The following is a 144179-nucleotide window of genomic DNA, read 5'->3' as shown; positions in this document are numbered from 1 at the left end:
AGACACCTCCAGTCCCCAAGCACCAAGGCTGCCCGACTCACCCCACAACCCTCATTCCAACATCATTCTGGGCCACCCTCTGCCAACTTGCTCTCCCCTCCTTTCCTATTCTCCATTTTCTCTCCCCTCCCCACCCACCTGTCCTGTCCTCCCCACTGTCTGTAGCCCAGACCAGTGCCTGCGACCATCTGCCAGCTCCAAACGCCAGCATCCATCCTCTCGCCACTCTTCCCTCGAGCACCTGCTCCCCTCGCACCCTCTGCCCACCCCAGGGCTCCCATGTCCTCCAGGACACACAACCCAGGAAGAGGCACTTATGAGCAGCTGGTTCAGGGGCAGGGCATTGCTGGCTCCAGTTCACAGACAGCGAAACAGAACCGTTCAGAGGGTCTGGGAGACTGGCCACAGCTGCAGGAGGAACTGACCAGGCCAGGCTTCTGGCCCTTAAGCCCCAGACTCTCTGACCAGGAAGGGGGGTCTTTAGAGGTCACCTAAACCAGCCTCCTCCTCTACTTGTGAATGAATATCTGAGCCACCTAGAATATGCTGTGTTCCCAAGTATATGGAGCCTTTGCTGTGGACCCATTGCCATGTTCAAAAATTTAGTAAATATCGTATTTAACACCCACAACCAGAATAGGAAATTGAGGCTCAGAGAAGATAGGTACTTTGCCCAAGGCCACGCAGCGTCGGACAATTTAGTGCGCACTTCAAACCTTCTCAGCCCCACCTCTTACTCCAGCAACAACCAGTTCCCCTCAGGCTTCAAACAGCAGCTTTCAATGCCACGTGGCAAGGCTTCATCAAGGACCAAGCGGGCCTTCTGTGAAGCCGCAGTGTGTGACGCCCACACGAACCCCCAAGGATGGGACAGCTGATGGATGAACACTTCCCTGTTTCTCTCCCCAACAGGGCAGATAATGCTCCTCAGGGAACCACCCAGGACAGAGCAGGCGTAATGATGAAAAGGATGCTTGCTCATGCTTCCTTCTTTTTTCATTCCTTCATGCCCCTTGCCTCCACCCTTGTTTCCAAGTAAACCTCTCCGGTTCTGCTTTGGAGGAATACTGGTGGAGACACAGCGGGTGAGTCATGGAGCTGCAATTCGACCAGGTCTGAGTGACAACAGAGCCTTCACGCTCAACCATCATGCTCTGCTGTGCCACCATCCATGCCAGGGTCCCCTTCCCTCAAGGTTTGAGTCATTCTGAACCAGAGTGGCTCAGCCACACTTGATGCAGACAAGGTGATAGGAAAGAGGGAGAGGAGGGTGTGAGGGTGCTGGCAGCAGGAATGTCATCTTCTTTGGAACCGAGGCCACCTCCAGACAAACTGCATCAACACCCTGGGCTACGCAGGCTGAGCAGGAGTCCCAGAGAGACGTGCCCTGGCCCTGCGCAAGTTTAGCATCTGCCTCTGCTCAGAAACTTGGCGACTCCAAGTCCCCCATTCCATGCCATCTCCTCACACCCCACCCCACCCCCACTCCTCAAGATCTTAAAAGGGAGAGGGACCTAACGTAGCTTCCAGAAGCCAGAGCAGCCAGATATAGCAGATGCTCACTCTGCTAGACTCAGAAAACTCAACACACATGCTTGGAGGCAAGGGCAGAGCCTCCTCCAACTCCTGCCCAAGTGGCAAAGATGTGCTGGGACTTTCCTGGGGGAAATCACTGCTGGGGACCTCAGATGCCCTGAGTCACTCCCAGCCTACCAGCCCCAGGCAGCTGTGCAAGCTCTCTGTTTACTCCTCATCCTGCAGTAGGAAGAAGGGGGGAAGGGAGTGCCTTCTCCCCTCTCCATGGGAAACCGAGGCCCATGGGGCTTGAGGGACAGCCCCAGGGTCACAAAGCATGAAAAGAACCGGAGAGCTGTGGTACCCAGCCCAGGACAACCCTATAATTCCCTATGAAGGCTGCTCTGATGGGGGCCACTCAACAGAGGCAGATCCCAACATTCAGAGCCCAAACCCCACTTGCATATAAATGCCCTTTGGTTTGTTAAGAAGGGTGTAGAAGGAGCCATAGAAAACAGATGAGGAGAAAGAAGGATGTCCCCCCACAACCAGCCCCCAGGTCCAGATATGCTGTATGCCCTGGATCCCCACCCAGAGCAGGCACCCCCACACTCATCCACCCAGGGCCTCCAGAAATGAGCATCAGGCTGAAGACTGGTCCTGCCCTAAAGGTCCACCAAGGCCTCTCAGACAGCGCCCCATCGTACCAGCTCCCCTCCCTGCAACAGGCACAGGTTGGAGTGAGGATGGGATGGGGTTTACGCCCTCTGCCCTCTCGGAAAAAAACAGACCAACCCAGCCTAGCTACAGGGTCCTCCTGGGGGTCCACCTGTAAACATTTCACCTCTGACCTCCACCTCAATCAGCTTCTCCAGCCAGACTTTGACAGGGGCTGAGCAACAGCTCACTTATGCGTACACACCCCATACATGATGTGTGTGCGCCATGCCCCACCCGCATGGATTTCTGAGGACAGTCACCCCACCTCCCAAATACAACCCATTACGCGGGACTGACTGCTCCGTGGAATCGCAGCACGGGGCTCACTCTCGTCCACACGGGCTGATTTCTCTTTGCAAACAAATGCAGTTACACTCACAACATATACCCTAATTCCACGTTCAGTGCCACCCTGGACTCGCGTCTTGATTCCGGCTGACTACGGGATTACCACCCAGCCCGGAACCCGCTAACCTTCTGTGACGCCAGCTCCAGGGGCTCACTCCACGACGTGGAGTGAATGGCAACAGTCAGCCGCCGCGGTTCTCCCCGCCTGTGCGCCCGCATTGGCGGCGTCCCCCGTCTCCATCCGGCCGCAAGCCCCCTCCTCCTCGGCGGCGGGTAGCCCTGGCCGCCCGCCCCGCCGCGTGCACCGTCACCGCGACGCGCACGCGCGCACCCCGGCCTCCGCTCGCCCGGCACAAAACAAGCCCCCCGCCCGCCGCCGCCGCCGCCGCCGCCGCCGCCGCCGCCACTGCCCGGACACCTGGCCGGCCCGCCCCAGCCGCCGGAGCCTCACACTTGCCTCCAGAAAGCCCGCGCCCTGCGGAGGCGGGGCGCTCCTGCCACTCCACGCGACGCCGCTGCAAGGGTCCTCTCCCTGGTCTCAGCGGTGCCCACCGGGCTCGCCCAGCACCGCTGCGGGAAAATGGGGGAGATGGAGGGGCGGGCATGCGGGGCGGGAGAGGGCGCAGGGACGAAATGGGGGAGGGGAGCAGGGACGGCGGGTCCGGGGCGCGGCGCCCCCGTGGGATGCTCGCGTCACCGCCGCCAGGGGACTGCCCGAGGCGGCTCCTCGGGAACAAAGGCGCGGGGCGGGGCAGGCGCGCCCAAGGGACCAGGGAATGGAGGAGGGGGCAACCCATCTGCCACAGAAGTTCCTGGAGGACGGGGCCCCCAAGCCAGTGGGGAAGGGAGGTGCGGAAAGATCTGCGGGTTCCTGGTCTACTGAGGAAGACACTGGGGCTCTCGTCAGCTCTGCGTGAGTGGGACTGCGGAGGGGGTACAGTGCTTTCTGGACTTGGAAGTGGCAGGCCTCAGGGACTGCCAGAGCCCTTGAAATTGACCCTGCCTTGGACCTAGGAGCCTGGAGCTTTCATTCATTAACGACAGACATCCTCCCAGCTTCTGCCAAATCAAGGATCCTGAAATTGAAAGGGTTGAAGGCAGGAAGGGTGGGTGCCCTAGGGAGCCTTTGGGATGCTTGAGTCTCTTCCTCCTTAACCTCCAAAGGAGGGCAGCCTCTGAATATGGCTTGCACACCTCAGTGGTGGGAAGCTCACTCCCTCAGGGGACAGCCCACGCTGTACTCAGGCAACTCTAAATGCTAGAAAGCGCTTCCTTTAATTGCACAGAAATCAGCCTCCCTTCCATCTGTTGGCCAGGGCCTCAATCTGCTCTGGCCACAATGATGTTCTGCTTCTAGAACATAGGTAGGGCCTTGTAACTGCTCTTCCCCCTCCATCTCCTGTGCCCCTTCCCCGGCATTTATTCAATACCCCTCACCAGCAGCTTCTCCATATGGTTGCCCCCTTGTGTTCTTCAGGACTCAGCTCAAATGTCACCTGCTCAGAGAGGACATCTACCTCTTCCAACGTCCCCACACACCCACTGGTCACTCTTTATCTGTTGCCCTGTTTTAGTTTGTTCAGCACTCTGATTATCTCAGGAAATTTTCTTGCCTATGTCTCTGTAGCCTTTCCCTCTAGAATGTGTGCACCATGGAGGCAGGACCCTTGTCTTCCTTAAGACAAGACACTATAACCCCAGGGCCTGACGGGAGAGGGTGGAAGGAAGAAAGGAAGGCAGGTGGCCAGCCCACCCTCCAAGTCCCTACAGCAGCCTGGCCCATCACCTCAAATCACAACCCACTCAGCCACTCAAGGGTATCATCTGGCACAGTTTTAGCAGGAGGACGTGCTCAATCTCTGTCCACAACGTAAATGAGGAAATGACGGAACATTCCTCTTTGTCTGAGACTCAAAATTGCAGGACCTTCCCTCCCCAGCTCTAGACTCTCTTCCCTGAGCTCTTGCAGCCCCAAGATGCAAGCATTTTCTTAAAACATGGAGCCAAGCTGCTAGTCAGCTAGAACCTGTCAGATAGCTGTTTGCATCGCTCTATTGCCCAGGTACAGACAGGATTGGAGGCCAAAACAGACTTCTCCTTTATTTTTCTTTTTTTTTCAAATGGAATTAACTGGGGATTGAACACAGGACCTCATGCATGGTTCTACCACTGAGCTACACACACCTCTTTATTTCTATTAAACTGTACCATCTAGACTTGGACCTGGAACCCAGCCTCCAGGGCACTTACGGTCCAACTCTGCCACCTTGCCCATTGGGCAATGTCACCAGCATGCTGTCCACATCCTCCCTCCCCAAGTCGCTCATGAACAGATTCAGTAAGGACAGCGCACTCATCAGCCTCCCAAGATGTGCCACCCCCCCCCCCCAGCCCACATTCCTCTGTGTCACCTGCAAGGCTTGGATGTGAAGACAAGAACAATTCTTGCTGAAACTCAGAACTACTGTCTCCCGCTTTACCACCCCCAGCCTTCCTTCTAGTCTAGAAAACTAATCAGAAAATCAAATCAGCTCCCTCCAGCAGGATGGCTTCTCAGGGAATTCACTCACTGCTGCTGATCCTCTACCTCTTCCTTTTCTAAGTGCCCTCAAACCATCTCTTTAATCATAGACCCTGAAACCTGACCAGGACTGATGCTAAGCTCACTTATTTATGATTTGTGGACTTATTTCCCCTCTATAAAGATAAAAATTACCTTCACCATCTCCCATTTTGGGGCACATGTCTTATTCTCTGAGAGGCAGTGTGCGTAGTGGTTTTGAGCACTGCCACTTACTCTGTGCCTCAGCTTTGTCATCTGAAAAATGGGGAAAACACTAGTACCTAGATCATAGCATTGATACTAAGATTAATTCAAGTTATGCCTGCAAAGCATTTATAACATGACACATAATAAACACACATAAGAAGTTAGTACTACTTTTGTGATATAAGAGTAATAGTTAATTTTTTGAGTGCTTAGTCACGGAGCTATGGCAGCCTCCTCTTCGAGGCCCCCAGGATGTAGCCTTCCCAAAAGCTGAAGTTATTTCAAATGGCTTCATCCTCTTTTATGATTGCTTCCTTCACCCACAGACTCAGCCAGGCTCCTGTGACTCTGAAGAGCATTCTTGTTCTTTGGCTCAAAAGAGGTTAGCCGCAGGCCACCTGCATGAGCAGAGGTCTCACCCTCCTCTTCTTTTCTTGCTGTTATCTTGGGCAGGTGCAGCTAGCCACTCTCAGTCTTGGGGCAAGCCTCCCTTCTAGCCTTTCTACATTTGTCCTTCACCTGGTACGTCTATAATGAGCTCCTTCTCTGGGCTAGGACCCCGGGCTGCGGCAGGGAGCAAGATGGAAAAGCCCTGCCCTCATAGAGCTCACATTCCAGGGAAGCCACAGACAATGAACAAATAAGCAAATAAGATAATGTCAGGTAGTGGTGAGAGCTTTTAAGGAAAGGAAAGGAGGTGAGGGAGAAGCTGCCTTATGTCAGATGGCACTTGGCCCACGATAGGGCTTTGCATGCTGCCTGAAACTAATTCTGATCGTGTGCCCTTCATGTCAGTCTCACTAGTGTGCTCCCAGGGCAGCCTCCTTCTCTGCCCCTGCAAGCATTCACAACTGGACACTCAGAATCACATGGCTGCACCCTTCCTGATACTCTTGCCTCAAGCTCTAGGGGGTTTTCATTCAGTCTTTTCTCTCAGTTATTTGAAATCTACCCTCTGGAGTTAAGGGCTCTGGTCTGACCTCCCATTTCCTGAATACCAAGAGTTCCCAGGTGGCCCGAGTCTCCTTTCCTGGGGTTCCTGTCACTTCCACATCATCATTCAATTAATTCTTCCTCTTTGGGCAGAACTGGATCCAAGGTACCTATTCCCCCGACTGCTTCCTGTACCTTCTGAAATTGTCACTGGGATACGAGGGAGCAGATGCACTGCCCTTAGCTGAATAGGACTCCTGGCAGATGTCTAGGAAAGTAAAGTCTCCCATCACTTCTGAACCTTACTCCTGGGGCCAGTCTGGAAGCTGCAGTAAGAGCATCATCCCTGTTCTCTAGCTGGCCAGCACACGGTGTACCCCCCAATGCCATCACTTCCATCTTCCTGTATTCAGCTACCCCTGGGAAGAAAAACCTGTTCATCCTTGGCATCAAGGGTCCTGCTAATTAAATCTTTCTTTCCTTCCTTTCTTTCTTTTTTCTTTCTTCCTTCCTTTCTTTCTCTCTTTTTTTCTTTCTTGTTTTGTTTTTCTTTGGGTCCTGCTAATTTAGAAGCTGGTGTAAAGAGGTTCTGATGGGGAAAATGGGAAGAAAGGTCAGAGTCTTGTCTAGCAGAAGCCTTGGAAAGGGATGTGGCAGCAGCAGGGCTCCCAGGATACCTCCACTGAGGCTGCTAACACTGGTCATGTCTGTCCACAGTGTGGAGGAAGGGTGGGCAGGAAGGAGCCTGGGAGCAGGAATCTGAGTGCCCCTCACTCAGACAGCTGGGTTCTCTGGTATTGTAGAGCAGAGAAACAAGGAAGGAAGGGCTGGCTCTACCCAGGTCAAATTTGCCCAAGAAATTTGCCAGCCAATCTCCCTCTTAAAGAGGAACCAGCTGATGATTTCCAGGCATCATTTCACTTGAATGTCATGATCTTCCTGACTGAAGGCAGGGAAAATATGGTCACACCCATTTTACAGAAGAGAAAGAGAGGCAGTGAGTGGCCTCAAATCACTCAGTGCATTCTAGGCTGGACAAGCACCCCAGCTGACAAGCTCAAGGACCCTAAGAGGCCTGACTCTCCACTGTGAGTTTAGGGACCAGTGTGGGGCTGGCTGAGTAAGTACCACCTGGAGGGGCCTGGACGCTGACCAAAGGGCAGTGGGTCCCTTACCTGGAGGGAGACTCAAGGTCGGCCCGGCTGAGAATGCGATGCTGCTGCGGGCTGTAGAGCCACTGGAAGGCTGTCAGTGTCCTCTCCTCGATTCTGAACCGCCCTTCCTGCACATACCTGTGGGCAAGACAGGAGAGAGTGAGGAGGTAGGCCAGCAGGGCTCTGCATGGCACCTTTGGGGAGTTGGCCCTGCTTGGTAGAAAATGACAGATGAGAGGTACCTGTCCCCACATACCCCCTCAACTCATCTGCCAGAAAGCCCTGTTTCCGGAGGGCCACAGTTAGAATTCCTTGAAGAAGAGGCAGCTACAGGGAGCAGGTTTCAACTCAATAGGTGGAAAAACTTTCTAAAAGTGAGTTGTCTGAAGTTGAAGGGAGTCAGTTGGAAGGGGTGAGCTCTCTGTCACCAGAGGTGTGTAAGCAGAGGCTGGGCAGGGGAGTCAAGTATCAGACAAGAGTTCATTCTCTAAGCCCCTTACAGGAGTGAGACACTGGACTTCTCGATTTCACAGCAGGAGAAAGGCTGCTCTGGAGTGGAGGTCATGGGTCAGATGCCAAGATTAGATCTTCCAGAACCTCAAGGGTCACTCACAGGGTCCCAGTCACCCTCTGGATTGACAACCAGCCCAGAGCAAGGATCATAATGTCATTTGCAGCAACATGGATGGACCTAGAGATGATCATACTAAATGAAGTCAGTCAGAGGAAAACAAATATCATATGATATCACTGACGTGGAATCTAAAAAATTGACACAATCCCATCCCATTCTACGAGTTTCTATGCCTTTCCCCATCCTTGGGCTCCTCAGGACTCAGCCAGGAATGACATGCTCTGGCCATCTCTGAGGGATAAACTGACATCAGTTGCCTCTGAAGAGAACTGAGTGGCTGGGGAGCACTCTAACTGCTTTAGTGCTTTAGGAATTTGAACCGTGTAAATATGTGTTCAAAAAATAAATACCTTTTTTTTTTTAATTTGAGAACTCTGTTGATCATAAAATCTTAGGTCACGAGAACCAGAAAAACTCCAAAAGTTCACTCATCTGGTCCAGTGGCTTCATTCTACAGATGAGGACAAGGCCCAGAGTGGGCACAGGGTTTGCCCAAAGATGCTGGCAGAGCCACGGCCTGGTAATGATGCCTCCTCACTCCCAGGCTGACAGACCACAAATAGGGCTGTCCTTGACCCCTCTGTCACCTGACACATACAGGCCCCCAGGCTGAGGGAGGAGTAGGCTCACTCAGGAGCCATCCCCACCCAAATCCTCTCCCTACTCAGCACCCACCCCTGCCACTGAGTGGACCACAAACAACCTCAACCACAAGAACCACCTCCACCTCCTTGCCCCAGCCACCCCTCCCCTCCCCAACTCCCCTCCCCCAGAGGCAGGTGGAAGGGACTGCCCTCCACTCTTTGCAGGTGCCCTGACTTGGATTCCACAACCCAGGTTTAGATGAGTGATTTTTCCACTGTGAGCCCTGGATTCCTCATCTGCAACTCTGGGAAGGGTTGTTGAGAGGATTAAATGAGATCATGCTAGGGAAGCTCCTGTCACATGGACCTCATTATCGCCTTCCCTCGCCACCGTCCTCATCAGTCCTCACCAGTCATGGGCTTTGCCTGCTTCACCGATGACAGACACACTCACTCCTTGCACTCTCTCCTCCAAGCCTCACTGCAAATCCCTCAGAACTGGATGATCCCATTTTAGAGATGAGGAAGAAGAGGCTCAGGGGAGGGAATTGAACTTGTCCAAGGTCATACACATTCGGGAAGCAGCAAAGGCAGGCTTTCTTTGCACCTTCAGCCCCTGGTGTCTGGTCCCTTCTGGACACAAGAACACATCCTCTCCTGCCTGCTTACCAGCCCTCACTTCCCAACATAGATCTTGTCAGCTCCTCCACTGCCCAAAAAGGTTAGTGGCTTCCCACCACTTGTCAAATGTGCTCCGAACTGCTCAACTGAGAGGTGCAATTCTTCTCCACTTTGCTCTCCTTCAGCATTTCCAACCATTACATGCCCAACCCCCACCACACTCAATTCACGCATACTGACCCCTGCATTCCCGATCTGTTTGTCCTTCTCCAAACATGCCCTGCCTTTTCTTACCTGGGAGCCTTTGCCCAGGCTGTGTTCTGATCTCAGCCGCCCACCCTCCCTCCATTGCATCCTGCCCTCCTGGGCCCCAACTGCTCAAACCACATCACCTCTAAGAATCCATCCCCAGCTCCTCCCAGAGGCAGCATCCGAAATGGCTCCAAGGTTCCAGGGATGTTTTGTTTTTTGTTTGTTTGTTTTTAATCTTGATCACAGCGTTGCTCTCTGCCTGCCTGTACATGAGTTATTTATGTGCCTGTCTGTCTCCTGGCTAGAGTGCAAAGACTGTCTGATCATCCCTGAAATCCCTGCAACACCCTCACCCAGCCCCCTGATCGACTGAGCCAGGCTGCCACAAAAAATCACAACAGCCAGTGATCAACTCCCTATGTGCTTGGGAAGCTTCTTCCACTGAATGCTCTGACACAGATTATCTCCATTAATGAATCCAATTTATGAATCTAGAAAGTGTATTTGCTGCATTGGACCTTATCGAATACAGGGGAAAACAGACCACCCATCCCCAGATATCTTCCCTATTATCCTGTCTTGTACCTAAAATTCTACTGAACAGCACATTGAAGGAGATTAAATACTGTAGAGGATCAACCTCGTAAGCCACTCTCAGCCAAGAACCAGCTTCTCAGATTATCCCTGCAAGAGTAGGAGTTAAGACCTGGGCATAGTCAGGGACATTTTGAAAGAAACAAGAAGAAAAGAGGAAGGGTAGGAGCTGCTCATAGAAAGAGACCCCCGGTTGTAGGGGCGGGTGACAACTCCAGAAGGATGCAACCCATCACCCAAAGAGAGAAGGGTCAGGCACTTTACAAGTTATACCTATTCTTCCCTTTGAACACTGGGGTAGTTCAGGCAGGCATTGAAACCTGAAACTTGAAAACATTTTGCTAAGTGAAAGAGGCTAGTCACAAAGGACCACATACTGTATGATTCCATTTATATAAAATGATGTCCAGAATAAGCAAATCCATAGAGAGAAAAAGTAGATTAGTGGTTGCTTAAGTCTAGGGGAGGGTGGGGTGGGAGGAAATGATGGAAGGGACTGCAAAAAACTATGAGATTGTTTTGGGGGATGATGAAAATGTTCTAAAATTGATTAAGGTGATGTTTGCACAACCCTGTGAATATATTCCCATTGAATTTTACACTTTGGGTAAGTTGTGTGGTACATGAATTCTATTTCAATAAGGCTGTCATTAAAAATAAATAAATATCTAACTGTGCATACTGATATAAATGAATGATTGTATAATTAAATCAAGGGGGAGGAAAGAGACAAGTCTTGTGTGCAGAAGAATTCCAAACAATTTATGTAACTACTCTGCCCTCAAGGAGGTGGACCACAGCTCCATTCTGCTTAGACATGGGCTTCAAAGAGTAACTTCCTTCCAAAGAGTACACTACGGAAAGGGGGAGGGGAGTAACTTTACAGAAGAGAAGGCTGACAAACACTATCTCAGCCAGGTGATCCAGGTCGGCATCAACAGTGCTAAGCCATGTTGATAGTATGTACCCTCGATATGATGTGAAGACACTGGCATTCTATCCCTGTGGTCTTCCTCCCCGAAACTCACAACCCCAATCTAATAATGAGAAAAACATCAGACAAATCCCAGTTGAGGGACATTCTACAAAATATGACCAATACTCTTCAAAACTGTCCAGGTCATCAAAAACAAGTCAAGTCTGAGAAACTTACAGCCAAGAGGACTAATTACATTAATTACTAAATGTAATGTGGTATACAGGTGGAACCCTATAACAGAAAAAGGATATAAATCTGAATAACCTATGGACCTTTGTTAATAATAATACATCAATATTGGTTCATTATTATAATGAACGTACCAGACTAAACGTAAGATGCTAATCACAAGGGAAACCGGGTGTGGTATATATAGGAATTCTCTGTACTATCATCTCAATTTTTCTGTAAATCTAAAACTGTTCTAAAATATAAAATTTATTTAAAAAAATTAAAAAGACTAATCTCCATGATAAAGACCTCTTATAGATCAATTTGAAAAATGTATATGAGCAAATCAACAGGGATAAAAATGACAAAGGAAATGAGTAGTTTACAAAAATAGAAACATAAATGACAGATAAACATTTAAAAAACAACTTCTCTTACAAGTAAAGAAATGAAAATTAAAACAACAATGAAAAACCATTTTTCACCCATGACATGCGCCAAGATTTAAGTTCGTTAATTACCCGTGTGAGCAAAGTTGTGGGGAAGGTGGCAACTCACACATCACTGGAGATAATATAAAAGGGTACAATTTCTTTGGAGATCAACTTGGAAGTATCTTTCACAATGTGCACGTTTTTACTCTGCAATATCACTTTGGAAAATATATCCAACCACCATATTTGCACATGTTTGCATGGGTATAGGTTTACTGCAGAGATGTTTGTAATATCAAAATATTCAAACTTCCCTAAAAAGTCATCATTAGAGACTAGATAAGGAAATTATGGTCCAACTCACAATGCAATACTTTACAGTCAGCAAAAAGAATGTTCTGGAGCCCTCTACACTGCTTTTCAAGTACTCACACAGCCTTAGCCTCTAGCCTCTGTGGGTTGCTTCTCCCAGATCTGAGCTCCACCATCAGAAACTGGGCAGGGCCCAGCACAGGCCCTTAGACATAATGGGAATGCTAAAAAAAATCATACATGTTTAATAATTTGAGCTGATGAACCCAACCAAATTCTAGTTTCATTTTTGGCACTTTATGGAGAGTTTGGAAGAGAAACCTCCAAAGCAAGAGCCATTCTAAAAGAATTAAGTACATATCAGATGTATTTGTTGTCCAGTGAATATTCACCACCCTCTCTTCCACTCAAAATTTTGTGGTTTGGGTGGAGCTAACCCCCCCCCCCAGTTCCCATGGTGAGCACATGACCCAGCCTGGCCAATGAGAGTATTCCATCCCCTTGGCCACACTGATTGGCTGAGGGATGGCCATGGGACCCAAAATAGGCCAATGAGATGACATTCTGAAACTTTGGCAGAAATCACTGAGAAAGGTAAGCTCTCTTTCCAGGAGAGATGCTCACCTAGAGAGCTGCCTGCAGCTGCTGAGAGCCACCTTACCACCACAAGGGAATTAAAAATGGAACAGAGGAAAGCAACAGGGCAAAGAGTGTGGCCATTACCTGAATCCATTTGTGCCTGAAACATGGAAATTTCCTGGTAAACCAATCAATTCCCTTTTTCTCTTAAGCCAACTTGAACTGAGCAAACTGACTCAATCCTGGAACTAGGGCCCAGCCAAGGCTGACCATGCTGGGAAAGTGCCGTGGAGTTCAGAGGGTGTCTTGCCCTCAAGAGTGCTCCCTATCGGGCTATCTGACCACTCAAGTCATGTCTTCAGGATCTTCTCAGAGCAATGGGCTTTTTCACCCAGGAGTGAAAGGTGATCCAAAACCTAATTGAGGTATTAACAATGATTTATGCTTCATCATGGCCAGCCCAAAATCCAACTCAGCCAGGCAGCATCAGGCAGAGAGAGTTAGAGCAGGAATCCAAGCTCTGCCCCTTTAACACTCTTCCTGTTTCCTCCTCCATGAAGTGAGGGAAGGAATCAAACTGAGCAAACTCATCTGGGAGGTCCTGGGGTGGTGCCTCTTTTCCAGCGAGAAGGCACTAAATAACTCCCCACCAGCTCTTGGGGCTTTATCTGAAGAATGACTCCACTGCTAAATAATAATTTTGATTATTTGGACTTTGATTCTTAGCACCCTGGAAGGGTGGGGCTGAGCAGGCTGGAAACCCATTGACACCCTCCTGCTCTGACATGCTGAGATATTTTTAACAACGTGAACTTAGATGTGTGGCCAAGCCCTGTGTTCAGGAAATAAGCAAAGCAGAAGAGGAGTTAAGCTCCTGGGGAAGTCCTGAGTTCAAACTCTGACCCTATTACTTGCTTGCTGGGTGACCTTGATTAACTTTCCTTCTCTGAGCCTCAGTTTCCTCATCTATACGACGGAAGTGCTAAAACCTTCCTCTGAGTATCCCTGTGAAGAGTAACTGAATTAATGCCTGACTATGGTAGACACAGTAGGAAGTGCTCTGGAAACCAGGTTGCTATTATTGATATTATTGTTGTTATTTGTATGCAGGCTACAGAATGTACCTGGTGAGAAGTGTCCTGGAATGCTACTTCAGAGATGCCCCTGGTCCTGTTGTGGGTGAGATGCTTTGAGATGTGGAGAAGTCCCAGCCAGGCATTCTACTTTGATTCTTGGAGAACTTCCAGGGCAGGGGTGGGCTGAGCAGGCTGCCCTGCATGCTAAGTCCCACCAAGCAGAGTCAGGCCCCTGGCTGAAGCAGCCCTGAACATTCGGACACCGGGGACATGGGCCCAACCCAGGTGACTGACTCCTCTGAGATGTGTATGAAACCCTCTAGCCCGCAGTCTCGCAACCTGACACCAGCAGCTCTGATTTCCCGGCCTGGGCAGGGCTGCGGTAGGGGTTGTGGCAATCACCCACCTACACCGGGACCTCTTCCCTCACCTCCTAGGCCCCCTTCCCAAAGACCCCAACCCCGAAGTGCCTACCCCCGCGGGTACGAGGTTAGGTGGACTGGGGCATCTCCTTGAACAGGAGTTGAGAATTGTAGGTTGTGCCTTCTCGGGGCCAAAGTCTGTGGCCCGACCCCGAGCATCAGAAGGAATGGGGGTAGGCGGAGGCGCCCCATTGTACAAAGAAAAAACTAAGGTCAGGGAAAAGGTTAGTCGGGTAAACCGGCGATGAGTCTGAGGAAAACCGGGGTCCCTCCAAAGCCTGCCGTCAGGGACAAGGTCGAGGGTCCCAGCGAAGATCTTTCTGGAGAGCCACAAAGACCCGCCTGGGGACGCCGCATGGATGACCAGGCGTCCAAGCGCCTCTCAAACCCGGCCCCGCCGCCACAGCTCGAGAAGAAACTTCGGGCCAGCGCCCCTTCTCCTTCGCGCGCCCGGCCGGGCCTCACGCGCCGGGAGTACGAATTCGCGCCCGCACCAGGCCCGCGCCCCCCGGTGCCCACTCACCAGCGCACCAGCTGCCAGCGTTTCTCTCCTGGCGCCCGGCGGCCCGCCATGCCTCCCGGGCGGCGCCCACTCGCTGACCGCTGCGGGCCGCACGGCGGAGGCGGCTCCGGCAGCCGCAGGCCAGTGCTGAGGGCGCGCTCGGCGGCGCGGGGTCCGGCGGGAGGGGCGGGCACAAAGCGCCAAGCGATTCGGCCGGAGTACAGCAGGTGCAGCCGGGCCGTGCGCATCCCCCCGGGGCGGCTGCCAGCCCCGCCCCTGGAGCGGGCCGGGGCTGGGTCAGCGCGCTGCTAGCCGCTAGCCCAGACCGCAGCCTGTCCCCTCACTGCCTTCACTCCCGTCCTGCCTGCCCAGCAGCACAGCACAGCCCGTTCTTTTTGGAGCACTGAGTGAGGAGTCACTTTCTCCAAGTTCTACTGTGATGGAAACCTGACTTGCTGAGTGACTGGAGGGGATTCGCTTAATCCCGCTGTGCCTTACTCCCTTAAAACACCTGTTTCTACCTACCCCGAAAGTTATGTGTAAAAAGAAATTAAACTACGCCTCGTGCCTTAAATAAAAACTGATGGTCCGTACAGATTATTAAAACTATTTTAAGGTGACAGTAATTCAAACAGTATGGCATTGGCCCAGCATGCTGCCCAACCAGGCCTTCGACATTCTTTCACCCTAGGACGTTAATTTGAGTTGAGCAGAGACCATCTGGCCTATGGCGTCATGGGAGTGTGCATCTCGAGCCTGGTTCAAAGGACCTGAGTTTTAGAAATGTTTATCAATATAGAGATTGTCTGCACATTGCACAGTGTCCTCCCAATCCACCTACCTCCCAATCCACCTAACACACCCTTTGCAGGAGAGAAGCTTATGCAGAGAGGAGAAAAACTGGGTCCCACTGTAGAGCCCCTGGGAGCTTACCTTCCCCATGGGGCCTGTGGGCCCATGCCCAGGAACACTGGAAAAGTTTCCAGGGGAATCCAAATGCTACTGACAGCTCTCATTATATCCATAGGCACCCTCCCCTTTTGTTTTATGTTCAACAAAAATCAAGATTACCGAAATCCTGAGAATCCTCATCTAGCTTTCCACTAGTCTCAACTAAAGAAGTGACCGGAGATATCCCAGAGCTCCACACGGTGGAGGCCCTTCTGCCGCCACAGCCATTGAAGCGCAGCCTCCTTGCGCTACCTCGTGGCCCTGGGCCTCAACAAGAGCCACCAGGAGACCAGGAAACGTGCGTGAGCCGAGGCACAGCCACCACCACGGCGCCTCACCAAACGCACCAAATTCGTGCACGCGTGATCTGGGAGGTGCGCGGCTTCGCCCTTTATGGGCGGCGGGCCATGGAGGAGCTGCTCAAGGTCTCCAAGGACAAGCGGGCCCTCAAGTTCATCAAGAAAAAGGTGGGGACACACATCTGCACCAAGACAAAGAGAGAGGAGCTGAGCAACATCCTGGCCGCCATGAGGGAAGAGGCAGCTGAGAAGGACTGAGCTTCCTCCCCTCTGTGAGTGATAAAAACCTTTTCAAAAAAAAAAGTGACAGGAAGCAATAGGGGAAGAACTTAACCAACACAGAAGCATCATCTAAAAGAAAACAGGGAAGAAGATACAGAGAAGACAGGTTGGCAGCTTGCCTTTGACCTTTAAGTGTAGTGTCTAGCATGAGGCTAGCAATTGCCTTTGACTATCCTTTCTTTAAGCTTCCCCAACATAATTAACAAAAAAACTGAGGAAACAGAATAGAAGGTCTGGAAATATATCCAAACTTGTGTATGTGTAATATAAGTATTTTATACATATTAGTGAGGGATATGGTGATGGGACAATTAGCCATTTACAGGAAGGGGAAAAACAAGTCCCTATTTCACATCACAAAATATTTTTCAGATGAATTATAAGTGTAAGTGTATAAATATATATAAAGGACTAGAAAAAATACATAGGTCATATTAAAATAGGGATGTATTTTTTTGAACTTGGCGTCAATGACAGAAGCCATACAGGAAGAGATTAATGGGTTTGACTAAAATAACAAATACTTAACCTTAGCACATCACAAAAGCACAATAAGCAAAATTAAAAGGCAAATGTCAAACTGGTTTAAAATACACATATCTGGGGGGCGGGAGGGTATAGCTCAGTGGTAGAGCACACACTTAGAATGCACAAGGTCCTAGGTTCAATCCCAGTACCTTCATTAAAAAAAAATAATAAAATAAAATATACATATCTTTATTTGTACTTCCATATTCATAGCAGTGTTATCCACAATAGCAAAGGGGTGGGAGCAACCCAAGTATCTGCTGATGGGTTAATGGATAAGCAAAATGTGACATATACATATGATGCAATATTATTCAGCCTTAAGAAGGAAAGAAATTCTGACACATGCTACAACATGGATGAACCTTGAAGATACGCTAAGTAAAATAAATAAGTCACAAAAGAACAATACTGTGTGATTCCAACTATATAAGTTACCTAGCGTAGTCAATACTATAAAGACAGGAAGTAGAATGGTAGTTGTCACGGTCTAGTGGTGGGGAAGGAAAAATGGTGAGTTACTGTTTAATGGGCACAGCGTTTTAGCTTTGCAAGATGAAAAGAATTCTAGAAATGTATAGTGGTGATGGCTGCACAACATGAATGTACTTAATGCCACTGAACTGTACATTTAAAAAGAGTTAAGGAGAAAGGGTATAGCTCAGTGGTAGGGCACAAGCTTAACATGCACAAGGTCCTGGGTTCGATCCCCAGTACTTCCATTAAAATAAACAAACAAACAAACAAACCTAATTACCTCCCCTCCAAAAAAACATTTTTTTAAGTTAAGAGAGCAAACTTCATGTTAAGTGTATTTTCCTACAATAAAAAATTAAAATGTTGAAAGTTTTTATTATAAAGGATATAATAAACACTCCTATAGAGAAATGGGTGAAGGACATGAACAAACAATTCAGAGAAGAAAAATAAATAGCTAACAGACACTTAAAAAAAATCAATCCTACTGGAAATTAAGTATTTGAAATTTAAAATGTGATAGTATCCTTTTACTTGTCAAATTTGGAACAGTTGGTTATTATTGTTGTTGTTAATTATCCCATGCAGAGTTTGTATGGAGAAGAGAATTAGGCTCTCCCTAACATAATTGAGGTCAGGGTACAAATTGGTACAACTATTGTGCATGGCAGTTTGACAGTATGATCAAAAGCCATCAGATGTGCATGTCTCTTGACTCAGTAATTTCTCTTTTTGGAATTCATCCTAAGGAGATAACTAGAAATGTGAAAAAAGGTCTTTGTAGAAGAACGTCCATTGCAATGTTGTTTGCAATAGAGTAAAACTGAAGACAACACCAAAATCCAATAGGAGATTATTAAGAAGCATGTCCATATGATGGGCTATTATACAGCTACTAAGAAAGCCATGACATTGACATGAAAAAAAATCTATATATATTTTGAAATGAAAAAAAAATGTTACCAAGTAGAACTAGTATATTTGTATATTTGTAGAAAAATCTGGAAGAACTACAGGAACATATAAAAAAATGATTTATCGCTGGATGGGTGAAGTTCTAATGATTTTTTATTTTATTATTTTTCTTACCCATATATTCTAATATGTGCAATAAGAAGAAATACAATAAAAGTCACTTTTCAAATGATTAAGCTACCAAGATATTCATCACATTATTCTGTTTATGACATTAACAAGTAGAAATAATCTAATTATCAAACAATAAGAAAATGGATACAGTACATTGTGGTTTATCCATACAGTGGAATAACACTCTGCAGCAGAAGAAAATTCATGCTATATTGCTGAGCTAAAAAGCAGACTACAAAATAAGAAACTAGTATATATATAATTAAGATTTTATATATGATTTTTTCATATATAGTTTTTAATTGAAGTATAGTCAGTTTACAATGTTGTGTCAATTTCTGGTGTACAGCATAATGCTTCAGTCATACATGAACATACATATATTTGTTTTCATATTCTTTTTCACCATAAGTTACTACAAGATACTGAATATAGTTCCCCATACTATACATTATAAACTTCTTGTTTATCTATTTTATGTATATTAGTATCTGAAAATCTCGAACTCCCAATGTATCCCTCTCCACCCCCTTCCCCTCCGGTAACCATAAGTTTGTTTTCTATGTCTGTGAGTTTGTTTCTGTTTTTTTTTTTTTAGGTTACACATATAAGTGATATCATATGGTATTTTTCTTTCTCTTTCTGGCTTACTTCACTTATAATGACAATCTCCAGGTTTATATAATAAGATTTTTTTAATGCCAAATGTTAGGAGTTGTTATGACTGGGAGGTATAAATAGGAAATTTTGTTTTCATATCTTTGCTTATCTAAGTTTTCTACAATGAATAATACGAAAAAAATTTTTAATTTTAATACATAGGCATCGATTAGCAAATGAAACCATTTAATGATTTTTAGGAAATCTCCAAAATACAAGTGAAAAAAACACAATGCAGAACAGGGTGTCATGCTGTATGATGTCAGTGTCTTAAAAATGAAAAAAAAAAGTGTGTGTGTATGTATATATAGAATTTGTTAATGGTGGAAAACTTTGGGCAGAGAAGTTAAAAATGGAGGATGAGGAGGTTTTTTACTTTTTTAAGCATCCACATGTCTCACTTTTTTGAAGTATTTTTTAAAATTGTCTGGATAGTATGTATATAATTCTTTATTATCTGGATGGTGAAATTATGAGTTCTTTATTTTCTTCATCATAAATTTTAAAAACCATTCAAAAATAATGTATTTCAAACAAATAAAAGACAACAACCAACCACAAACAGCTAATTATCTTTAAGAAGTAGCAGGCATTGTGAAGACTGTACAGAAACATGGAAAAAAGAAGTTATGATGATTTAATGTGGGTGAAAAAAAAACAGTTATGCCATGAAGATGACTATGTAAATCATCATCCATATAAACATACTAGAAGGTAGTACACAAAAATAATACTAGTTGCACCAGGGCAGTAGAATTACAGGTAAATTTTTGTTACTGCATTTCCCAACCTTTCTGGAGTATAATTCTAATGCTTTGCTAATAAAACATAATATTAAAAAGAACTGGCTGAAGGAAGTGGTACATTTAAGGCAAAATGTGGAGCATTGTGTGTGGCAAAGCTAATATAAATTTAGGGAAAAATAAAGGAAAAAGGGAGAGACAGTTACCATGAGGTCATCAAAGATCCGGGGAGCTGGTTGACAAGGTCATGGAAAATGGTGTGAGTTGAAGGATTTCAGGCACAGGGAGTGGAAACTCTCAGGATCCCTTCAGTGAAGACTGTCAGATCAGGGTCTGATGTCTCTGCCCTAGATAGAGGAGGATGGGGGCAGGGTTGAGGCAGAGGGGATGTGTCTGAGGCTGAATTGTGGCCTAGTACACACACGCACAGTTCATTCCTGTTGCCATTCCAGTGGTTTACAAATGATCAGAGACACTGAAAGTCAGAGCTGAGATTTTAGAGACCATTTTGTCCAAATCAGCCATTTCACCACTGACAAGAGTGCAGCCTTGGCCCAGTTTGATCTTTCATAAGGTAAGCTGGCTAAGAGGCTTATCCACAGTAACCTCCGGTTGGATCTCCAGTCCCCAGAGCTCCCAATCCCTCCAATCACAGCATCCCAAGGGACCCAGATTGGGTGGCTTTTGGGGTCAAAAAAGATGGCCAGGGTCTTCAAAGAAAAGAAGTTGTCCCTGTAACACTGTCACCTGCCTCCCTGTTTGGAGGGTCCTCGTGCCCACCAGAGCTGGACAGCAGCCTGGCAGAGAACAGCAAATAGGGCCCAAGCCAGTGAGGAAGGTTGTGCCAGAAATCTCCATCCAGAACCTTCCACAACTTTCTCCACTCTGCTTGTTGGGAAGTCAAACTGTACAGGCAGTGTCAGTGAACTCCCTTAACCTCTGGCTTCTGGCTGGGATTGGCTGGAGGAGGCACCATCAGGGGATTGAAAGGCAGAAGTGTGATGATAGGATATTTATTCCTCAGCTCCCTCCCCGCCAGGTTCCCGTGGGTCAGGTACTTCTTTTTAAGGAAAGTGACAGCTCCTGCCAGGTAGCCCTCTCCCCTACCCATCCTTTCTGAGTTCCTGTAACAACCTTCTTCTCTTGTTCCAAGCCTAATGATGGTAACAGCTCTGCCTTATACTTTTTTCTTAAACTCTACCCACAGCCTTGTAGACAGTCCCTTAACCCTCTTCAAATGATTCATTTCAAATGTGCTGTCTGTTTCCTGCCAGGACGCTGAAGAATGCAGAGCTGTTACCTAAACAGAACTCAGAAAGTCAGGATTCCAAGCTAAAGAGTCAGAGGGAACCTCTAGGCCTTCTCTGACACCCAGACCTCACTCTCCCAGCTGGCATTCAAGGCTCTTACCTTCCTCTAAAGCTTATGACCACTGTGGGTGCCTTCTGCCACCGCTGGAGTCACCTCCTCAATGAGGGGCCTGATGAAGCCCACCTCTGGCCTCAATTGGGCTGGGGTTTGAATCCTGGCTCTGCTGCTTAAGTTGGGTGGTGTCAAATTTAATCTCTCTTGAGCCTCATTTTCTCCACCTGCAAAAGGGAATAAATCTTTCCAACAGGATTTCTCTGAAGTTTCAATGAGATTATGTGGGTCAAGTGTTCAGCTCAAAATAATATACACTTAGTTTTCTTTGACTGGGTTACAAGTTTAATTTTGAAAATAGAAATAAAAATTTTTAACAGTATTTAGTAGATGGCCTGGCATTTAGAACCTGCTTAATAAATGTTAACTGTTATTATTATCAACATCATCATCTGCAATATCATCTCCATATGTCATAATATGCCTCTGATTCTCCCCACATCAGGTAGAGTGCCATGCACTCAATATGACTTTACTCTGTGTATTGACTGTTTGATTATTAACTTCCTCAAGGAAACACTCCTAAGTCTCCTTGCTCACAAATCCAGGCCCTAGCGCTGCCTTTACTTGGTGATCTTTCAGCTCTTTTGGTTCATCCTCTTCAGTTATTCCTTGGGTGCTTTTGTGCATGTCTTTTGTTCTCTTATATGTGGATCTTTTTCAAGCCAAGGATGTTACGAGTGTCCTGAGGGCAGCCCTAGAGGCCCAGCTGGGAGCTTGGCCAGGTGCAGGACTCTGCAAGAAGCACTCCTTGTGGCAAGACTGGAACCCCTCCAGGACCAGACAGGACCACCCCTTAGACAGGTGTCTGCAGCTGTTTGCTTTAGCTGGTGAAAGGCCAGAGTCCCTGGATCCATTCTGATATAGATCAAGGAGAAAAACATTGGGTGGGGGGGTGGTATAGTTCAGTGGTAGAGCACATGCTTAGCATGCACTAGGTCCGGGGTTCAGTCTCCACTACCTCCATTAAAATAAATAAATAAACCTAATTACCTCACCCCCCTCCCATCAAAAAAAAACAAACAAACAAACAAAAAGAGAGAGAGAGAGAAAAACATTTGGGGCTTGGTCATAATAATCCCCAAAGTCCTGCTGGAGATGCACACTCAATGCATGGCCCCGGAACACTGGCCCAGGAGGGACAGTAAAGGACGAAGAAGTAGGACTGGGCTGGCCTCTCTGCTCCTCTCCCAGGGGTTTGCTCAGGGAAGACAGGGTGAAGAGGGGCTACTCACAGCACAACTAGAAGCTAGAGTTCCTGCAGGGTGAGATTTGAGACACATTTGGAACCCCACTGCCTGTCGAGCCATCTTAGAGTCATTTCTTCAATTTTTTGACAGTCTGCCAAGAGCAGCTAACCCTTTTATCCACTGATACCCAAGTCCAGTTAAAATTTAAATATTGACTGGGAAGGACAGAGAGGAAAGGAAGCCATAGAGAGAAGGCAGGGTGACCTTGATGCCAGTGAGTTGCTGGAACCCTCCCCAAGGCCCTCATCCAAGGTCTCCCAGTTCTGGAGACAAAGTAGAGGACTTCTCTGTATAGTTGGCACAAGAGGGCAGGAAAGGGAGTATTTGGCTGGCAATGGAGTAGGAAAAGCCAGACAGCCCTTCAGTTTGAAGCCCCTCAGCCCCTTCCTCTGGTCCCTGAAGGCAAGGATGGAAATAACTTACCCAGAGGGAGCTCTGAGCCACCTGTCACTCACTCAGTGCCACCTGGTTCCTTGCCATCATGAGCATGAATGTCTAATGAACATTCAGCAATGTTGTAAGCACTTTACATGTACTAATTCATTTAATCCTCACAACAACCTAAAGATCTTATGAGCTACAGAGACCATCATTATCCCATTTTTCAGATGAGAAGACTGAGGTCTGGTATTTGTAAGACTCAGAATTAGAAGCCAAGCAGTCCCGCTTCAGAAGGCTCCCATGTGCAGTGAAAACGGATCAACACCAATGTTCTGGACTTTAGGGTTTAAAGATGATCTTCTCTTGGCTCTTGCGATGGAATCTCACAAAGAAAGAAAGGTGTCCTATCAACTGCGGCCCAGAGACATGATGTGACTCACCCAAGGTCACACAGCTAGCGAGAGATCTGGGTGGCAAAGGGTGAATTTTCTGACCCCGGTCATCTCACCCCCCAACCCCAACCCTTCCCTGGGCCAGTCGAGGGCAGTCTGGTTTCTACGCCAGTGGGTGAGAGAGGGGCGGAGCAGATCGGAGCCTGCCGACCTGGGCGCTGTCCGCGGTGCTGATCCGCCCGCCGCGCCCTTGCTCGCCAAGTGGCCGGCGGGTTCCCCGGGTTTCCCTTCCAGCTTCCAGCCAAAGCGGGCTCCGAGAGTTCGGTGGCCCGCCGGGGTCCTTGGGCCCGGCTCCCGGGGCTCCCGGGGCTCCTGGGATTCCCCCTCCCCCGACTGTGCGCCGCCAGCCTCCCCTCCCCCCGCCCCGCCCACGGCCCCTCCCCGCCAGTCCCAGGTCCCTCCCCTCCCCCCCTTATCTCTCCCGCCCCCCTCACCCTGCTCCCCTCTAAGGCTCGTTCGCCAGTTCCGGTCACGTTGCTGGGTGTTTACGCCTGGAGCCAGCCCCGGACCCCCCCCTCGGCGCCCGGGAGCCCCCCGGAGCCCCCCGGAGCCCCAGCCCGAGCGCCCCGCAGCCTAGCAGTAGCTGATGGCGCCACAGCCCGGGCGGGCGCTGCGGAACCCCGGGCGCAGCTAGCGCGGGGAAGAAGAGCGCCTCCCCCGACCCAGCCCGGCCCGGACCCAGGGCCCCGCTGGCCTGTGGCTCCCTCAGGTCGCGAAGGTGAGGAGACCAGTGGGCGTGGGGGGGTGGGCGCCCGGTGGGGAGCCGCACGGCCCGAGCTCCAGCTCCCCGGGGAAGGCTGGCGCGGGGCTGCGCACCGCAGCGCGGGAGGCGGACAGGACCCGTGGGCTGCTGGCAGAAGTTGTCCAACGGCGCCCAGACTCGGGCCTTTCCTGGCCCTGGTGAAGAGTCCAGAGCGGCCTGAGGTTGAGTGACCGCCACCTCCTGCCATCTCCCACCACACATATCTTTCTTTCTGCCTGCCTTTCCCTGTCCTCCCTGGTACCTCTCTTCTCCGTCCTCCTTGGTCTCCACATCCCCCCCTGCCTTCTTTGGGAGTCATATTCCAGGCATAATCAGGGCAGAACAGTAAGACTGAAGAAGGTGGGGGATCCAGTTTCCCCATACATCCCACTCCCTGTGTTCTTGTATCTTCAGCTTCTCTGAGAGTGGGGCTTCTGAGATTTTCAGTAGGGAGGGGAGCCATAGCCTGCGGTGGGGGAGGAGGGGTCCTGGAGTGGAGAGGACCACAAGACCCCAGAACTGTGGCTCCACAACTGGCCAAGTGACCCCACCTTGCAGAGAGTCCCAGACATTAGTAAAGGGCTGACTTTTTATTTCCAAAGCAAGTCTCCAGGAAGGCCAAGGACTTGGGGAGGTGGGGGGGGTGATTATTTTTTAATACATGTACTTACTTGCCCTGGTGAGGCCCTGCCCTCAGGAAGCTTATGGCCTAGAGCAGAAGCCAGGCTGGCACGGGGCCATGCACACACACACACACATACACACACACACACACACATGGACATACACTGAAGTGTGACACAAGGCAGAATGCCTGGTGAACACAAAGGCAGGAGAGAGTCATCCCAGCTTGGTGGGCCAGGGAAGGCTTAAGTGGGAAAGGTAGGATTTCAGCAGAGCTTTAAAGGATGGGTCAGGTTTCAGGAGGCAGAGATAGGGTAGGGGATAGTGAGGGGATGTCCACGGGTCTGGAGAGAGTTTGTTGTGAGAGCAGCAAGAGGTAGAATCTGAAAGAGGAGTTCAGACTGCAAATGTGGGCTGCATTTAGATTGTAAAGGGCCTTAAATGCCAGGATAAGCACCCGGTGGGGTACTCCTAGTTGCCAGGCACTGTAGTTGTGTATAGTGGGTAAACTGCTTAACCTCTCTGAGCCTCTACTTCCTCATCTATGGGGTGGATATTCTAATAGAACCTTCAACGTAGGGTTGCTGTAAAGATAAATGAGTTAATACACATAAAATGCTAATTGTCAGCCAATTTATTGTTATTTTATAAGAATTATTACCTGTACACTGATGATTATTATAAATATTACCTGTGCATCCATGTCTGAGAAAGACCTCTTGAGTTCCTGCTCTCTCTCCTACCCAGGGCCTCAGAGTCAGGTAGTAAAGAGGAATAATGACTAAGAAAAGTAAAGAACATATTAATTCATTTATTTATCCAATTATTACCATGCCTGTCTTATCTAATATATCTGCCCTGACTATAAGAATAAAAATAAGTTTAACGTTCTCCTTGAAACAAGAAGGCATACTTAAAGAATTTAAACAAAATGTGGGTGTGTGAATGTTCAGAACAGTGTGAGGATATTTGTTGACTCAATAAATGTTTTCAGTCCCAAAGAGAAAAGAAACACCAAGAATGAAATTGAAACTTGGGACAAGAGAAGCAGTGAGGGGGTGAGGGGGCAGGGTGGCAGACAATGCAAACTCCGGGTAAGGAGAAAGCAAGAGCTTTAGTTCTGGTTCCTCTCCCAGCCAAGGTGTCTGCCTGAGGGAGAGATGGGGGCAGCAGAGACCAAGGGACATTGAGCAGACAAAGGGCGGGAAGTGGATAATGGTTAGCCACTCAAAAAAAGAGTGGATTATATAAGTGGTTTTCAAACTTCTGGTTAGCAGAAGCCCTTTCTCCATGAATTTGTTGCACAAGCCCATCATATAAAAGAGGGATAAACACAGCAAAGCTTCCAGCCCTGCCTTTTACCCTCAACCGTTCTGGTAACATCCAAGACCCCTCTGCAGAACTAGGGGGCTCTATGGAGCAAATTTGAAAAACACTGATTGAGATGATTCTGAAGGCCCCTCTGAGTCCCAGGTGCTCTGATTCTGTCCTTTCTGTGCTTCTTTCAAACCATAAGCTCTAAGAACTGGAGATGAGAGAGAACTACAGTTTCCTACTTGCCCATCAGTGGCAGGTAGATAGCTGGGGAAGGAAGTGGGTACCCACAAGCCCCACAGAGACAAGTAGAAGACAAGGTCATTTTCAGAGATCAGTAGCCCAGGCCTTAGAGAGTCAGAATTGTGCCAGGGTCACAGAGTTCCTGGGCCTGACACTTTGTTGATGGTTGGGGACCTGAGCATAGGTTTCTCCCACCAACTTCCCCAAGAGGAAAAAAGATTTGTAACTTTCAACCCATGAGAGGCATGTCAAAAGTATTTGGAATTAACTCTATAAATTGTGAAGCCTGTGTTATAGGTCCCTTTTTATTCCTGATGACAATTTTTTTAAATGAACATTTTTTTTTATCAAGCTAGAAAATTCAAAGAAAGAAGAACTAGGAGCACAAGGAGAAGGTGGGCAACAGAAACAATGCAAGCCCTGAGGCCCTGAGGTGGTCAGGACAGTGGACAGAGGCAAGGGACCCTACTCACCAAGCACTCCAACCTGTGAGTTTGGGCATCTCGGGCTGGGCATGGGAAGAAGATGGCACTGACAGCTCTAATCCTTCATCTGTTGCCACTGGCCTGGACCGAGTCCTCAGGCATGAGCATCTTGTGAAGCCTGGAGCTTCAAGGACTGCATTTCTATGCAAAAACCTGACATTTTCCTGGCTTTGGCCTCTGAGGTGCCTGTGATTCACCAGCCACACAAAGAGATCTGTGTTGTCCCTGGTTCTCCCTTCCCCACGCCATCCCCCACACTCCCCCAGACAAACTAAACAATAACATCTAAGAAATAATATTTGCCAAGATCATTTATGACCCGAATTTCTGCCCTGAGAAGAACAGCCTGCCTAGTTGGAAGCAAATACTCAAGTCCTTCTGGGAAGGCACAGAAACAGTCGGTAGGTTCAGCTTCTCACTGTGGCCAGGGTCCGGTCTCCAGGGCTGTGTGTAAAGGGCCTTTACTCTTCAGAGACATTTGCATTTCAGCAGCTAGGTAACAGACATTTTTTCAACTCATCCTAAGCATAGGCCCACACGCCTTTATCCTCCAGGTGTATGCACAGCACACACATAGATGTAACAGAAGCCAGGAACACACCCCACCCCCACCCAACACACACACTCACACATATGTGCACTCCTTGAGGCATGCACACAGGCTCAAGTATACGTACAGGTGCACAGGTACACACATCCCAACATAGATATACAACAGCATAGAGGTAGCTAACCTGTTTCTCCCAAGTTATGCACCAGGATGCTGACTGTCTGCTTGACATCTATTTCTCCTTGTTTGAGGTTTCCTGAGCATGTCAAATCTAACATGTCTCAGGCTACAACTTACCTTCTCTGTAAATCTGCTTCTCCATCAGTCTGCCCCAGCTCCAGATAGTCACTCACTCGTACATCCTCCAGATATTTACTGAGTAGCTCCTATTTGCCAGATTCTGTGCTAGGTACTAGGGAACAGGAGGAAACAAAACAGAGTCCATCTTCTGTTGCCAACCATCTGGCAGGGGAAACAGACAATTAACAACAATGCAATATATTCTTGTGGTGATAAATTCACAGGGAAAAAAAAAACAATGCAGATTAAGGGAGTGGAGAGTGACAGAGGGTTCTATTTTAAATCAGGTAATCAGAGAAGGATCTTGAAAGAAGGGAGGGAATGGGCCCTGAGGGTATCCAGGAGGACATTCCTAGCAGAGGGAACAGCACATACAAAGTCCCTGAGGCTAGAGTGTGCTTGGAAAGTTCAGGAGAAAGCAGAGGCCAGAGTGGAGCCAGCAATGGGAGAACAGTGGGAGCTGAGGGCAGACAGAGCCAGGGGCGATTGGGTAGGGTCTGATAAGAATTTTGGATTTGGTTTTAAGGGTGATAGGAGGGTTTTGAGTGGGAGGGTGGGGAGATGGGATCAGATTTGCTAAAGGAACTCTGGGGGTTGTGTGGAAAGTTGAGGGGCAAAAGTGGAAGTGAGAAGCCAGTGAGCAGGCCACTGCAGGGCTACCCCAGAGGGATGTTAGTGGCTGGGACTAGGGTGACTGCAATGGAGATAGTGAGAATGACTGGATTTAGGATATTTTTTTTTGAAGGTAGAGACAGCAGGATTTGCAGCCAGGTTGGCTGTGGAATATGAAGAATAGAATCAAAGATGACTCCTAAGTTTTTGGCCTGAGCAACCAGGTACCCTTTATCAAGATGGCAAACACTGGGCATGAACAGATTTGTAGGAGGGATCGTAAGAACTCAGTATTGAGACTTATAAGTTTGAGGGACCTATTAGACATTCAAGTGGAGGTGTTAGGAGAATGAGTTTAGAGATCAGAGTATCAATAGTATTTACAGCCATGGGACTGGATGAGATCATGTAGGGAGTGATTATAGAGGAGAGCCAATGTGAAAGAGGTCCAGTGTGAACGATGAAGAAATGGGGAAAGATCCAGAAAATGTGCCTTCATACTTGAGATTCCCAAGCTGGAAAACTGGGACACATCCTAGACATGCCCTTCCCCATCATCATGATCCAGTCCAACCCATCCCCCATCCTGCCAATTCTACCCCCAGATACACCTGGAACTTCTTTCCATCTACACCTCTATCATCTGGTCCAGGCCTTCATCATCGCTCACCTTGACCACTGCCACACTCTCCCAGCTGACCTCCCCGCATCCACTCTGCCCCGTCCAATCTGCCCTCCCCACAACAACTAGTGATCTTTTAAAAATGCAAATTATTTCATGTCAATCTCCAGCTTAAAAGCCTTGAATAACTTCCCAATTCATTTAGTATTAATCCAAAATTATTAACATGGTTTACAGGCCCCTGTGTGATCTTTCACTTGCTAACCTCACTTCCTGCAACTCTCCCCTAATACCTTACACTTCAGCCTTCTCCAGCAGTGGCAGGGTCTCCGTTCCTCAAAAAAACCACATAAAACACTTAGTACGAAGCTTGGCACATCATGGGCACTCAATAAATGTAAGCTATCATGATTACGCTACCTCTGAGCCTTCACAGATGCTGTTTCCTGTTTGGGATGCCCCTCCCTTTACTCTTCTGACTAACTCCTACCCCTCCTTCAAGTCTGTATTAGTTTTCTTTTTTTGTTTTGTTTTGTTTTGGGGTTTTTTTTGAGAGGGTAATTAGGTTTACTTATTTATTTTAATGGAGGTACTGGGGATTGAACCCAGGACCTTGTGCATGCTAAGCACGCACTCTACCATTCAGCTATACCCTCCCCCTCTTGCATTAGTTTTCTATTGCTGCATAACAAACTACTACAAACTAAGTGGCTAACAACATAAATTTTATCTCAGTTTCCAAGGCTCAGGAGACAGGCACATTTTGCTTGGGTCCTCCACTCAGGGTCTCACAAGGCTAAAATCAAAGCAGGGCTGCATCCTCCTCTGAAAGCTAGACTAGGGAAAGAGCCACTTCCAAGATCCCTTAAGTTGTTGGTAGAATTTGCTTCCTTGCAGCTGTAGGACTGGAGCCCCCATTTTCTTGCTAGCTGTCAATCAGGGACCATTCTCAGCTACTAGAGGCCTCGCTCAGGTCCTTGCCTGTGGCTTTATCCACAAGCTCTCCCCGCATGACAGTTTACCCCTTCTGGGCCAGCAGCCAAATTTCTCTCAGGCTTCAGAGCTCTTCCTACAGCAAGGGCCCTTTGAACCGACCCACCCAGAATCTCCCTTTTGATGAACTCAAAGTCAACTCATTGGAGACCTTAGTTGCATCTGCAAAATCCTTCACCTTTGTCAGCTAACCTAATCACAGGAGTGAAATCCATAGTACTTGCAATCCCATCCACATCCAAGGCAGGGCAGGGTGCGGGAGAGGGGAGTGATATAGGAGGGCATGTACATCAGGGGTTGGGGATCTTAGGGACCACCTTGGAATTCTGCTTGCCACAAAGTCTCAGCCTAAAATCATGTCCACAAGGAGACCTTCCCCAACCTCACATTTAAAATAGGTCCCATCTTATATTCTTTCACATTATCCTGCAAGTTTATTTCATGGCACTTATCATAGATGGTAACTGTAAACTTAGTTGTTTGTTTGTTTGATGCACCTATTTATGTGTTTGATTCTCTCCTCTTCACCCTCTGAGCTCCACAAGAGCAGAGAGCAGGAATATTGGTTAAGAACCAGGCTAGAACCCAGATCTCTGTCTCTCTTTGCTGACTTTGCTGCTCCATTTGTTTTCCTCTCTGAGAAACAGAAGAGGCTAAAATTACATGAGGGCAAGGGACAGAAGCCATTTCCCTCTGGGCCTCTGGTTCATCATCTGTTAAATGGGAATAATTATACTTCTTGTCAATACACCTGTTGTTCCCGAAGCTTTGGTGAGTAAATACAGGGGAAATGACTGCAGTGGCGGAATCGCCTACCTGCTACAACAGGACCCCAGACTGAAGGAGACCACTGAAGGAATCTGAAGGTGGGCAGGGCAGATGGACCTAGAATATGTGGGTTCACCTTGTCATCCTCCGCAGGTGGGGCCCAGGCGTGGGTTGCCATGGATACCGTGTCCCTGGAGCATCAGATCCAGAGTGTGCAACGCCACATCAGCTTCCTGAAAAAAGAGCAGATGGCCTTGTTGCGAGACCTGCACCTGGAAATCCTGAGGCTGCAGAAACGCTGCTCAGGTGAGGCCGGGATGGATGGGAAGGATGGGGAAGGGGCAACTGTCATCATCATTAGCACATCTCTGACGGCGTGCCCATGATGAGCCTCTCTGAGCCTCCCAACAGGCAGGTGTTTATCACCCCTTTTTCTTGGTGAGGAAACTGAGTCTTGGGGAAATGAAATACAAGTTTCAGGGCAAAGGGCTCTGGTTCAGCAGCAGAGGGACACTTGGGAACCATTTCTGGGGATTCCTGTCCTTTTCTGCTAAATGTTCATCAGGCAGCTCCTAGCTTTAAGAAGCCCTCAGTCTAAGGGGAAGACACAGCAACAGGTAATATAAAGACACACAAAAAATAAAGAGGGCTGACATCATGTCCAGCTTGAGGCGTGGGTGATGGAGGAGGGGACCAGGCATCCCACGCTTGCCAGAGGTGGGAGCATTTCCACTCCCTGAGCACTGAGTAAGATTTAGACCTACAGATATTACAGGGCAATGAGGGTGGAGAAAGCTTTCCAAATGATAGGAACAGAATGGCAACATTCAGAAGGTAGGAAGCTAAAAGCTCATGAAAAATTCTATTTGACTGGATAACGCTGGTGGGAAACGGCTGGAGCCAGACCATGGAAGACCTTGACCAATATCAGGACAGCTGAGAAGTCTGGCCTGTCCTCAGTGGGTAGTGGGGCCCACTGATAGGTTTTGAGCAGCATTGTGCTAAATTAAGAAACTCTATCTGGCAGTTGTATGGCAGATGAATTGGTAGGAGAGGGAAGCAGGGAGACTAGTGACAGGTCTGGGGAGAAATGAAGGCAGATGGAAAAGGGAGGACCAGTGGAAGGCAGACTGAAGGAAAGTACCTGGCAACCAATTGGATCTGTAAGTAGGACAGAGAGAAGCCCCAAGGATGATGTAAATCACATGTCTGATCTCCACTCTTGGACCTCAGGCCTCTGCTGTGTGGCCCTCTCAGAGGCTTAGCTCTGGCCCAAATACTTACCCAGGCCGAGCCTCAGTGTAGGCTTTAGAGCCAATGATTCATTCAATGTCTCAGCTGAAATGGCTCAACTCCTTCATTGTACAAGTAGGTAAACTGAGGCCCAGAGAGAGAGAGAGAGTCATAATGTTAGCATCACATCCAGGATTAGAATCCAGATCACCACACTCCCCTTTGCACATGTGTATTCTCTCCCCAGTATGCTCAGATTGCTGCCTCTCTTCCATCCCCTGTTCATGGAATTCTCCCCATTCCCCAGAGAAAAACTGAGTTTTCTGAGGCCACTCAGAGGGTTTGAGTGACCTGCCTGGCTTCTCACTCTATAGCACAAGATGCTGGCAGTCCTGGCTCTCAGCCCTCTCTGGCTCCATACACAAGTTCAGCTGCCACATTCCAAGGCCAGGCTCCCTGCCATCTTCCCCAGAGCCTGGCTGGCAGCAGAGGCCAGCCGGGGCAGGGGGGTGGGCAGGGATGGCCCATACCGACTCACCCCTGCCTGATGCCACTTCATTGCAACAACAACATTAAAGGGAAATTGAGACGAGTGAACTCTAAGGCCCTATATCTCTTCCTCTAATTTCTTTTTGCTTCACCTGAATTCTGAAGACCTGGGTCCTTCCACTCAGGACACAGGCTAGGATCCCAAGAAAGTGTAAGAAGCAGGAGCACAGGGCCCTTGGCTCTCACCACCTTTCTCAGACTGATCTGGGCCTGCAGCCTCTTGGTTATTGATTAAGGAGATAAAAATAACTCTGGGCTGGCCTGGAACAGCCTCTCTTGGGGCTAAAATGACTGAATAAGGCCCTGTCTCCAAGGGGTGGGGGAGTGAGGAGGAAAAGAGAGCAGAACAAAGGAGAAGATTTTTTTTTTAAATCAATGAAAAAGAATATGTGTGTGTATATATTATATGACTGAATCACTATGCTGTACACCAGAAACTAACACAGCATTGAAAATCAACTATATGTCAATTTAAAAAAACAAGGAGGGTGGATATAGCTCAGTGGTAGAGTGCATGCTTAGCATGCATGAGGTCCTGGGTTCAATTAAAATGAATACATAAATAAATAAACCTAATTACTTCCCCACCAAACAAACAAAAAAGAGAGAGAAATTAAAGAGGGACCCAAAGGCTGGGAAGGGGATGAGAAAGGGGAAGGGTAGGTATAGAAAACAAGGGGACAGGGCTTCAGGAGGAGCCTGCCAGCAAAGGGGTGACAATTCAAAATGAAAGGCTTAAAAGGTGGGTGGCTGTGTTCTGGTTGGGGAGGTGGCTGGGATGAAAACAAGAGCTGCCTACACGTGTTCAGCACTGAATCAACCCTAGACAGAGCCCTTACTTATTTTCTCTCATTTAATCTTAGCAACAACCCCTTGTGAGGCAAATGCAACCTTGTTCCCATTTCACAAATGAGATGCTGAGGCTCAGAGAGGTGCTGTCACTGGCCCAAGGTCACACAGTGTATCTGACCTGACAGCATACTCATCTAAACTATGGGGACTCTGGCCAGAATATGGGCAGGGAGATTTGATGGACGGAGGAGTGGAGCCTAGCTAGGACTGTGTGTCCCCCACCAGCCCCCAACTCCTGGGGTTAAGGGCTAAGGAGAAACAAGCCTATAGGCAGTTAGTGACAGAGCCAAAGTCCCTTTGGCTACATCCCCCAATTGAGTCAAGGGCCCCTTGGGCTACATCACAGGGCCTTGGAGGAGGGGCCAAGTTGGCCCCAGGAAGCCCTGTTGGGTAGAGGCATCAGAGTCCTCCCAGGGGCCCCAGGGAAGAGGTTCAGGCTCCGGTCACAGCAAAAGGCCCAGGCACTCTGGGCTTTCTGTCTCCTGGCAACAGTTGGTCTCCCCAAGGAAGGCACCTCCAGCAAAGCCCCAAGTCTCCAGAAGAGCCCGGTGAGGGCAGTGAGGAGGGGCGGGCAGAGGGACCACAGGTGAGTCTCTCTCTGTTGGTGCTACTGGGCAGTGGACCCAGAGATCTGCTACCTTCCCCCACCCCAGGTTCACACCCTCTCCCTTTGGGCCCCAGACTGCATCCCTGCAGGTACACACAGGTGCTCCTGAGCAGGTACCCTCTGGCATAGGCAGCTGTGGCTCCTGGGCTCCTTCCTTGCCCTCTCCCAGCCCTTGAGCCACATTGGAGTTGGGGGAATGGGGTTGGAAAAATGATCAAATCCAGCTGGCTGAGGGGTGGGGCTCTAAAGGGTGGGGTCCCGGAGGGTGGGCAGGCAGAGGGTGGGGACAGGGCTGCCAGCACAGGAGGAAACTGCTCCTGCCCCAGTGCCCTTGGCAGACCCCTTGGCTGCCCCACCCCACCCCCTCAGCGCCAAGCCGAGAGCCTTACAGGCTTGGCTGCACCAGGTGGCGCTGTCCTCCTTGAAGCCCCTCTCCCTGCCCTGTAGAATGCAGCAGAACCAGGGTTTAGAAAGGGACAGAGCTGCACTTACCTGACAGGGGAGATACTATGATCACAAAGTAAATCTTATCCATTTTACTCCAGATGTGCTATTTCCCCAAATGTGGGAAACCTGACTGCATAATGTGTGGTAGTGGGGGATGGTGGTTAACATCTTCCCCTGGAAAAAAAAACAAAAAACAAAAAAGAAAGGGACAGGGCTGTTATTCAGAAAAGAGCACAGGCACAGAAGTACTGCCTGTGGAAACAGTGAAATGCACATGTCCTATCAGTAAATAGCCATCTCCCTGAATCCTCCTTTAGTGCCCCCAAGCAGCCCAGGACACGCCAGACTTCCCAGATCCATCAACTAAATAACAGAAGGGTCTGTGCCCTGGGCCCCCAAAGCAAACCAGGCTCCCCAGTCCTACACGGGTTGAACTAACCTCCAAATCCAGGCCACAGAGCTTACACTGGAAAGATCTCTGGGCTTTGAATCAGGCAGATCAGGCTCAGGCTGTCTCTGACACCTCCTTTCGTCTCTTCCCCTCTCTGGGCTGCAGTAAAGCAGGTATGGGGGGTGGTTTAGACAGTTTCTAAGGATCCTTATTGCCACTTTTACTGGCCTGTGATTGCCTGATTTCACACATATACTCTCTCACTCTCTCTCTCTCTGTCTCTAATCTACACAGAATTGCCTTTTCTTATCTCTCCCTGCAGAATTGACCCATGACCTGGAGATAAGAGAGGCCCAATCTCACCAGCAAGGTAAGAGGACAACTGGTGGGGAAGCACCCACAGGTCACCTTTTCCCCACCACTTAGCAGGACCCAAGCCTTCTCCATACCTAGCCCTGACTTGGGGCAGGCACTCCTCAGCTTGTTGAGTGAGTACAGGATATCAGCCCCACTTGCCCACTCAGCTGGGTGACCTTGTGCAGTGAACAACCTGTGCCACCATACATAGTGCCCTGTATCCATGTCTCTGTCCAAAGTGGGAAAATGAAAGCAGGAAGATGGTGTCCAGAAAGTCCATGTGGTTGACTTCATTCCTTTCTGTGGCCCACCTCCCCAGTACTTCTTATCCTTCTCATGGTCACTGTGAGTGTCAAGATGCAACAAGATGGCACTATGGGGTCCTTGACTCCAAGGAACTTAGCCTAGAGGAGAAGAAAAGAGCCACGTGCACATAAGCAAATTCTTCATTTTACAAAAGCATGACTTCTTGCCATTGTAACAATTCTACTAAAGCATTTGTTTACAGATTATTACTTCACCCATAAAATGGGGAGTGGGGTGGGGAGATGGTGTTCAATGGGTAGAGGGTTTCAGTTTTGCAAGATGAAAAATTTCTAGAGATCTGTTGCACAAAAATGAGTTTATTGACACTACCGTACACTTAACACTTGTTAAGATGGTAAATTTGGTTATTTGGCTTCTTGCCATAATTAATTTTTTCAAATCAGGGGGTTGCATGGTTGAGATCTTAATCTCCAGATTATACAATCTCTCAAAACTAGGACTGGGTATTACCCATTGTCTCCCAGTGCAAGACATGTTACCTGACATGGAGAGGGACTCTGGAAATGCTTGAAGTAAAATGAATCACAAAAATAGTCTTTCTTGGTCAGGAGTGTTTTAAGAAAGGACTCCCGGATACTGATGTGCTGCTTATAATCAACAGCTACATGACCAAGAGCTAGGCATGGGAAAGGCTGGAAGTTTAAGGTTAAGGTAAAATGTTAGGAGCCCTGCAAATTGCTTTGTATTTTCATGCATAAAGATCCTTATGGACTTGGACCTAATACTGCCCACTTCTTTAAGTGGTGATCATGGGCAACCTCTTGGTGCCTAGGTGCTTGGAGGAGGGGGACACACACCCCAGACCCCAGGCCAGAAGCATTCTGTGACAATAGTAGCTTTTATTCCACCTACTGTTCTTCCTCTGAAAGGGTTTTTGGGGTCATTTGGGCTCAAGGTACTACCCCAGTGTCCTGGATTTTATCTTCTCTCTCAGTGGGCTTAAGAGCTCTCTTTCTTTGTCCTCTTTTTCTTTTCATATCCTTTCCAGAGTCACCTTTTACCTACCCTTTGCCACCTTTGTGCTACCGGTGTCCCCATACTCACTCACATGTGCCAATCCTGGGATACGATCCCTGCTGAAATGGAGCGTATGATCCAGGAGGCAGAGGTCCTCAGCTCTGGGGGTACATTAGAATCACCAGGGAAAGAAAAAAAGTTGAAAAAAGAAAGAAAAATAAAATCACCAGGGAAGATTTAAGAAGTACCAGTTCCCAGGTCCAATCCCAGAGAGTCTGATTTAGTTGGTCTTCGGTACGGTCTAGGAACTATTTTTTAAAGTTCTCTTGGTGATTTCAATGTACATCCAGGGTTGAAACCCAAGGCAGTGGGCAAAGGCAAACAATAAACAATTAAAAAGAAAAAAAAAATCACAAAATGTAATAAATGCTCTCTCTGTGAAAGAAACTAGGTTCACAGCACACTGACTCCCCTTTCCTCCCCACACTTCCAGTTTTCAGTCCTTTGTTATTGTATGTCTCTCCTGCCACAAGGCTTTTGCACAAGTCCTACCCTCTGTCCAAAGCACCCTTCTCTACCCTGTCCACTACTTAACTCCTACTCATCTGTTAGATCCTTACCCAAGTCTCTCCTCTGCTGAGAAGCCTCCCCTGATTAGGTCAGTCTCTTGTTACAGTGTCCTATTGGCACGTGTCACAGATGCAGCCTCACATTCTTTATTATGTACCATACCTCTCCCACTATGTTGCTGTGAGCTTTGGGAGAAATGTTTTAGTATCCACCGTACCCACAATGCCTAACACAGTGCACATAGGGCTCAACAGCAACAACAACAAAAAGTCGTAGAGTGAATAAATCGTCAAGGAAGGCTTCGCACTGAAGAGTTAGAGAAGTGGCCAAGCAGAGAGTAGGACAGGCGCCAGGGCCCCAGGAGGGAAAAGACGGGCCGCGTAGCCGGCGCGTGGGGAGTGAGGGCGGGCGCAGCAAGCAGGACACGCAGTCGAGGAGGTGCGGGGCTTTGCCCCGAGGATCCGAGAGCTTTGCAGGTCCGGCCAGGCGGGGGGACCCTCACTCTCCCCGCCTCTCCCCTTCCCAGAGTTGGAGTCCCGGGAGCTGGAGAGCAAGTGCCGCGCGCTGGAGTCGCAGTTGGCGGCGCGGGCGGCGGCCAACGCGGAGCTGCGGCGGGAGGTGGCGCAGCGCGAGGCGCTGGTGTCGGCGCTGCGCTGCAGCCTGCGCGCGGAGGAGCGCCGCTTCCTGGAGGAGCTGCGTCGCCGCAGCCACCGCGCCACCGTGCTGGGCACCGAGCTGCAGAAGCACACCGAGGCGGCCGCCTACCTCTCCTGCCAGCTGCACGCGGCGCGCCAGAAACTGCAGACTCCGCGACCAGGGCCTGGCGCTGCCGCCGCCGCCGAGCCCCGGATCCGCCGGCGTGCACAGCGAGCCCGCCGCCCGCCTGCAGCCGAGGCCGCCGCCAAGGGCCCGGGCCGGGACTGGGCCGCCTGGGAGCGCGCGGCCGGCGCCCCGGACGACCCCGACGCCATGCCCGACCCCGCGCTCTTCCTCTACGCCCGGAGGCCCCCGCGGCCCAGCGGCCGCAGCCCGCGCCAGCCGCCTCCCCAGGAGCCCCCGGACCAAGCCGACCCTACGGCCGCGCCCAGCCCTCCCAGTGCGCCCGCGGACCCCGAGTAGGTGCGGGGTCGGCGGGGCGGAAAGCGGGGGAAGACCGGCCCGGCCCCGGGCTTGGAACACAGCTCGGGCCGCCCAGGCGGGTCCCGGGGTCCAAGGGACCAGGCCCCTCCCCGGGGGGGGGGGGGCGGAGGCGACCTCTGCTCCTTCATCCCTTCCAGCCGCCCCCTCCTTTTATATTTCCCGACGTGGCCGAAGCTTCGAGTTCTCCCCTTCCGCCGCCGAGGAGCTCCTCCGCGGGGCCCAGCGAATGCACGGTTTTTCAGGGAGAGGACTCGCAGTACTGATCCTTTTCAGGTCCCCACCCTGCCACTGGGAGGGGAAGGGGCGAGGGTCACGCCCTACCCCGGGGAAGCCGACAATCGTTTGGCAGGAGGGGGAAGGCTGGACTGGCCTACGGAAAGAAACCAGAGTGGCGCTTAGCATCCTTAGGCCTTCCAGCTTCCCGCTGCGGCCTCCCTCAGCCCCGCACGGCTGCCCTTCCCGCCGAGCCTTCCTCCGAGGGAAGGCTCAGGCTGGGGACTAGAGGCTGGACCATTTCCTCGGAAGCCGCTTCTTTCCCCCATCCCACTGATAGGTCCTTACTGGTGTGCACGGAACACTTTAGAAGACGCCTCCTCCAGAGCCTCTGGTGGGGAAAGTGTGGACTGACGAAAGTTTGAATTTCTAGAGGTTAGCACCCATAGACCCTTGGAGAGGGTTATAGAATGGGTTTGGTGGCAGATCCTGGTCTAGAGCTGTCTCCAGCTCAGTTCTTCCCCAGGATGCCGACCTAGATATTTAGACTCCTGGGACACTCCGGAGTCGGACTGCCAGGTCAGGCTTATGGAAAGGCAGAAACTGCCTTCAGGAGGTAGCTGGGAATTTGAAGGCTGCCCTGGGAGTTTTCCTAGGTCTGTTTATTGGTGCTAATTTTGCCCAGCTTCCTAATTAGCTGGCTGCACCCAGAGGCGGGAAGAAGGGCCCGGCTTCTTGGAAGTGGCGGTTGTTGATAGAGAGTTGAGTTTGCTCTCTATCAAACTCAACTCTGGGGACGGTGGGAACCCACGTTAGACCCCCAATCCTATCAGACCTGACAGTGGCGGGGTGCTCAGTGCCCTCTGTCTAGGTTGGCGAGGGTTGAAATGAAGAGGGCCACCCCACCTCCTAACGCGTTTCTCCCTAGCTCCCCCTCACGACCAGAGGCAGGAAGTTCAACTTCGGACTCTAGCCTAGAAAGACAAACCCCTAGAAGCCTGCCGCCTCATGCCATCCCTCCTCTGTCGGTCCTGCATCAAGTCCTAAGTGCCTGTGAGGTCTTCCAGGGGCTGCCGAGGGAGGACATGGGGCAGGGAGAGGCCTTTACCTCACTCCAAAACACCCCATCCTGGCAGGTCCTGACCTTGGCTGAGGCCAAGCCTTCTGTTTGTCACCCAGGGATCCCGGAGGTCTTTAGGGGTGATGAACCCTTTTCCCATCATGGCCCCACGAAGAAGAGGGCGGATAGATACCTAATTTTACCCTCTTTCACTGTGTATGTTAGAGGGAGCAGGAAACTGGCAAGCACACTCCCCACCCACCCAAACATGCAGGGCCCTCCCAGCTGACCGCACCCAGAACCCCTGGGACCACTGAGCAATAACCAGGCCTGGTCTAGGTGTGCAGCCACTGGAAGGCCAGCAGCCAAGGTGTGGGCATCCTTGGGACAGACAGTGCTGTCCAGCTTCACTTGGGCCACAGTAGTGGCCTAGGATCCTTGCTCTGCCTGCTCCCGCCTCTGCCCTCCCCACCCACCCAGTCTCTGTGGTTGTGCCTCTGCCCTCTGTCTCCCCTCAAATGTGGGTGACTCACTCTATCCCTCAACCTATAGCCCTCCCTTTCAGAACGTGTCTGAGTGAGGAAGCCTCTGTCCGTTCTTGGTTGCACTCACTTGAAGGGGCCCAGAGGACTGTGGGAAGGAGGGAAAGGCGGTCTTTCTGGAGGCACCCACCCAGACCCTTATCTTCTGCAACCATACTTTTGGGGTGAACAGGGTGACTTTGTTATGTCAGTTCTTCTAAAGAGATGGTGAAGTACTTTATCCACCCACCCACCCACTAAAAGCCATAGCTATGCCTGCCTGGCCTCCCCCAGCTCTATAGCAATAGCCCTCTTCCCTCTTTCCTCCTGAGTACCTAAGGTGGCTGACTGGGCCCCACCCCCACCCCCCGCAGACCCCATGGATCTTCCGGTGGCCTGCCTGTCTCTCCCTAAGTGACCCTATCAACACCTCCCACCTCCTGGTTCTCTTCCAGCAATCAGAGATGATGACACTTAATTGTTTGTGGGGTGTGCTTGGAGATCCTCCAGATGAAAGGTCCTGAGTGCTGACTTGCTGACTCTCAGCTAAGTTGTTGGGGTCTCTGGGAAAGGAAGTAAGGCAGCCAGCCCTCCCCCAAGCTGGAGGAGGGGCCAAAGCAGATACAGGGTTCCAATTCCCCTTCCCCATGCCTCTCCTGGAAATAATGGACAAGAGACTTTCCTCCTCCCATCTGCCCCTGGGTTTGGAACAGAACCCTCAGTGCAGCAGACTAAGACTGGGAGTCAGCAGCCTGCCCTTGACCTCAGTGCTCCAAAACTCCTCAGCCTTACCCTCAGCTTCTGGCCCTCCCCCTTTCCTGGCATGGGGGCTCCACCCTGCCAAAGGAAAGACCCCTTCCCATGAGCCCCTGAAACCTTTGGGTGACTAGAAGGGAAAGGATTGTTTCTCCTCCCCACCTCTCCCCTCTCCTCTGCTGCAGAATCCCTATGGGGAGAGGGGCGGGTTGACATGGACACTCAGGGGCCCTAGTTGGAGTCAAGAAGGAGAGCTTCAAGTGGCGACCTCTCCAGGTTCCAGAAGCCAGCCAGGGACCCACAGGCAATACAGCATGAGGCTCTCTACCCTGCTCCCCCATATCCCACCCACAGTGGCTGGCAGTTTGGGGAACCAGCCCAGGGCTGAAATGGGGTAGCCCTTCCCCAAACAAGCAGCAGAAGAGAGGCCTCCCTGGTGGAAAAGAAGAAGGCCAAGAGGGGGTGGAGCAGCATCTCCTCATTGTGGGGAGCTGGGGATCTCTCAGCATCCTCTTGCTGAGGTGCCAACCTTGAATGTGGGACATGCAAGGCTGCAGAAGCACCTGGCAGGAGCCCCATGGGCACGGCAGAGGAATTCTGCTCCAAGTTCTCTGTTGGCTGCGCTTTTTAATCCAATGCTTTTCAGAGTGTATTCACTCACCCACAGAAATAGAGCCCTGTGCTTTAGGGGTGACTGTCATATGCCTTATTCTTAATAAAATATCGAAAAACACAAGTCAGACTTTTTCTCTGTGGGCACTCTGTCCCCCACCCGCCCCGCACTCACCCTCCATCCCTGCAGGTCCGTGGAGAGGATGTGGAGGAGACCGAGAATGGTTTGGGAGTTAGCCAGTGGGTTGGGTGAGACTGGGAGCTGATACTCTGGAGTCCCCTCAGTCGCTATTCCTCACATAAGGCACAAGGCTTTCATCTGAGATGTCCTGAGGCTCAGGCTAGCCCTACCCCTCTCTCCCTGCCACCAAAGCGCAAATGAACAAACAAAACCTTGGATCAAAGGCTCCTGGCTATGGTTGGCAGGGATGGATTGGAAGGACTCCATGCCTGAAATTGCACGTTGTTCTGGCCCAGAAGGAATCTGGGATTCTGGGCATCTTTGGCCATGCTGGTTCTCCTTCTCTGACACCCACCTCCATCAGAGAAGAGCCCTAATCTTATCTTCTACTAATGAGGGCTGTCCTGGGACTGCAGTTTGGGAGCTCAGCATACCCAGCACCTTCAAGCTTATACATTTTCAGTGTAGGTCTGTGTTGTGGATGGCTCTAGGAGAAAAAGCAGCAGCTCTGCATTCTAAGGATGCAGGGGATAGATTGGTTTTGCCTGCAACATTTCTTCTGATAATAGGACCCATCACTTCCTTTTGGGCAACAGCCTTCTCCATCTCAGTCCATGTGTTGGGGGAGCTGACCCTGCCCTTGTGACCTAGGTAAGGCAGGTCACACTGATTGGGTTGGAGATGGGCATGTGACTCAGCCTGACTCAATGAGAATCCATGTCAGCACTTTTACTGGAACCATTCATTTAACAGACCAACTTAGGTGCTAGAGATGCAGCAGAGAACCAACCAGGACTATTGAAGGACAAATTCTTAGGTTGCTAAAATGGCAGAATATCAGCCTGGAGATCTAGCAGGACTTTTGCTACCACCAGGAGAGATGGAGGCAGTTCCTGATAATTAGGCTGCCTGGATCTAGCTATACCTGTAGCCCATATACCTTTGCCCTTTTCAGTTGTACAAGCCAATAAGCCCCTCTCCCACTTTTGTTTTTAAATGGTCAGCATTAATTTGTGGGGCTTTTCTACTTTTATTTTTTAACTAAATTTAGATTTGAAGAAAAGTTGTAATAATAATACAGAGTTCTCTCACCCAGCTTCTCCTATGTTAACATCTGAATTTATCATAGTACAATTATCCAAACCAAGAAATGAACATTCGTACATGGCTGTTAACTAAACCACAGACCTTATTTGAATTTCATCAGGTTTTCCACTAGGGTCCTTCCAGGAGCCTATCCAGGGTCCCATTGCATTTAGTTATTTTTCGTTCGTCTCCTCCAATCTGTGACACACTTTTATTTCTTTATTTCTTTTTTTTTTTTATGAGGAGGAGGTAATTTAGTTTATTTATTTATTTGTATTTGGAGGAGGTACTGGGAATTGAACCCAGGACCTCATGCATGTTAAGCATTCACTCTACCACTTGAGCTATACCCTCTCTCCATGACATACTTTTAAAAGCCATTTTGAGTTGGGTTTTAGTGCCTTGCTAACCCCACGAGTCCTGACAATGTCCAAGAGAAAACAGTCAGTGGGGGAGAAACAAGTGGGCCCCAACTAATAATGTACATTGATTAAAATATTTGCAGAGCTCAAGGGAAAGAGTGACCACTTCCAGCTGCCAGGACTAGGAAGCAGTTGAACAGACACAATGGTATCTGAGCTTGATTTTGTAGACCTGGGATGGCTCCCGCCTCTTTTCCCAAGATGCTTCTCCCACAGAAGTTGGCATTGAGAAAAGGTAAGTGACTTGTTCAAGGTCACATAGTGAAGGAGTCAAGAATGGAGATAGACTTGAAGTCACATACAGTTGTCCTTTGGTATCTGTGGGGGATTTGTTCCAAGACCCCTCCACACCCCACCCACCCACACAGATATCAAAATCCAATGCTCAAGTCCCTTATATAAAATGGCATAGTATTTGCATATAACCTATGTACACTCTCCTGTATACTTTAAATCTTCTCTAGATTACTAAACTTTCCTAATACAATGTGAATGCCATGTAAATAGTTGTAAATACAATGTAAATGTTATGTAAATATCTGCAAATACAATGTAAATGCTATATAAATAGTTGCCAGTGTTGCAAATTCAAGTTTTGCTTTTTGGAACTTTCTGGATTTTTTGGTTTTTTAATCCCTGGTTGGTTCAACCTGCATATTGATTCCTACCCAGGTGTGTCCAGATAGAGGAGACAGGCAGGCCCTCACTGTCCCATCTCAGTCCCTTGCTCCAGCTTCTGAGGATCAGGTTTGAGCCCAGGATGAGCTGGGACCAGACCGGTAACTGGCCCAGGAAGTATGGCCCTGGCCTCTGCTTGTTCCTGGCCTTCTGTCTCGCCAGGCAGTTAGGGAAGGGAAGGCCCAGCCCTGGGTAAATATCTACCCAGGACTCTGGGGTTTCATGTTCAAGTCAGAAAAAGGAGAGAAAAAGGGGAAGAGAGAGAGGGATTTGCCTGAGGGTCCTCCCACAGACCCTGGGGTCCCAGCTGGCTGGGCCCAGCCCAGAGTCACAGTGCAGGGCCTTGTGCATGCCAAGCACAAGAAAACTCAGAGATCATTTGTGCAACCTCTTCATTTTATAGATGGGGAGGCTGCGGCCCAGGGAGTCTCGCTGTCACCCCTTCCCTCCTGGCAGTTCTGTCTACACAAATTTAGATTGAAAGAGGTGGAGCATTTACTCTCTTATGGGTTCCTCCAGTCAGGCCATTGATATAGGGGACTCCCTCCTACCATCCAGGGGGTTTGGGTTCCCACTCACCTCTCCTACCCTGGGGAACTCTGAAAAGGAGGGCGGAAATAGGAATGCCCAGCTGAGTGGGTGCATCCACCATAACAATAATTAGGGAGGTGGGAGGCTTTAAGCAGGCTAATTATGTAGGTTATGTAGGTCTCAGCCTTGATAAACTTCCCTTTATACTTATTTAGCATCATTCCCCAGGGGATGTAAAGACGGGGAGTGCCACCCAGACAGCCCCGAGGTTAGGGACTGCGTGCGTGACAGAAGCCTGCTAGGGAAAGGGGAGGGGATCCACAGAAGCCAAGTTGCAGGTTCTCAGGCTGCTGCTGGGACTGCATAGTCACTAGGCCCCTGGACAGACTGGTCACCTGCACCCTGAATGATCAGTAGGCACTCACAGACCCTGACCATGAGGAGGATATAGGAGGAAGGTAGGGCATGGTACAGGCTGGTACCTCTCCAGGGCTCAATCTGGTGGGTCTCAGCCAGGCATCATGGAAATGATCTGAAGCTCTGGATACAAAGGTCAAAGCATACAGTACACAAAAGGAGTATCTGCAAGGAAAGACCAGGTATTGTATATAACAATGGAGGTCGAAGGTGAAACCCTGTGGAAGCCTCAAAAGGACAGCTTGGCTCTGCCTACACTTGGGTCATCCATTCAACCAACTGATGAGCATTAAGCACCTGCGATGCATCAGGCTCTGGGGAGATGCTGGGGATGTCCAGATAAATAAGGTATGGTCCTCGCCTTCAGGAAGTCCCCCAGTCTAGCTGCTATACTCCTCACCTGAGAACCAGACATCCCCATTTGGCCCAGACAGTCTCGGTTTATGCCTATTGTCCCAATGTCATTATAAATAGGGCCAACTTTCACTCTCAAAAGTGTCCTGATTTGCATGATAAATCATACGGTCACCTTAACCACAGCACAACATAGAGGTAATGGTGAAAACAGTTGGGGAAAGTGGTGGAAGTAGTTGCTGTTAAGACTATGGTGAAAAGACATTGGTGGAGGCAGCTTAAAAGTAAGAAATAGTCTGTTTAATATGTGATTGGACCACCAGACTATAGAGAAAGTGGTCAAAGGAGGATGCTTTTTGTGTGTATCTATTTCCCCATCCCCCAGCTTGCTGTTCACAGTGTTAAAACTGAGCTATGCGTCTGGTTTTGAACAGTGGTACCAACATGGAGGGGGCTTCCAACTTCAGCTACACTGGACTGGGTGCAATTCTCCAAATTCCTTGATTTTCATGGATACATACTAAGTACCCATCAGTTTGAGAGACTAGTTAAAAGCATTATGGCACAACAACACGATGGAATATATCCAGCCATAAAATGGAATGAGAAAGCTGTTTGTGTACTGACATGGAACAATCTCCAGAATATATTGGTAAGTAAAAAAAATCAGGGTAAAAAATAGCAGGTACAGTGTGTTACTATTTTGTAACTAAAGGAAAAAAAATATATATATATACACACTGTCTTATATGCAAAGGCTATCTCTAGAAGAATATAAAAGTACTGGTAATCTTGGTGGGAAGAGAAACTCCCTGGGAAGGGAAACTAGGTGGCTGGGGGCAGGTGAGAGATTCATTGTACACCCTTTTATGCTTTTTGAAATTTGAACGATGTGATTATATTCAAAACTCTAAATAAAATTAAAAAGTTTAAAAAGTTAAATAAATGAGTGAATAAACTCCCAGAGTCCCTCCTGTGTCTTCCCATATGATTCCTCTGACTCGCTTATTAAAATCCTTATCCTTCAGAGCTTCAGAGTAGCCTATTCCCAGAAGCCCTCCCTGACTGCCTTCTTGGTAGACTCAGAACAGCCTTCTTTAAGGCTTTTATTCTGCAGCCTTAGACATGAGATTGTTCTGTGCATCTTTCTTCATCTACCAGATTGAAACCTCCTGGTGGGGACTGGGTCTGGTTCATCTCTGATCTTCCTGCTGCACTGAGCTCTTGAAAACTTCACTTAAAGCCTGCGTGAATCACTGAGTGAGTGTTCCACTATCTCCTCCCAACAGGTAGGTGACAGGCTAGACAGGTGTTTTTATTTCAGTGGAGTGAAAGTCAAGTGACTTGCTCAAGGTTACAAAGGGACAAGGTAAAGGTTGTAGGATGCAGATTTCTAATCCAATTCACTTTAGGTTCATGTAACACCCGACTATCCATCTTCCCTGTGGTGGGCTGTAGTCAGGTCTCACTTTTATTTCCAGCCTTCTTGTGCAATAGTCCATACTTAGCTCCCCCTAGTCTAACTCAGTCCTTCTTATTCCCCACACAGTAGACAGAGCATTTTTCACCTCCCTTCCTCCTGCCTTAATGCTTAATTAAAGCCATTCACTGGTTTCCCTTCTCATTACCTGTACTCCAGGACAAAGTCCACTTTCCTTTGCAATTTTTATGAGGTCCTAGGCTCGCCCCAGCCCACCTCTGCAGCTTCAGCTTCCCAATTTCCATTAGTTTCTGGAATAGTCCTTAAGTGCTTCCCAATGGCTTCCTGGGCCTATGCACAGAAGAACCTCCCATTCTCTTCGCTTGGAGAACTTCAGCTCACTGGCAAGACCTAGTAAAATGTCACCTGGGCAGCATTCTCTGACTTCACTTCTCAGTCCCCACTAGGCCCCAAACATCTGAAAACAGGAACTATGGTAAACTGTTAAGGCTGTGGATTCAGCCTGGCCCACTAAATTCTTGCTCTCTGTATGACCTTGGTCTTAGCTTCCTCCTTTCTAAAATGGGGATAATGTATCAGCCCGGACGTGAGGACTCATTTGGTGGGAGGTGTCGAGGCTGCTGGCAGAGAGGTGCCCGTTTTGGCTCAGGACAAAGTTTGGTGGGTCCACCTCTGACACTTCATCCCTATTAGCCACCCGCCACCACCGCCCCTCCCCCCACCACTTCCCCACCTTGACCATGACCCAGGCTACTCTCCACCACCTCCTCAAGAGCCAGACGCACCCCAGCCCCAGCCATTCGTAGGGAAACCGCAAGCTAGGTTAGGAGGGCACTGGGGGTCAAGGCAACGGATTGGAGACCGCGTGGTAATTTGGCAGATTTGCAATAGAAGCCAATGGGGGAAGGGACGGTAAGCAATAGGAGTCCTAGACGAGTCTCCACCCAAGGTCAAGGCGCCCGCCCGACGGGCGGCGAATAGCAAGAGCGTTTCTCCGTAGCTCCGCCCCTCGAGGGAGCCCGAAGCCACGCTCTCGCCGGAGCCAGGGTACGTTCCCTTTAAGGCGTTCGGGAAAGTTACCGCGTTTGGAGACGGCGAAAGAGGCGCAGCTCATTTTGTCCCTCGCGGGCCCCTGTGGGCAGGGCCGGGTGCGAGGGCGGGGCAAGGGAGCGGCGGTGGGGGTCAAAGGCCACAGCGCGCACCACGTGGGCTGGTGACTCCGTCCTTCCCGCAGCGGCAGCGGCGCGCAGGGCACCTGGGTTAGTGGCGCGGCGGGCGGCGCAGACAGCCGAGCTGGACGCCCGCTCCCGCCGCCATGGTCATCAAGACGGACGAGTTGCCGGCGGCCGCCCCGGCCGACAGCGCCCGGGAGCCTAGCTCTCAGGCCGGTGGAAAGGGGCGGCCAGGCGCGGCCGGTGAGCGGGGCCGGGACTAGTGGGCAGCCCGGCGGGAGGCTGGACCAGGCCAAACGGGCGGGTGGGTTCGGGGTTGCGTGGGGACCGCCCCCTTCCCTCCGCGCCCGGCGGGTTGCATCTCGCCGGGCCCTCCACCAGACGCCCCTGCTCTGAAGGTCACCTTCACTGTCGCCCCCGGCTACGGCCCAGGCTTCGCACGTGGGGTCCCGGGGAGGGCAGTGGCGACGGGCACACGCGCGCCGGATCGCGGGGACACGTGCGCGCACACGCGGTTTCGGGGTGCGCCGCAGACGGACGGACTCCACGGCCCCACCCCCTCCGTGCCCGGGCATGGGGAACTCTCCCCGCTGGGGTCACTTGACACTTGCTCAGGCACCCCCTTCGCTTTAGGATCCCAAGCATTCCCTGTGCACAAGGCTGCAGCCCTGCGAATTAAGCTCAGCTTGCGACTTCTAAGGCTTGGTCTGTGGGAAGAGTGCGAGTTGGTGTATGTGCATCCCGAGGGGGCTTCTGTGTTTGATTCCTAGAAGCAAGGCTTTAACTCCAAGTTTGCAGGTTCTGATCGCCGTCCTGTTAGGTGTGGGCCTGATCCGCAGACTTAGGGGTCTGCCCGTGTACGGGGACAAAGCCAAACTCCTTGGCAGGAGGTGGTGTTTGTGCCAGAACTTGATCATTAACCCGCCTTATTGCGAAAAGTGGGTCAGCCCAGAATTGCTGTTTTTAAGGCAAAGGTCATGAGCGTAGAGTCAAGCTCCCAGCTCTCCCCCCTTGGGACTGTGTGGCATTGCCTTTGGGAGTGGCTGCAGCTTTTCCTGGGTGGAGCCTGCCTCCATTTCTCCTGGGCCTTCTCTGTTTTCTCTTTTCCTTCTGTCACATCTTTGACTTCAGCCTTGAGTCTGGAAGTCCCTTCCTCAGAGCCCCAGGGCTGGGCTGTGTCCCTCTAGGCCCTGGGTGGCAGTAGGAGTGCAGACCTACCCCTGCCCCTCACTCCACACAACTTTCCACAAAAGGGACTTCTCATCTTCATCTCCCTTCCCAGCTTGGGTGAGGCAGGATGCGAACAGTGTTAGGTGGGCTCTCTGACCCTGTAACTGATCACAGCAGAGTTAGCTGGTGGGAGGATAGGAACTGTAGCAGCTTTGCTGATTGCCTGGAGAAGGCCAAGGTTTGGGCAGAATGACAAATGCTGACGACTCCAGCTTACCAAGCTTCACCCTGATGAGGCTCTGAATCAGTGGAGCAAGCTAGATAAGTAGAGGTCGGGGCTGGCTGATTTCCCCTCTATCAAAGAGACCTGGAGATGAAGCGACTTGCCCAAGGTCACACAGCGATTTAGCTGTTGAGGGAAGCATTTGGATTTCCAGCTCTTGGCCAGACTGCCAAGGCTGCCCCAGCTTGTCCCAGAGGAAACTGGGGGAGGCACATTCGCTGGGATCATATGCTGATGAACGTTAAGAGGCTGAGGTAAGGGGAGAGTCTGTTGGAGGATTTCTCTGAGGGCCTCTGTGCTGAGGTGCTCTGTCTGGGGCAGCCTGGGTCAGGGGAGGGCATAGCCGTTCTTTTAGGGGAAACTGGAAGCATGCTAGCAGGTGGAACGTTGGCTCCTTAAGTCTCTGGGAAACTAGCATAGAGCTCGGATTTGAATCACAGCCGGCCTGAATCTAGCCAAAGAAGGAGGGGGCCTTGATGGAGACCCCCAGCAGGCTCTCACCAGACTTCTGACCTCAGAACCCAACTCTAGAATGCTCTCCAGTCTTCTTGAGGAGGTGATCAAGGCCTTTTGTGGGGAGACCAAGGGTCAATTACCTTGGGAATAAAGCTGCTTTTAAGAGTTAAGAGAAAGGTCAGGTTTTTCAAGTTCACGGTGGTGTGTCAAGTTCCTTCTGCCTAGGGGAGTGCTTCTTGGAGTTGAAGTCCAGAGCAGAGGGGAATGGGGTTGACAGGCTGGAGAGTAGCTTGGGGGTTTAAGGGAGCCCCTGGACAGGACCCCAAAGCTCTTCTTTTGGGTAGGTCTGAGCAGAGCAGCTCAGGGAACACTGGACTCTCCCCAGACCCTGTAGACCTGCTTCTGGCCTAGGTAGGGACAGGAAGGAGACAAACAAGAGATGCCCACCTCCTTGGAGTCTTCCTTAGGCTGCCTGCCCCTACTCCTTTCTCTTGAAGCCCTGGGCTCCTGGGCTGGGGTGATATGTCTTCTGGGGCCTTACTTCCTGCTGGAGCCTCACCTGCTGAGATTTTGGCTGGGGCGGGGCCTGGCCCTGGCACAGTCTGCTGAGTGAGGCCATGCCAGGCTGAGGAATGCACACAGGGGCCACCTGGGATGGCCTCCGTTTCTTTTCTAACTCCTTTTTTTCTGCTGTTCCTGGGGTCCCTGTGCTCCCTGCCAGGGCCGGGCTATGCTTTACCTCTTCATTCTGGTCTGGCCAGTGAAGACTAGGGGTGTGTATGCCGTGCTGTTTGGGTGACCCTTTCCCATTCTGAGAGGCTTGCCTTTCTCCTCCCCTAAAGCCCAGATCCTCAGGGTGCCACCTAGGATAAGAGACAGGTACCAGCCCAGGGGTGTGGAGGCTCAGGGGATGTAGAGGAAGGGAGTACTGTTGACCCAGTGGGTGCTGCAGTCTGGGGAGCGGCACTCAAGAGGCCTGAGCATCCTATGAATCTGGTTTTTCTTTGACCTGGCTTGGCTGCCTGTTGCTCCTGCAACCTTGGGAAGCTTGCTTACAAGCCTCCTGGAGCCTCAGTTTCCTAAAGTGAGATGGGCTGGTGGAGCTGATGGAGGGACCTACTATGGGCTGGGCCTAGAGCAGCATAGGATTTGTGATAACCAGAATGGAAGTGGTCTTTGCCAGGCTGCCCTGCCCCACTCCCTTCTCCAGAGGGTTAGGGTGTGTTTGGGGAGGGAGGTGGGAGGAGAGGGGCTCTGCCTGGGCCTGGGCCTTGTTCTGTCTGTTCACTGTGTGCTGGCCGGAACCCTTGGTGGGGGCTGTGGAGGTGCTGAGGGCCGGCTGGGTCCCAGCCTTTCAGGGCTGCCTGGGATAGGAGGGGGCCTGGAGGGAGCCTGGCTCCCTGCCCCCACCCTGGTTAGTATGGACGCCAAAACAGCCCTGACTGGGCCCTGGCAACAAGTCAGAGGCCCTGGGAAGGCGCCCTGGCGAGGCTGGGCATGTTCTTCTCCACCACCGCGCGGCCTTTGGCCTCCTGCTGCCAGCTCTGTTTTCCCAGGGGAGAGACTTGGTTTTCTCCTTGCAGCGCAGGGGCTGCTGGGAAGGGAAGACGAGCCTGCCAGCTTCTTGATGGCACTGGAGGCCTGGGGCACGGGTGCAGTTGTCCTCTGCTAGTCTGGGGCCCCATCCCCCTTCCCACCAGAACTAGTGACTCTCATGAAGGGGAGAGCTGCCAGGTCACCTGCAGGGGGCAGCACGTGCCAGAGGCCCCAGCCAGCCACTTGACCCAGGAGGCCGGCAGGGTGCTCAGTGCAGCGGATGGACAGGGGGCGGTCACCTCATGGCCTGGGCCCGGGTCTGCGCCAGCTGTTGCCAGCAACTGGCTGAAGCTGTCCTGCCCACCCATACTGGGGTCGGGGCTGAGGAGAGGACCCCCTTGCTGGACTCCGCCCCTGCCAGCCAGTCCCTGGGGCCCTCAATCCTGAGGGGCCCAGGTACACCAAATGCTGGATTCTGCTCCCCTAACGGCTTCACCAGCAGTGACCCCCTTTTGGGGGGATACAGGGAGGTGGGCCTGAGCACTGGTGGCAGCTCCACCTGGGATTCTGGAGCCACCGGGGCCTCCTGGCCCACAGCCGTCCTTCTGGCCGACCTTGAGCAGGATGCAAGGCAGGGGGAGTGTGCCCTTCCCAGGGCCACCCCGGCAGGCCTGGCCCCACTGAAACCCGAAGCCAGCCGGATCTCCAGCCCTGGGCCGACCAGCTGCATGGGGGTAAGGGTGGAGGCAGAGGCCAGAACGAGGGACACAGGCAGTGCCGGGCCTGAGCCGGAGAGCAGGCTGTCTCGCTGCCATGGAAGTCCTATGACTCCAGAACCCAGGAGAGGGCGGCCACCGACCACATCAGGTGGGCTGTGGGAGCAGTGAGCCAGGTGGCTGGCCACTTGTGGGGAGATCACTTGGCCTTGCTCCAGCAGTAGGGAGACCTTCAGGGTCCTCTGGAGGAAAGAGGAGGGGCAAGGCGGGCTGTCCTGGAGGACTGGGGGCTCCTAGGAACCAGCCATATTCCTTTGAAATCTGATCGGGGATTGGGTACCCCCTGGGGTGGGAACCTGTTGCTGAGGTGCCTTCTGGACAGGCTCCCTGGGCGGGGGAGGGAGCAGGAGCTGTGGCCACCCTTGCCCTCCTCTCCATCCCCCTGACCCAGACTCAGGGAGTGCAGGCCACCTGTCTGAGTCCAGGTCTCTGACCTCCCACTTCTGGGGTCTCAGACCTCAAAGCTGCTTTTCCATATTGGGTGGAGGCCCCTTACTGTGTCTCCCCTCATCCTGAGGGCTTGCCAGCCAGCAAAGCCTTTCTCAAGGACTCATTTCTTTTGCTGCATTTTGAAAGCTGACCACCCACCGCTCTTCTCCCACCCTTCTGTCCCTGTCCACTATGTCATGGAGTCGGCCAAGTTCTCCCTTTGGGGCTCACTTTTCAGGGGCTTCAGGTCACCCTGCCTGGGGCTCTGGGCTCACTGGAAGGAGAGGTCCTTGTGGTTCTTGGGAGAGTAACCTCAGGTTTGGAGAAGTGTGCTGGGGAAGAGGGGTGTGGGGCGGGGGTAACTACAGTCATTGCAGGTCCACAGTGGCCGAGACTGAGGACAGTGCAGCCACGTGGTGGTGGTGGGGCTTTTGATGGGAATCTGGGGTCTGCTCTTGGCTGTCACCCTTGGACAAAGGCTCTGAACTCTTGGGCCTCAGACATCCTCATTTGGGGGAAGGAGGAGACTATCTGAGCTCCTGGTGGTTCTGTTTATCACTAAGTTGAGGGGATGCGGGAAGAGGGCATGGCTCCCCCTGTGCCCTTCGTGCAGTGCTTATCTGGGCTTCTCCCCTTTCCTGAGGCCCCTGCTCCATGTTTCTGGTGGGTCTGAGTAGAGCCCACACAGGTCTGGAGAAACGTACCTCATCCCCACTCCTCACAGCTGGGTTGGGAAGAGGAGGTAAGGCTGGAGGGGATGGGCTGGGGTCTGGAGCAGATCTAGGGGAGCTGACCTGTCTGGACCTCCCAGAAAAGCAAGGGGCCAGTTTGGCTGCCAGGTTGACCCTGGGTGGGAAGGCCCTGTGGGCCAGGTGAGCACCAGGCAGGCCTGTTTTGCTGGAGGGTTTAATGTGAGAACATTCTCTGTTCCCCTGGGTTGGGGGAGGCGCTTCTCTCTTCCCCTAAGTGCCTGGGGACAAAGGGAAGCTGCTGCTTCTCTGTCCCCCACAGCATGTGAATTGGTTGCAGTTCACAAATGTTAGGCTTAATGACACATTTACAGTAATTAATTCATTAATTCAGTGCCTTTCTATTGAGTGCTGCTAAGACAGAAGGAAGAAAATAGAGCTGCTGGTGTGAACAGCCCCCCCCCCCCCAAGTGCAGCAGGACACATGCTCTGGGTACAGTGGGGACGTGGTCCTTCAGCTGTCTGGGGTCAGCAGAACTTTAGTCAGAACTCAGGGTGGTTTATTTCACCTAGGTCTTGATGGATGAGAAGGAGTTTGGTGGAATGGTAAGTGGGGGCCAGCGTAAACAAAAGCACAGGCAGGAGGGAATGTGAGTGGCCTGTTCTCAGGCTTCTGAGTCATTTTGGTGTAGCTGCACCTTGACCAGAACTAGCAGGAGCTGAGATGGCTTTCGGCTGGTGCCTGAGAGTATTGGCCTAAGATGCTTGGATCTGGTGAGCAGTGGAGAGTATTAGAAGGTTCTAAGCGGTGCTTAGAAGTAGGGAAAGTGGCCTGCAGCAGGGCCGTGGCTGCAGAGTCTGGGTCCTGCGACCAGTTTGGAGATTAGATTGGGTGACTAGATGGAGGGAGGGTGTTCACATAGCAGGGCCTAGTTTGTGGAGGAAGATAAATTCCATGCTGACAAGATGAGTCTTTGGTGAGGCCTAAGCAATGGCAAACGTTGAAAAGCTGGAGCGAGGCCTGGATTGGTCATGTGAGCTGTGAGGCAGGAGGGCGTTTGAAGTCATGGGTGAGGGTGAGACGGGAACAGGAGAGGCTGGGCCCAGGGACACCCACAGCTTGGGCTGCTGGGAGAAGGGGGAGCTGGAGGGGAGGACCACGAATGTCAGCGTCCGTCAGGGAGGAGGAGGAAGTGAGCAGTGGTGGCGGTGCTGCAGAGAAGCCAGGTGCATAAGGCCAGAGCAGACCCTTGGGTTTGGTCCTCAGGGTGGTGTTGGTGACTCTGGGGAGAGTGGTCTGGGTGGCCTGCTCAGATGCCAGACTGGTGGGCTTAAGAGCAGATGGGCTGGGAGGGCCTGCGGTGTGGAGGGGCACAGGGAGTGGCCAGGACTGAGGGAAGTTGTGTGCCCGGGTACTGTGGGACTGGAGTCTGGGGTAGGGCTGAGTCTCAGGAGGACATGCAGATGCCATTCTGTTAGGGCTTGTGCCCATCTGGTAGGTGAGGCAGACGGCCCCACCTCACCAACGAGGCCTATCTGATTCAGCTCCTTGTCTCCCTCAGAGCTGCCATCAGTCATGCTATTAAATGGAGACTGCCCCGAGAGCCTGAAGAAGGAAGAGGGGGCTGCCGAACCCCCCCGGGAAAATGGGCTGGATGAGGCTGAGCCGGGAGAGGAGACCACTGGACAGGAAGTCATTGTCATTCAGGACACGGGCTTTTCTGTGAAGATCCTGGCTCCTGGGATTGAGCCCTTTTCCCTCCAGGTGAGATGGTGGTGCCAGGGACCAGAGCCCAAGCCTGTCAGGGAGGACGAGGCTGGAAAGCCCAGCTTTGCCCTTGTTCATCCTGGCCCCATGTTACAAGCAGGAAACTGAGGTCCTGTGCCTTGCCCAAGGTCACTCAGCATGTTGGACATGGGAGTCCAGGCTCTGCCATTGCCCCATTACTAGGGGACAGGTCCCAGCTGGGGCTGCCAGCCCTGTATGGGGAGCCACATGGTAGTGGCTGGGTACTGTTAGGGTCCCAGGGCTCCCCAGCCTTCTGCTCTGTGCCCTCAGGTAAGTAATCTTCCTGGCTGTGGTTTTACCATTTTCCTGAGAGGAGAGTGGTATTGGGTGGTCTCCAAGGACAGAGCTAACTTACAGGTCTTGCCAACTGGTTACTCACTGGGGAACCAAGCCAGGTCTTCTTAAGTCATCTGGACCCACAGACTTGAGCCCCAGAGTACACCTTCTGGAAGAGGGAAGCCCTTTGCCTTGGGAACTTTGGCATTAGACCAGGGAGGAGGCAAGATTGCTATTTTCTTTTCCTTGTCCTTACACTTCCTGCTGCTCAGCTCAGGGCTTGCTTTTGGTCTGCAGGAATGGTTTAGGCCTGCGGGTAACAGGCCCAGGCTGTCCTGCACACATGTGTATTCCCTGCACGGCACACACGAAGGTGCAGGTGGGCATGAGATGTGTGGGCAGGGCCTAGAATTTAAAATAAAAGCCAAAAAAGGGGAAATAGTATTTGGGACATTGATTTTAGGGACATAGGTCCTTTGGACTGGGGAAGGCAGTGTTTTCACTTGCGTGGGCGGGGCCTTCTCCCTGGCAGGTGTCCCCACAGGAGATGGTACAGGAGATCCACCAAGTGCTCATGGACCGTGAAGACACGTGTCACCGCACCTGCTTCTCGCTGCACCTGGATGGCAACATGCTGGACCACTTCTCAGAGCTGCGCAGCGTGGAGGGGCTGCAGGAGGGCTCAGTGCTACGTGTGGTTGAAGGTTTGTCCGGAAGTTTCCAGGCAGCACCCACCCCCATGCTCCTCCGCACCCCCACCCCACGCCTCCTGCTGGTATCTTGGAATCTGTGTCACAGATGACCGCGTGGAGGCTCAGGGCAGCATTGAACTTGTATAGGCAGGATTGGAGCACAGTTCTGCTTCTTAGGCTCTCTCAAGCGCACCCTTCAACTTCATGGGTTAAATATCAGAGTCGTGACTTAAAAACACTCACACACACACACACACACACACACACACACGAATAGTACCAAGCAAGGGCTTGAAATCAGCCCTGTCAAATTCTATGGAGATAAAGGTTCAATCTCTTAAGGAAACTAAAGTTTCACACCTCAGGACTAGGGAAGTCAGGCCCAGTCAGCTGGCATGGGAGGCTGGTTTGTTTGCAAAATAAAAGATCCCATGAACTTGGGTCTCCTAGGAGACCAGGCTCAGAGTTTCCAGGCCTGTCAGCTAAAGAGCAAATGTGGGGAAGATGTAGCCCGACTGTGCTCAGACTTATCTGATCACGGAACCTCCCTCCTTCCCCCAAAGAGCCCTTATTAAAATTTCTCAAAATGCATGTTGGCGGGCAGTGTTGTAGTTTGGGGTCCTATAAGTCTTCAGGCTGCCCAGGTGAGGGCTGCCCTGGAAGAGTGGGACTGAGGCCAAGGGGGCCAGCCATCCTGCTGGCCTGCCCACTCGTGACATTCATGGCCAGAGAGCAGGGGGCTCTGCGAGCTCCTCAAGGCCTGTGTGCACTCCCAGAGGCATTTCTTATGCCCTTTGACAGAAAGTTCTTTACAAACAAGGATCCCTGCCCACCAGCAGGCAGGTGTGCGTACTGAAAGCAGAATTTCAGCTTATGTGTTCATAGTGGAAATTCTTTGTGAAAGCCTAAAATTGAAAATCAAGGCCACCTGTGGTGGCGCCATGGCGGACTTCTATCTGCTGGGCAGGTCATTGCAAGGAACAAGGCCCTAACGCCCTGCTTCTGCCTCTCCAACAGAGCCATACACGGTAAGAGAGGCCCGCATCCATGTGCGCCACGTTCGAGACCTGCTCAAGAGCCTGGACCCGTCTGATGCCTTCAATGGGGTTGACTGCAACTCCCTGTCCTTCCTGAGCGTCTTTACTGATGGCGACCTGGGAGGTGCAGGAGGCACTGGGGCTGGTGGTTGGGCAGAGGGGCCGGGAGCAAGTTGGCCAGGGACTAGCAAAGGGACTGAGGGCTGAGCCTTACCACGTGGGGGGAAGCGGGGTTGGAGGCACCCAGCCTGGGGCCACTTTAGGCAGGGAGGTGGTTGATCCTGTGCTGACCACCAGCCTCTGGTCCCTCAGACAGCGGGAAGCGGAAGAAGGGCTTGGAGATGGACCCCATTGACTGCACGCCACCCGAGTACATTGTTCCAGGGAGCCGGGAGCGGCCGTTGTGTCCCCTGCAGCCCCAGAACCGTGATTGGAAGGTGGGACTCCTGGAGCAGATCTCTGGTGGGTCAGGGGATTGCCACACCAGGAGGCCTGGCCCACTCATACTTGGCCATTCCTGTAGCCCCTGCAGTGCCTGAAAGTGCTCACCATGAGCGGCTGGAACCCACCCCCTGGGAACCGCAAGATGCACGGAGACCTCATGTACCTGTTTGTGATCACGGCCGAGGACCGGCAAGTCAGCATCACGGCATCCACTCGGGGCTTTTACCTGAACCAGTGAGTATCTGTGTGGGCCCGCTCTGGGGCGGTGGGCAGCCTCTCGGGCCACCCTGTGCAGTGGTCACCCTCTCCCTGCAGATCCACAGCGTACCACTTCAACCCCAAGCCTGCCAGCCCCCGCTTCCTCAGCCATTCCCTAGTGGAGCTGCTCAACCAGATCAGCCCGACCTTCAAAAAAAACTTTGCTGCACTGCAGAAGAAAAGGTAGTGCCTCACCTGTCCATCCCTCATCTCACATCCCACGGAGGGTGGGTGAACTGGCCAGTCCAGAGCTGTGCCCCAGCACCCGGAGCTGCCTTCCAGACAGTGGTTAGTTAGTGGGAGACAGCAGCCCTCCGACAGGTGCCGGACTCTCTAGGGTGGGGCCTCAGTGGGGAGATGCTGGAGCCAGTGGGGTCTTAGAGGAGAAGGGGCCCAGGGCAGGGCTCTAGGCTCAGCAGGCTGCCCCATTTCCCCTCCTCTTGTCACAGGGTACAGCGCCATCCATTCGAGAGGATCGCCACCCCATTCCAGGTGTACAGCTGGACGGCGCCCCAGGCGGAGCATGCCATGGACTGTGTGCGTGCGGAAGACGCCTACACCTCCCGGCTAGGCTACGAGGAGCACATTCCCGGACAGGTGCCTGCGACAGCCGCCCACCCTAGGCAACCCCCTCCATTCCCCTGGTAGGGGCGGGGCCAGGCCGGCTCTGGGCACCTGTGGGGCTGTCTACGGGGAGGTAGGAGAAGGGACTACCCTGAGCAGAGCGTGGGGCTCAGGCTGACTGGGCATCTCCCTCCCTGGTCCCTCTGCAGACCCGAGACTGGAACGAGGAGCTGCAGACGACACGAGAGCTGCCCCGGAAGAACCTGCCTGAGCGGCTCCTGCGAGAAAGAGCGATATTCAAGGTGCCCGCCAGCCTCCAGTCTGCTGGTTTCCTGTGGACAGGAGGAAGCCCTGCAGGGCATTCTGCCAGCCTCGTGCCTCCCAGCCAGCACCCCCAACTCCTTTTTCAGGCCTCTCTGAGATTTAGAGTCTTGCCTGCAGGGTGGGCTGGGTGACAAGGTCCATTCCAGCTTTCCTCCCAAAACACCCTCAGTGGGACCCTCACCTGGGCACACATGCCCTAATTTGATGTCATTAGCACTTCTGCTGTAACAGAGAGATGAAAAAATAGTGCTTTCAAAAAAGGTTAAAAATCTTCTATAATCTTACTGCCTAGAGATGATAATGGTAAAAATAAGATTCAAATGTTCTGGGTACAGACTTTGCTGGGTGCTGTGCTGGGTGCTGCATATTTACCTCCTCGAGTCTTTCGGACACCTCAGAAAGGTTGATACTTTTATCACTGTTGTGTTATAGACAGAAAACAGGTCTGGGAGGTGACCTGGCCAAGTGTACCTGGCACATAATTGGTGGATCCCAGACCCGCCCCAGTCCTCACACTCCCTGTTAATCACTAAGCTTTGTTGTCTCGCAGTTAAGTGTTTCTTCAAAATGTGGATTTCTTGGCCTTTTCCTAAGGCAAGGGAACTTTGTCCTGCTTACCTCTGCCAGCTCTGGGTGAGCTTGACCAGGCGGCTCTCTCACCCTCTGGCCTCGGTCCCCCTAGGTGCACAGCGACTTCACGGCGGCAGCCACCCGGGGCGCCATGGCGGTCATTGATGGCAACGTGATGGCCATCAACCCCAGTGAGGAGACCAAGATGCAGATGTTCATCTGGAACAACATCTTCTTCAGCCTAGGCTTTGATGTCCGTGACCACTACAAGGACTTTGGCGGGGACGTGGCGGCCTATGTGGCGCCCACCAATGACCTGAATGGCGTGCGCACGTACAACGCGGTGGATGTGGAGGGGCTGTACACGCTGGGCACGGTGGTGGTGGATTACCGCGGCTACCGTGTCACGGCCCAGTCCATCATCCCCGGCATCCTGGAGCGGGACCAGGAGCAGAGTGTCATCTACGGCTCCATTGACTTTGGCAAGACGGTGGTGTCTCACCCACGGTACCTGGAGCTTCTGGAACGCACCAGCCGGCCCCTCAAGATCCTGAGGCACCGGGTGCTCAACGACCGGGACGAGGAGGTGGAGCTTTGCTCCTCCGTGGAGTGCAAGGGCATCATTGGCAATGACGGGCGCCACTACATCCTCGACCTGCTGCGCACCTTCCCCCCCGACCTCAACTTCCTGCCCGTGCCCGGGGAGGTGCTGCCCGAGGAGTGCACCCGCGCCGGCTTCCCCCGTGCCCACCGCCACAAGCTCTGCTGCCTGCGCCAGGAGCTGGTGGACGCCTTCGTGGAGCACAGGTGGGGAGCGAGCGTGGCCGGCTGCACCTGCTGGGGGGTGGTCCTGGGCCTGATCCTCAATGGGAGAGGCTTTAGAAAGTGAAGAGGAGCTCTGGCCTCGGTCCTCCCAGCCCCAGCCCCACCCACTGGCATCAGGCTCCCCAGCACAGGCATCTAGGAGCTTTGTGGGATTAAAAACTAGCATGTGTCTAGACAAGTGGCTTTCAGTGGAAGCAGTGCCATTCCCTTAAGGAGTACATGGTGTTTTTGAACCTCCCAGTGCAAGGGGCCTGGAGGAAGGGCAGGGGGCGTCCCTACCGCTGGCACTTAGTGCTTAGGAGTCAGCCCGTCAGAAGTCCGAGGTTCCGAGTAATTCTCACCCTCTAAGTGCCATTGGGGTTCCTGTCATTCTCAAGAGCCCTGGCCTGCTTGTTAGGCCACTCCCAGCTGTCCTCTTCCTGTCTGGGAAGATCCCCGTTTTTGCTGTGACCTGCCGCCTCCTGGTAGAGTCACTGGGTGTCACGTGCATGTATCTGTGGGCAGTCACACACTGGGCAGGATGTGTCCCCGGGCCGGCAGGGTGTCCAGCCCCAACGTTACTTAACCCCCACAGTGCGGGAGCTGGGGACCGGCTCTGGTGCCCACAGCGAGCAGGAAGCTGCCGGGCCAGTGAAACTTCTAGATACCCCTTTCCCATCCCCTGCTCTGCCCCATCCGCTGTGCTCTAGGTACCTACTCTTTATGAAGCTTGCGGCACTGCAGCTGATGCAGCAGAAAGCTAGTAAGATGGAGAACCCCACGTCACTGGAAAATGGCAGCCCTCCGGACTCGATGTCCAAGCCTGAAGACCCCCCGGCACCTGAGGTGGGAGGCGAGGAGGAGGGCAGCAGTGCTAGCGGCCTGGCCAAGGTGAAGGAGCTGGCGGAGACCATCGCCTCGGACGATGGGACAGGTCGGGCGCTGTGGCTGCCGGGGGAGCCCCAGGCCAGGGGAGGCTCGGGCCACCACCCCAGTGGTGGAGGGAGGGGGCTGCCACCCAGCGGGCCATGTCTCCACAGCAGACCCTCGGAGCCGGGAGGTGATCCGCAATGCGTGCAAGGCGGTGGGCTCCATCAGCAGCACAGCCTTCGACGTCCGCTTCAATCCTGACATCTTCTCACCAGGCGAGTGGTCCTCTCGGCTCCCAGTGCTGGTGGGCCTACTCGCACTCCATTGCTGCCATCTGTCCGGCCCCTGCCTCCCTTCCGCCCAGCTCAAGCCTCTGCTCTCCCTTCTGCAGGGGTTCGCTTCCCTGAGTCCTGCCAGGAAGAGGTCCGGGACCAGAAGCAGCTGCTGAAAGATGCCGCTGCCTTCCTGCTCTCCTGCCAGATCCCCGGCTTGGTGAGGGCAGGGGCAGGGCAGGGAGCTGCGCAGAGGGTGCTGTTACAGACCTTGGGGCCTCATCCATCTCTGCTCTGGAAGCTGGTGGGCCCTTCACAGGAGTGACTAGTGAGACAGGCAGGGTGAAGTCCTTGTTCCCACTGCCCAGATGCGGCTGCCGACCCAGAGGAGCCAAGGGAGATGGCAGGCACAGAGCCAAGGGCGATGCTCTGCACGCCCACCCTTGTGGGCTGGCAGCTAGCGGTCTGGTCCTCCGAGTCCCCTTGTGACTGGTGGTTGCAGAGGGTGGGAGCGCTGTCCTGTTCGCCCTCACAAGCTTTGTACATAGGCCCTGTGGACGACGGGAGCTGCTTCCTGCTAAAGCAGCCCTGAGCTCAGGAGCCGTGCTTGTCCCCCAGTCTTTGAGCCGAGTCTGCTGTGCCAGCTGCTCCAGACCCCTGCTATCAGAGGGAAGCCAGTGCTGCTCCACGGGGCTTGTCACCTGTGGGGCTCCCTCATCCCTGCCTCCCTGAAGGGTGGGCCCAACAGTCACAGGGGTGATGGTGGCCTATGCAGAAGACTGGGGAACAAGGTCTCACGTCTTGTGGCTGCTTCATGTCCTTCCCTCTTCCCAACTGGGAGTTGGGATCTTAGTCCCCTCCTTCCTTCAGGGCCCCATGATGGTGTGGGCTCCCCAGAAAAACCCAGGGTAGCAGGAGGAAGAGGGCCTGGGCTGGCTGGGGGGGCCTGACGTGCTGCAGCCCGCAGGTGAAAGACTGTGCCGACCACGCGGTGCTGCCCATGGACGGGGCCACTCTGGCTGAGGTGATGCGCCAGCGAGGCATCAACATGCGCTACCTGGGCAAGGTGCTGGACCTGGTGCTGCGGAGCCCGGCCCGTGACCAGCTGGACCACATCTACGTGAGTGGTGCCCAGGGCAGCTGTGAGATGGGGGGCCAGGATGGAGGTCTGGGGCCTGACCAGGACTCCCCTCTCTGAAATCTTATAGAAAATCGGCATCGGAGAGCTCATCACCCGGTCTGCCAAGCACATCTTTAAGACATACTTACAGGTACTGCCACCCTCTCCCCAACCCGGGTTGTGGGGGTTTTGGGGTAGCCTGGGTGGTGACCTTAGTCCAACCTCCCTCGCAGGGGGTCGAGCTCTCGGGGCTCTCGGCCGCCATCAGCCACTTCCTGAACTGCTTCCTGAGCTCCTACCCCAACCCTGTGGCTCACCTGCCCGCTGATGAGCTGGTTTCCAAGAAGAGAAACAGGAGGAGGAGAAACCGGCCCCCAGGGGCAACAGATAACACAGCCTGGGCTGTCATGACCCCCCAGGAGCTTTGGAAGAACATCTGCCAGGAGGCCAAGAACTACTTTGACTTCAGCCTTGAATGGTGCGTGCGCGGCTGGGGTGGGCATAGGGGCGCTGGGCTCCTGGACAGTGTCCAGGTCCTCTGTGGTCTCCAGTGGTGAACAGGGGAGGAAAAAGAGGGCAGCCTTGGGGGACCATTTGTTTGGAGAAGTGGGGAGCAGAGTTGGGAGGGGGCGCTCGGGTGGAAAGGCAGCTGTGGAAAAGGGGTAGATGGGTGCTGGGCTGCCCTGACCCACCCACCACGCCTTCCCAGTGAGACCGTGGACCAGGCTGTGGAGACGTACGGCCTGCAGAAGATCACGCTGCTGCGGGAGATCTCCCTAAAAACCGGCATCCAGGTGGGTTCACAGGGTCCCACAGGGTCTCAGAGCCCCTGGGGGAGGTGGGTGGGGCTGTGCCGGCCACTGGAGCCAGGGCTGAGGCTGCCTGTGGTGTTGGGCTGCGCCCCCAGATCCTGCTGAAGGAGTACAGCTTCGACAGCCGCCACAAACCCGCGTTCACGGAGGAGGACGTGCTCAACATCTTCCCCGTGGTCAAGCACGTCAACCCCAAGGCCTCAGACGCCTTCCACTTCTTCCAGAGCGGGCAGGCCAAAGTACAGCAGGGTGCGTGCTAAGTGTGGCCGGGGGAGAGAGGGACCCCCGGGCTGGCCCTGACCTTCACCCTCGGGGTGCCTGCAGGCTTCCTGAAGGAGGGCTGCGAGCTCATCAGCGAGGCCCTGAACCTCTTTAACAACGTGTACGGCGCCATGCACGTGGAGATCTGCGCCTGCCTGCGCCTCCTCGCCCGCCTCCACTACATCATGGGCGACTACGCCGAGGTGGGCCTCGCGTACCCTCAGGGCCTGGCCTGGCATTGAGGGAGGCGAGCGAGGGAACTGGGGCTGTGTTCTCACCCCCTAGGGTAGTGGGAAGTGGGAGTCCAGGCCGGTCCCTGTCTAGGGCCTGGGGTGCTGCTTATCTTGGGGCCCTCAGAGGAATGTGGAGACAAGGAAGAGCTTGTCCTGCTTGTGTGGCTTCCCTCAGCCCCCACCTGAGGGCTGTTTCCTAGGAAGAGCTACAGAGCCCATGGACAGCATCGGGGTGATGCCAGGACCTCCCTTCACAGGGAGGAGGGAAGGATAAATTCTGATTCTAGCACGGAGCACTCGTAAGCACCACATGAAGCTGCTGGAAGCTTCTGCTGTTGCCTGTAACCATCCTGGGGCTTCGAGAGGCTGTGTCTTGTGCCAGGCGTGCTGTTGGTGCCCCACTCCCCACTCTCCTTCCAGCCACAGACTCTTGTTTCCTTTCGTCTGTGTGTGCCTTTTCTTATGACGCATACTTCTTTTGTTGCACAGTTTTATTAGATGTGTATGTATATATTTGCATAGGTTTTGGTAGAGGGTAAAGGGCTTAAGATGAGTGTTTTAAAAAATGAAGCAGTCTCAGAGTGGGGCATAGACTTCCACGGTCACAACAGTTGAATTTTGACCACTTTTCCACTGCCTTTGTGCAAAGTAAAAGTAGAAATTGCAGCCACAGGCTGAGCTGCTGTGGAGGCTCATGGGCCAGGCAGACTGGGTGTGGGATGGTGCTACCAGGGATGACAGCCCCCCACCTCTCCCAGGCCCTCAGTAACCAACAGAAGGCTGTACTGATGAGTGAGCGAGTGATGGGCATCGAGCACCCCAACACCATCCAGGAATATGTGAGTGGCTGCCAGGGGCGGGGCCTGCAATGGGGCGTGGGGCCGTAGCTGCCCTGGCCTGACCCCGCTGCCCCCGCAGATGCACCTGGCCCTGTACTGCTTTGCCAGCAGCCAGCTGTCCACGGCCCTGAGCCTGCTGTACCGTGCCCGCTACCTCATGCTGCTTGTGTTCGGGGAGGACCACCCTGAGATGGCACTGCTGGATGTGAGTCCTGGGGAGGGGCAGCGGGACTAGCCTCCGTTCCAGGGGAGTGGGAGCTGACCAGGGCCCTCCCGACTGCCCCCAGAACAACATCGGGCTGGTGCTGCACGGAGTGATGGAGTATGACCTATCGCTGCGCTTCCTGGAGAATGCGCTGGCCGTCAGCACCAAGTACCACGGGCCCAAGTCCCTCAAGGTGGCCCTCAGGTGAGGCTGTGCTGGGTTAGGGGCCGGGCGGGCCTGGGATCCAGCACTCTGACTTCCATCTGACTCCTGAGGAGATTTCTCTCAACTTCCATCTCTTCTTTGAGCCCTGGGCTTGCACCTTCCCCTAGGATAGACTCCAGAGCGGGACCTAGGGTGGCCTGCACACCCCCATCAGGCCCCGCTGGCCCACTCATGCCCCTCCCTTGCTCCCACACCCCCTCCCCGCAGCCACCATCTCGTCGCTCGGGTCTATGAGAGCAAAGCCGAGTTCCGGTCAGCCCTGCAGCACGAGAAGGAAGGCTACACCATCTATAAGACTCAGGTGGGCGGCTGTGGGGGGCGGGGTGGGGCCCGTGGGCGGGGCAGGGTCCATGGGCGGTGCTGACCCCTCCCGCCCCGGCAGCTGGGCGAGGACCACGAGAAGACCAAGGAGAGCTCCGAGTACCTCAAGTGCCTGACCCAGCAGGCCGTGGCCCTGCAGCGCACCATGAATGAAATCTACCGCAATGGCTCCAGCGCCAACATCCCGCCCCTCAAGGTAGGTCCCCGGGCGGGGCTGGGTGGGGCCCCTGCCTCTCTGTGCCCACGGGGGCTCACCTTCCCGGCACCCTCAGTTCACAGCCCCCAGCATGGCCAGCGTCCTGGAGCAGCTCAACGTCATCAACGGCATCCTCTTCATTCCTCTCAGGTGAGCCGCGCCCCGCCGCAGTTTGGAAGTCGGCCTTTAGTGTTTTTTTTAAATATATAATATATTGACACAGCTCGAAATTGAAAAGTACAGCCACCGAATTACCTCCCCCTCAAAAACAATAAAAAATATAGCCAAATTCTCCCCCCCCCAAAAAAAACCAAAAAAACTGAAGTACAGTCAGTGATGAGAAGTTCCTTGTGAATCCTTTGAGAAATACTCTGCATAATTGGGTAGATATGGATCTATAATGTTCCCCTGGGTAATTTGGGGGGAGGTTGGCACAAAATTGTAGCAAACCATGCACATAGACATTTTTTCCTGTGCTTAATCTATCTTGGTCATCAGTCCACGTCAACAGAAAGTGTGGCTTCATTCTTTCCAGTGCAGGGACATGCCTTTGGGCGGGCCCTGAGGGTCCCCGTGTGACTCTGACAAAAACAGTGCTACCTTCGTGAGCCCTCGTCCTGGGTCCCTCCCTGCTGTGTGGGGCTCGGGCTTGGTCAGCTCAATGTTTGATTCACAGCCTACCTGCTGTTCGTTGCATCCATACCCGTTTTCTGGGTATAACCAGCTGCAGGAGCGGCCAGAGTGCTGCGGGTTTGAATGGGGTGTGAAGGCGGAGTGGGAGCCAGGCCTTACCTGGAGGCTGTTGGGAGCCTGGACTTCTTGCTTTCCCTGCATTCGTGGCCCCTTCAGCTTTGAGGAGGGAAGGACTTGTTCCACACATGTCTCTCGCTGCACAAAGCACAGAGCCTGATCTTGTCCCACGTTTAAGCAAAGCCAGTAAGGTGACAGAGGGCCCAGGCCCACTCTTAACACCCATTCTCACCCTCGTCCTTCTACTCAGCCAAAAAGACTTGGAGAATCTGAAAGCTGAGGTGGCGCGGCGGCACCAGCTCCAGGAGGCCAACAAGAACGGGGATAAGGCCGAGGAGCCCATGGCCACTGAGCCGGAGCCACCGGGGGTCCCAGAGGATGTGGCCTCCCAGCCCCCGGCTGCCAGGGACCCTTCTTCCCCGAGCTTGCAGGGGTAGAAAGGGAGAGACAGACGGACAGTCAGCTGCCCCGTTACCCAGTGCTCCAGACTCCAGGAGAAGGGGGCGTGCCCTGCACGTGGAGAAAGGAAGCAAGTCCCTTTTCTTCCACGTTTCCAACCCCACCCCCCACCCCCTGCATCCTCCTGGGACCCTGGCCTGCCTGCCCCCCTGAAAGATGTTCTTGCACCAGTTCAGTGAATATACGATGCAGAGGCCTCACCGGAGACATGGATGGAGTGTGCGGGCGTCCATTCCCAGCGGGACGTGGTGGGGGAGGTGCACCCTCGGCCCCCATTCTCCAGCAAGTGTATGCGAGTGTGTCCACGCGCCCTGCCCCGTCCGTCCGGACGTGTACATAGCCCCGAGCCGGTTCTGAGCGGGTGACGTGCAGATGAGATTTCTCAGGTCATTTGTATGTTTGACGTTATGGCTGCTGCTTCTGCTGCCACTACCCCCCGGGCTCCACCTGGCTGAAAGTCCAGGTTTGAAGCCAACAGGGGGAGCTTTCCTGTGTTCTGGGATGGGGACCCAGAGCTCTGTGCAGGGCTGGAGGGTTGGGGTGCACTTTAGCTTCATGGCGGGCTGAGAGCCGCAGCGGCTCTGCTCCCATGCTTGGGCCTGGCCCGGCTGTGCTGGGGATGGGCAGAGGTGGTTCCCCAGACACCCCTGTGCCCAGCCCCAGCCCTGGCTCCCCTGGGCCCAGCAGGAGGTGCTGCCTCCCCACTTCCCGCACCCCATCTGGGGATGACTTTGGGGGTCTAGTCTGAATGTATCCTTCTCCCCTTGAACCTCAGCTGCCTAACGCACAGTGGGGGTGGGTGGGAGGGCTTGGGGAACTGAATCATGGATCCTAGGGGAGAAGTTACAGATACAGGAGTGATTGTCACTTGTTTGTGGAGCCCAGCTCCCTACTTGGTTCTTGGCTACCCGAGCACCTCCAGAGAGGAGCTCTGGGGGTGACAGGGAGGGGGCTGTGGAAGGTGGTGGCCCTGGCTCCTCCTCCCCCACCTGCCTGTCCCCCTGCTGGGTGCCTACTGTCTGTGGGAGCCCTGATGGGTTGGGGGAAAATGCCACCCTCCTGAGCCGGAGGAATCTGTCCCCGGCCTAGGGCCTCTGCCTGGTGGCTTTGCGGGGAGCTGCTTATGGGTATGGTCTGTCCAGACACCTTGTTTCAAAGGGAGTGGGTGTGAGCTAGCAAGCGAAGCATCCCCACAGCTGATCAAGAACTTTTTTCTTGTTTTTAAACCATCACGTCTTCATTTCACATTGGAATAAAGTGAGTTTTTGAAACCTGCTGCCCCAGCCTCTCCTGTGTGTTCTGTACCAGACTCATTCGATTGTGAGGTCTTTTGCCAGATACGGTGCTAGTAAAAAAAAAAAAAAATGTTTAAAGCACATGAATGTGTAAAATATAGGCCAAATTCAAGGTTATCCTTATACTGTCATTTAAGTGGGAGGAAAGGGGGTGGAGTCACAGGCACCCAGCTAGGGTTTCACAGTCACTAGGCCCCTGGAGTGGCTCACAGATGCAAGTCACCTGTCGGTCACAGGAGAAGCAAAGGCTGAGAATTGCTCCTCTGTAGAGCTTGTGTGATGTGGCTGGATTTGCTTGTCAGGAGGATTGGGAGAGCTAGAATGGGGGTGGGGTCAGGAGGGGTCTCCAGCTTGCCATCCTAGCGTGGGTCTTTCTGCTTCATGGAGCTCTAAAGAGCTGAGGGGAGGGGAGCCCACCTAGGTGGCCTTGAGGGGCAGGACCTGTGCAATGGGAGGGTTGTGAGGAGAAGGCCTCTTTAAATTTTTTTTTAATTAATGTATAGTCAATTTACAGTGTTGTGTTAATTTCCAGTGTACAGCTTTCATTTCATTGTAGGTCATTATGAGGTATTGAATATAGTTCCCTCTGCTCTACAGTAGGACCTTGTTTATTTTATATAGTTAGTATCTGCAAATCCCAGTTTATCCCTCCTCCCCCGACCTCCACCCCCGAAGGCCTGTCTTAGGAGAAGCAAGCGTCTACAGCTGGGGCTGCTCTCAGCCATCCTTCTGAGCAGGCGGGCCCTCAACCTCATGCATATTTCAATAATGCCTTTTTGAATACTTGGGGAGTTCTTTGTGTCTAACATTATGAAAAGAAAACAAAATTCCAACCCTAATGTCTGAGTTTTCCTGAGTCAATTGGAAAATTGGGCCTGGCCCGGCTGTGCTGGGGATAGGCAGAGGCGGTTCCCCAGACACCCTGACCTCTAGTTTTTCTTTTTCAGTGGAGGTGCTGGGGGTTGAACCCAGGACCTCATCCCAGGACCTGGTGCCTGCTAAGCAGGCCCTCTACCGCTAAGCTATGGCTTCCCCCTTGAGTTTTTAAGTGATGCCTAAGGATCACCATGGGTGCCTTAATGCTTGTTTCCCATCCCCACCTCTGTACAGTCTCCCGGTTGTGTTCTATAGTTTTTTGGTGGGGGGGGCAGGAATAATTAGATTAGTAATTAGATTTACTTATTTTTGATGGAGGTACTGGGGATTGAACCCAGGACCTCATGCATGCTAGATATGCACTCTACCACTGAGCTATTACCTCCCCCTGCTTTTTTCCCCCTGGTTGTGTTCTATAGGTGCGTGCCTTCCTATAGCCTATATCCTATCGTGTTTCACAGCCCTTCTAGAAATGGCACCATCTATCTTGTAAAGCTTCGAAGGGATGAAGTCTAATTACCATTGTACCTACTAGTCACCCAAGGGGCCTGTTTTTCATGGTCAATCCTTTAAGCGTATTAGTGCGGTCAGATGTCTTTTGAGAACCCAAATGACAGGGGGGCTGTTGTTTTATAAAGGGCACAGAGGTGTGAAATCCACCCTTTCTCCTCTTCCCTTAGTTGACAGATTCCAGTATTTTAACAAGGGTGAGCAGTGGTGTCCAGGAAGGGTTAGTGTGAGAGCTGGCACGTGTTAGGTCCGTGTGGATGGGCAGCTTGTTTCAGCCAGAAATCAAGTCTCGCTAAGTCATGTGTGCCACACCCACCTCTGTCCCTGTCACCCTACCCTGGGCTTTCACCCTCCGCCCTAACTATTTTTCTTCCGTGTTTGCATTTCTTCTAACGTGCATATTACTTTTACAACTTAACAAATATTTTAACAAGAAGTGTTAGGACCAAATTAAACTTAAGTTGTGTCATCTCCTCTCGCTCCTGTCCCCAAAACTTCCATTGTTAAGGATGAACATTGAGAGAACTGTTAGACCTTGTTGAGGAATTCCTGTATATCCTGAGGCTGAGAATAAGGTATCCGGATGTGGCCCGAGGATTTCTTCACCCCGACTTCCAGAGTCTACAGTACCAGTCAGACAGGGCGCCATGGTCAGGACCTACGGAGGACAGGTGGCCCTCCTCAAATGGAAACTGAAATACCCCCATTAAACAAATCCGCTGATTAAAATAATCACTCCATAAAAATGTGCTAGTATCCATGAGCAGGGGATATATGTGAGGCTGAGGGTGTGCTGAGAATCAGGGTAAGTGTTGGCACCGGACAGGCATTCAGACGGCAGGTATTCCCCTTCCCTTAGTCCCTCTACTGCCACTCTTGTTCGGAGCCCTCACGACTAAGTGGGAATGACAACCCTGCACAATATTCACAAAGGAGCAAAACTCCATGTGTCAGCATGACAGTGAAAAAGAGGAAAGGGATCTGGAGTTCAAACCCCAGCTGTGGTACACAGGGACCAGTGACTTTTGTCTACATTTTTTCTTTAGTGAAAAATTAGTTCAGTCATTTAGATCAGTGGTTCTTAAACTTGAGCCTGCAATCAGAATCGTCTGGGTTTTTTTTTTTTTTTTAATCTTTTGAGGGAGATAGGTAATTAGGTTTATTTATTTACTTAATGGAGGTACTGGGGATTGAGCCCAGGACCAGTTGAGCTATACCGTCCCCTGATTGATGGTTTATTAAAATAGATTTGCTGGGTCCCCCCAACCCCTGTTTTGGATACAATAGGCCTGAGCTGGGGCCCAAGAACTTGCATTTCTAATGAGTTCCCAAGAGCTGCTGCTGCTGTTGGCATGGGGACACGTGGAGAATCACTTTCCTATCCAGGTCCACTATGTCAGCAGTTGAGAACTGTTAGTCTACACTGAAGACAAGTCTCACCAAAGACTAACAGGGACAGAGCGGCCACACCCAGAATGCAGCAACCTTTCGCCACCAAGTCTTTCACATTCCTATCCCGCATCCTACACCAGGGACAGACACAACCATGAGTCTTGGAAGGAAGCCCGAGGTGTGTGACATACCAGTGAATTATTCAATACGTTTTTTTCTTTAAATTATTATTTTAATCAATTTTGGGAGGAGAAGGTAATTAGGTTTGTTTGTTTATGTTTAATGGAGGTACTGGGGATTGAACCCAAAACCTTGCAGATGCTAAGCACACAGTCTACCACTGAGCTATACCCTTGCCCCTCAATACGTTTTGAACAGCAGGACCTGTGGGACCTTCCAGGGACAGACCCCTCCCCATATCCTCTGCTGTAGCGCCTCTCTAAAGTAACCAGATCATAGTATCTCCTGCAGATTTCCTGAGTTGTTTTTCAGATGCGAAAAACCACCACCAAATGGAAGAAATTAACTATTTGATGATCATGAGCACGTAGCTCATGGATTGATCACCATCAACCAGTCAGAGAATTGTGCACAGCTGCTCACATACGCTGGGACGCCCCTCCCTCAGCGGCCTTTAGAAATGCTCAGCGGAAACCCTTCCCGGAGTTTGGGGTTTTCTGGGTGTGAGTCACGCGGTCTCCTTGCTCAGCCCAGCAGTAAACTTTCCTCTGCTCCAAACCCCAACATTTCTGTTTGGCCTCACTGTGCATCAGGCACCCAAACTTGCATTCGGTAGAAACTTTTGTGACTCCAGCCCAGGAGTCTGTACCTGTGGCAGGTTGAACCCAGCCAGGGGCAGCCCTTCCCTGGATCCCCAGCAGCTGCTGGGGCTCACTTTGCTCCGGGGAACTTGGCAAGGACTCTCCCTGACAGGTGCGTCCGCCTGACAGCACGAGACTGGAGCCGAGAAATGTCCAGAGCAACATCCACATTTGATGTTGCTTGGGGTGAGTTGCTTTAGCTTTCTCAGGCTGGGAATTCTCTCCACTCCATCTGGGCTCATTGCAAACCACTCTTTTGAGAGCTGGGCCAATCTCTTTGGATGCCTCTGTCTGAGAGTGAAAGTGGAATTTTTAGACTACACCTCCTCTGATTGTGCAACCACAGCTTTGTGTTTTTGTGTGTATCGTTTTAGAGTGACCAACTCCGACTTGTGAAGGGTGGGAAAATTCTATCTGCTCCACCTGGGCTCATTCCCTTCTGGGAAGTGAGCCATTCTGGGCTCCTTGGGAGCCACTCTGGGTACATCATCGTTCAGGAGCCAGGCCACTCTGGAAGCCTCCGTCTCGGGGTGGGAGTAGAATTTTGGGCTATAATTCATCTGATCTTTTGTTCGTGGGCCCATGTGCATGTGTGTATCAGTACTTGCATTGACTGGGTGTCCTTCCCTACTGCATTGGCTACGCCTGAGGTGGAGCTTTGGTTGAATTTTCTCTTTTAGGACTGCCTTTGGTCATTCATTCAGCTTCATTTCTGAATGGGACATTGGTTGGGGTTCTCCCCTTTTGGGACTAGGGAATTGTGACCCTGAGAGACCATTTTGAATTGTCATTTGCTTGATGTTTGATGACATCGGCCATGAATATTTAAGTAAGGATGATCAGAGCTCTGTTAACATCTTACAGTCCTCCTAGAGTGTATTTTGCAAAACTGGGAGATCTTCAGCTATGCTCCCATAAATTAAGAAAATTGTTTTTATTGTAGCACCGTGTGAGCTCAGTACACCAGAGACCTGAAGAAAAATGGCGCCTAACGGCTCTGTTATATCAAAGTGGGCCTTTTGCAATAGCTTCAGCTTTTATCTTGGGTGGGTGGCTGTGTGTGTCTCTGTACCTGAGTCCAAATCCTGTTCTTTTCGTGGTTTTGCTGAAAGGCAGGCATGTGAATGTGAGCAAATGGTATACATTATTGTCTAGTGGATATTTGGAGACTGGAAAAAAAAAAAAAATCTCTGAAAATAGCCAAGATGGTAGGGTTTTGTAAAAGTAGTTAGAGAAGGAATTTGCATTTCTCTTTCTGTGCCTTTGAGATGTAGATGATCTAGTTCAGCTCTAAAGGTTTTGTCTTTTTTTAAACGCAGGTGGGAAAACTGAGATCTCTGGTTCCGTCTTTATATAAAAAAAACTAACTGGTAAAGGAGTTCTACTTAATTAAAAGTAAGTGCTTACAGATTAAATATTTGAGTATAACCAGCTAGATAGAACAAATTTCAGGTTCATGTGATCTGGGAAATATTCAATATTAAATTGATACATTAAAGCTAGCTCAAGTTTGTTAGTATAACCAGTACAGACATAACTTTCATCATACCTAGGTTTACGGAAGGTCAGTAAGTTTGTTTCTGCTGCAGAGTTGTTAGGAGAAAGAAAAAAGTTAATTCATTATGATGAAATTCTTATCAGTGAATTATATGCAAATAAAATAAGAGCTTTTGGGTGTACTCTTTACAAATAATTATGTTTTAGGAATGTCTACTTTAAAACGATCCCTCCAGATACGTGGTAACTTGAAATTTTACAGCTGTAGAAAACTAAGTTAAATGATGGAAACTTACTGAATAGTTGGATAGCCAGGTCATTCCCAAACAAAACAAGATACTGAAACATTCACTAGAAATTGACTTTTTTAAGAGTTGAGGATTCTTATTTAAATACATAATTAAGGCTTCTAAAAATAATAAAGGAAACATTTCAGTATACAGTAGGAAAGTAGGATATGTTTTGAGTGGGGAAAAGAAGGTATGAGGAATGGAATTGCATGTTATTAAAGGAAAAAGAAAGTGTTTTGGCCCTAGAGCAGGTCATTTCTAAATACGGAAAAAAATAAGGAACAAACTAATGTGTTGGGGTACATGATGGGCCAGTGGATACACAAGGTTGTGGAAAGTTTGCAGCAAGGGAGCCCTATAAAGAGGAGTTTTGTGCATGGTGTGATGAGATTAAACTTAATTAGGTAAATGGATTTATTAGAAGTAGGCTAGGTGCAGGACTAGATTTGATTCCTCTGTTAAGCGAACAATTTTATTTAGAATGTTTCTGATACGATTGTGTGAAACTTTTCGATATTTTTGACAAAATTCCTACCAATTCTAATTAAAGTTCTTTTGACTTCAGCTAACTTTGGGATGCTTCAGAGGGCTCCTGAGACACCTCAGAGAAAAATATTAAACTAATTAGGATTGGTTGGTATATTAAATTACACAGGAAACATTATCAAATGTGATAAGCCTCTTGAGATTATGGTATGGATGTTATTAATATAGGTAATTACATACATTTTCTAAAATTTAGATACGTCCTGATATAATGTTATCAGTCAGGATTCTTTACTAACCAAGGTGGCCTCTTTTAAGGCCTTTTGGGCATGTGTTATACCTCTGCTTTGGCTTTGAGGGGAACATACTTGAAAGTCAAAACGGGGTAGCTGTGGTTCAGGAATCTAAGGTAAAACTGGTGGCCATTGTGGGCATGATTTCAGACACGTTCCTGTATTGTTGAGAACTTGAATTTTCTGAGCTGTCATACTTGGGATGCCACCAGCCATTCTCAAAGCAGTGTCTGCTGGCAGATGGCAGCTGCAACCTTATGATCTCAAGGTTTCCTCTTGTAACAAATTTTTAGACAATAAAATTGCTTTAGATCAGATGTTTAGTAAGAGACATATGTAGTGGCCAATAGCTGTTGTTATATATATGGTAATAAGTTAAAACCTACTCAGATTAAAAACACACACACACACAAAAACCTCCTCATACAAAAGACAACTGGCTACCTGCCTATGAGTCACCCCCAGGGTGCCAAACTGGTTTTCAGGCTTATTCTCCTGAATTCCTCAGGGAATGAGATCTTAATCACACAAGAGTCAGATCCAGGACTTGGAACTCGGGAATATTTCCAACTGGGTGTCCATTTCCCAAATCGAGGTAGGAATACACCCCGTTTCACCAAGTTTCAGGTTGCCTCATTCCCTGAAAGATCTGAGGAAGGATGGAACAGGATTGGAGATGGAAACCGAGTTCCTGTTGAGTTTAATTAACCCCTCTATCCAAAATATGATTCCCCTTCTTGTCCAACACCTGTTCTCTAGATTCAGGAGAATCAAAGAAAAGAGTTGTCACTGAGCAGTACCCTATGCAGCCTTCCCCCCTGTCCTCTGCTGTAGCTCCTCTCTGAAGTACCCAGATCATAGTACTTCCTGCAGATTTCCTAGGTTTTTCACATGTGAAAAACCACCACCAATGTTAGAAATTAACTTGATGATCTTGAGCCCATAGCCCCCAGACCTTCTGGCTCAGAAGGATTGATCACCATTAGCCAATCAGAATTGTGCATGGCTATCACATACCCAGGGATGCCCCTCCCTCAGCTGGCCTTTTAAAAATGCTCAGCTGAAACCCTCTGGGGAGCTTTTTCTTTTAAGGCATGGAGCCACCCATTTATTGGCCCAGCAATAAACCTTCCTCTATTCTGAACTCTTTCGGTTTGTTCGGCCTCACTGCGCATCGGGCATGTGAACAACCGCACTTTAAGACAGTGACGCTAAGCCTAGAAGCCCACCTCTAGGGAAGGTGGTCAGGCTCATCACCTGGATTTCAGCCTAGGGGAAAAGAGGAACCCTAAACAGAACTGAAAAAGCTGCAAATGGAGGAAACCAACTTCAAGCAGATTACTTTGGTGCTTCGGACCAGCTTTCCATTTGCAGGTGTGGGATGGTGGGGGCAGAGAGAAGCTACTCTGAGTAAGAGGCAGGAAGACAACTGGATGTAAGAAAAGAGCCATTACATCATTCAATTCGCCTTTTATACATGAAAAAGGCCGGCAACTTCATGGGTGCCCTAGACATCGCGGATGCTAGCTGAGCAGCAGCCAGCAAATGAGAGGCAGGACCTTGCCAATGTGTGGAAAGCACATAGAAAGCTATGGGGCTTCTGGGGCAAGGCAGAAGGCTGTACATTTCAACCAAAATTTAAAACAGTATCAAGAATTTTCAAGAACCCAAGGCCACTGGGTGGAATAAAGAGGCTCATTCATTAATAGAACAAAGCAGGTAGGGCCCCCCTACTCCCTGACCACCACGGAGGGCCAAATCTTTTAACAGGTCATTACCGGCCTCAGCTCTAGTCACTACCAGAAAGCGCTGCTGGAGGGGAGGGCGGGGCCTCAGAGAACAGCCAGGAGCAGCCAGACCCAGTGGTCTGTGGGAGACCACCACAGCAGGAGCCCTTGCAGCTGCGCTCCCAGCAACAAGGGTGAAGCAGACAGCAAAGGCAGTGCTGGCACTGCCCCTAAGAAAGGCCTTCCACCCAAGCCCTGCTTCCTTGCCACCAATCTGCATCTTAGTCTTCCTATGACTGGTGCTGATAACAACCCCACCTTCTATTAGGATACAATTTAAAAGGCTTTAAATCTGTGCACAGAAAGACCAAAAAAAAAAAAAAAAAAAAAAAGCCCACATCTAGTTTTATAGGCATTTAATAGTTTACCAATTGGTACAATAAGATTTTTTAATATGCAGAAAACATGAATAAATTTTGTTTTACACAGTCTGAGAGCAACAAATCTTACTGTAAAACACAAGAGCAATATTATATACATTCCTTTACTGATTTTTTTTTAATTGTGTCAATATCTTCAGTTAACTCTTACAATCTGGGGAACTGTTTTCTCCAATCACCACCTCTGCAACTTCGTATGAAATCAATGCTCGCCTTCATGTCAGTGTCAGGATCAACTTCTAACTCGGAAGATTTTGTTTCTACCATCTTCAGAGTGAGCTTTGGGGATTGCCTGAAGGATCGGCAGGACAAGAAAGCAGCTACTTACATGATATAGTGGAAAGATAAAAAGGCCAGTTCAGTCCAGTCGTGACTTGCAAATCCAGCTTGCCCTCCCCCCACCCCACCACTGAAAAAACCGAAACCTTTTTTGTACATGTCACTTCTCTACCAGGAGATTCTTCTTTGCATCATCTAGGTTAGTTAACACATTGGACTTATATACAGCTGGACAGTAAGAGTAACCATTTTAAGTGCCTTTTCCTTCAATTTAACAATTTTAACTTCAGTTGCTTAAGGATTATCAAGCCACCACTGTCAACAAAACAAAATATCCTTTACCTCTAAATAGTTTTTCTTTAAATGAATTAAAAAAAAACTATTTAATGAGTGATATTATCTGGAAGTTCACATAGAAACGGAAAGAGGCAGACAGGAGAGCAGGGCACTGACAGTAAGGAGACTGGGCTTGGTGATCTAGAGCCAAAGCTTCCAAGGCTACAGCGAGCGCCCACCGCCGGACGACGTGCTAACACTAGTGAGTTTTAGAGCAGTGCTCTGGGCACACCATTGGTCACACCACACACACGGACAAAACTGGACGGTCTCAGTCTCCTAAAGTGCAAGATGCCATGTCAAAAAGCAACTATTCTCCAAGCTGTGTCTAAACCAGTTTCCATGGCTCGCACTCTCAAGAGCACTGGAATGTCTGTTTTCACACACACAAAAGGTCAATAATCAGCTGAGGATGCAGTTCTACCAGCTTTTTATTTCTTAAATAAGTGGCCAATTTGATTGAGAAAGTGACAAAGCAGCAGTGAACCTCTAAACCAATTAATAAATTCCTCTACTTACAATCCAAACCAGTAACCTCATTGTACTTATCCCAGGCAAGGCACAGGGTTAGACAGCAGACAGAGAAAACGGAGGAAACAGGAAGAAAGGGCATCAACAGGGCAGTGTCAAACAACAGCGCGGGAAACCTCTGCACATCTGATTCCGGATTGTGGATGGACCACCCTCCCCACCCCCTTCGTTATTCAAACGGGGCTCGTTACACTTGGATCCAGTTGAGGACCATCCCTGAGATTCAATGTTCGCTGCTTCGCAAATGGAGGATGTCTGGTAACTCAACTAAGCAGCAAGCCGTGGCAATCTCCCAATGAGGATGACTTTGTTTACGGAGTGATAGTTTCTCCTCGTTTGTCAGTGAAAAGTCACTGCAGGCTGCAGGGAAAACCCAGCGGACGGCGGCTTTGTTTCCTCGTAAATCGGTACCATTTTTTCCTTTATTGTTCGTATCTAGGAGTGATTTCTAGATGTTGTGGCTTACCCTTAAACAATTCGTGTTGCTACATGCTAAAATGAATTAAAATACAAGACATTTATACATGTACAAATGTTAAGATGCACCATTTCTATGTATTTATATTTCTTAAAATAGGACAGGAAATAGCAGCAAATGAGAACAAAGATATCTTCCATAGCTTTTGTAGAAAAATCCAGTCAGAACAGCTAAAGGGAAATAAAAAGACTTCTCAATGAGAGCAGGGTTGTGAGGCAATATTGTCCTGAAAGTTACTCTAATGTATTTAAGAAATTAGCTTAAGTTGTAATTCTTGTCCTCAAAAATAGCCATTAGTTTTCAAAACACTTTGCCTTCCAGAGATATCTCTCAGGAATTATTAAAAACAAACAAGCAAACAAAAAGACACAAGCTAGACATAAAGCTGCTTCTAGTAAATATATGGCCTATTCTCTCTCTGTGTATCTACAGGACGTTAACACTAACCCTTTGTCTTTTTCAGGAACCAAACTGCCACTTAATACTAAAAGGGCCATTAAAAAAAAATCACATTACACAAATGAATAAATGCAACCCAGAATAAATTTCCTCGTTAAACTATCTGTTATTTCATTGTTCTGTTAACTTTTCAAATGACCTCAAAATAAAAAAAAGTTGGTTAGCTAAGCAATGGAATTATTTATTAATAATCTGCAATGGAATATTGTTTTCAAAGTCATAAATAAAAATTCTCTTCAATTTAGTTGTAGTAACTTTGGATCACAACATACAATATCAGGATGTGTAAAATGCTCAACAGCCAATTTGGGGGTGGGGATAATGGAAGTGATTTTCCCTTAGCCAGGAAAAATTGCCACAGAGTCAGACCTAGTTTTCAGAAGCGTTAGGAAAAGGATTTGTTCTAAAGCATGGTATTCCACAGCAAGATTTATTCTATTTATATGTTTTAGCACTTCTTCAAAAACTCAGGACCCAAGGACATGGAGGTTGTACGTGTGTGATACACATATACAGACTTATCCACTTATAGATAGGCCCATATACTCAAACATTTATATATAAACAGAAGGTGAAAACAGTACATTTTTATGCACGCTCCATTAAACCCTGTCTTTTTATAAACTGGTTAAGTTAAACACAGTTCAAATCGATATCGGATTCATGTTGAAAAACTGCTATATTTCTCCCACTCCCTTAAAATGGGCAAACATAACCTTTTCAGTATTTCTTTGTCATCATGTAATGCACATTGCACATCCCTAAAGAACATCAAAAACAAATAGTGATTTGTACCATGACACACTCAATGGGAAGATTAAATTCTACTTGGAAGTCACATCACTATACAGTCTAACAGTATGGCGGATACAACTAGAAGTGTGTCTAGTGTGGAAAACAGAAGCTTAAGAGTATTACAGTGTTTCTTTAACCTGTTTACAAAGTATTAAGACCCAAATGAAATAAATGACTTGCTATTATTAGCTGCTGAGATTTTTCTTATTTCAGATTTACAGTCATTTTCTTACATAAATATACCACTAGCCTTTGCTTGATCGGCTGCCAAACAAATGCATCCTATTGATTTGGCAAATGTGTCATGACAAAAATTCCAATGTGTAATCCCCATTTAATTACATAGATGGTTCAGAAGATTTTGAATTGTAGCCTTATTATCTAACATCCTTAAAGAAGATTTATTAAGCACACTTAAGTGATGTTACATAGATACACATTTCAGAAAAAGCCCTAATAACCACCACTTTCCCCCAAATGAGGCCATCAAGTCAGGCACCAACAGATAGCAGAAAGAAAAACAAGAATTAATAATCCAACATAAAATGACACTGTCAACTATTCAGTTTAGTGCCCTAGTTCAATTTATTCAACTTCTGCCTTCTTAGGCCTGGTGTGACCAATGCCAGCCCAGGTTTTTAAACCCTATAGTACTTCTAGACAACGTATGTAAATTTACAGTATACAATTTGGATTCACCATGCATGAATACTTTGTGTGTAACATTTAATAAGCTCAATCTACATCCAGAATAATTTACATGAAAGGACAATATTTATTTAAACAGAGCTCGATGGGGTAACCATGGTATCATCAGAGTGCATCCAGAGGAAAAAAGGGAGGAGGGGCCAAGTGAGACTCAATCAACGGCACTCCCACACCTTTACTGTTTGATCTACACTGCCAGTAACCACATATGGTGCCGTCTTATGGAAATCTGAAAGAAAAAGGGAAAGGCTGATTTTAAAATCTGACTGAGCCAGATGCAATTTGTAACAAGCCACAAAATAAGCACGTCCAAGTGCCAGAAATACTCATTTTTCTCTCTATACACCCTCACACCTACCTAGAAGGTATATCAAGCTTACCAACTAGGTTAGGGAAGCTGAGACTTAATGATTAGATCCTTTAATACCCTACAAAAATACCACCTCCACTATCTCCATCCCGAACACTCTAACAATAAGGATAGCCTCCGTGTGTCCACTTACTGCACACTTACTACGTTTCAGACTTAGTGCTGATGCTCCATATTCACGATTCATCCTTCTAATGATCCTGTAAGGTTAAGCATTAGCCCAGTTCTTTTTGATGAGGCTTTATTGTCATCATTAGATCCATCATACCACAGTGTATTGTATTTTACTATATTCACTATCTTCAATTCTTTTTTTAATGGAGATACTAGGGATTGAACCCAGGACCTCATGCCTGCTAAGAAGCATGCACTCTACCACTGAACTATACCCTCCCTCATCTATCTTAAATTCTAGATTCAGGTCCAGATGACAGTAAGGAAGTTTAAATGTAAGTATTATTCCAACACATGATAGTATATACCTGCCAGAGGAAAGAAGTTGAATGAAATTTCCTTTGAGAAACTTACAAACTAGTAGGGGAGAAAAATTACCTATCACAGTGGTCAATAAGCATCCTCTTCATAATTCTAGTTTCCAAAACCAATGTTGTGCAATGGAGAAAGTAATTTTTTAATTACAAGGCTGATGATGGAGAGTTAAGGAAAGGAGAATTTAAAACAAATCATAGGAATCCATAAAGTTTTAAACTTGTTTTTTTCTATTCTGCTCTGAAAGCACATGGTCATTTCTTACCTGGAAAGGTCCACATGGTTACATAAAACTGTTAGGTCTGGCACTCCAAAACGTAACTGCTCAGAAACCTCGTAACTTGTACATACCCAAGGAGGTAACAAAGTGTTCATGCGCATTGAGGGTCTTCATGCATCGCTTGTTCTTGTAATCCCACACACGCAGAGTCTTGTCATCAGCACAACTCAAAATAAACTTCCCCCCAGAATGGAACAGAACTCCACGTACCCAGTTATCATGACCTACCTATAATTCAAAAGGGTATTTGAATTAATAAAGGGATAAATAGTTTAAATAGCATCTATGAAAACAGTTAAGTCATTACTCAAAGTGCACTGAAATTACATGCACCAAAAATGTCAATGTCAAAAAAGAAAAAAAGTTTAGGGAATTCTTCCAGATTAAAGTAAACTAGAAACCAACAAGATATGACCAATAAATGCAATATGTCAAACTAGACTGGCTCCTGGATACAGGCTAAAGTAAAATGATAAAGGACACTACTGGGATACTTGGAGAAAATTTGAGTATGTATTAATGTTAACTTTCTTTAATGTGATTAATTTTATTATGGTTATGTAGAATACCCTTGTTTTTAGGACATACACGTTAAAATATCTGGGGTCAAGTGTCATGATGTCTATAAGTAACTTTCAAATTGTTCAATAAAATGTACACACACACATAAAACATTAACAACTGGTGACTCTAGGTGACAGATACACAAGTATTTACTGCATATCTTTATTCATCAATCCATCTATATCCCCTGTCCAGCAGCTCTATTTCTTGCAATGTACCCTAAGAAATAATTAAGAATGTATTCAGGTAGGTGACTTAGTTAACAAAGATGTACATCAAAGCACTGTACATTAGCAGTGTATCTAACGACATAACTGTCACAAATCTTCTAAATTAAGTCTGCTGCAAAGTAGCATGTATAATTAAAAAACAAAACAATCCACCATATTCATCTACATAGTAATTTAAGAAAAAGGTTTAGAAATACACAAATAGAATAGGCATTAGTCACATGTGGCTATTTAAATATAAACTAAATAAAATTAAATACAACCAACAATTCAGTTCTTCAGTCTCACCAGCCACATTTTGAGAGCTCAATAGCTGCTTGTGGCTAGGGGGCTACCGTTACCAGCCAGTGCAGACACAGAGCATCATCACAGAAAGTTCTACTGGATAGCTCTAGTCTAGAAAAACACACTTGGTAGGTACTATCAGGTATGGTGGAGTGATGTGAAAGTAATTTTTATTTTCTTTTAGTTTTTCTGTATATTTCTCAAATTTTCTACAATGTAAATAACTATGTTGCCCTTGTAAAAGAAGCCCCCAAAAGAGCTTTTTTCTTTAAATTAAAAAAAAAAAAAAAAAAAAAAAGACAGACAACCAAGATGACATATCTTTTGCCTGGGTTTACTTTTTTGCCTTTGACCTTATTTAAAATATTGTGTTATATTATAATGACCTATAAAAGTTACCAATCACTATAGCTGTAGAAGTCTCAATAAAAGTCAAATCACATTTGTGGTGGCCACACCAAAATAAAGGAGGAAAAAAGAACCTTCCTTTAGTTGAAAAATAGGAGCCAGAAATCTCCAGGGAAATTAATGGTGACCTGTGTTGTTACAGAAGAGAGCACATGCTTTCCAATTTTAAAATTTCCTCACAGCAATAATAGTACATCTGAACTCAGCTCAGAATACTAGTAAGAGGAGAGTTTAATTTCATGTGTCTACCACATCCTACAGAGAGCAAGGTATGGTTAGCACCTAAAGAATTTCTAAAACCAACATCGATACCAAATTATAAAAACTGCTACTGGATTAATGTCAACAGATCCCTTTAGAACTCCTGAAGGCAAACAAGAATGTCCACAATCCCATACTATTGTTTATGTATCCTCATAAGCCTTTTCAAGTCATAAAGCTAATACCATTAATTTCAGAATGGTAAAATAAGTCAAATAAACTGGAACATGTGAACAAATACTTAACAGTTAAAATAATTCACATTAAAATTAAATATAATAAAATCAAGAAGCAAAGAGCTTCAAAAATGAATGAGTCTATAATAATACTGTTTCCCCTCCACAGGAGATGTTATATAACTTTTAGAGATACAGTGGCTAGGATCCCCCTCCCAGCACTGACTGGCTTTGCAGATCTTTGTATAACATACTATTAACTTCCATATCACTGTAACAATAATTAATAAGAAAAATATTTTTATAAGAAGTTATTTTAAAACCTGAAATAATTCAGATTATTTAATAAGATATCACAGGGCACCTAACCTAAAAAGATACAAACATAGTAAAAATGCAAAAGCAGCAGTGAGGTTATGCAAACTTACAAGGGTCATAAGGCACATGCCAGTACTGACGTCCCACATCTTAATAGTCTTGTCTCTGGATCCAGACAGTAAGAATGGCCCAGGCTTGCCACTTTTTTTAGTCTATAGAAAACATGAAAGTAAGTTTCCCAGGCAAGAATTTAGCTAAGCATACTTTAAATGATATCTACCTAGAAATGTTCCGTTTCTCACATTATAAAAATGTATTTTTTGACAAGTAAAAATTGTGTATATTTAAGGTATACAACTTGATGTTTTGAGATTCGTATGTATTGTAAAATGATTTCTACAGTCAAGCTAATTAACAACCATAACTACTTTTTTGGGGGGGTGATAAGAACACTAAAAGTCTATCCTCTTAGCAAATTTCAAGTAAACAATATAGTATTGTTAACTCTAGTCACCATTCTGTACATTACAAATCCATGACTTTATCATGGTTTTCTCTTTTGAAATACAGAAGTCTTTTGACATACCTAGGCTACACAGGAAAGACCCAGATAATATAAAAATAGAAAATAACCACTTAAATTAAGATCCAGTTTGTATAATACCAATCAATGGATGATAAATTTACTGCTCAAGACTTACATAATCAAGAATTTTAAAACTACTTAATCCAGCCTTCATTATAAAGTTCAGCCAGAATGAAATTTATGATATATGGTAAGTAATCACCACCAGGTGGCAGTAAAAAGAATCTGAACTGCAAGGAGCCAGCCAAATGAGAGAGATTACAATAGAAGCTTCATTTAGAAACTGGGGAGGGTGGGAGATTCTCCTTCATCTATTAAAATGTAATTTTAAAAAATCCATGATATAAATGTCTCTATAATAAAGAAATGTGGTCAATTATTGCTCATATGACTTATTCACAGAAATAATTCTATGATTTTAAGGTATTAATCATAAAGAATAGAATCAAGAAGAGCATAATTTAAGAATCATAAAAAAAAGTAAAACAGACTCAACTAGTGTTTCTAATGATTAAGAATATCAGAGGCTTTCATACGAAATATCCATTTAAAAACAAACATTTAGTGAATTGCATTTCACCGTAAATTTATAAATAAAATAATTATGTTCATTAATGAAGTCTATTCTTCTAAAATATGACATTAACCTCTCCATAAGTTTTATTTTGCATTGGTATACTTTTACAACAATGACATTTCTGATAACTTTAAATGACCACTTTTACTTCTCAAGAAAAGCCCCATCCCAGCCCACATCAAGGCTCAGCTGACAGCGACAATCACTGGTTAAAAAATATAAACACACTTGCAAGTTGGAAAGAGTAAAGAGTTTCAAGATCAGAATCTGGGGTGCAGATTTTTAAATGCATTAATGACTCTGAAATTGAGAATCAGGTTATTTAAGGTTCTGGGAAAACAGCAACAAAATCATGAAATAACACATAAATCATCAGTACCTCAGATCCTGTTGCTTCAGAGATGGAAGAATATGAGCTTTCTGGGGCCCAGGAAATGCATTCTACCACATGCTCATGTTCTCGAAGCTCAGCCTTGCATTCCTTTGTTGCTACGACCCATACGCGCACAGTCTGGTCATTGGAACAGCTGGCTATCAGAGTGCCGTCCTGATTTGGCCGCACCATACGTACCCATTCTCTGTGTCCTGTGAATGTCTTCACACAGTAGCTGTCAAAATAAGTAATAATTTGCACCGTAAACAGCAATGGCTGGGACACTTCTCAGAAGCGATACAAAACTAGCTATGCACTGCAATGAAGAGAATGGCATCATGTGCAAGTCAACAGAATACAGGTACATTCCTAGTTAATACAAGATGAGAACAGGCTGGAAAGTCAAACATCAGTTAAAATAAGCTGATGGGAGCATCATTACGGAGCTAACCAAATCAACAAAATCTAGAAAGAAAAAACAGAAATAAAACCTTTTAACTAAGCACACACAATAAACCTAACAAAAATATTTCTAGCCATGTTGGGGAAAAGGCATGCTCTTACTAATCTGGGTAAAACCAGTAGGTTAAGGTTTTATTATAATAATCATGTATTTCTAAGCACAACCAAATTAAGCCTAATAGGGACATACCTGCACAAATGTTATTTACATTTTAATTCAATACACAGATCACCTAAAAGACCACAGAGAAAATAAGCCATTACATAGAAAATGGCTCTCAAGGACATAGAGTCTCTTTCATAATATCTCTTGTTTCTTCAGGGTAAACATTTAGAAATCAAAACTTAGTTTTAAAGTGTATTATATAATTGTCATGGTAATCATTCTGGGTTACAGTCAAAATTACTGGAACATTCAGAACACAATTTTTTTTTAGTTTGTTTGTTTAATATTATCTCTTTGAGCTGAAGCCTCTTCAAGTAAATCCACTTACCCAGTTTGCACTTCCCACATTTTTATAGTTTTATCCCTTGAGGCAGACACTATATGATCTCCATTGGGCATGATGGCTACTGAAGAAACATTGTGGTCATGGCCTAAAATAAAAACAGCAATGCATTAAGCAATATATCACTTAGGGCAATTAAACCTCAGTTTACCATGAGGTTTCACTATGGGATTTCAAATATCACAGCAACTTCAAATACTATAAACTTTATGTAAATTTGGTAAGAAAGTTAGATTTACACAAAAAAGTTAAGGAATTAGCAACTTAATAAAATAATCTACAATGAAGTAAGTAGCCAGATCAATTTACAATTAAATGTCAACCCGTACAATTGTTTTAAAATCACAAGGGACTGGTATCATCAATCAGCATTTGAATATATTAATATGCTGAATGTTTATGAACACTAGAAAAACACAAAATTTTCCATGGTTGCTAGTCTGATATAAGACAGAAATAAGATTTACAAAGATAAAATAGAATGGATAAGAAAAATGGACATTTGGTTCTATATTTAAAATACTGACTGAAAATTATCTTTTTCTTTTTGGTTGATGTTCATGGGGTAAAGATGTGTATTATTCACAATGCTAATTAATTAGGTATCCTTTGTAAAAGAAACCCCAGAGAATCCTCATAAATGTCATATTATTTTAAGGAATATACAATAGCTGGAAAGAACTCTTTTTATCTTTTGCAATAAGATACAGGCTACTTAAAGAAACATAGATTTTTACAAAGGAATTCAGTAAAATTCCTTTAATTGTTAAGTTTCTCTAATGCATTTAATTTGGGGGAGGAGGAGATCATATCCTTCAAATTATACTCTCTATGTAATCACATAGCTCATGTGCTAATATCACTGGATAATCTATTAATTTTTTTTTAAGTTGCATAGCATGTGTTCCATATATAAAATTCAAACATTCATATTTAATCATGTTTAAAGAAACAACAAAAATCCTTACTTAGTGAGCACCTCCTCTGTACTAGGTACTAAACCAGATGATCTGAGTATACGATCTTATTTTATCCTCACATTAATCCTATTACTTATGTATTATTCAATACTTAAGTATTATTCATCTTACAGATTAAACAGATTAAAATTTCCTAATGCCGTAAGTAAACAAATAAAATCTGAACCCAGATATCTGATTCAAAAGCCCAAGCTCTTTCTACAAAGCCAAACTCCTTCAAAAAATAGTCTCCATGACAAGGCCTGGGAAAACAACTTAATGAGACTGTAGTATATATGGAACATTGTTTGCTTTTTGGTTTCTTTGGGGGGGGGGATTAGGTTGGATTGTTGTTTATTTTTAATGGAGGTACTGGGGATTGAACCCAGGACCTCATGCACACTAAGCACACACTTTATCATTGAGCTAGACCCTTCCCCTATGCGGTACATTTTAAAGTGAGCAAAGTGAATCTGGGTTCCAGTATTTTCTGTATCTCCTCTCTCTGACTTCAGTTTCCCAACTGAGAAAAACGAAAAAAACAAAATAAACAAAAACAAAGACCCTCCCAAAGCCCCAGTAACTTCATTTTCTTTTTCTCAAGGACAGATAAATGCCCTAGCAGTTTTTCTTACCCAAAAATATTCATGAAAATGAAATCTTTTATAACCATTAAGAGATACTTAAAATCTCTTAATTACCATGACTTATCCTTGGACCATCTATATCATATGCTCCTCCACCAATATAGACAATTAAGAACTGAATGCAGGGAGCTTATACACCGTTAGAAAACAATATCCTTTTCTATGGAATGCTATGTCGGAGACCAGTATCAAAATGCTATCCTCCACCCCTTACCATGCATGGTTCTGATGCATTCAAAGCCTTGAAAATCCCAAAGTTTAATGGTCATATCTGCAGAACAGGAAGCCAGAAGCTTGCCACTGTGGTCAAATGAAATATCCTGTACAGAGTCTGTATGCCCCTTAAGAGTTCGTTCAAAATCTCCAGTCTCATAATCCCACACCTGTCAAGTGAATAGAAAATTGGTTAACATCAATCCATCACTCCTTTCTTATTTAAAGTAATAAGGCCAGTCTGCACTTTATTGACTAATTAACTGAGCAAGTGACAAAGGGTAACTGTCTTAGAAATAGCATACCAAGTATAAATTGGTTTTTTTTTCTCTGTAGAGATAATCAATGTTGCAACTATTAAAATAGACCTCTAGTACCACATTCATTAAACATCTACCATATACCAAACCATATTACTGATTAGGTATATAATGCCATAACACAGAGTCCCATCCCAGTCTGATAGCCAACAGACATGTTAAAAAATAAATGTAAGTACCAAAAAAAAAAAAAAAAAAAAAAAAGTTTCAGGGGCCTTTATAGGTAATTATATTAGGAGAATGATAAAGGAGTACTCAATTCTACTAGACAAGCAGAGATCAGACATCTAAGAGGCCAAGGAAAGACTTCATAAGCTGTAACTGTCCATAAATAGCAGATTAACAAAAGCATATGTCGTTTTGATGTAAAAACACCAAGCCAGTCACATTTTTAAAGATAATTTTTCTAAAAAAATAAAAATAATGAGTTATCAAGAATAAATATTATTACAAACAGATCTCAAGGACATACTAACTTCTACTCCAGGGGCCAAATGCCAGTCTGAAGTTCAGTCTTTAACCAACACTAATTACATGCTCTAAAATCAAATGACTGCTCTAAAATCAACTTATCTTCCTATACGTTCAAATGTATCTGTGGTAGGGTATACGTCAACCAATTTAGAGAAACTCACAAAATGCATTTTATAAACTTGAAAACAATCTAAATATCCAACATCAGGGAAATAGTGACATAGACATAAAATTTGCAACAGTAAGGAATTTGTAAGCATCGATACAATAATATTATGTAAAAACACAAAATTACACGTGATTACAACTATATAAAAAACACATTAAGAAAAATAAGCTATCAAAAGATTTCTTTTACAGAAAACTTAAGTACCCTTCCTAATATAAACAAGTAAAAATTTTACCATTTAAATGTTCAGGTACTTCTACATGGAAGTGATTACTGTTAAGTTTAATTTTGTTCATATTTTGCTAGATTCATCCTTAAGTATTTTGGAGTTTTTTGATGCTACTGTGAGTGGCATTTTTTAATTTCAATTTTCAATTATTCATTACTAGTTTGTAGAAGTCAATTACTATATATTTATTTATTATTTATTTTGGAGAGGGGGTAATTAGGTTTACTTATATATTTATTTTTAGAGGAGGTGTTAGGGATTGAACCCAGGACCTTGTGTATGCTAAGCATGCGCTCTACCAGCCTGAGCTATACCCTCCCCCTATTTTTTATATATTGACCTTGTACCCTGTGATTTTATTCAGTTCATAGTTCTAGCAGCTTTTTAGTAGATTGTTTGGGATTTCCTACATAGAGGATCATGCTGTCTGTAAACAGACGGTTCTATTTCTTCCTTCCCAATCTTACGCCTTTTATTTCTTCTTTACTGCACTGGCTAGACACTACAGTACAAAGATGAATGTAAGTGGTTGAGACTGGTCATCCTGGCCCTGGTTCCTGATCTCAGGGGAAAAGCATTGTTTTCTTCCGTTACAACCACTGCAGGTTTTCCATGACTTTTACCAAGTTCAGGAAGCTCTGTCTTAGCTTGTTGGGAGTTTTTATTATGAATGGATGTTGCAATTCTGTCAAATGCTTTTCCTGAGCCTATTATTTTTTTTTGTCGATATGGTATACTACATTGGTTGATTTTCACATGTGGAACCAATCTTGCATTCTGGGATAAACCCTCCTCAGTTACGACATATTAATTATTCTTTTTGTGAATGGCTGGATTCAATTTACCTATAATGTATTAAGGACTTTGCATATGTTCATGAATGGTATTATACTGGTCTATAGTTTTCTTTTTTTGTGTGTAATATCTTTACTCATTTTGGTATCTGTTTAATTTTGACACCAAGAGTTGAGATGAATATTCTACATACTGAAAATAAATAAGGTGTGATCTTGAAATTCACTTCCATTTCAGATAACGTTATATGTATTCATTAAAGAACACTAAAGCATTTTCTCTAAAATAAATATACCCAGAATATGAACTGGGTCTTTTCATAAACGGTAAGCAAACAGGGTATTTTGGCCCTAGTTTATAAATGTCAAGAATTAATGAGAATTGATTTTATTTTTCCTTTACTTGATATTTACCTTTTGTATGATTATAAAAATAATAAATGTTCACGATAAAAAAATCTATAATGTACTAATATAAAGGCAATAAAAATATCCATTATCCTACTAATGGCATGGTTTTTCCATTTTTCTATGCTCTTTTTCGTAATAGTGACTGTATATATTTCATCATCCCATTTTCCCTTTAACTTATCATAAGGATTTTTCCATGCCATTAAAAACTTATTAGCAAACATTATTCAAAAAGAATTCCTATTGTTTTCTAAACAACAGGAACACTTTTTCATTATTATAGAAAACATTATAGTGAAATCTTTGACTATTGAAAAATATCTGTCCTCATTTTGCAATACTTAGGTCAGACAGTGATGGAGAAAAAGAACTGTGAGTCAAGAAGTGTAAGCTTTTTAGTCTTTCATATATTCTGCTAAATTGTTCTCCCATAAGATTGTATCAAATGTAATGAGAATGCCTGCTTCATCAAATTCTTATCACCATCGGGAATTCTCATTTAAAAAGTAAGATATCTTGGCAGATTTGATATCTACTGTCATTTTAATTTTCATTTCTTCTACTATCAGTAGTAAGGCCAAAGTTCTGTTGCTGTTGGTTAGCCATTTTTTCTTCTATAAATTGTCTGTTCATGTCCTACAGTCTATTTTCTATTGAGATGTTACTGTTTTCCACACTTGTTTCAACTCTAAATATTCAAGTTGGCAATCATTCATCTGCTTTATTAGCTTAATGTACTTTTCAGTTGTCTGCTATTCATTTTTCTTAATATTTAAGAATTAGTTCTAAATGACAACCAGAAATGATGTTTCAAAATTTAACACAATTAAAAATACTGTCACAAACTATATCAAATACCCATCCTCTACCACTTTTCTTAAATCATTAGTTCAAATATTGATGATGTAAATAAATGGCTCTAAAAGGAACCTGTCCTATTTACCAGATGCGTAAGACATTACTTAATATAAAATTTTAATTTTTTATCAATAACTGTAACATTAGCTACAGTTTATTGAGATCTTACCATCTATCCACCAGACACTGTACATATGCAATATGCATTACGTATATATTACTTCATTTTAAGCCAAAGACTCTTATGATACAGATATTTTTAATCCTCCTTCCAACAAATGAGAAATTTAAGCCTTAAACGCTTTAAGGCTTTAAGCACTTTGACCAAGATAGTCACAAAATTACAAAAAATTCTCTGTGCGCTTCTTGGAGTTTTTTCAAAAGTAGTTCTATCACAATCATCATTTAGAAATCACTTAGCTTTACCAGAATTGAAGAAAGAAAATTGCTAGAGTAGAAACAAGTTTTTTTTTCCATTCCACAAAATATCCAAGGAAATAATTTGAGAAAGAAAGATTTATGTATAAAAATGAATAGAACAATATTACTTATGATAGTAGATGGCTGGAAATAAAAATTCAAAGGAAGACTTCTTAACGATGCTGAGAAACTGTTGACACTGAGTACTCCTTTAGTATTCTGGCTAGCACTTTTTAAAGCAGTTTCCATGTATTAACTCATTTAATCCTTCCCAAAGCCCTGTGACACAGGTATTAATTATCCTCATTTTACAGATGAGAAAAGAGAAGCACAAAGAGTTAATTGCTCATAACACATAAATTATTAAACTGGCGTGGTCAGAACTTGAATCCAGAGCCTGTGCTCCTGACCATTAACTACCCAATAAAATCTCCAAATATAAGTAAAAAGATCAGTTTAAAAATCATTAAAAGTGATTTCATTAGAAAAAAGAAAGTTATTTCTAAAGTAAGTTTAATCAAAAAAGGAAACAAAGGGGGAGGGGATAGCCCAGTGGTAGAATGCATGCCTAGCATGCATGAGGTTCTGGGTTCAATTTCCAGTCCCTCTATTAAAAATTAAATAAATAAATCTAATTACCTCCCTGAAATATATAATAAAGTTTTTTAAAAGGTAGAAAACAACAACAATGAAATGCAAACCCCTAAATGCTGTTCATCAATGCAACTACCAGTTGTGCACACTATAAAGACTAAATAGAAGGAAGAACTTTTAGTAGTTGTTGAGATACGTGATATGATTATAGATAAAATTTGTAAAACTTCCATTTGTAGTATTTTAAAGTTGACTCAATAGAGTACACATTAAGATGGCACATTAGCAGTTTTGTTTATGCTTTTATACCACTGCTGCAAAATCAACAGTTAAGACTGGGGTTTTCCATCTATTAAATAATGTCTGCCTTTATCCCTATGCTTCATGATAGCAGTGCGTGCAGTTTTTAGTAGACAAGACTATCATGAAATCAAAAAAATTAATGACATGTCTATGTAATTTGAAAAATACTAATATATTACTGTATCTGGTATGTAATCATCTCAGCCTATAGAAATATGTGAAGCACATATGAATTTAAGACTCTCTTCCAATTACTTTGCAGCCCACCCCTTGGATCACCAGCCCACAGGATTAAAGGAAGTCACTGATTTAGAAAGTAAAGAAACCACAAAAGGAAAGCATAAAACCATGTTTAATTTGAAGAACAGGTTAAGTAATGCCTGCATTTTATGCTGACTGCTACTATGTGATAAACACAATCTTGGCAACCTACTCACATTTTCTTAGTTATACCTCTATAAATCAAACATAAAATCTAGAACTTAATTTGAAATAAGCTTTGGAACAGAGACACATACATAAATTTTTAGAACTATATATTACTTATCTTCCTGTAGATGGTTTATACAACTGTCACTGTATTGTGTCTCGATCAAAGGGAATTACAAAAACTTTTTTCTGATTAAAAGATAAAATATTAAAATGTAAATGCTTATTGTGAAAAATACAAAAATGACAGAAATACATAACTTACAAAGTGAAAAGCTCCTATATCCCCACACCCCTGGAGAGAACTACTGTTTAGTTTGGAATCAAAACAAATATTAAATACATCACGGAGAATGCAATTTAAACAAATCCTCTATTGAAATTTTCTGCAGAATATATTCATCCCTGAATTATAGTTTCATAATCCTGTATTTTCAACTATCACCTCTGCTATAAGTACGGTACATACTTATATTTTTATTCTCCAAGAATAAAAGTCATTCAAGCACTAGGTGACCTATTGTCCAATGCTTAATTAGTGACACCCAATTATCTCAAATTCATCAGTGAAGTTATTTGGCAGCTTGTCTCTCAGAAAATAAAATTAAATTTTTTTCTACTTCTGTCTTTTAAGGTTTAAAACCAATCACACAGTTTTCAGAGTGAAAAAAGTTTCTCCTGTCCCTCTGCTTAGGTCATCCTCAGTTCAGGATCTTTTGATTTCTTGCACTCAGTTAACATTAAATCTGCTTCTAACAATTATCCTATTGCACAGCTTTCAATTTTGAAAAAACTACCTTAATTGTAGCATCTTCTGAAGCAGAGACCATAACACTGAACACAGGATGGAAAATGACTCGTGTGACTGGACTCCTATGACCACTCAATGCATATTTTTCTGGTGGGCGGGGAATCCATTCCTTTGGGTCTCGTTTCTGACCAAGAGGTCCACCCGACGTAAATTCTTCTTTTGCTTCATTTAGTTTTGATTCTAATTCCATAACCTTGAGAAGGAACACATAGTTATGTACAGATAGGTTCTGATAAAAAGAGTATATTTCATATTCTAAAAAACTGCCTTTAATTTGCATCCATACATGCAGATGAAGAATAAAATTTCAGTAATTTACAAAGCATGTTAGATTTAATTGAAAATGATCTATATTATGTATCAGCAAAATTTTAGTGGTATGACAAAACTGAAAACTGAGAAAAATTCAGTACCATTGTGCTGTAACTACTTAACTCAAAGAAAATTTCGGAAGGTGCCAGTAAATAGAGGAAGAGTGGGGCATCTATGTTGATCCCTTCTAAGTCGGTCACTCTTAGTAAATCCTTTCCAAACCAGTTTACATTATACATGTCAATCATAACATACATAATGAAAGCTAACATTATGGAGCATCTGTGTGCTAGACAGTTTTCTAAGGGCATATTATGAATTAACTCATGTTATAACAGTATTATTTGTTCTAACTTTGCCTACTGAAAGTATAAATTTAGGACCAGAATATTATTTATTGCCTTCTTACAGATAAAAAAAAAAGCTCAGAGATGAAAATGATTTGTTTAAGAGCACACTTTAGTGCTCTTTTCCCAGTATCACATTGGCTCCATGTGTTCTTCCCAACTAAATGCATAAATGAGTTCTTCAGTATCAATTCCTTGAAGTCAGGGCTGTGTGGATTCAATCCAGCCAGTACCCTGGGTTGCATAAGTCAGCATGTATCAGCAATGACCTAATACAGGTCAAAAGCTTTTTTTTTTTTAATGCACAGAAATATATTTTTATTTGCCTTTCCATTACTATATTAGTGCAGAATAATTATGTTGACACTTTCAAAGTTTGTATAATACTCTGAATACAACTAACTTAAAAGACTTAGTTACCTTCTTTTGTAATCTAATAACAGATGTCCATTTTTTTTCCAAAAGACCAGCATATTTCTTATCTAATTCTTCATTCTAGAGAAAAAAAAATGGTTAGAACTTTAAAAAAAAATCTGGAAGGCTCTGGTGAATACCAAGTTTAGTGCCAAGTAAACCACAATAACAAGTGGTAAGACTTTTGAGTAACTAATGTGACTGTTAACTACTGGTACTTGAGTAAAATCCATTCATTAATTATACTGTAAATAACTGTAAAAAGTCAAACATACCATATCTAATTCAGCTTCCTTTTTAAAAACTGAGTATGCCTCTTCATAGCCATTTGAACGAAGATAATCTGCTATAGCTCGATTTCTGAAAGGAAACAAATTCAAGTGACTCCTAGCAAATTCTCGTTTCTATTTTCAAGAAATAATATTTTACTTCAAATCTCATAAATCTTAAAATACTCTTTTTTTGGGGGGTGGGGAGAGCTAATTAGGCTTGTTTATTCTTTTATCTTTAATGGAGGTACTGGAGATTGAACCCAGCACCTTGTGCATGCTAGGCATACACTCTGCCATTGATCTATACCCTCTCCCCTTAAGATACTCTTTTAAGAGTATTATCTTTCAAATCATACAAGTATTTCACAAAAAAAGGAACTACTCCCCCCCAAAAAAGCCTAAAACATTTAGCCCTGTCATAGTACATCCATAAGATTATAACATTATTCCTGAGCTTTTAGTTATGTTTCTAATGTGTTGTTTACCTTACAAGCTGTGGGTACTCTATAGATCAAGATATGGCTTGCTTATACAATTAGATATCACTTTGTGACAGTAATGATCATTTCTGTTCATGTTTACAGTTTACATTCAGCCTTCCCTTGTTTTTCTAATAGACACTCAAGGACTAGCAAATGAAACTTAGTATTGCAGGGAGAATTATTCTGATAAAATTTTAATAAGTACTTTAATATTAGAGACAACTTAAACATGAGAGTAGGTAGGGGAAAAAAGGCACATGCTATAAACTTAGGGTACTATCATAAATTGAGACTTAATTTAGAATTCGAAAGAACTCTAAGGTTAGAGAAGCTGAATTTCATGCTTTCCTTATATTCTTTGAAAGAGGAAAACAAGCTACCTGTCTCCTAAGGCAATCTGTTCCAATGTCTCTCAATTCTTTTGAGCGTTAGGTACCACTGTGATAGAAATAGTTGTGTGCTTGGTATTGCCTTTAACATTTTAAATTAATTTAAAAATTTTAAAAGTTAATATATACACAAGGTTAAACAAACTTCAAATATATAAGGACACAATAAAGTGTCCTTTCCACCACTAACCCTTAATATTCCACCCCAGAGGCAACCACTTTACCAGGGTTTTGTGTATTCTTTCAGAGATGGTCTCCCTGTCTACCCCTACATAGTCTAGACATAATCAATACTTGTTTTTAAAACAAACTGCAGTATACTACAGATGTCTTACATACAATGTCATATAAACTCACTTAATCTTAGCAATCATTCTTTATTAGATATAAATCTGCCTCTTTTTAAAAAATACTGTACTCCATTAGAGACATGCTTTTACTACTATAAAGTAGTAAAAAGTAGTAGTAGTACAAAGATTAAAGTATAACAACTAGTGGAAGACAAGGTCAGCACACCATATTTGTGGATATGGGGATTGAGGGAAGGTAAATTCTTAGTCTTACTGTAAGTCTGTGTCTGCGTGTTGCTCATATCATAGCCTGTACTTCTGGCCTGCTCCACTAATGGGTAACTCGATTCATTACAAAGTATATTCTTTACACGAAGATAATTATCTACTTTTAATTTCCAAGTAGTTCTACTTGGGCCTTCCGAAACAATACAGACTAGGAAAGCAACAGCTCTCTCAAAATATTCCATCAAATACTGTGTTGTCAAAGCCTGTATTACAAATGTTCAACAAAAATAAATTACCCTTTGGTTAGACTATTCCAAATAGGGGGGTGGGTACAGCTCAGTGGCAGAGCACATGATTAGCATGTACCTGGTCCTGGGTTCAATCCCCAGTACTTCCATTAAAAAAAGGAAAAGAAAGGAAGAAAGAAAGTTCCCAAATAGTTAAGGGAAACAAAGAAGCTAAAAGACATCTATTTCTTAACTTTATTTCCTTCTTCAAGCAAATAAAGGGGGAAATGTCAAGGGTTGAAATAAAAGTGCTATACTTAAAAAAGTAATAATAAAATCGTATGTAGTATTTGTATTTGTAAATATTTAATGTTCCTACCTAGCTCCACTCCTACCTCAGGGTCAAGTCCTAATGCCTAAACTTCGCCTGAACACACTACACACACAGCTTATAATTCTGAAGTTCATAAACAAATATGTATATATAACATATGTACAAATTATAACTATTATGATCTTAAATGGACTAATTTTGGTAAAGGAAAAGACAGATAGATATGTGGTGGTATTTTTCCAGGTAAGAATATTAAAAGAAAAATGCAAAATGATTATATCTTTCTCCTTATTTAAAAAAAAATTCCAGTATTTTGAGATTACCACTAACCTTGCAGAATAGCCCACTCATACCATGTGCTTTTGCCCATACATTCACATCACTATGTATGCTTTTAATCAACTTAATCTGCTAATTTCATTCAACACACTGTGAAGATCCTTCCTTGTCAGTATATATTCATTTATGACATCAGTTATTAATATTCAAACAATATTCCACTATATAGATGTACCAAATTTTATTTAAGCAATCATCGATTGCTAGACTTTCAGGTTGTTTCTAATTTTTTACCACTAAAAATAATGTCGCAAGTAAGTATTTGTACACTCAAAGCTTTTCAAACATCTTCACTTTAAGTCAAAAAGATGCTATAATTGAATGTCTGTATCCCCCCAAAATTCTTATATTGAAACCTAATCCCCAAAATGATGGCATCTGGAAGTGGGGGATTATAGGAGGAAGTCATGAACAGGGTTAATGCCCTTATAAAGAGACTATGAACTGGGAAATGAGCCCTCACCAGACACAAATCTGCCAGTACCTTGACCTTGAACTTCCTAGCCTCTGCAACAGTAGGAAATAAATCTGTTGTTTATAAGCCACCCAGCTTATATTTTGTTACTGCAGTCTTAGAATAGTCTAAGACAAAAAAAAATATATGTTTTTAGGACATTTTGAAAGCTACTGCCAAACTGCTCCCCAGAGCTGTAACTAATTTATATTCCTACCAGTCGTTATGAATGTCATCCCTTTAACACCTTTACTTTTTAAACAATTGGGTTAGCATTTACTGACTTAAAACAAAGTTGACACCCTTTGATTCTGCATATATAGCTTTTATGAAAGTGTACTAGATATTAAACTTTGAAAACTTCTGCAAGATTTCCAAATACTTTGTGGCTTAACCCACCATCTATATTTTAAAAAGATGCTATGCGGCAAATGCAATTAATTAGAAAGACATAGGTAATTCCAAATATGCATTAAACAGCACCTCAAAATAGCTGTATGTCACATTTACATTTTTAATAAAATGTTAAATCCAACTTAAAAAAAAAACACTGTTCTCTTCTGATTCTAAAACCATTCTGTAAATTAGGTAGAAAAGTATATTACCTCTATATTATATATTGGTAGCCTGACTCATCTAAGGTCACAAAACTAACAAGCAGTGAAATAATTTAGGATAATAATTCCAATCAACATTTATTGAGTAGGTGGGGAAGAAACTGGCTAAGCAGATGGAATGCTACACCTCCCTCCTTTAACTAGTTCCATCTTTTTGTTTATTTGGGGGGCGAGTGAGAGGTAATTAGGCTTTTATTTACTTATTTTAATGGAGTTACTGGGGATTGAACCCAGGACCTTGTGCATGCTAAGCACTAGCTCTACCACTGAGTTATACCCTCCCCCTCTAGTTGTTCCATTGTTATATATTTCCATATACTGTATTTCTTCATAAATATTTTAAAAGTAGGATTTATACTGCTCTTTAAAAAGTCCTACACACAGATTCTTGAAACCAAGAATGACTCACACTTTCAACCACTAGTGCTTTTGTTTTGATAACTGATTAGATGTGCGTGATGGGTGAAAACAGTTTCACAAGCTTCTGGTAGATGGTAGTAACATTTACTTGGACAGGAAACACAGGAAAAGAGGTAGGAATATAATTAGTTTAGTTTTAAACCTTTTGACTGGAAGTAGCTATAAGATATTTAAGTAAAGAATACAGGAGGTAACTGAATATAAAGGTCAGAAGCTTAAGAAATAGGTCTGATGTAAGGAAAGGATTTGGGAAAATTAACACCACTTAAGTGGTGAAAGACACTTTGGAAGAAGGTATATAATTGGAAGAAAAAAGGAGACTAGAATGTAAATAATGGAACCCTGACAGATAGCAATATTTAAGAAGCCATTAGGGAGTGAAGGAGCCTACTAAGAGAATTAAGAAAGATGTCGGTAAGCCAATGGAAAAGGGATTTTCAATAAAATGAAAATGACTAATGGCAACAAAGTTCTGAGAGGGGTCAAATAAAGTAAGTCTAAAAAGTGCCCAAGCAATCTGGCTAATAAGAGGTCCCCGCTGACTTGAGCAAGTGTAGTTGCACAACTTAAAGCAGCCTCAGTCTTCTACTCCACAGTAAGTCTTCAAATGAGCACTGTAAAATACTGGAGTTGGGGAAGAGCGTGAGTTTTGAGACTACCAGGGATGCATTCTCCATCTAATGAAGGGTGAATGTTTAGTTAATACAAGTATTACATGCAAGAGTTTAGTAAAAGAAAGTGATATTACATGGCATTAAAATATAATACTGAACTACCAAAGAGCAAGAGAGATATACAAAAACACAGCAAATAAAACTCAAGTTTAAATGAGTCTGATACCATTAGGAATTATACAACATACTGATAATGTACAAAATCTACAATCCAGTCCCAGAGGAGTCTAGTCAATTCTATTTCCACATCAAATACAATTTAGTCAGATTTCTTAGTCATACTTCTAACCACAATGTCAGGTGAGTGGTGTTGACAAGAGTCAAGAAGCATAACTCAGGTTCCCATGGCCAGATAACTTTGGCACCACTGCCCCTGTTACCTTACCACTCAATATCTATCTGATCCAGTGAATGTGGATCCTCTAACTCAGCCAAGGTGTACCACTGTCAAAGTAAGAATAAATAAAACTGAAGAATCTCTTGGTTCTAACAGCCTAAAGGGTGCTTCTAGAGTTTGCTACTAATTTCAGCTGTTGACCTAGAGTTGATTTACATCAGTTTTATTAGGGATGGAAGACTTATCCCTTTGGAAATAAGTGGACATCAAAGCACAAGTTTATAATAATCTCTCAAAGAAACTTCATACACATTAATTAAATAAATCTATTAAGTCTCAGTAGATGAAGAAAAATAACCAATCACTAGAATAATCAAGGAAAACTTCATGCAAAAGTGTAATAGGTCATTCTGAGTAGACCAAAACCAGAAACCCCATGTAGAATCAGAGAAAATGATTAAAATCAAAAGAACAACCTGAAGGAATTCTACCTATGAACAAATAATTGGTTAGACAGAGTTTAGGCTTACACATGGAATAGTAGCACAATGAAATTATTCTACTGCTGTCCTTTGAAACCATTACAACAAATGAAGCTGTTTTTCTAACCTATTCCCAAGTTATTAAAATGCCAGCGGGGAGGGTATAGCTCAAGTGGTAGAGTGCATGCTTAGCATGCATGAGGTCCTGGGTTCAATCCCCAGTACCTCCTCTAAAAACAAACAAACAAACAAACCTAATTACCTCCCCCCAAAACAAAATAAATACATATTAAAAAAAATAATAAAAATAAATAAATAAAATGCCAGATTAGATTTTAAGCATTTTAGCTGACTTCCTATTCTCTTAGTTGTTCTCATATCCCCCAGGATAATTTTTGTAGCTGTAATACCAGTCATAACACCATTACCAAACCATATACACCTTTACACTCTTATAAAGAGAGGTAAGATTTGTAAAAGTTACTCTAAGTGTCACGAACGTTACACAGTAACAACTCTAAAAAGATTGGATAGCACTAACAATAAAAACAGAATACTTCAGGGTCCCCATCAACTCTTACAAATGTTAACTGAAACAGAGGGAGTTACAGAGCATGCATCTAGAGGAGAATGAAGTGAAGCTGTTTTTCACAAGTAAAGAAACTGAGGCTCACAAAGCTTAACTGACTTTTTTGGCTGATAAATGGTGAAGCAGAAAATCAAAATCTGGGTCTTCTGAAACCAATGTGATAACAGTATTTCTTCAAACTGTATACTGTAGCACTCTAAAGCTGAATAAAAATGTTCTAAGAATTTTATAAAATTTTAAATTTTATTGTTTATATGAGGAAAAACAAGGTTAAGTCAAATGCTGACAAAGAGATGTTTTCTTATGAGGCCCATTAAAAAGGATGCACCAATCTCACATACTCAGGAATTAGGAAAGCAATGGAGTTAATATGCATTGTTCTAAAAGGCTGCAGCGGCCCAATGAATCTGGGATATCTGCAGAGATAGGAGGGCACACCATTAAGATAATGAGAAGACCCAGCAGGATCAAGTATGCAAGTTCACATCACTGGGACCACATCGTCATCTTTAGTGCCATGCTCCAGAAGACAACCCTCACAACACCCCTTAGACAAACACCAAGATGAACTGTCCTGGGGAAGATGTGACTAAAGTTCAGTTTCAAGTGCAGAGACACTACTGAGGGTTATTCCATAAGCTGCTGCCACAGGACATTAACCAAGTCTCAGACAGGTAGGTAACATGACTTCTTAAATATGCTAAACTACCCACTGAGTCTTTGGGGAAAGTGCAGCACTGAAATGATGAGTTCTTGGCCATAGGTCTCATAGGTCTTATACCTCTCCAACATCATGTGCCTTGACAGAGGGTTACAATGATCATCCTTCATCATCACACTTGAAGATACCTACTTCGTAATCCAGGATTCAACTACTACTAGTCTTGGGACAAGTACAAACACAGCAAGAGTAACAATGAGACCTTATGTGGGCAGTGATGAAGTAAAGAAAATAAAACTGGGGTGAGCCAGGGTGAGTGGATCTTCTTCATTAAGCCAAAGAACGTGTGCCTGTTAGTTATCATTTCTCGGCAGAAGAGATCTGGGTCTGAGATCATCCAGCCCTCACTCCCCATACCACAGCAGCAATAACACTGTATACCAAAATAAGTGCATCACGTTGGACTTTTAAAAAGGCAAAACCCCAAAAAAAAAAAAGAACTCAAAAATATACATTATCGTTGTTCATTCTCATATTTAGATGAAATTTTTTGAGTAATGGAACCACAAAACAGAAGGCACCACTGAACAGTTCAGTTTTGATTCTCCCCCTTCTTATGTTTTCTTTACCCTTTTAATCTGTTAAGAAAAATAACTTTACAAAAAGTAAATGAAGGTATGATCATGATATCACTTCACACCAGAAGGGTTAGACTTCTAGTTATGTTGTTTCAAGTTAGTAATACATAGTGTATTAATGACTGACATATAAGCTGCATGGCCTAGTGTAAGTCAGAGGTCAGCAATGTCTCCAGAGCGGGGGACATTTCATCTTGGTTCCTCAGTACAACTTGCAACTTTAAAAACATTTTCTCCTTTTTCTTCTAACTTTAATATGTCTATAGTAATTGCAGATAGTTATTTATTTAACTCTGAGATCCACTTAGAATATATTCCTTTAAAAAATAATTCTGCATACTTAAGAAACTTATTCAGAAAAGTCAGGTTGTACCGTAAGAATAGCCAATGTAACTCGCATGCGTTTAAAAGTTTGAAACATTAACAATCTTTAAATGTAAAGCAAATTTTCACTATAAAACAAGGAAGGAAAGAAAAAAGGTGATGCTGGAAGGGATAAGTGTCTGTTATATTCCCAACTTCATACTAGGGACTATAAAAAAGGATTAGATTATTGTACCTTGCTTTCCAAGAGCTTGTAAATCTATTCGAGGAGGAAAACCAAAGGTACCGAAGGGTATGAAAACAATTCAAAAAAGAAATGAGATTGAATGCAAGAATCTTTTTATAAAGGCAAGATGTGAATTGGGCCTTAAATGAAAAAGAAACAGTTAAGCATTATAGGCAGGGGACTGAGCAGGAGAAAGGGAACAAGAATGGTACACGATGAAGATCTCAATTTATATCTGATCAAATTCTCCAACATTCTTGATTTTAAAACATTCCTTAACGGGGGGGGGGGGGCGCGGGGCGGGTATAGCTCAAGTGGTAGAGCGCATGCTTAGCATGCATGGGGTCCTGGGTTCAATCACTAGTACCTCCTCTAAAAATAAATATATAAACCTAATTACCACCCCCCCCAAAAATCCTTAACAATGGAAAGGCCATTAAACATTAAAAAAGAGACCTCGTCATTAATATTTTAAAAAGAAACCCCTCAAACCTTCAACCAATAAATATTACAACTAATGGTACAACACTAGAAACAGCTGCATTAAAGTCAAGAACAAAACAAGGATAATCACTGTTATTTATAACCATTATTATTTAAAGTTGCTCCAGAGGGTGTGGGTACAGCTCAGTAGTAGAGTGTGCCTAGCATGCACCAGGTCCTGGGTTCAATCCCCAGTACCTCCATTAAACTTTAAAAAGGGTGAGGGGGCAGGTGGGGGGGTAATAGTTCAGTGGTAGAGCACATGCTTAGCATGAATGAGGCCCTGGATTCAATTCCCCATTACCACGATTAATATAACAACAACAACAAAAAACAAGACCAAAAAAAAAAAACCCCCACAAAAAAACCAACTTTCCAAAATAAATAAAAATTAAAAAAATAATAATAAAATTAAAAATTAAAGTTACTCTAAAAGTGGTCAATCTAAATAATCAAAATAAATATTAAAAGCGAGATTAAGATATGAGAGAAATGGCTGAAAGACAGGACAGAAACAGATTATGAAGGACATGCAAGACAAGAAAAGGTTTAATGTAAATGGTATTTTTAAGACTTACTTCTTAGAAGCATACAGACAGATTAAATGGAATAGCAATTAAATAAAATAAGAGTATCATACAGTAAGCCAAACTCTAAAGAGTAACAGTGAAAATCCCTTAAAATCAGGTCATATTCACAATAACCATCCCCAGAATTACCTGGCTAAATATAAGTTCCATTTGTTGATGGAACAAAGTTCTAATCCTGCATTGAACAGCAGGATAGCCAATAATCTACAATACTGCTAATAATGGACTTATATTTTTAGAATTGGTATGGATCAAGTCATGCATGATATATGGTTGTCATTCCAGTACTGCCTAATGAATCATTCACTTGTCCCTGGTCCCCTTTTTCATTCTCAAATACCTAATTGCATCCCAGCCTTCAGCTGACCTTCAACCTCACACAGAAAATAGGAGCTGCTCAGTATATAACCTTCTCAACTTCCTTAATGGTATTTGTGGCACTGCCTTCCTCTCTCTTCTACAGTATGACTTTTCTTCTAATACAATCCTCTAGAATAAAATCAAATATTTCAGTGAAATGAAATGTCATATGACACAATAAAAGTTTTGTATGGAATAAAAGTTTTGTATGACACACACACACAAAGCTTTGTATGAATTCTACAGAAAATCAGCAAATTTGATACTGATGTCCACATCTTGATTATCTTTAGAGATGCCTATATTTTCACCCTTGTCAACAAATGTTGAATGTAGTTTTTTGAACATTCAGCAATTTTATAATTTTGGTTCAATTTCACGAATGAAGTATGGGGTTTTGTTTACCTGTTTATTGTTTTGACAAGTCTAATATCAACAACAGAAGAAAATATCAGTACTCCTACAGTACAGGAAGTCATTATTTGTTATCTGGAATGATCAGAATACGATGCATTCCAGTAAATGAAGTACTTCAATTAAAAAACTTTCAAAGAATAAGAAGATTAACCATAACATAAACTGAGAATACTTTAATCTTCCTCTGAAGACTCAGGCCTCTTAAAATTTTTTACCCCAAGACAATATAGTTATAGGTTCCACAATTATCAACTTTTAAACTTTAAAAAGCAGCAGAATCTCAAAACATAAGCTAGATAAAAGCAATATATTAAGTCTGTGTTTTAATACATACTTACTGTTACAGTCAATGAAAATACATAGTTTTTTAAAATAAAAATTTGAAACTGAGACGATATGAATTACAATTACAGTCTCATTTCAGTTCCAGCATCCAGTTCATGTATTTTGCTTTTGTTGTCCAGTATTACGAAAACTAATTCACACAGGTAAGTAACAGGTAAGTAAAAGTAACTGCACTTCTACAGTTCAATTTATAGTCTCACAATATTCTTCAATTAAACTGAGCCAGAAGGCTTACAAGGAGAAATACCCGTCTGAAAGCTGAATCACCATCAAAATCTAAACACTGTTCCCATTCCTTATTATAGATTCTAAAGCCAGACAATAATTGTCCAAAACTTTAAGCCCTAGAACTATTTGTAACAGGATACTGCCATAATGCAAGGTGTTATGCCCATACCTGTCTTTTCAAGTATTCACCACATGGTAACATATATGCCAGAGCCTGGCATCTAACTCCATGAACATGAACATGAGATGCTATAGCTGTAGTGTATTCTCATGTGCAATTTTAAGTGTGTAGAGAAGTGCAGATTTTTACTTTTTTAAAAGATCAGGACAGAATCACTTTCTAATAGATACTAAACATATACAATGTTCAAACATAAGCACAGGAGAATCTTGAACACCTCAACTGAAGATGTTAAATTTTGTAAAGCAAAACACAGCTTACAAATACATTATAGTAATGAAAAGATATAGAGGAACCTTAACTGCATATTGCTAAGTGAAAGAAGTCATTCCGAAAAGGCTACATACTGTGTGAGTTCAACTTTCTGGATACGGCAAAACTATAGAGAGAGTAAAAAGATCAGTGATTGCCAGGGGTTTGGTGAGAGAAAGGGATGGACAAATAGGCAAACAGGGGATTTTTAGGGTAGTGAAGCTGTATACAGGTAAAGAAGGATTTAAGAGAAGGGTAAAGAGAATTAGCTTTACATGTGCCAGCCAGAATGAGCTAACAGACAAACAATAAATTACCCCCCAAAAAAGGCTTCAGATCACTTGAAGAACGTTAGCTTACTTGAGGAGGACCTGGGAAGCTAAGAGGTAAAATGCCCCAGGGCAGAGGACTGTACTAATATGGCAGAAAGGTGTTCTAAGACAGCACACTTAATTACAAGCTATGTCCAGCTCAGTCACTCTTTCCCACAACCAGAACTATCCTCAAAGATGGTTAATAAGAAGGAAAAATGTCACATAGGACCCACGCAATTTTTTTTAAGAGGAGAAAAGGAAAAGTAGCACAGCAAGCAAAACAGAGAGGAAAGTATGCTTTAGAGAAGAAGAACTACCCCCAAAAGCAGCAGAAAATGACAGATGAACACACTATACTTCCCAAAAAATCTGAAGTAACTTAAAACTAAAAACAGATCAAAATAAAAAGAATCCAAAAAGACATGATACAATGTAACCAACTATAATAAGAAAATATCCTTAAAATATAGAACTATCCAAAATCTAGCTTGGTGAACATGAAGATAAGTGAACAAACAGTATGGATACCTAGGCAGAAGAGCAGGAGAAACAGGCTGACCTAAACTTCTCCACTGCAACCTATAATGCCAGAGAAAATTAGCTCTAGTTTCTTTGTTTAAAAGAAAATCTATTAAAATTTTACTCTTATTTACACAAAAAATAAATATATTTGCCTTATAAAATACTGAAACAGTACTGTCACAGATCTTCTTTCTTCCACTTTTATCCAATTTCAGTTTAGTATATATCCTTTCAGGGCTCTATGTGTGCAAAGACACAGATACAGGCACAAAAGAAATGCATAGCTGTGTGTGTGGGTGTTTAACATGAATGTATCATACCATCTTATTTAGCAACCTGATTATTTGATTAACAATAGCTCTTAGGGCTCTTTCCGTGTAGATATACATAAATAAACCACTTTTTAAACTGCTATTCAGTATCCCATAGAATGGATGTACCATATTTAACATTCCCCTAATAATGGACCATTCTAGGTTGTTACTAGTTTCTTATCACTAAAAAAAATGCAATAAACATCCATAATTTTACACAGCTATCCCTACAGAAATATTTGCACATGTGTTAAAAAGAAAATTAAGCTCTTTATAAAGAAAACTGTTAGATCAAAGAACTTCATTTTATTTCCTTACTAAAACCTGTAAGACACTAAATCTATTTCCCAAATTTAATTTATATCTGTAAAACAAATTTTCTTTGCTTGATGAGCACAGTTAAGTCAATTCTTATCTCAAACTCTATAAAAACCTAGCCACATGAAATTAGGTTCTCCCCTTCTCAACTGATTTTTATTCAAATTAAAAGCTCTATATTTGGCCTTAATGTTTAAATATTCATCCTGATTATGAGGGTTATAAGCATGACTTGCAGTCAGCTCACACAAGGCATCTAGAAGAAAAGAATTCTGAAGTGATTTAGAAACAAGAATGATTAAAAACCAGATGTGCCTTAATAATATACATGCACATATGCAGAGTTATTCATTACAATATTATTTGTAATTACAAAACAGAGGAAACTACTTAGATGTTCAAATTTGGGAGAATGGTTGAACAATCCATGGTGTATACATAGTGGGGTAGTATTCAGCTGTTAAAAAGAAGAGAATTTCTATGAACTGACATGTAGTGAGTTCTAGGAGATACTGTTAAGAGAAAAAAAGCTAAGTGCAAAAGAGAACACATAGCATGCCACCTTTTATCTAAGAAAGAAGGGAGAAACAAGAAAACATATATCTCTTGCCTATCTTTACAAAACAATGATGTTGGTTCTTCTAAAGAGTAAGGAGGGGTAACTTAGTGCAAAGGATTCAGAAGACAGTAACACTTCTGAGTATACATTTTTGTATAGATGGTGTTCTACATATCTAAAATATTAAATAAAATTAACAAAAATGGGAAGGGGGTGGAATGCAAAAACAGAAAACTGAAAAACTAGAAATAGATGAACCCAACAGTATTTCAAATGAATAATAACTACATGAAGAGGGAGAGGGAGAAAAAAAAAAAACTAATCCACATAACTTACACAGTATTTGATTATGTACTCTCAGTCTCTGGCAGGATGGATGTGGGGAGAATTGCATACAAATTCTGAACCCTTTCTAGGAGATTTGTTTTTCATAATGGTATGAGCATTAACAATTCTGAAACTATTTTAGAAGTATTATAGCCCCCCAGAGGAGACTGGCAGTATCTGGAGACATTTTTGTTTATGGCATCTGGTGGGTAGAGGCTAGGGATGCTGCTAAACCACCAAGTGTGTACAGGACAGCCCCCACAGCCAATAATTACTCAGCCCAAAATGCCAATTGTGCCAAGACCAAGAAACCTTAGTACATACGTGAGGCAGGGTGTCTGTATGTGTTTATACATACATGTATTTCCTAGTTCTGTCTGCTTAAAGGGCCCAGAAGCAAAGACATCCTAGCAGCAATGTGCACACTTACTGACCATATACTGATCTCTAATACCACTCCTGACTAAGAGAAACCAGAACTTTTTGGAGCAATGGCTGATTCTAGGGTTAAGGCAGGATGGTAAACAATAAGCTTGGAACATCTTGTTATCCTAGAAAATAAGGAAGTGCTCACAAAAATGACAGGGGCAAACAAAAGAGCCAACCGGAAAGGGTCCTATGGGAAAATCTGGGACAATTCAAGCACTAAAACAAGAAAGAATAGTAATGAATGATAAACAATTGAAAATGTAAGAATCCATGAGTTCATACCAAAAATCAAAAAACAAGTATATAAAAAGGAGAAAAAGAAGATCCACTGATTACAGTAAAATGCTGAGTGCTGACTAATAAATAAAGAATGAGTAGTGGTGCCAGAAAATCATTCTGCAACCATTGCAGTAAAGAATCATTCAGTAAGAATCTCCAGTGTTAAATCTAGGGGATAAGTATCAATGAGAAGGAAGAATGTCTGCACGATCTTAAAGTGTCTTCCCACTTATTTGTTGCAAAGAAAGTAACAATAACCATATAGCAGAGATATCAGGCATTTAGACTGAAGGATCAAAATTAACATCATCGAGGGGCAGATGGACATTATGTATCTTTAGATATAATATCCTGGCCAAGAATGAATAACCTGGATCTAATCATGAGGAAACAGACAGCCTAATGGAAAATGAGGAACACTCTATTAAGACCAAAAAAAAAAGACTCACAAATAACAAATGTTGGTGAGGATGTAGAGAAAAGGGAATCCTCCTACACTCTTGGTGGGAATGTAAATTGGTGCAGTCACTGTAGAAAACACTACGGAGGTTTCTCCAAACACTAAAAACAGAGCTACCATATGATCCAGCAATTCCACTCCTGGTTACATATTTGAAAGAAACAAAAACACTGATTTGAAAAGATACATGTACCCCAATGTTCACAGCAGTATTATTTACAACTGCCAAGGTATGGAAGCAATCTAAGTGTCGATCAAGAGACGAATGGATACAAAAGATGTGGTGTGTATATATATGCTATGGAATATTACTCAGCCATAAAAGAGGATGAAATTTTGCCATCTGCAGCAACATGGATGGACTTGGAGGGCATTATGCTAAGTGAAATAAGTCAGACAGAGAAAGTCAAACACTGTATGATATCAATTATGTGTGGAATCTGAAAAATACAACAAACTAGTAAATAAAACAAAAAAGAAGCAGACTCATAGATAAAGAGAATAAATCAGTGGTTGGTTACCAGTGAGGAGATGGGCAATACAGGGGTGGGGGAAAAAAGGAGTAATTATGGTATTATATATGAAATCATGCATGTGAAACTTCAGAAAATTGTAAAGCACTACAGAATTTAAAGAATCGTTCAATTAAAAAATTTAAGAAAAAGACTATTTCAAAAACATCAGTGTCATAAAAGACAAAGAAAAGTTGAGGAAATGTTCCAGATTAAATGAGACTAAAGAGGCATGACAACTAAATATAAAACCTAATCCTGGACTGGTTTTGGTAGTGTACCAGAGAGGGGGGGAAAAAAATGCTATAAAGGACATTAGTGGGTTGATTAACAAAACTGAAGTAGATTAAATAGAAGTATTGTGACAATGTTAAATTTTACTGAAACTGCTAACTGTACTTTGGTTTTATAGAAGAATAGTTATTCTCAGAAACCACACAGTGAAGTATATGATGGGGGGAGTCCTTCAGGCATGCAACTTACTCTCAAATAGTTTAAAAAAAAAAATATGGTATGTACCCTCACCCTGGGCTACAGAGTGCAAATGATAGAGCAAATGTAAAAAATAACAATAAGCAAATTTTGATAAAATGTACAGTAAGAATTCTCCGTACTAATCTTACAACTTTTCCATAAATTTGAAATTATTTCCAAATAAACAAAGCTTTTTGGAAATTTTAAAAATACCTAGAACATGAAGTTAAATTAAATGTTCATAATCTTCACCTATGAAAATAGAATGCTATAAATATGGGACGCTGTAAGATACTATAAAATAGCAGTGGTCGAATCATTTCATGCTTCTTTCATTAATGTACTTGCATTAATTATGTCAGTCAACTCAAAGTTCAAATCCTACAACAGCCATTGGATGATAAAAGGTAAAAAACACAGTAAGACAAAAAGTAAAGGCATTAACTATAGCAACATAAAAGCTTTCATTTTGCTAGTACATGGATTCCAGACAAAAAATTTAGGAGAGCTCTGAAGTCCTACCTTCCTAGTGAACGTAAGATATTTAAGACAAGCTTAACTCATTCCAACTTGTTTGTTCTGCTCTAAATGTACACATAGTAAAGTCTCAAGGGTAAATAACACTTTGTCAAAATAAGACCTAGGTTTAAAATCAGACCAAACAGCTCAAGCCAATATCATAACAATAGTTTTAGTTTAGAATACATCTCCCAAAGCTGTATTTTAATTTACTACTTTGCCCTTTATGAGAAGATTAAAAACAAAAAACAGAACAGAGAAACTTACAGTTCATCTCGTTGTCTCTGGGACAGCACCATTTTGGCTGTAATGTCAGGCTTATTTGATATAGTGGTATGTTCCTCCTTTGGGAAATCAAAAAGCTTTGCAATCCCTGGACTTATAATTAAATATGCCACTAAGTGGCTTCCACACAAAGGAAAATAATTCTTTCACGAGTGAATCCAACCAGTAACCAGGAGATATTCAACAAGGAAGGTTCATTCCACCTAAGGAGAAAGAGAGAAAGATTATTCCTTTCACTTAGAATTTAAATTATTTCTAAATTATTATCTGTAGTATATACTTCCAAAGATGAAGCTTACTTTGATGCTAATATGTATATCAGATGATGTTTTTAACCTACTAAATCAATGCCAAAATATAGTCATTTAATGTATTTTTAAATTAACAGTTTACTGAGCCAAACAGCACTATTTTTACCCACTAACAATCATGTCACCTGCTAAATATCAATTTTAATAAATCCCAAACATTAACATAACTTCAGAGATGATAACTGCCCCTTAATGGCTAAAGAAATCTTTTTCTAATTTACAAAAAGGGGTATAATCTGAAAAAAGAAAGATTAAGTATTTCACAAGCTGTCCACAAGCCAAAGATTCCAACTATAACTAAAGTAATGGTCAAGACTGAGTATTAGTCACCAGTAATCTTAGAATAGCTGATATTATTTATAATGTAAGTAAACTATTTAGCAATCTCATGCCTCTTAACCAATGCATTTATGAATCAAGAAATAATCGGGGGTGGGGGGAGGGAAACAGCTCAGTGGTAGAGTACATGCTTAGCATGCACAAGGTCCTGGGTTCGATCCCCAGTAATTTCATTAAAAAATAACAAAAAAATTTTTTAAAGGAAATAATTCAGTATTGAGTTTCAATTAATTTTGTCCTTAAGATATATGTGTTAAAAAAAATTAAAAACTGAATGGAGTACAAACTTCTTTGGCTTACACAGTAATCTAATTCTCTAACCTAGTTTCTGATTACTACTTAATGTTTCAGTCTTTTCTTTATACTTGCAACACTATAAAATCAATTTCTATACAATATCTAAAAGGTACTGTGATCAGCTCAATGAGAGTAAATGTAGATAAAAGTAAGAACAATCAAGTTGTTTCTTAAAGAATTATTCTTCAAATCTCCTATTTTACAAAAGTTTAAGTACAGTTTGTCTTTATCACATTGCATAAAAATAGAATTTCCATAGTAACTAGGAAATTCAATTGACCCTTGAACACCATGGGTTTGAATTGCACGCATCCACTTAAACACAGATTTTTTTCAATAGATACGTACGGACTACATGATCCAAAGAGTCAGCTAACTGTAAAATTATACTCAGGCTTTCACCTGTGTGGAGGTTTGATGTCCCTAAGCCTTGCTCTGTTCAAAGGTCAATTATACATCTGAGATACGTCTTACTTAAAATGCAGACTGGTACCTACAAAATTCAATTGGATGGGACACTTCAAAGAAACAGGAAATCACCTCTCAAGTGAAATTAACTTTTAATGAAGGGCTCATTGGACCACCTATCAAGAGACACATCAATGACACAGGAAACAAAGACTATTTCCTTTTGTTTTAAATATATCACATTTTAAAGTTGAAATATATCTGACAGATAACACTGTGTAAATTTAAGATATACAATGTTAATTTGATATTTTACATATTTTGATTACCTTATAGTGATAATTAGTACCTCTATTATGTTACATAATTTTTTAAAGAAGTGGTTTGAATAATTAAGTTCTAGTCGTTTGTTTAGCAAGTTTGATGATTATAATACAATACTACTGTCTATAGTCACTGTACTGTGCCTTAGATTTCTAAGACTTCTTTACTAGTCATTGCAAGTTTGTACCTTTTTTCAAATTTTAGCTTTATTTTTTACTGAGGTAACACTGGTTTATAACATTATTTTAGTTTCATGTGTACACCACTGTATTTCTACTTCTACATACTCTACATTCTCATCAGCAAAAGTTTAGGTTCAATCCGTCACCATACAGTTGATCCTCTACTCATTCTGCCCTCCCACCCCTTCCCCTCCAGAACCACTACCTCTATCAAAGACCATTTCTTGAGTATCCTTTTCATGCTATGCCAGGCACTAGGGATACAGTGGTGAATAAGCCAGTCAAGGAGGAAAAATTAGAGAGGAAACTCTGGTTTTCAATATGAGCCCTGAGTCAAAAAGTAAGTGCTCATATGTTCCCAATGGCAGATGGTGATTTCAAAAGAGATCCTTCTCTATTGAGTAAATATAATCAGGGATTTATTTTATAATCTCTAATGATTCCTCCGACCTGGAATCCAGCTACCCCCAAATAAAAGCTGAAAGTCGTCACTACCACTATGTCTAAATCCAAAGAAATATGACTAATGTCAGCAATAGTAGCCTGAGAACCAAGCACAATGGACAACCCAGAAAATCAACCATCTTTGGTATTTAACATCTCCTAATTATTTAAGCCTCACTTTTCTAAGTCTTAATTGTTATACCAAGCCAAACTATCTATGAATTTACATACTCTGACAAAGATTACAGTAGGGTAGGGATTATCTGATGTTGGTCACTATCTGAACTGTCTATAGATTTCTATTACCTAGGACAATGGGAATCAGAGGATTAGTCATATAAATCAGAGTGGAAAAAAATGACAGTAAAAACCCCTGTTTTAATCAGAAAAAAAATTCCACTATATTATGTACATTATAGGGTGCAATTTAATTATGGAGAGACTGCCTCTAGACAAAAAAGCAAATTAATGTATAAGAATTACAATAGTACTCGAATACTAGCATGATAATGATAAAACCAAGACATAAACAAATCACTGAATATATAATATACCAGGCTGTACAAATTAATTCATTCAACAAACACACAGAAAACACTATGAGCCAGGCACCAGGTTTAATGAGGGAAAAGAAAAGTTTTGGTCTTTACATTGAAGAAGTTACAGTCTACTGGAAGAGTCAGCCAAGAAACAGTGTGGAAAATGCAACAAGTATTACCACAGAGGCAGAGATGGTTCAAGATGAAGCTGAAGAGGTGAGCATGGGCTAGGTCACAAAACAAGCTCTGTTGTTTACAATTTACCCCAGGGACAATGGGGAGCCATTAGACAAGTTTAATTTTTAGAAAAATCACTCTCACTTTTATAGTGAAGAATGGACCAGAAAGATGGGAAAGAAAGAAACCTGGTAGAAGGTCTGAGTAAAGGAAATGGGGAATCTACACTAGAATAGCAGGAGTAAATGAATAGAATTAGAAAGATGATAGAGAAAGGTCAGTCAAGGAGTCAAGTCAAAACTTCTAGATTTCTGAATTAGAACTAAACTGAACTAAGCAGAACTATGTGTGAGGGGGTGAAGAAGTAATCATAATTCATTCCATTTTTAGATATGCTGATTCCAAGGTGACTAAGAGATTTCCAGTAGGAAGCTGTACAAACAAGTCAGCTCTGAAAAGAACCAATCTACCAAACAAACAAACAAAAGTTTGGTACTTATCAGCTTAGAGATGGTGTAACTGAAGCCATGACAAAGGATGAGATGACCAGGGAGAATGTGTAGAGTAAGATGAGCAGAAGACCTAGGCTAGAGTCATGCAGAGCAACATCAACACCTAAGAAGTGTCTACAACTGAGGCTGAGAGGAAGCATTTAAAAGGGTAGAAGTAAAAACAAAAGAGAGTATGTCGCAAGCCAAGGGAGTATTTCAAGGAGACGCAACCAACAATGCCCGAAGTCACTCAGCTATAAAGCAAAAGTAAGGTCTAAAATGGGTCTGGTTCATTCAGTACAGAGCTCATGTATAAACATGATGACAATGGTTTCAGTAGAATGGTAAGGACATGGTTTCACATTGCAAAAATCATATTTAAATAGGCTGATGAGTGCAGGATGACGAAGTAAAAATAATAGCATAAATAAATATCTTAGAAATAAATGGAAATGTTGGAAAGCAGTTTTTCTGGGTTGTCTTTCTCAACCAAGTGAGATGCTTAAGTGCTAATGGTGGAGGAAAAGACATAGGAGAAATGAAAAATGAAGAATTTTAGTATCACCATTTTTACCCCCTAATTAACCAAAGGAAAACAAAGAAACAGCCAGAAATGAAGTATCCCTTGATAGAGTAACACATCACTTAGAAAGCATTCTTGCCACAAAATCAAATCTGAATCTGTTCAAGTCTCTGGTTCTAACTATCAATTTGCAAGAAATTAGAGGGCAGAAGAATATGTTAAAGACTTATGTGTCTTTACACCAAGTGTATATGTACAGTTGAAAGGCTGAAGTCAGAGAGTGAGATAATTAAGACCTATCAACTTGTTGGCTATTATTAATTATGTTATTAATTACCACTAAAGGTTAATATTGTTTTTATTACAACCAGCTACATATTGATGACATATGGTAGACAGAGACAATAGGTATGATGAGCCCTAGATGCAAATTAAGAAAGAAGATGTGGGTTCAAGACTGTCATCAATTCTATAACCCTGAGTAATTCATCTAACTTTTCTGGAAAAGAGATAGTATCTAAGGTTCCTTTTAACTCAGATTATTTCATTTTCTATTAACTTCTTAACCTTTAAACTTTCCTATCTTCAGTATATAAATTTTGGCTATCAGAAAGCACAGGTATCATACTTAACAATATAATACAGGCAATGTATAGTATTTCTCAGATTTACCTTCCAGCTACCTTCTAGCTTAATATTTTAACATGTAATTGCAAAATATCCCATAACAAAAATAAATGGTTCTCAAATGGAGCAAAGGCGAGAGTTTAAAGTATTTTACATTGAACAATCTATATTTAACCAACAGTACAAATAAACCAGGCAGTATTTTCATACCACCTAGTGGAGAAGTTCTAAATCTTTGAGGGTCACTGGATTCCTTTGAGAACATGATGAAAGCCAAGATCTCTTCCTTCAAAAAAGCACATATGAAGATAAACAAAATTACATACATATATTTTAAGGTGGTTCACAAATCCTTCCAAAGTCAACATCATGAATAAAACGACTTATCATTTTTGAAATGTATTTTGGCAGTATTTCAATAGTCTAAGCTACTTGTATACATATTTCAAAGAAGAGTTTGGTATATTCATTTGCATGTCAATGTCTAGACATTCTGAGGTCAGATGTGTGTTGCCTAAGCACTAGAAACAGAGGCTCTTCAATATGCTTTTTCGAATGCAGGATTCTCTATACGCTAATGTTATATCCACTTATCTGCTACACCAATGCAGCTCTCCTAGACAACAATGTTTACGACTTGGTTAAGTACCTTGCCACAGAAAGAGAAAGGGGAAAAGTAAAAAAGAAAATAGAAAAGAAATAGGAGAGCATTAATAAAACAATCCTATAAATTGGGTGGTGACTATAAATCAGGATGGTGACTGAATTAAGTTCCTCTCATTTTAAGTTTCAATGTGTTAACACAGGTTTCACACTTATGAAAACAATCTTTATAAAATATCATTTCATTAATAATGTATTCTTTGTACACTGTTCCTTGTTAACGAGGAGTTTATGAAATAGGGGGAAACAGCACAAAAAATAAAGGATGTATGTGAGAGGAAAAATAAAAAAACAATTATATGGTAATAGTAGAGGAGTACTGATAAAAAAATGGAAATCATCAGAATTACTTATTATTAGATTTAGAAGAGTTTAAGAGAGCCACTTAAGACTTTTACAGCAATTGATTATCAAAACCTGCTCTCATGAAATTGTCATTCAACAATGCTTTATTTAAAGAAGATCAGCAGATTATCTAATCTACATTCCTTGAATAGCACATCCTTAATCCAAATATTTTTCAGATACAGCAATGAAGCAAGGCAGAAGCTACTGTCAACCAAGAATTATTAAGTAACTTTTCAGACTAGTTTTCAAGAGTTGAAGAATAAAATCTGTTGTTTCCTGATGAACTATGTGCTTCATGAGAAATGAAAACTAAAGCAATCATCTCCCAAAACAAGGTCGTGCCCCCTGGATAAGAAATGTTTTTTCACTTGTGCTGTCTTCTCTTCCCTTCACCAACCCCAAATTGTTTGCACCATCCAAATCATTCTGATTTCTGAATAACCAACCCAACAGAACGTATACATATGTGTTTGATTTGCACAGTCCTCACTAAAGAAGTAAAAAGGAGGACCATCTTTCATCCATTTAAACAGTGGTGGGTATTTTGGGTGTGCCTGCAAATTCTTCATCACTTCTTCAGAGGACATTCCTTATCATGGCATCAGATATGACGTTACAGTTTTCTCTAAGTTCTCAATAAAACAATGTTTAAAACTGCATCATTAGTGTTATAGTGCAATGCAGTCAAATAATGGGGGGAAAAAAGGTATACTGACCTATGAGGTCAATGCACTGCATATTCTGAAAAATACCCAACTCAAATTTTAAATTTTAAATTTACAGCTGAATTCTCTAAGATTACATAGGACAACACCCGCCACCCCAGATTAACTTTTATTTCCTTAAATCAATCTTTGTGATCTCCTCACTCTCCCACCTAGAGACAAGCTTCAAGTTCTGAAGTTGTTTTTTAATAAAAATAAAATGGCAGAAGTAAAACATTAATTGTTCTTGCAGTATCTTGTGTTCTGTGTAAATAATTAATAAGAAAAAGTTAATTTTCCCCATCCTCACAATTTGAAAATGTTAGATCATTGAAAGTTTTTAATTAAATACTAAAGCTTTAGTGTCTATTTGTTCTAACTCTGCTTCAGTTTAGAGGCCCACGATCCATAAGACTTGGTGTTGGCAAAAAATAAAAAAAGATTTGGTGTTGGCAGGCAATAGCAAAAACAAAAGCAAAAAAAGGCCAAGCTGGTTCATCACTGAATGTTGGACTAAGCTCAGACACAGTTCACTTTCTGAAAAAGTAAAATTCTTCCAAGAGCCGCACAATTTCCTCACTTTCCTATTAGTTACAGCTAACCACAATATTTAATTTTACAAAATTTAAATCACTCATCCAAAATTTACATTCAAAATATTTTGCATTTTTCAATTAGCCTTGGACCAATGATTAAGATACCACCTTTTTCATTGAGAATTAATCTCAAGTCTAGTAACTCTTAATATTAAAGGCCAAGTCCTGCAAATAGATGCTCCATAGCTTTAGATTACGAATCTAAAGAAATAGTATTTTTAAAGATGAGATTAACACTTAAATCAGCAGACTTCTAGTAAAGCAGATGACCCTCCATATTGTGGGTGGGCCTCATCCAATCTGTTGAAGGTCTCAAGAGAAAAGATTTACACATCCCCCTGAGACGTGCAAGGCCAGCAGACTACCTTTGGACTTGGAGCTGCAACATTAACTCTTCCCAGGGTCACCAGACAGTGAGCCTAACCTGCGAATTTTGGACTTCCCAACCTTCACAATAATATGAGCCAATCCCTTAAAGTCTCTCCCTCACCTTCCTCTCCCTCTCCCAGAGAGGGAGGTGAGGGAGGTTGACTGATTGTGGGCCACTTTTTTCTTTTAAATATATGCATACATCTTTTTGGTTCTGTGGTTGCTGTAGAACCCTAATGTGACCCCAAGCCCCCAGTTCTGTTATAATAATACAGCAGCCTTTATTTTTTTTTATTTCATTGTTGAAAATACCACAGTATTTTTAGCCATTCTACTATTAACAGACACCTGGACTGTTTTCCAGTTTTTAGGTATTATGAATAAGGCTGCTATGAACTTTCTTATACAAGTCTTTGTGTATGTGTATGTGTGAACAAATATTTTTCTTTCTCTTGGGTAAATAACCAGGAATAGAATTATTTGTTCATACTGTTTGTTTAATTTTCTAAGAAACTGCCAGAACGTTTTTCAAAGTGATTGTGCTATTCTATATTCCTATCAAGTGTATGAGAGTCCTGATTGTGCAATGTTTTCCAACACTGAGTGGTTGTCACTCTTAAATTTTAGCCACCTTATTGTATGTTTTTTTTTTTTTTACACATTCTGGTTTTAATTTTCATTTCCCTGATAACGAACAATTTTTATGTGCTGATTAGCCAGTTATGTGTCTCCTTTCATGAAATGGCTGTTCAAATACTTTGCTTACTTTTAAAATTTTCTGTTTTTTAAAAAATAATTAAGTTGTATGTTTTTTTTTCTATTTTAGATACCAGTCTTTTGTGCAATCAATGTTCTGAGAATATTTTTTTCCAAATCTGTGTCTTGCTATTTATTTATTTAATGGTGTCTTTTGAGGAACAAAAGGTTTTAATATGGATGACACAGAATTTATCATTTTCCTTTTAAAATTATTGTTGTTTGCTGTTTGTATATCACTTGAGAAATCTTAGCTTCCCAGAATGTTTTATGTTTTCTTTCCGGTGCTAGATTTTATGTTTAAATATCGTTCATCTCAAGTTGATTTTTGTATATGGTGCAGGGTTCTTTTCCCGCCATACTGCTATTCAGTTATTTCAATACCGTTTGCTGACAAGATTTTCTTTCCCCACTGCATATCTTGACACATTTCTCTCAAGGGAACTGACTGTATAAGTGGTGGCTGTTCACTTTTAAAACACTCCTTTTACCCTCTGTACTTCACACTGAATAATTTCTATTGATCTAGCCTCATCTTCCATGACCCTTTATTCTGTAGCTGCCAATCTGCTGTTAATTCCATCTAGGGAATTTTTCATGACAAATACTGTAATTTTCAGTTTTATAATTTCTATTTGATTTGAAATAGTTATTATTTCTATGCTGAAATTCTCCATTTCTTTGCTCATTATATCCATTGGTTCTTTTGAGTGTTTGAAAATATTTATAATAAATGGGTTAGAGTCCTTTTGTTAATTTCAATACCTCTGCCATTTAAATTTAAGTCTGTTTCTATTGATTACCAATTTCTTTTCCCCAGGTTTATTAATATAATTTATATATTACATTGTGTAAGTTTAAAGTGTACAATATAATGATTTGATATACGTATACATTATAAAATGATCACCCCAATAAGTTTAGTTAACATCCATCACACCTCTCATAGTTAACATTTTTTTTTCCTTGTGAGGAGAACTTTTGAGATCTACTCTCTTGCCAACTTTCAAATATACAATACAGTATTATTTGACTACTATTTTCTTGATTAGCAGTCATATTTTCCTGCTTTGCTTGCCTAGTAATGTTTTATTGTATGCTGGATATTGTGGGTGATACCTTTTAGGGAGGCTGGATTATACTGTTTTCCTTTAAAGGCTGTGAGTTGTTGTAGACATTTATTTTACTTTATTTAAAATTTTATTTTTTATTGAAGTGTATTTGATTTACAATGTTAGTTGCTGGTGTACAACAAAGCAATTCAGTTATACATTTGCATATATATACATATTTTCAAATTCTTTTCTAATACAGTTTATTACAAGAAATTGAATATACCTCCCCATGCTATACAGTAGGTACTTGTTGTTTATGTATTTGATATACAATAATGTGTATCTGTTAATCCCAAACTCCTAATGTATCTCCCCTCTTCTCTTTTAGTAACCCATAGTTTGTTTTCTATGTCCATTAATCTATTTCTGGTTTATAAATAAAATTTGTATTTTTTTAGATTCCACACATAAGAGATATCGCATGATGTTTGTCTTTCTCTGACTTACTTAGAATGACAACCTCCAGGTCCATCTATGTTGCTGCAAATGGCACTGTTTCATTCTTTTTTACTGTTGAGTAATATTCTATTATATATTCTACTTTACACACACACACACACACACACACACACACACACACACCATCTTCTTTAACCATTCATCTGCCAATGAACATTTAGGTTGCTCCCATGTCTTTGCTACTGTAAACAGTGCTATAAGCAGTCTCTATTATTACAGCTTTAGTCTGTCACTAAACTATACTGGAATGAATACTCTTCACCCCTCATACTGCATAAACTCTACTCCCTGGATACTCTCCAGGCAAATCAATGCCATCAAGGATTATCAAATGTAAGAAACGGAGTTATAAGAAATGTCCTGAACAAAGGGCTACTGAGGTGCAAAACAGATAACTAAGAACACTCCTATCCTGTTTCTTCATCACTCTCTTCACTAAGAGTTTATGGTATTCACTGCCATTGCAATTTAGAAGCACCATCTCATTACTACTGATCTTCCCACTCTTCTCTTTTCTCTCCTTGTTTCTTTTTCCTTGGCCTGTCTACCTCACACTTCTTAGCTTTCTTTTTATTGACATTAATCAGGGTGCCTCTTTGTTCTCACGGCACGCCCATCAAATACATGCTAGATATAATCTCTGTCCCACAAGTGTTCACCTATTGATGGGTGCTCAGAGACTGCTTCTTTGTTGATTAAAATCCCTCTCTTCTTTGATTTAAGGCATGAAGCCACTTTGAAAATCTGATAGTTCCAAAGGAACTGAATTCTTTCTAGTGCTTTTTATCTCAAATCAGTTTTCTGTGTGATACAAGTGTGTATGCCTATAAACAGGGAAACAGAATGTGAAAAAGACAAACATTTGTTGTTTTAATATGATTTCAGAGAGTGTGGGTCACTTTTTCCTTTTAAATTCACTCTGGCATCAATATACACTTAAATGAAAACAAGAGGAAAAGATCTACTATTTACATGGTTGTTTTATAGACATACAGCCTGATAGAAACATTGACAAAATGGTTCTAGAATGTAAACCATCCCTCCAGAAAATATCGAGTTTCCTATGAATTATGTTCTACCTTATTAAATCCATTATTTCCAGATTCACTGGAATTCAATGATGCCAAATAAATATCTCATAAAAATGAACACTAAATTATACTACTTGCTCTGTAATGTAAATTCCTACTTGGGTTCTACTGTTCTATTGAGTGACATCAAAAGAGAAAATAAATTAATCAAACGGATGCTGATGACCTCTGTGAGTTTACATAAATTTAGGCAATAATTCTTTAGGTTGAAAAACACTTCTGGGTGTGTTTTTACAAACAGTAAATGCCACATATGTATTTTTTTCAAATTGGATTTACTAAAATAGTTCAAGGAATTAACTATGGATTTTAACTAGGAGTGTGCATTAGAACCACCTGAGTAATTTCCTGAAGCTAATTACAGCTGGCTTTATCCTCAGAGATTCTGAGAAGGCATCTAAATTTTAAAATTTCTCCAGATAATTTTCATGTACATCTTCTGTAAAGAACTACACACTCAACATTACAAACTGTATCTAGTCTTAAAGGGCCAAAAGCAAAATTATGAAGAAGAGGAAATAGAGAAATCATCAGTGTCAGAAAATACCATCTGGATTCCAAGGGCAAAAAATCAAATTGGGAGGCCAAAGTACTCAGGTTTCAATGGTAACTGCAAAACTGTCACCCAAATTGGAAGAAATATTTACAAAGTCCTTCAAATATATCTTTAAGAGATATTTTATATTAACAGGAGAAAGAGGTCAACCCAACATTCTGAAATAACTAAGCATCCTTCATTATAGTTAAGCTATTACTAAAGACTTAAAAAAAAAAAACCTTCAAGAAGAAAATACTGCTGGCTTGTTCATTATACAACTCTCTCTAGTCCTCCTCTTCCTGGTATGTTCTAATAAAGACACATTCCTTTGTTACTATATTACTCTGTTGCTTTTTATCTTGATTGTATCTTCTCCCCTTGGTAGACCAAGGGTCTGCAAACTTTCTATAATGGACCAGTAATAAATATTTTAAATTTTGCAGACTTTGTGGTTTCTGTAGCAAGAAAGAAACAATGAACAGGTGTATCTCTATTCCAATAAAATGTTATGGACACTGAAATTTGAATTTCATATAATTTTTAACCAAATTATTATTAATTTATAAAATTAAATTTAAATTTTACAAAATAAATTGTATAAAAATTTTAACAAAAATATTTCCAACCACTAAAAACCATAAAAATCATTCTTAGCTCGAAGGCTATATAAAAATAAGTAGAGGCAGGATTTAGCTTGCCAGCCATAGTCTGCAAACCCCCTTATCTAGACAAATGAAGTTATCTGATATGGGCTACTTTTAATAATAGTATCTCCTTCATAGGGTTGTCAGGCAGATTAAATGAGTTGATACATGTAAAGGGCTTACAACAGAGCCTGGCACATAGTTAAGTGCTATATGACTTTACCCACACTCATAAGAGGAGATATAGAAACTAAGATATTTCTGAAATATTTCCTCTATTTTGCTTAATACCTTTTTCATTTGTTCGCCTATCACACTGAACTGTTTTGCCTAAAATCTGATTGTTATAAAAAGGAAAAAGCAATCACTGTTGTGGTAGAAAAAGTATCCAATTATGTTTCATCAGCTTCTCCTAGAAACTAATTTCCTAGTTCTGTTTCTCAAAAATCCAAAGTAAATATATCCACCTGCAATTTATCTACAGCAGTAGTCTCATTAACCTGAATCTCAGTCCAAAAATACCTTACCTACCTACTAAGGTAAATATTTACAAAGATCTACTAAGATCTCAGAGGAGGACATGGGATCCTAATTTTCGATACACTACTGCAATTGCAGTCAGGAAGGACTTGTCTATAAAATGCACCTATCACATTATAACCAGGCATGGCTTACAAGTTCAGGTTTAGAGTACTTTTTCCTTTAGTTAAGTAGTCAATTTAATTAGCCAAGGAAAGTCAGTGACTCTCACCCTTGGTTTAGCCCAGCCGAACACTAAAGTGTGAGTTAAAGAATGTAAGGAAAAACTATGTAGAACTCAGGTGAGGCCATTTATCTCCAGAAAGGTATAATGAGGCAGCATTCCATATGCTCAAGTCTTCATTATTGAAATGTTTTATTTTGGGTACATGCTCCTCACCCATGTGTCTTGCAATTTTCCATTCCCCTTCACGATTCAGCCTGAAGGCAGCCAATCCCCACCTCTGTGAAGCCCTCCTTGGCCAGCATACTCTCCCTTAGCAGCGGTAGGCACCCTTTTCTTTAGCCTGAAGTGTCATGTACATATAAATCCTAATAGCTACCATTTACTGAATGACTTTATATGCTAGGCTCTTTTCCTGCAATGTTTAATTCTTACAACACCCAGCAAAACAAAACAAAGCCAACAACAAAACAAAACAAAACCCCCAATGTACTTATTTAGCAGATGCAGAAACAAGTTCACTAAGGTTAGAGCCTGTATTCAAGGTTAAACACAACTAGACAGTGGCAGGGCCAGGATTCAAACCAGGTTTGTTTTTGACTTCCATACCAATAGCTTCAAATAGCAGGAATGAGGACAGATGGAGGCCAAGTAGGCAGGATTCTGTTTTTTTTTAATCTGTTTATATAATTGGGTTTCTGCATAAAAGTTTTTTGGAGAAGTTTTCCACTGTTAAATAAATTTGAAAAATCATTGATTCTACCTTGTGCTGCCTCCCACATTCTTTGTAACTATATACATGCTATCTCTAGCACCAGACTGACCTCCTTAGGAACAAACGCTGAACTGATTTCTTTGCCTCTCTAGGGCCAGGCACAGTATCTGGCAACTAACAAACATTTGTATGCAATGAAGCTTTGAAAAGCGTATCTTTCCAAATCAACTATATTTCCATGGTTGCAAGCAATTAAAATAACTTATAAACTGCACAGTAATTCATATTTAATAAAATTCTTTCATATATTATCTTAAGAGAAACCAAGTGAGCTTTTAAAAATGTTTTCCAAAGATAGCAAATTTATTCAATATTTAAAGCTTTATTTTAATAAAATATCAATTATCTAACAACTGTCAAAACAGTATTAGCAAAAGATATTCACCATGTTTTACTCTGTCTTAACTGACATACTGAAATACTATTAGGGTGAAACTATTTAAAAATTGCCAATAATGGCAATTACACAGGTTCAACTTAATGCTTATCAATGGTATTTAAACACTATTAGCAAAGCTCTCAGCAGCTAGTATAAATAGCAGAACCTGAGGGATTTATTTACATAGTTTTGACCAAACAGTAAATAATAAATAAGCAGAGTAACTGCCTTCTCTCTGTGATTTCATAGTCCGTTGCACATACACATATTTAACACTTCTCACACTCCACCATAATTATCTGCCTATCTGTTGACTCCTCAACTACACTCCTCTAAAGCTGCAACTTTGACATATTCTTCATTACATCTCTACCAAATACCATGGAATTAACACAGTAGGTAACTAGTAAGTGTTTCTAAATAACTACTACAGGAATCATAGTAAAACTGAGATAAAAGTTTACCATGTTCTCAGAACTAAAGATGCACTGCATCACTTTATTCTCATCTTTCTTTTCTAAAATTCCAAAAAATCAAATTCTGAAATATGAGCAATAAGATATATTCAAAGTCCAGCTGCTTGGAGCTGGATTTGATGTATTTTTCCCCCTTTTTAAAGATTTAACACTAATTAATATATATCAGAAAAAGTATAACAATTAAAAAATCCTAAAGAAAATCAACTGGCTATCTTAACTTTATACAAAAACTTTAAAAGTTAAAGACCTTTTAACCTTCAAACATGTGTATTACTCTTCTGATTTCTGCTTACAAATGCTACATTTTCAAGTGACAATTAGACAAAATTACAACAGAAAGTCAAAACTAAGTCACATATACACAAAAATCCACTGCTATAAAAACCAGAAGAAAAAAGCTTACTAACACTTCTAAGCATATAAACAATAGAAGACGTATTGTTATGTGTGATTTTTTTAAGTACAAGGTATGGTGAATGCTAATGCGGACAGCCCTAAGATATGACGATGCAGAAATCACTGCATTTTTAAGCAAGAGAGTAATGTTCTAAAATTAGTGTTTCATGGTGATTGTTTTGGAGATAATGTATAGGAGATACTAGAGCAAGAGAAGGCTAGAAGTAGAAGATAACAGAGGCCTGGAATAGGATGGAAGGCGTGAGAATAATTTGGAAAAAAAAGAGCTTTATGGTCAAACAGCAATTATGCAAAAGTGTAATTTTTTTTTTGACCCAGTCTACTACTTGCTCCTGGTCTTAAAGATGACCTTCTCAAGCATATGATCTTGGTTCTAAAGGTGGATCCCCTGTTTACAACCAAGGACAATTTGCCCAGATACTGTGACAAGTCAACTCAGAAAACTTACATTTTTTGTCTCTCAACCGAAGTGATTTCTAGTTTACTATTATCCACACCAATGTTTGCCTCCACTAAAACAAATAACTGAGAAATAACTATATTGTGTCAGTTATTCAACTTATTTACTGAGGATCTACCAGGTACCTAGCATTCAAACCAAACACTTATCTGTGTCCCACGTAACTTATGTGCCTCATCTATGGGAATACTATATGTGACTTAAAAGCAATGCTAAGAGATAGTCCCTGCACTGCCCCAAAGAAACTTACAACATAAAGATGTGAGCTAAATATACATATCTATTTCCTCTTCATTGACTATTCTGCTAGGCTCTGTGATATGAGGTTTTACAATAAAGGTGAATAAAATGTAATCCACCCCTAAGAGGATGTACAATCATAGCTAGAGTAAGGTGGGAGGGTGGAGACAGAAAAGGAGGTAATAAAGCACATAACATGAGCAAAGGACTAACTGAGTCACCTTTATAAACTGAAAGACTAAAGATAGAAATGATTGGCAGTGTTTTGAGGCAGGTTTTAGAAGAAGGAAAAATAGTATGTTGAATATAACATGAAACAAAATAACCAAATGCAAAATTATTTTAAGCAGCTGGAAATAGTTGGAAACTGCTAAAAAAACTGAGGCTAAATATGGCAAACTGGGAAAAACAAAAGGTAGTCAACAGTAAGAAACAGTAATTTCAACTCTAAATTCAAGAGATTCAGCAATGAAGGTAAGATACTGAACTGTAGTTCCAGTAGGGCTGAAGAAGAAAAAATCTTACTTGAGGAGTCTAGCACATGTGAAGAAAGAAGGGGCACAGTCAAGTATTAGTATGTTTCTTGAGGGGAGAGACCATATCTATTACAGACATAAATAAAAACAACACCTCCTTACATTTAATCTATGCTGAACACTGCTGGGAGTCCATTTTCATGGGAATGGTCTGATGAAGCAATTTCCAGCAACATAAAAACAGGATTGTATACTGGCCCCCTTTTTCTTTAAAACTGTTTCTTAATGACTTTACCAGTTCTGAATACTCTGAAAAAATACTGCTCTGTCTACCTTCAAACAAGAAGACAGGGATGCAGCAGATCCAAAATTATTTTCTAAGAAGAAACTTAACCTACAAGTACTCTTACAAATTTTATTTGGGTAAAACTAGGTTTTCACAAAAATATTTAAATCCATCATACTTGATTGTAGTCTGTATTTGATGTAAGGAACACCCACACTTCAGGTACTTGCCAAGGAGCTTGATCTCAATACATATCAAAAACTGGCAGGGAGGGTATAGCTCAGTGGTAGAGTGTGTGCTTAGCATGCACAAGGTCCTGGGTTCAATGCTCAGTACCTGCATTAAAAAATAAATAAATAAATAAACCTAATTACCACCCCCAACAAGAATAAAAAAAAAAAAACTTTTTTAAAAACTGGATTGAGGGAAACTATGTCCACTGGTCAGACACCAAAGGACAATCTACCCACTCATTCAGGCTGACTCTCACGTGACGTGGCTGGTCTTCCCATGTTGAGTGTTAAATACTAGACATCCACCTATCGTAGATGTTGATGAGAGAAATGATAACTACACATAATCCTCTTTATGAGGACCCCTATGAGAAATTACATTCTGATAGTGCTAAGTGTTAGTTATCTTTCTGACTTAACTGGTTTATTTTTATCTTAAGGACATTGTGAAAAATAACCTAACAGGTTTTTTCCTCTTGCCACCTCATAGACAGTGCAGTCAAATCTGACTCTATAGCAAGACCATTTTGATAGACCTTTTTGGCCTAGATTCTGATTCCATTTTATCCTTACCCTTTGTTTTTGTTTCTTCTTTTTCACGTTCAATTTGCGGTATTTTGTAGTTTATGTATCTTTATAAATTGCCTTAAATAGGTTATAAATCAAACATAGAGACCAACTAGGAACATAAAAGTGAGAATCAGTTAGAAATAAGACAACAGTGGTAGAATGGGGTTTTAAAGTAAGTCCAATTAAAAACAAAAAACATTCGGGGGAGGGGGGATATAGCTCAAGTGGTAGAGCACATGCTTAGAATGCACGAGGTCCTGGGTTCAACCACCAGTACTTCATCTAAGAATGTATAAATAATAAGTAAACCTAATTTCCTCTCCCCACCAAAAAATAAAAATAAATAAATAAATAAAAATAAAAACACTGAGTAGACAAAACACATTTTCGATCTGAATTCTGGACCATCCATTTGTAGCCCCTGAATAAGGTACTTAATAAATACAGTGTTGAAAGATATAATGGTTGAGAAGATTAAGCCAGTTTCAAACCCTCTGCTTAAAACTGTTCCAGAACAGCTAAAAGAACAGGTAAATATCCGGCATTCCCATAGAAGTTCATGATTTATAAACCATCTTCATATCTTTTTGATCTTCAACTGCACTGTGTGGCAGCCTTCACAGCTACCTGCACAAAATTCTGAGATCACCTCATGTCTACAGAGAACAATGCAGTTAACATAAATGAGTGAAGCAGGTAAGGTTGTGATCTTTCCATTCAAGACTCATTTTGTTCACATACTGATCACAGTACAAAATTCTTCACTTCCAGAGAAATATGCTGTTCTACTTTTTTTTGAATATTGCAGTTGTCTAGCTATACTTTTCCTCCATTTTTTATAGAAACATCAATAGGCAAGTATTTCTTCACTATCAACAACAGTGCAAGGGCAGGAGGAGGGTCCAGCTCAGTAGCAGAGTGCATGATTAGCATGCATGAGGTCATGGGTTCGATCCTCAGTACCTCCATTAAATAAATAACAATAATAAATAAACCTAATTACCTCCCACCACACAACAAAAACAAAAACAAAAAAACCCAACAAAGCAAGGGCAATAATAAACAGTAAGGAAGTGGTAGGAACTTGTTTCACTGGAGAGCTTATGCCCATCTAAAGGAGTGCAGCTGTGACTTAGGCCAGCGATTGTCATGGGAAAGGTGGGCCCCATTGTTGTCAGAGTTTCTAATTTTTCAGGATAATCCAAAAATAAAGACTTTATGCAAAATACCTAATTCTAAAATATTGACTCAAAAAAAGAATTTAACTATACAAAGCCTGGAGAAACACATTGCACTTAGTTCGGCTGACAGGCCACCAGTGTGTAAACTAACTCCTGGCTCAATGCTGAATTAAACACAGATTTTTGGAACAGTTGAAGAGACTGAAGCAAATGGAACAAAATTTAGGAATTTATGGTCTAAAATCAATGTCACAGTATTAGTCATTCTGTTTATTCAATTCAAAGCATAAAATTACTAAAGAACAAGTATTTAATTAACCTTAAGATAAATTCTGCAATGCAATAACAAAAATCAAATTTTATCATCTTATCTGCAGACAACTTCCTCATGTAACTGCAGCATTGTCTCTAATAGTAAAAATTTGGAAACAATCTAAAGATCTATTTCTGTAGTGCAGATATAAAGAAACTACAGTAAATCATATCTAAGAAATTACATAACACAATAAATGAGACCTATATCAATACATCTAGAAAACATTTTATTAGGTAAAAAACAAGTTGTAGAATAATATACAGTGTAACATTCATGTAAATTCTAAGCATTGATATACATTGTTTATGGATACATATATGTATACTAAAAGTACAAAAACAGAACAAAAGAATATATACAAACTTGAGGAGGAACTTTACCACTAAGAGGAGGGAGGGAGAGGAAATAGGACTGAAAAGAGGATATCAACTGTATCTCCAATAACACCTGATTTCTTAAAAACAAAAAACAAAAAACAAAAACCAAAAAACAAAAAACAAAAAACAAAAAAAACCAAACCCAACCTCCAAAGCAAGTATGACAAAAGTTAAAGTCTGTCAGTTAAGACAGCAGTTAGGTGGATATGTTCTTGTATTACTGCAGATACTTATCCTGCATGTTTGACATATTCCATAATAAAAATTAAAAATTAACTGTAAATATGTAAAATAAAATTTAAAAGAAGAAAAAACAAAAAGCACTTTTCTGAGTATAGGTCCCATGACAGGCCTTCTGACAGCAAGCTGAATATGATACGAAGGGACAGAAGGAATAAATTCTACACTTTTAAGGTCCTACTGCATAGAATTTTGGGGTCAAATAGTGGAGATTCAAATATCAACTGGGCCACTTACAAAGTGACCTTGGGCAAATTTTCAAACTACCTAAGCCTATTTGCCCATGTATAAATGGAGCTAATTCTATCACTTCCTCAAACAACTGTGTGAAACTTAATGAGATAATCAGTGAGTGTCAAGGGCTTGTCTACCATTTTATTTCCCTCAATAGAGTTCTAAAATAGTGAAGATGTACAAAGAAAATAATTTCACTTTGAAGATGATCATATGGCACAGTACCTTTTGCACTTATACGTACATTAGCAACGTAAAAGAGGTACTGTCTTCCTGGTGTCCAAGGACAGAGAACAAATTGGTTTTACCATCACAAAAAAGCAGAAAGTAAAGGGAGATTGCCCTAATACCATTACATCAACTCATCTTAATCATCACCATAGTAACAACCAACATTTACTGAATACTTACTAAGTGCAAGGTACTGTTCTAGGTTCCTTAAATGCATTAACTCATTTGATACATCAGAAAATTTTACATAAGCTATAACAAGAAAAAAAAGTATTAGATACTTTAAGATTATGAACTCAGAGAAAAAGAAAATTTCTTTTACGTGAAAAAAATTATGGAAGGTTGCCAGAAATGGAAAACCTGGTATATAGATTTGAAGGATATATATAGGTCAGAGGGTACACAGAGGAAAAGAGAAGGGAGGGAGTGGTAAAGAGTGAAAACACCATAAGGAAGAAAGTATCTTCATAAGGCTGAATCACCAGATACATGGCAGGCAATAAGAAAAAGGATAAAAAGGTGAGCCAGGACACAAAAGAAAAGTCCTTGTGTGCCAATTTAGGATTAAACTAACATCTATTAAATACCATGTTTCTAGCAATGTGCCCTTTGCATTTTCATATACCAGGCTGAATAAATACAGTAAAAAGCCGGCACTGGGTTTTTGGCAAGAAAGTGACTTGAGAACTGTGGTTCAGGAAAATTAATCTGGCTGCTCTATGTAATATCCCACATAATTCCTCCTCTTACTCTACTACAAATGGCTAATGACACCCAGTTTCTCAATTCCACAAATCTGAGATGTCTTCTGATACTTCCCTCTGCCCATCACACACTACTCATTCACAATTCTACCTCCTAAAGCTTTCTCCAGTCAGCAACTTTTCTTGTCACTATCTTATTTCAAGCACTAATTCTTTCCTAAAAAAGCCTAAGTGACCTTCCAACTCCAATCCATATTCCTCACTGACACCTACATGAACAACCTACTTATACATCTGATCATAATGCTCACTTTTGCTTGAAATTGTGTCATCCAAATTGCCTGCAAACTACACAGAATTTATAAATTCTAACAATCTGGCTCATACATATTTTTCCAGTCTCATATTCACATGTGCCCTACAATCACCTCTGCCAAACTACTTTCCAGCATACACATAAGTTTTTCATGCTTTTGTACCTGTGTATGGTGCTGTTCTCTATACCTAAAATGACCTTCCCCCATGTCCACTCCAATTATTCATTCAATATTTACTTTAAGTATCATCTTTCTCAGCTGTCTTTAGAGGGGAGATTTAATGAGCCCTGGAACAGCCTAAGTGACGGATATCATACACAATGTACACCACACAATCCAAGATCCAGATTTTTTGGGGGGGGGGGTGGAAATCAAGTTTGCTTATTTATTCATTTTTAGAGGAGGTACTGGGGATTGAACCCAGGACCTCATGAATGCTAAGCATGCACTCTACCACTTGAGCTATACCCTCCCCCCCAGGATCCAGACTTAAAATACTACAAGGACACTGAATTTTCTACCCATTTAATTATTTCATTACGAATCTAGAGGAAATTCAAATTAAAGAAACTTCTAATTTCAAGCAAGTTTCCCCTCACCCTTTAATAACACTGAATGGGAGAAAAAATATTCTTAAAATTTGACTAATCTAGAAATAGGGAAATATATATACATAAAATCTCAAGCCTTAACATAAAGATATAACATAAAAACAACATAATAAAATCATTATTTAAGCTTTCTAGCTCTTTGGACTTGGGCTAAATGAGTTTTCCACACAATAGTGTATTATGTTTAGAGAGAAATTTCTCTCCACCTACTAAGAAAAATATATAAGCCTACATATTTAGAGAAATTAAAAACTATCTCAGGCCATTAGTTCTCATTTTTTATGGAAGTAATATAATATACCTCCAAAGCCTCAAATATCACTAGCATAGAGGACAGCTAAGATCCAAAGTACTTTAAAAGGATATTGCATTAGCGCTACAGTAATCAGTGTGGTATTGGCATAAAAACAGATACATCGATCAATGGAACAGAATAGAAAGCCCAGAAATAAACCCACAGACCTACGGTCAATTAAACTTTGACAAAGGAGGCAAGAATATACAATGGAGAAAAGACAGTCCTTTCAGCAAGTGGTATCAGGAAAACTGGACAGCAGCATGTAAATCAAAGAAGTTAGAACCATACACAGGTTCTAATACCATACACAAAAATAAACTTAAAGTGGCTTAAACATTTAAATATAAGACAAGACACTATAAACCTCCTAGGAGAAAACATAGGCAAAACATTCTCTGACATAAATCTTAGCAATGTTCTCCTAGGGCAGTCTATCCAGGCAATAGAAATAAAAGCAAAAATTAACAAATGGGACCTGATTAAACTTACAAGCTTCTGCAAAGCAAAGGAAACCATAAGTAAAACAAAATGACAACCTATGGAACGGGAGAAAATATTCGCAAATGGTGAGACTGACAAAGGTTTAATTTCCAGAATATGTAAACAGCTCATACAACTTAATAACAAAAAAACCCCAGCCCAATCCAAAAATGGGCATACGACTTAAACAAGCAATTCTCCAATGAAGATGTACAAATGGCCAACAGGCACATGAAAAAATGTTCAATAATGCTAGTTATCAGAGGAATGCAAATCAAAACTACAATGAGCTATTACCTCACACCAGTCAGAATGGCCATCATTCAAAAGTCCACAAATGATAAATGCTGGAGTAACTGTGGAGAAAAGGGAATCCTCCTACACTGCTGGTGGGAATGTAGTGTGGTGCAGCCATTATGGAAAACAGTATGGAGATTCCTCAAAAAACTAAAAATAGACTTATCATATGATCCAGCAATCCTACTCCTGGGCATATATCCGGAGGAACTCTAATTTGAAAAGATACATGCGCCCCAATGTTCATAGCAGCACTATTTACAATAGCCAAGACATGGAAGCCACCTAAATGTCCATTGACAAATGACTAGATAAAGAAGCTGTGGTATATTTATTCAATGGAATACTACTCAGTCATAAAAAAAGAGTAACATAGTGCTATTTGCAGGAACATAGATATACCTAGAGATCATCATTCTGAATGAAGTAAGCCAGAAAGAGATAGAAAAATACCATATGATATCACTCATATGTGGAATCTAAAAAAAAAAAAAAAAAAGACAAATGAACTTATTTACAAAACAGAAACAGACTCACAGATAAAACAAACTTATGGTTGGAGGGGAGAGGGTGGGAAGGAATAAAATGGAGTTCAAGATTTGTAGAAACTAACTAATATATATATATAATAGATAAACAACAAGTTTATATTGTATAACACAGGGAACTTTATTCAGTATCTTACAGTAACTTATGGTGAAAAAGAATACATGTTCCTATATGACTGAAGTATTGTGCTGTACACCAGAAACTGACACATTGTAACTGACTATATTTCAATTTTTAAAAAAAGGATATTGCTTTAAAAATGTTAGAAATAACATCTTTTTGTTTGTTTTAATGGATGTAGTGGGGACTGAACCCAGGACCTCGTGCAAGCTAAGCATGCACTATACCTACTCCCCAGCAAGAATATCTTATGTGGGAGTCAACCCTGACTCTTCTTTCTTCTATATGCAATCAATTACGTGGATCTGCCAAGTTTACTGCCTCAATTCTCTGTCTACCCTTACCACTAATAACACAGTTCACACCATCATCTCTCACCTGGACTAATTTCAAAATGTCCTCGTAAATATAGTCTTGGCCTAGTAATACCTATCTTCTACTCAGCCCCAGAATCATCTATTTAAAATATAATCTAACCCAATCCCTTCTTTACTTAAAAATAACCCTTCACTGGTTCCCTATTTTTTATTTAACAAATATTTAACTAGCACTTACTATATGCTAGTCATTGCTTTAAGTGTTTTAGCAGTGTTCATTTACACTTTGCTCAACAGCCCAAACTAAAACAAAAAATACCTCAATTCCTCACTTTCCTCATTTCTCTCACTTCCTGTATCAAACTGGTTATCAATTATACATATTCAGTCTCTCTCAAATCCATTCTTTCAACCTGCATTGCCACTTAAATAGTTTCCACAGGGCTATCTCCTTTCACCCACTCCACAGCTACATCTTCCACAATGCTGACAGCTGCCTTTTTAAAAAAGAAATCTAGTGATGTCACTTATCATAACTTAAAATCATCCTCTGGCACCTCAAGGGCAAAAACAGTAGTTCTCAAAAACAATCATCTAGGGAGCTTATTGATAATGCAGCTATCCCAGGTGCCCCCCAACCAGGGAATTTTTATTGCATAAGTCTATAAGATAGAGCCTGGAAATTTGTATTTTTAACAGGTAAAAATCTACATCTGATGAAGATGGCCCATGTGCAACCCTGCTTTACAGGCCAGATCATGACAATGTACTCACTCTATACTCACCTATCACTCCAGCCATACTAAACTACATGGAACTTCCTCACCAACCAAGGTGTACTTATGAGATTTTGGTACAAACTATTCCCCAAACAAAGTAATAAGATTTCTTCAAAAATGTTTAACATCTTTGTGAAGACCTCCCTGAAAACTTTGGGCCCTCATCTCACCAAGTACGTATTTTGATTATTGCACTACCTTTGCAATGTTAAATATGTTTATAAATTTTAAGATCTTTGAGGGCAAGGGCTGACAATCATGCTTGTATCCCCAATGCTTGGAATGCAATATATCTAAATAAATGTTTGCTGGACAGAAAAATTAGTGAAAATTTTGAAGAGAAACAAAAATATGTAATATTGTTGAATAATTTTTTTAAAAGCAGAAGCCCTACAAGATTCTCTGTACAAGTGATACAACAGAAAGGCAAGATATAAAACTGCAAGAACTGTAATAAATGCAATTCTCAAGAATTATCTTGATCTTAAATTATAAATTCTCCTTAATGTAAAATAAGTATCTTTCAGGACATAGATCCACCAGTTTTGGTTTTAAAATAAGAGTCCAATCACTCAAAAATATTTTGTTTCCTGCTGCAGGACTTAAAATTTTTTTGAGGAAAAAGAACAAGGATTCAAATACTAGCATAGAACCAATGAATAAGATACTCTATTTGCTTTGCTTCTCAGATAACAGCAGTCTCTCACTAAAGGAGCCCCAAAATGCACACCTCTTCTCTAAATCCCAACACTGAATTTTATTCTCAGAGTAATTTCTAGAGGAATATATAATTCACTCAAATGTAGCTTCTTCAAAGAGTTTCTGTGATCTTTATTCTCCAAACTATTGTTTAAATATTTTATTCTTTTTAATGAGGGAAATCGGGGGTTATTTAAATAATAATATTAAAAATTCTAAACAAAATTTTCCTGATAGTTAAAATAAAGATGTAAATTTGTTTTAATAAGTGGAGGAGAGGAGGCAAATCTGCCTTACAAAAGAATTCCAAATAACATATATAAACAGACCACATCCCCTCCTCCAGGACGTGGAACTTGACTCACTTCCAAAGGATAAAAGTAAGAGAAAGGAAGTATAATAATTTTCCAAGAAAATTGGCAAACACTACATTAACCAAGTGATGAAAGTTAGCATGACCATTGATGTTTTGTAGGAATCATGAAGCCTCTGACATGATGTGATGAGAAGTGCACTTCACCTCTGTGGTAATTTTTGCCCCCAAAACCCATAAATCATCTAATTATGGAAAAAAATTAAAAACCAGTTTGGGGGACATTTTACAGGATACCTGACTTTGGGCTACTCAAAGATTGTCAAGATCATGAAAAAACAAGGAAAGACTGAGAAACTGTCACACACCAAGGAGACTGAGGAGACATGAAAACCAAACGCAATGTGGTATCCTGGCTTAAATCTGGAACAGAAAGAGGAAATGGAATGGAATAGAAAACCCAGTGAAATCCAAATAAAGCCTGGAGTTTAGCTAATAGTAAATACCAAGATAGACAAATGTACCACAGAAATGTAAGATGGTAACAATAGGGAAAATTGGGTGCAGGATATATACAAGAACTCTCTGCACTATCTTTACAACTTGTCTACAAATCCAAAATTTTTCCAAAATAAAGTTTATTTAAAAAGAAAAATGGGAAAAATGTGGATTTAAATTAATATTTAAAATTACAAACAAAATTTTTGTTTGTTAAAATAAAGACATAAATGTACTTCACAGTTTAAATATTTATTAGCAACATAATTTTATATTAAAAAACTGAATTTTTCCATTTGGCATTGATTTATATAGCACTTCTTGCCTACTAAGAGACATTGAAGCCATCACTGGTTTCAGATACACATAATAGATATCAAATGGGAAAGAATCCCCAGAACTAATTCTTAAGAAATATACTTAAAACTCTGAGAACTATATTAACATATTAATGACTGCTTATTTATAATGATTAAACTGTATGTTAATTCTCTTCCTTAAAAAAGTCTCTAACAATAAAAAACATCTACGAAGGATCTACAGGCCTTGTATCATTCAGTAAGAGCAACCACCCTATCAGTTAAGCACTTTCAACATCATCCATTTATAAATAAGGAAACTGAGGCTACTGCTCAAGGCTCATAACTGATAAATTGTGAAGTCAGGATTAGAATCTAAAATATTCATATATGGTTTTAGCCAACAGCTTCATTAATTTTCTCTGATAATGCTAAATGTATAGCTTTCTCCTACCCTTAAAATGTAAGTTACCCTAATAAAAAAAATGAAATAGAAACACCATTAGAAAAAAAAAAAGATAACAGGGAAGAAGACATACAAACACCCAAAAGATACAGGAAAAGGTGCTTAACATCCTTAATCATCAGGGAAATGTGAATCAAAACCACAATGACCTCATACCTGTTAAGACAGCTATTATCAAAATGACGAGAAAAAACAAGTGTTGGCAAGTACGTGGAGAAAATGAACCCCTGTGCACTGATCAGAATGCAGTGATTTTGGAAAACAATATGGAGGTTCCCCCCAAAATTAAAAATAGAACCACCAAATGATTCAGCAACTCCACTTCTGGGTATATATCTAAAGGAAATGAAAATACTAACTTGAAAAGACATCTGAATCTCCATGTTCACTACAGCATTACTTATAACAGCTAAGAACCTGGAAACCACCTAAGTCCATTGATAAATGAACTGATAAAGAAGATGTGCTATATATATTATAATGAAATATTATTTAGCTATAAAAAAGAATGAAATATTGCCATTTATGACAACACAAATGGACACTGAGGGCATTCTGCTAAGTGAAATAGTCAGATAGAGAGACAAATACTGTTTGATCTCAAACTTACATGTGGAATATAAACAAAAAAAAAAAAAACAACTCAACTCATAGATACAGAGAACAGATTGGCAGTTGCCAGAAGTAGGGAGTGGGAGTAGAGGTGGGAGGATGGGGATATGAGCGAACATGGTCAAAGGTACAAACTTCCAGTTACAAGATAAATAAGTCTTGTGGCTGTAATGTACAGCAAAGTGACTATAGTTAGCAATACTGTATTGTAATACCTGAAATCTGCTAAGGAAGAGACCTTAAAAGTTTGACAATTGTACCTAAGAGTGGTGATGATTGTTAACTAAACTTATTGTGGTAATCATTTTGCAATACATACATATATCAAATCATTATGTTGTACACTTAAAACTAATACAATGTTATATGCCAGTTATATTTCAATAAAGATAATAGGGGTAAAAATTAAGTTAACGAAAAAACCAAATAATCAATACAAATGACTCTTTACTTTCCCTTCTTTTGCAGTCAGAATATTTTTGATAAAATAAAGAAATATGGAAGGGAAAAATAGACAAAATATATGCCTTATGCATATAAAAGGCAATTATCAAAGAACATATCCTTTCATCTTTGCCATAGATTAAATGTGGATTAATCAACATGCAAAATTTTAATAATGTAAGCTTTCAAAAATTAAAATCCTTAATTTCCCAGATTCTTAATTTCAGTTATCAAAAGATAGTCTCTCAAAAAGTTCCTTTCTTAAATTTACTTGTAAATTTTTTAATTGAAATAGTTTACAATGTGTCGATTTCTGGTGTACAGCATAAGGTTTCAGTCTTACATATACATACATGTTTGTTTTCATATTTTTTTTCATTAGAAAATTTCTTAACAGCCTCAGCTGTCAATGATTCTTGTCAACACATAAGAGCTCAAGGAGCAGATAATCAAAATGCAAAGAGCAGATAATTACAAAATGCAAATGTAATTTGTCCAGTCAGGTTAATTCACTTCTTACAGGTGAGAGTTTTGTAGTCCTGGTACAACTATGTCAGAAGTATGACCCTGTGCCTGCGACAACATAAAATCTCTGTAAAGGAAGTGTGAACACTTTTCCCTCCTTCACCTTAATTCCCAAGAGATCACTGGAAGTTAGCCATTACAAAGAACTATAGGATAGCATTTCCTTTCAAATAACCCTGTATTCAATCAAATGCAAGAAGTATTTATTGAAATATTAATTTAATATTTAATATTAATTTACTAATATTTAATTATCAATACTACCCGTATGCATGCAGCAAGTATTTACTTATTAATACTACTATAAAACAGTATTAGGTATTTTCTGGGAGTCCCTACTCAAATGCCTTATACAAGTAAAATAGTTAACAATACAAGATCATGTTAATAAGTGCCAATTTTAATGATGCAGGCAAAAAATGCCACCAGTTTTCACCATTTTACAAAAATAAATTAACAAACATAAGAAAAGTCCATTTTGTCAAAAGAGAAAGGAATGATTGTTTGATCATGCAAGGAAATAACCCAAATGGTTCAGTGACTACAATATTGACCTCATTCTAGCTACTAACCTGTGACCTTAGGAAAAGAAATTTTCTGAATTTTAGTTCTCATATCCGTAAAAATGCCATTCTTAGCTGACAGAATAAATGAAATGCCACGTTCAATATATTTACAAAGTTCTAGGGAAATGTTTGCAACGATGTTAAATGACAATAACTTTAAAGGATACTGTTCCAGAAGTATCCTTAACAAATCACAGATCAATCCTAACTAGGTAAGTTTCAACTAAAAGCCACCTTCTTTTAAAGCAAAAACAATAAATCAAAATAATAAGCCCTTATGATACTTGGATCCAATGACTGACTATAAAGCATTTCACAAATATCAATTAAAATTTTTAACTGCTATGGCAAGAGTAAAAATTATACACACAGCAAAAGTTAAAACTAAGGTTCCACTTAAATGACTAGCCAAAGTGTCATATCAAACCAGCAACAAAGTTAAAACAATTCAAAAAGCCTTCACTGCAGTTAACTATTAAGCATCTTTCTTCATGAAATACAGATTTCTCAAAGCATTTGGCCTTCAGCAACTAGGGTTCACATTACAGTTAAGTATCTTCAGCAGAAAAGGTTGCTTCATCTTTTCAGAAGTCATATACCACTAGTTTTACTTTAAATAGAGCAACCTAAGTTAAAAAAAATAGTTGTAAAGTGGCAAAAAATTCCCACTTTAAACTTAATTTCTCTCTTTCCAAAGTGTATGCAAACAGATTACCTGTCATAATTAAATATTTTCACAACAGAAACTCACAGGGAAGTAAAAAAAAAAAAAAAAAGGACCACAGCAGACATGGCAGGGATGGTTTAAAACCAACTGAGCCTCAAGTCCCTTTGGCAAAAGAGTGAATGACACACTGCTTTAAAACTCAATGGGAAGAATTGGAAAATTCACTTTGATTGCCCTAAGATTTTGCTTTGGGTTTGTTTTTTGAGATATCTCCATCCTAATGCTGACAATTTCCATAGTTTCTATGGCTTATCTATTAAGACGACAAATTGTGAATAGTATGAATCACATGTAAACAAAAAGTTAAGGTCCTATTTTTTTCTTGGACACTGAAAATATGAGCCATAAGGTAAAGTCATATACATAGCATTATTTATTGCATAAGAGAGAAACATTTACATTGAAAAAATACAGACAATGAAACATGGACAGTCTAGCTGGAAAACCAAAAATTACGATACTGATTTTTCCCTTCTAGAAACATCTCTAAATCTTCTACATACTGGAGTAACTGCATCTGGAAAAACAGATACCAAGTAATTCTACTAAAAAGTGAATACATCCCATCCCAATCTCATTAGAAGTTTCATAAATATATGATTATGAAGAATTTTAAAAATTGATCTCCAAATTAAGCAAAAGATTCCACCATATGTATCAGACACATACACAGATACACATTTGGAACTAAAAGCTCTCTTAGCTTAAGTCAAATTATTTTAAACTCCTAATCAACTAATAATCTACGGAAAAATCATGGCTCTTAGTGTACTTTTATAGCTACAAATACTAGGGATGGGGATATGTCAGATACCTAGCACAGTGGATTATCATTCCTAACCTCATTCCTCACCATATGAACCATTCTACTTTTTAATCACATTAAAAATAACAGAAATGTAAAAACATCATACATTGACAAAAAGTCATCAGACTCATCATTTACCACATGAATCTGATGTTTTTCTGAGGGCATCTATTCACATGAATGCTGATACAAGACATAAGAGTGACATACCCTCTCTTATATTAGTATCCTACTAAAAGGTCTCTTTCAAGGGACAACACAAGAGAAAAGGTCTATATAAAAAGCATTTAACAAATTATCTTATCCTTTCTTACTCACTTTGATGTTCATTATTTAAAAATCACATATTTACTGTCTAATGCAAACTAAAGTTAAAGAAAACATCTGTAATGTCCTTATTAGAGTTTTGCAATATTTCTACTATTTCTTGCCAAATATTTCTGGCATTCATTAATTTATACTTACTTGACTAAAACGATTAAAAAAAAATTAAGAAGGATGTGTATGACAGTAAGTATCTGCTTAGGGCAGGGACATTGCTTTTTATCCCAATCATTTCAATACCCACCTTGCAAAAAAGGTGGAAACTAAAAACACGAGGTTTTAAGATTTACTACAGAGAAATGCCTTTGTTGTAGCACCAATTAGCATCAAATAACCTAACAAAACATAAGCAAGAGAAAAACGCTGTGAAAGGGCAATCTAGCATTTCACAGCTTCTGCTCTTACTCCACCCAGTCTCTTCGGCTCAATGGCTGTTCACAGCATCCACAAATATTAGCCCATTTTTTAAAACGGAGGTGGAGGAGAGGCACCGAAATAGGCTAGCTACATCAAAATCAATATATACAAAAATATTTTGTGAAAAATTGGGTTCCATTCTCTGATTTATAAAAATAACACTTCATATTTGTTTTAGGAGATCCTCCCCTTGTGAACAATACAAACAATGATCATTTATAAGAGAACAAGAAAGAATAAATCACCCTAAATACAGATTACTCTTCTGCCTTAATAAAAACTGCAATTTGCAACTGCCAATTATTCTGCAAAACTATGTCCTGAAAGATACCCATGAGAGATTAAAAGGTAGTTAATGCCTTAGACCCAAATCAGAATTTTTTAAGTGAAATCTTTTAATATATTCAACATCGTATCACTACCAACATACCAAAGCAGGAAATTTTCCTGATTAAATGACTGGATCCTGCAGCAATCAAACCCTGCTGCACCCCACCCCCAAAAAAATAAAAAAGAAAGAAAGAAAAGGAAAAAGAAAATTCAAGCAAATACTACCCTGGCAAAAGGGGAGGGATGACATTTCTGGTATGAAAGGCCCAAGCACTGTCTCCTCCGCCCTAGCCTCAAAATGGAATTAACACAAAACAACTCACCTTTCAACAAAAACAGAATTACCAAAAATGGCACAGTTTTTTTGTTTAGCCTTTAAAACGTTATGAATTTCAAAGACTGTGTGTTAAAGGAGAGGTCGGAATAACACTAATATCTTTATTCTCTCCCGGTTGCCTCTTAAGCAAAGGGGGAGGAGGGGACCTTGGCATGACATCGCCCATTGAGAAGGAGACCACAAATCTGGTTCTTCCCTTCCAAAGCACAATCTCTTAACCAAGGATTGATATAAATTGGATCCAAACCCCAACCCCCAAAGAAAATCTCCTGCCCTCCTCCCAAGGAGTTTCTTGCTAAGTCACCGAAGACAAGCAGGATAACAAATAAAGCCAAGGCACCTCGCTCTCTCATTTCAGACACTGAAAAACCTTCTCCTCCTCTCCACTCTTCTGTTTAGAGAAGTGGAGTTAAAATTTGCCCACCACCTCAAAGACATTTTCTCACCTGGGAGGTTAAGGAAAGCACTGCGTTTCCTAAATGAGTGGGGAGATTAAATTAGATGAAGGAGAAAGGCTAAGGGCCTCGAAGCTCAGTGTTACAACGTCAAAAGGCAACTCCCGTTTAAGGAGCCGGTGGCAGAAAGAAAATCCTGCCTGATTTGGTGGGTGGGCGCTGCGGATGGTTCGGTGGTTCGGGCCGCGCCTCCTTAGTGGGTGCAGAGGCTGGACCACCGCAAAGAGAAGCCAGGGAAGGGTTGGGCCATCATTCTCAGGTCAACCCCATCCTAAGGACAGGTGGGGGACAGAAAGCCTGAAGGCCTATGGGTGCCGAGATGGCTCTAGGCTGAGCCCGGTCCCTGAGCGTCAACCGCGGGTGGGGTGGGGACTGCGAAGCTCGCCTTCCGCAGCCGGAGAGCGGAGGCCCGAACCCTATCCCCAAGATCAGACAGCGACCTACTCTCCACGCCCTTCCTACCGAAGAATACTTTTCTTGCCTAGTCACCGAGGGAGGAGGGCGATCCCTTCCCGAGGACGGCCGCGGGTGGAGTCGCGGCGGCCCTGGCACCCCTCAAACCCGGGCCGGGGAGGAGGGGAGCGAGGGCAGCGCCCTCCCCGGCCTGTCCCCCCTCCTCTCGCGCCTCTCACTCAACGGCCGTCGCGGCCGCCATTTTGAGAGCGAGGAGAGAAGAAGAAGGAGGAGGCGGCGGCAGGGGGAGGGGAGAATGGGAGGGAGGGGACCGGCGCAGCCACATCGTCAGGCCGCCGGGCCCGGCCCGCAGCTGCCCGAGCGCGGTGGAGAAGACAGAGGACAGGGCGCAGACCCTCGCCGCCTTACCGGAGCGCTGCACCGCCGCCTCCGCAGGGCCTCTTCCTTCCTTCACTCCCATCCACCGGCGGGGGAGGGGGAGAGGGAGAGGGAAGGGAGGAAGGAGGGAGGGAGGGAAGGAGGGAGGGGGAGGATGGCGCGCTGGGCCCGGTCCCGGGGAGGGGGAGGGGAGGGGAGCGGGCGGGCTCCTCAGCCGTTCCGGGGCTCGAGCTCAAGCCCAGAGCTCGCGGTTTCTCTCGCTCGCGCCCAAGCGCTCCCCTCCTTCTCCTTCTCGCTCCCTGGACCCCGGGGTCGCTGCTCGTTCGCTCGCTCACTCGCTATCTCGGCTGCCGGACTCCGCCGCCGCCCCGCCGCTCCAGCTCCGTCTGTCACAGGAGCTGCCCCAACGCCCTGACGTCACCGCGCCGCCGCCGCCGCCGCCGCCGCCGCCCCAGACCCGCGGGGAAGAGGGAAGGGAGGGGGCCGGGAGCGGAGGAGGGACTGCGGCGCATGCGCCAGCCTGGGCCGGGCCCTGAGCCGTGGTGCCTTCCGCTTAGTGGGCGTGCGGCTGGTGCGGTTTGGCGGTACCGAAGGGTCGCCGGGCTAGTTTGCGCCCCAAGGCGCTTCTCGCTCTCCGCACGCCTCTGTAACCTGGGAAGAGGCTCCCCATTCCCTTTTCCTAGCCTCTCGTCTGACTTTTCTGGCCTCTCAAGAACTCCGGCTCTCTTCACCTCCCCGCCGTGCTCTTGCCCCCAAACGGCGCTCTCCCCGCTTCTCGCGACCAACAGCAGGGACCAGCTGGCACCATGGATTCTGGGCCAGGCTGTCGCCTCTTCCACTTCCAACCTTCGAGTTTATTTCCCGGGGGTCGGGGGAAGGAGAGAGGAGTTGGTTGGGTTGGCTTGGGGAGAATAGCTGGTGTGGTTGAAAGGCTGATGGAATGCCTAATTGTCTTCATTTTTATGATAGATTTTTAATTGGGAGGATTCGCTTTTAGGTGTGATTCAGCTATTCTATTCCTTAGTCACACATAACGCGCGCGCGCGCACACACACACACAATCTGCGACTCTGAAACTAATGCCCAAAGAAAGACCTGGAACTTTATCCCTACAAGGTGTGTGTGTGTGTGTGTGTGTGTGTGTGTGTGTGTGTGTCTGTCTGTCTGTCTGTCTGTCTGTCTGTCTGTCTTTGCTAATTTATGACTTGAAATACATCAGACAAGTCTTGGGGATTTGTAGTCAGTGTATTCCACACAGAGACATTTGATTTAAAAGAGGCCAGGTTTGAGGTTCTGAATTATTCAATATGGAATATTTTTTAGTAAGAGTTAACTCGTGTGATTATCTCATCATTAATTTGTATTGTCCAAGGGAATTCTTTTCCTGAAACGTAGGTTTAGTCTTGTGTTTATTGATTTTATTGCTTTCCTTTATGTAGGTAAATACATATAATGCCTTTGAGAAGCAACTGGGCTAATGAGAGAGAACTTGAGTGTGAATCCTGGATCAGCCACTTATGAGTGTGACTTTGCTAAATTACTCTCTCTGGCCTCAGTTTCTCTGTAAAATAGAGCTAATAAATAACTGACTTGTAACGCCTTTGTGAGAGTTAGAGAGGAAGTGCTGCATGTGCACAATATATGGCCGTAGTAGTCCATATACTGGATACATGGGA

General features: G+C 43.5%; 3 protein-coding genes across 7 annotated transcripts; 2 read left to right on the top strand and 1 right to left on the bottom strand.

The window, feature by feature from the left end:
- The first annotated feature begins 30539 nt into the window (after window positions 1–30539).
- CCDC92B (coiled-coil domain containing 92B) lies at window positions 30540–46743 on the top strand. Its single transcript, XM_074343252.1, has 3 exons — window positions 30540–30693; window positions 34789–34836; window positions 37204–46743. Exons 1-3 carry the CDS (start codon window positions 30564–30566, stop codon window positions 37794–37796), a joined length of 771 nt encoding a protein of 256 aa, XP_074199353.1. The 5' UTR covers window positions 30540–30563; the 3' UTR covers window positions 37797–46743.
- Window positions 46744–47277: 534 nt separating this feature from the next.
- CLUH (clustered mitochondria homolog) lies at window positions 47278–67197 on the top strand. 4 transcript variants are annotated; one of them, XM_074343250.1, is made up of 26 exons: window positions 47278–47504; window positions 54163–54365; window positions 55198–55369; window positions 56375–56518; window positions 56707–56831; window positions 56918–57072; window positions 57154–57279; window positions 57546–57693; window positions 57870–57962; window positions 58667–59361; window positions 60069–60292; window positions 60402–60503; window positions 60620–60720; window positions 61468–61620; window positions 61709–61771; window positions 61854–62098; window positions 62330–62414; window positions 62528–62681; window positions 62757–62896; window positions 63685–63765; window positions 63845–63970; window positions 64053–64174; window positions 64403–64496; window positions 64578–64712; window positions 64789–64862; window positions 65713–67197. In XM_074343250.1, the coding sequence occupies exons 1-26, from the start codon at window positions 47405–47407 to the stop codon at window positions 65897–65899; spliced, it is 4047 nt and encodes a 1348-aa protein (XP_074199351.1). In that variant the 5' UTR covers window positions 47278–47404; the 3' UTR covers window positions 65900–67197. The 4 variants fall into 4 exon arrangements, with proteins under 4 accessions (XP_074199351.1, XP_074199350.1, XP_074199349.1 ...); XM_074343249.1 differs by having other exon boundaries at window positions 60399–60503; XM_074343248.1 differs by lacking the exon at window positions 47278–47504 and adding an exon at window positions 50962–51573.
- Window positions 67198–75509: 8312 nt separating this feature from the next.
- PAFAH1B1 (platelet activating factor acetylhydrolase 1b regulatory subunit 1) lies at window positions 75510–142923 on the bottom strand. Of its 2 annotated transcripts, XM_074343246.1 has the most exons (12): window positions 142534–142923; window positions 126216–126373; window positions 109860–110080; window positions 94002–94086; window positions 93733–93807; window positions 92640–92846; window positions 86843–87011; window positions 85008–85110; window positions 84058–84286; window positions 82626–82727; window positions 80345–80501; window positions 75510–79363 (listed from the first exon to the last, which is right to left on the bottom strand). In XM_074343246.1, exons 3-12 carry the CDS (start codon window positions 109889–109891, stop codon window positions 79290–79292), a joined length of 1233 nt encoding a protein of 410 aa, XP_074199347.1. In that variant the 5' UTR covers window positions 109892–110080; window positions 126216–126373; window positions 142534–142923; the 3' UTR covers window positions 75510–79289. The 2 variants fall into 2 exon arrangements, with proteins under 2 accessions (XP_074199347.1, XP_074199346.1); XM_074343245.1 differs by lacking the exon at window positions 126216–126373.
- Between the last annotated feature and the right edge of the window lie 1256 nt (window positions 142924–144179).

This window comes from Camelus bactrianus, chromosome 16 (assembly GCF_048773025.1).
Source record: "Camelus bactrianus isolate YW-2024 breed Bactrian camel chromosome 16, ASM4877302v1, whole genome shotgun sequence".
In the NCBI taxonomy this organism is placed as follows: domain Eukaryota; kingdom Metazoa; phylum Chordata; class Mammalia; order Artiodactyla; family Camelidae; genus Camelus; species Camelus bactrianus.
Note: the sequence above shows the minus strand (reverse complement) of the source record. Positions and strands in the feature narration are given on the sequence as shown.

Coding starts and splice junctions, on each gene's coding strand:
- PAFAH1B1 (XM_074343246.1), bottom strand. CDS start 109,891: ATGGTGCTGTCCCAGAGACAACGAGATGAACT. Junction 85,111..86,842: donor ATGCATCAGAACCATGCATG/GTAAGGGGTGGA, acceptor TTTTTATTTTAG/GCCATGACCACAATGTTTCT. Junction 80,502..82,625: donor GCATGTGCCTTATGACCCTT/GTAAGTTTGCAT, acceptor TTTGAATTATAG/GTAGGTCATGATAACTGGGT.
- CLUH (XM_074343247.1), top strand. CDS start 51,009: ATGGCCTGGGCCCGGGTCTGCGCCAGCTGTTGCCAGCAACTGGCTGAA. Junction 60,293..60,398: donor CGCCTCGGACGATGGGACAG/GTCGGGCGCTGT, acceptor ATGTCTCCACAG/CAGACCCTCGGAGCCGGGAG. Junction 62,897..63,684: donor TCATGGGCGACTACGCCGAG/GTGGGCCTCGCG, acceptor CACCTCTCCCAG/GCCCTCAGTAACCAACAGAA.
- CCDC92B (XM_074343252.1), top strand. CDS start 30,564: ATGGATACCGTGTCCCTGGAGCATCAGATCCAGAGTGTGCAACGCCAC. Junction 30,694..34,788: donor GCTGCAGAAACGCTGCTCAG/GTGAGGCCGGGA, acceptor CTCTCCCTGCAG/AATTGACCCATGACCTGGAG. Junction 34,837..37,203: donor GGCCCAATCTCACCAGCAAG/GTAAGAGGACAA, acceptor TCCCCTTCCCAG/AGTTGGAGTCCCGGGAGCTG.